This window comes from Equus quagga, chromosome 10 (genome assembly GCF_021613505.1).
Source record: "Equus quagga isolate Etosha38 chromosome 10, UCLA_HA_Equagga_1.0, whole genome shotgun sequence".
Taxonomy (NCBI): domain Eukaryota; kingdom Metazoa; phylum Chordata; class Mammalia; order Perissodactyla; family Equidae; genus Equus; species Equus quagga.
The window spans coordinates 83901268-84045446 of NC_060276.1; the positions used below are offsets into that span (position 1 = coordinate 83901268).

The 144179-nt window shown below is 40.1% G+C and overlaps 2 protein-coding genes across 3 annotated transcripts; both read right to left on the bottom strand.

Annotated features, from left to right (window-relative positions):
- Nucleotides 1-36125: 36125 nt before the first annotated feature.
- ZNF81 (zinc finger protein 81) lies at nt 36126-106261 on the bottom strand. Of its 2 annotated transcripts, XM_046672973.1 has the most exons (6): nt 106177-106205; nt 101514-101643; nt 100547-100789; nt 56991-57117; nt 50163-50258; nt 36126-40759 (listed from the first exon to the last, which is right to left on the bottom strand). In XM_046672973.1, the coding sequence occupies exons 1-6, from the start codon at nt 106191-106193 to the stop codon at nt 39051-39053; spliced, it is 2322 nt and encodes a 773-aa protein (XP_046528929.1). In that variant the 5' UTR covers nt 106194-106205; the 3' UTR covers nt 36126-39050. The 2 variants fall into 2 exon arrangements, with proteins under 2 accessions (XP_046528929.1, XP_046528930.1); XM_046672974.1 differs by lacking the exon at nt 101514-101643 and having other exon boundaries at nt 106177-106261.
- On the bottom strand, nt 65561-66235 carry LOC124245567 (ribosomal protein L18-like). The gene has a single exon (XM_046672995.1). It carries the CDS (start codon nt 66199-66201, stop codon nt 65635-65637), a length of 567 nt encoding a protein of 188 aa, XP_046528951.1. The 5' UTR covers nt 66202-66235; the 3' UTR covers nt 65561-65634.
- Nucleotides 106262-144179: the final 37918 nt, after the last annotated feature.

Genomic DNA, 144179 nt, shown 5'->3' on the forward strand with positions numbered 1-144179 from the left:
GTAAGAGACAAAGAAGGGCATAATGATAAAGGGGTCAATCTAATGAGAGGCTATAACATTTGCAAATATGTATTCACCCAAGATAGAAGCACCTAAATATATAAAGCAAATATTAAAAGACCTAAAGGGACAAACAGACCACAATACAATATAGTAGGGGACTTTAATATCCCACTTTCACCAGTGGATAGATCATCTAGACAGAAAATCAACAAGGAAACATTGGTCTAAAATGACACATTTAAGATGGCCTTAACAGATATATACAGAACATGCCATCTAAAGGCAGCAGAACACACATTCTTCTCAAATGCACATGGAACATTCTCCAGGAATGGCCAGATGTTAGGCCACAAAACAAGTCTTAATAAATTTAAGAAGAATGACCACAATGATATAAAACTAGAAATCAATTACAAGAAGAAAACTGGAAAATTCACAAATATGTGGAGATTAAACAACATGATACTGAACAACCAACGGGTCAAAGAAGAAATCAAAGAGAAATAAAAAAATACCTTGAGATAAATGAAAATAAAAATTTAATATACCAAAACTTATGGGATGCAGCAAAAGCAGTTCTAAGAGGGAAGTTCATAGAGATAAAGGCCTATGTCAAGAAATGATAAAAATCTCAAACAACCTAACTTTACACCTCAAGAAACTAGAAAAAGAATAAAGCAAGCCCAAAGTTAGTAGAAGAAAGGAAATAACAGAGAGAAGAGCAGAAATAAATGTCTAAAAAGACAATAGAAAAGATCAATTAAACTAAGAGCGGGTTCTTTCAAAAGATAAAATCGACAAACCCTGAGCTAGACTCACCAAGATAGAGAGAGGACTCAAATAAATAAAATCAGAAATGAAAGAGAAGTTACAACTGATACCCCAGAAATACAAAGGATCATAAGAGACTACTGTGAACAATCATATGCCAACAAATTTGACAACTTAAAAGAAATGGATAAATTCCTAGAAACATACAACCTACCAAGACTGAATTGTGAAGAGATGGAAAGTCTTGAACAGACTGATGACTAGTAATGGAATATTATTCAGCCATAAAAAAGAATGAAATCTTGCCATTTGCAACAACATGGATGGACCTTGAGGACATTATGCTAAGTGAAACAGAGAAAGACAAATACCATATGATCTTATATGTGGAATCTTAAAAAAAAAACAAGCTCATAGATACAGAGAACAGATTGGTAGTTGCTGGAGGTGGGGGGAGAGGGGTACGAAATGGGTGAAAGGAGTCAAAAGGGACAAACTTCCAGTTATAAAATCAATAAGTCCTGGGGATGTAATGTACAGCATGGTGACTACAGTCAATAATACTTTATTGCATATTTGAAAGTTGCTAAGAGAGTAGATCTTAACAGTTCTTATCACAAGAAAAACAAATTTTTTTGTAACCATGTACGGTGATGGATGTTAACTAGAGTTAATGTGGTGATCATTTCACAATGTATGCAAATACAGAATCATTATGTTGTACACCTGAAACCAATATAATGTATGTCAATTATACCTCAATTTAACAAAACGTCAATCAGCAGTAGAATGGCTAAAGGATCTGTGGTAGATCTATAGAATGGAATACCAGAAAGTAATGAACTATAAGCAGACAAAACAATGTGTGTGAATCTCATAAAGATAACAATGGCTAGAAGGCAGTACTAAAAGAGCACAGACCATGTGATCCCATTTAGATAAAGTTCAAGCACAGGCACAACTAATCTAGGTTGAGCGAAGTCAGGATAATGGTTACCTTTTTTTGATGGGGGAGGATACTGGGAGGAGACAGGAGGGGAATTCTGGGATGCTAGTGAGAAAGAGACCAGAAGCTGGCCTAACACAGTGTGAGCCTTGGTGCTCCCCTGTTGAACAGGAAAATTTCACAGAAGAAAAACATTAGACAAAGTCACCATGTGACTGTGATGGATCAAGACAAAATCTGGAATCATATCTGACTACAAAGAAAAGACGAACATTGTCCAAACCACGAAAGTGATCAAACATCCCTCTTTCTCGGATAATATAAATGATTCCTGCCTCTTTACCAATTATAGTTTTAATCTCTTCATTCTTCCCACCACATAAATAAGATTTCAGATAGCCCTGCTTCCTGACAGCATCCAATCCAGAGCAAAGTCTTGCTTCTTTAATCCTCCCCCAAGTCACCTAACAGAGGTGATCCTTGCTCCCTGTTCTGACTTTGCCCCAGTCTATGGCCTGTGAGCTTACTCACACCCTCCATTCTAGACTTTTCATCCTATAAGTCTTTTCTAACACCCCCTGAGACAGCGCACAACGCACTTATTACTGCAATGAGTAAGAAATTCAACTTGCAGGGGCCAGCCCGGTGGAGCAGCAGTTAAGTGCGCACGTTCCGCTTTGGTGGCCTGGGGTTCACCAGTTTGGATCCCGGGTGCGGACATGGCACCGCTTGGCACGCCATGCTGTGGTAGGCGTCCCACATATAAAGTAGAGGAAGATGGGCATGGATGTTAGCTCAGGGCCAGTCTTCCTCAGCAAGGAGAGGTGGATTGGCGGCAGATGTTAGCTCGGGGCTAATCGTCCTCCAAAAAAAAGAAAGAAAGAAAAGAAATTCAACTTGCTCAACCACAGGTGTGTCCCCGGTGGTCTGTGGCTGGAGGGCTTTGACACAGGTAATATTCTGTTCCTCGAAATGAATGGTGGTTACACAGATGTTTTCCCTTGGTGAAATTCATTGTGCTATGCACTTATGATTTATGCCCTCGTATATATGAGCGCTATACCTACCTGCAGGATCAACAGTACAACAGATGCTCATGGCAAGTTACTCACTGTATTAAATAAAAGCCTCCCAATTTAAAAAAATCATGTGACGAATGCTGTACCACTGAGTATTCATATAACAAAACTTTTTTGAAGTCCTGTTACATCCCTGGGGTTTTCTTGGGTGTTTGGGAACACAGAAATGCAGAATATGCATTTCCTGTCCTAAACGAATTTATAACCAGGGAGCGTGGACACCTGCAAAACTGTGAAAGAGCTGTTTTGAAAGCTGCATTATGTCCCTCAGGCTGATCTGGAAAAGGCATTTCCAGGTGGACACATCGCGAGGAACAGGGCACAGGAGCCGGATAAACGTGGCAGGTAACCGCGAACATCTGGGAGTGAGAGGCAACTCGGATAGAGGGTGTGAGTGAGCTAACAGGCCACGGATGGGCCACCACAGAACAGGGAGCAAGGACGAGTTTTTCTGCCCCGTGTTTGCCAGCAGGAGAGCTGCTGGCATTTTGGGTGGACAGTTCTGTGCTGGGCAGATCTATCCCACCCCGGAAGGATGTTACATCTCCACGCCTCCACCTGATGAGTGACTTCAGTCCTGCCCAGTCCTGTGACTATGGAAAATGCCTCTTCACACTTGCAAAGCAGACAGGTCCACAGCATGGGGAGCCAAAGCAGGCAGTGCGGGCTCGCTGGGAACCTTTCATTTCTTCATCTCAGTGCTGGCTACAAGGCTGTGCTCACTTTCTAAGCATCCATTGAGCTGTACCCTTACAATGTGTATGCCTTCCTGGATAAATGTTATATTTCAATCAAAAAGTTTATAGAAAAAACTTGTGGGATGCAGCTTAAAGGAACATACAGAGGAAAATTTACAATCTTAAATTTATTGGGAATGAATGCTAAAAACTTACTAAGAGTCCTCAGGAAGCTATAGAAAGAACAGCAAAATGATTTCAAATAATATGAAACAGGTGAAGGAATGTAAGAGCTATCTTCTAAAAGTATATTTGACAAATGAAACCAAAACACCACTAAAAGAGAAAAGTCTATAGACCACTCAAGTCTGATTAAGATAAAATTAAGATTAAAATAAACAGAATCAGGAATGTGAAAGGGAACATAATTAAAATATCCAGAGATTTCTAAAGTATGAGAACACAATGTGAATCTTCCAATTAAATGTGGTAGATTGACCACAGGCATTTAAGTCAGCTTTTTTCTAAGACACAAAAATAACAACTGTAAACAAATGTTCTTTTTAATGTATAAACTCACCAAGGGGACAAAGGGAATGGGAGAGATGTCATGCGAGTGCAACAGATTTCTGGAAAGCAGCCAGAGTGGGCACAGACCCAGCTGAGGAGACCAGTGAAAATCTGGCCCCTCTGCCCAGCAGAATCCCTGAGGTGCGCAGGACATGGAGACACCAGGTTCCTAGGAAGGCAAGGATGGGGCATGGGTTGGCAACGGGGGACTGACTGGACCCCAGATTCCACCCCAAGTGTGCTAGCAAGGGTGGGGGCAAGTCCAAAATCAAGCAAAACAAAGTTACGGTGACAGGACAGTGTTGCCTTTGGGTAGTACTGCCTGGGAGGCAGCACGAGGGTGCTGGAAATGTTCTCTATCCTGAGATGGGTGGGGGTTCCATGAACTGTATGCTTCCAACTGTGCACTGTACTGCATGTAAGTTATACTTCAATAGAAAACTACAATGGAAACCAATGTGTTGAGCACCTACCATGAGCTGGGTGCCTACTATGTGCTGCACAATTTATCTCCCCGCTTCCTCTATAGGATGTCTATTTCCCTCCTCTCATCCCTTTTCTTGTAAGATTTCCAGGTCCTTCCCTTCCTCGTTCCTCTCCCCCTCTTCTCATAAAGGACTTCTGTATGCCTCCTCCTCACTCCTCTTCCCACCCTCTCCTCACCCAGGACTTCTCTGTTCCCCCCTCACAACATTCCTTCCATTCCCTCCTCATCCAGGACCCTCTCATCCTCCTTCTCCCACCCACTCCTCTCACAGGACTTCCACGTCCTCTCCCTCCCCTCCTTCCACAAGAGGGAGGCAGGCCAGACTGTCCCCTATGAGCACTCCACCACTCCTTTCTCTTGCCGCCCACTTCTTCCCACAGGACTTGTACAATCACTCCCTCCACACCCCTCTGCGGAAATAAAAGAAACCTTAACTAAATTGGAGTCGGGAAGGCCTGTACGGGAGCTCTCGCACCCTAGCACACATGGTCAGTTACACCAACGTGGAGGAGAGGAGGCTTGCATCCTAAACAGTAGAGTCGTAAAGCTACTTTACTGCGGAAGGAAGCCTTCTCTCCCCACCCAGCAACAGGCTAGCCAATGACAAACCGTTGCTGCCCTGAACTGCTACTTTCCCCCAGCGGACCTCCCTTTAGAACAGCCCCTCCCTATTCCCCCTATTTCTCTATAAAGGCAGCTCCCCTCCTTTCTTTTCCGGATTTGCCTATGGTTTGCTCTAGCATGCACGTCCCAAATTGCAATTCTTTTGGCTATTCCCGAATGAACTCATTTTGAGGGTAAAATAACTGGAGAATTTGCTTTTTAAGTTGACACCTCTTACCTGCAGGAGCAGCCCAGCCTTCTCCGCCAGCAGGGTGCCCAGGCTGGGGCTCACACTACTGCAGAGGGGACAGCCACATGCAGTGGGCCTTCCTCTGCCAGGTCTCCCCACTTCCAACTCATGTCTTCTCTCCGGTGTAATCCTCTCCCACTGTGTCTCTTCCCTTCAGCACTGAGCAGACTCATCTCCCTCCACTCGCCCCTCACTCGCAGCATCTCATGCACACTCACCTTCTCGCTGTTACACAGCAGGTTGGTGGTCTCAGGCCTTGTCCAGGGGTGCTTTAGGACTTACCTGGGGGGAGCTGGAAGGGACGATAAGGGGTCAAAGTTAAAACTGCTGTTTTTAAGGTTTTTATCGAAAGAAAGAAGAGGTGAAATAATTGGTAAAAATGTTTGTGGCCCAGCACTGCCTTAGGAAATTATAGGGCCAATCTGGGCTTCCCAGGGTAGTCTAGAGGGCCTAGGGGATGGGGTGAAGAGGAGTCTTATTAATATGGTTTTGGTGGTTTTAGCTAAGGTATTAAGGCGAGAAAATTAAACTACTGGTATAAATACGGGGGGAGGGTTGTGGAGCTGATTTGGCGGTCCTCAGGACAAAGCTGGAGGGCCTTAGGTATGCTCAGGCAGTCCCAAAGGATGGGTGCGACAGTCTCATTATTAATATTGCTTTGAAGGTTTGAGCTAAAAATTAAATAAGAAAATGATATATTAGTATCAGCCCTAAAGAGTATGAGCACAGGTCTAAGGATCTCAGGGTCGATCTTCTGGGGGGAAAGGGTGGGCTGAGGGATCAAAGCCCAGGTGTGGAGGGGAGTCTCAAGGCTGGTCAGGAATGCCACAGGGTGAGTCTATGGATTTCAGAAAACAATAATTGGTGTAAATATTGGGAGTTCCCAGTTCTGGATAATGGGGCCTCAGTGTGGACCTGAGGCGCCTCAGGATGAGCTGGTGGTGAAAATACAAATCTGGGGTCAAAGGACTGGTTTAGGCACCTAGAAGACATTATTAATAGCGTTTTGGAGGTTTTAACTAAAGAAATAAGTTAAGAAAACGAGGTAACTGATATAAATTTGGGGGAAGTCTAGTGCTGCTCTGAGCATTCCCAGGTAATTGAGTGGGGAGAAATCACTATTAATATTGTGATAGAAGGTTTAGGAATAGGAAAAAGACAAGAAAATGGAATAATTGATATAATGTTAGGGGGAGTGTTCAGTACTCCCATTTTCTGGGTCTAGGACAGGTCACAACATGAAATAACCCAAATAAAGGCTGGGGATCCACTCACTGCTCTCTGGTGGGTCTGAGTCGGGCCTGGGAGGGGCCTATGTATTGTGGCCTTACTGTATCACGGTAGTACCCCCAGGTCTGGCTAACCTTGTAATTCACGTGGGTCTCGTTCTTGTGCAGTCCCCCGAGCCAGGCCACCCCCTTCACAGCTGCAGCAGGAACTGCCATGTCAAGATGGGTCCATGGCTGCTCCTGCCATCCCAGGAGTACCCGGAGAGTGGACGACTCATAAGCAAGAGGCTGTGACACAGGAGGGGGCAGAGGTCAGTAGAGATGCCCAGCACCTGGAAGTGTTTCACGCACCGCCCTCCTTGGACTGATAAAATGGGAATGACGATAGTGCTCACCTGGTACTTTGTTAGGACAATAAAATGAGCTGAAGAAAGTAAAGCACTTAGCACAGTGCTAGCACATCAGGGCTGAATGTTACTGTTATTATTATTTCTGTTAGCACCTGCCCATCTCCCCCTAACCAGGATGCCCCTTTCTCACCCTAGAAAACCCATCACTCCTTTTTAGTATGCTCACTGCCTAGTTCGGAACACTCTGCACCAGTCATGAGGTAGCTGCCATCTTCACTTCCATGTCTTAAATGAAGAAACTGAGGCACGGAGAGGAAAAGGACAAGATGCCCAAGTTTACACAAACCACAAAAGTCTGCCCACAGCTTGAGCTCCTAAAGGCTACGTAACGCTGCCGCTAGCCAGCACCTGCGCGCACCACCTGCCCGGAAAGACACGCCCGCAAGGACACCCAAGTTCAGACCGCGCTCCGGACGCGCCCCTCCCGCCTAACGGGACGGGAGAAACCGTACTGGGCGGGGCGTGTGGCGGCGCTCTACAAATGCCCCACCCTCCACGTAGAACGTCCCTGGATGACCTGCCCCCTACATAAATGCCCCGCCCTCCACGTAAAACACGCCTGAATGTCCTGCCCCCACGTGAATACTCCGCCTTCCACGTAGAACGCTTAGAACGCCCCTCCTTCCACGCAGAACGCCCCACACGCCCCGCCCACCACGTAGACAACCCCACACGCCCTGCCCTCTGTGTAGAACTCCTCAAACGCCCCTCCCAACACGTAAACGGCCTCTCACACTCTGCCCACCATGCAGACCGCCCCACACGCCCCGCCCACTGTGTAGAACTCCTCAAATGCCCCTCCCACCACGTAGACAGCCTCACATGCCCCGCCCCCCACGTAGAGAGCCTCGCACGCCCCGCCCATCACGCAGACCACCCCACTGCCCCACCCACTGCACAGAGCGCCCCATACGCCCCGCCCACGCTGTAGAAGGCTCGGAAGTAAATCACTCTTGGATGTGGGCAAATATACCGTGTTTCGAGTAAGGCCGACCTGAGCAGGGGGCCCAAGTCTAGCCTTCCTAGTCCTGAGAATCGCCTCGCGCCCGAAACTCCCGCCGCCCCGGTATCCCTGAGCACCGCCCTTACACCCCTCCAGGGACTGGGCGAACCTGAGTGGAACCTGGCTGACCGATGGAGAGGTGGGAGGGGCCGTGCTTTACACAGTTAGTTAGACGGGATTGTGGAGGACCTTACATTAGCGTGGGAGTAGGAACAGGAGGAAAAGAAATGGACCAGTGGGGACTGTGAGGACTATGTGGAGCCTATGGGTAGCGTGCCTTGAAGAGGGGCGGGGCTCAGTGGATTCTGAATGAGAGTGGAGAGGCAGGACGCACAGGTGGAATCTAAGGCAGGAGTGAAGCATACAGTGTGTGCAGGTTGGGGACGTGGATACAGCCCTATGAATGTAATGGCGAGGGCAGCTCAGCAGTTGGAAATTCCCAGTAATAGATGGGAATAGTAAAGTGAGTCTGGGGTTATCATTGATAAGAAAGCAGTAGTTACTGAAAGAGGGTGTCTTTATGGCATTTTACAGCTGCTGTATGACTTTGGGAGAAATAATATTTCCTGTTAACTTTGAAATTGTCTTTATCTGTGCCTGTCATCCCAGCCCAATTATTAGCAGGGCTACATTTTTCTTTCTCACTCTGAGCTGATTTTCACTCTTTCTATCCCAAAGAAGTTTTTACTCTTTCACTCCCCCTTTTGGCCAAGGGCAGGAGAGGTCAACCACAGAACATTATTCTGTGAAATTCAGATCTTCACCATTGTTAGAGTTCCATTGATCTAAAGGTGGTTTGGAGGACAAGTCTGTAGTTGGACAAATGTCCATTCTTCACATTCCTTCAATAGCAGCTTAGTGTTGGATCATCAGACAGGACAGTGGCTGCACAGTAGCATTTAGGACTCTGCAGGTCCCACTAATTTTTGCTGGGAAAGATTTGCTCTGAGCTAACATCTGTTGCCAATCTTCCTCTCTTTTTTTCTCCACAAAGCCCCAGTATAAGTTGTATATTCTGGTTGTAAGTCCTTCTATGTGAGCCACTGCCACAGCATGGCTACTGACAGACCAGTGGTGTGGTTCTGTACCCAGGAACTGAACTGCGCCTCCAAGCAGAGTGCACAGAACTTTAACCACTAGGCCATTAGGGCTGGCACTGGAGGTCCCACATTGGAACACTGTAACACAGATAAATATTAGGAGAGTGATTATAATCAGAATGTGACGTCCACTTCTAAGTGAAAAGCCAGGTTTACCCAAGTTAAGCAAAAAGAGCAAATCTCATTCCTATTCTGAAGAGCATGTAGAACCAGATATTGGGAGACTGGGAAAAATACCAAATATATTAATTTGCTTGCTTGTTTCTTTGGTATTTTTAATAATGTTAAAGATTCCAGAGAGTCTACTGGAAAGTAGGTACAATATTCTTCCACCTGAAAGGCCAATATTATATCTAGAGTAGCTGTATGCTCAACCACTGCTTACCTGATTTCATGAACCTCTTGGGCAAGGAGTTCTGTGGTCTTAGTGACATTGTCTAGTTCTTCTGCTATTCTCTGAACAACAGCATGTGGGATTTCCCCCACTCTTATAAAGTGTGGAATGAAGAGTCTAGGTGGCAGAAGAAGGCAGTCCAAAATTCCTCTTGAGTAGTTAAAAGTTTTTGGCTCAAGTCAAGGTCCAGTTTCTCTCCTTGAGTCAAATTATCTAAAGACTTCTTTCTCTAAAAGGAAACTTAATGAGACCCTAGGTGGTATCAGGGACTATTCTGAAGGCAGGGATTAGTTTACCAAGATAACAGATCCTGTGCAATTTGTGGTTAATAGTCAATAGGTGTTTATGTCATGAATGCAATACAGATTCATCAGGGGCCACCAGGTGATCTTTCTTTGGTCAAAATAACTCCTATGGGGTTGTCAAATCGTATTGTAATGTTTTGCATCATTTAGCAAGAGTGTTCTGATGCCAAACATTGACAATTTTAGTAATAAGAGACCATCAGGTAGATCTAAACCAAAAGAACTTGGGGCTGTGCCTATATAATATGTCTTTTTGGTCAGTCTCTGAATATACACCATCTTTCCCTCAATTCTTTCCCAATTCTATTTTGGTGAAAGTTCAGTTACAAAAGTTAGAGTCTATGATATATTCCCAAGTATTGTTTCAGTGGAGATAGGAACTCCTTTTTTGGTAGGATAAAGAGTTTTTGAGTTTTGTTTGTCTGGCCTATTGTGGTGTTTGACATCTAAAAAGTCTCTCCTTAGTTGAGTCCAATTACTCTGAAACCCAACTGATCTATTACAAGGAATTGGTTTAAACAGAAGTTGAGTGTCACCAAAAGAAAGTTGAGAAAAACACAACAGTTTGAATATATACTGTAGTCAAATCATGAAAAAATTATGTGTTGGAGTCACACCAAGGAGTAGCTAAGGATGTAAAGAGAAATATTAAGGATAGGAGCCTTATATATGCCATAGTTAGGAGGTAAAAAGTGTCTGTTAACAATCCAGAAGCTTAAAACATCAAAAGGAAAAGAAAATAACCAGAAAAACAAGAAACAAAGTTCTGTAGATAGAAGTGTGACAATATGTGACTCCAAGTGTCTTGCTTCATAAGTCTTGGACAGAAGCTATGTGTCTGTTGGTCTTGGGTGGAAGTGTTCACTTTGATGCCAACAGATCCATACATATCAAATTGTAAAGAAATCATAGGGGAAAAATATCTTAGAGCTAACAGCACATGTATGTGCACTGAAGGAGGAATGGTCACAATGTACACTCAGCACTGCTTATTGTGGAGGGTGTATTTCCATACAGGAAAGGCCCTTGCGTACTAGTGAGTACCTAGGTGTGTGTCTGGGCACACAAAGGGGGCCTCCAGCTGAGTTTGAGAATAGGAGCTTGGGAGAGGGTGGAGGACGAGGAAAAAAATCCCTATGGTGGCATTTTGAATAGAATAAAAATGAAAACAATGTATCAAAATTTGTGAGGTGCTGCTATAAGAACTATTTAGAAGAAAATTCACAGCACTAAACACCCATGTTAGAAAAGAAGAAAGGTCTCAAATCAATTACCTCAGCTTCCACCTTAAGAAATTAGAAAAAGAAGAACAAATTTAACCCAAAATAAGTAGAAGTAAGAAAATAATACAGATCAGGGCAGAAACCAATAACATAGAAAAAAAATAAAAATCAATGGCACAAGCAGAGGCACTCACAACTAGAATATAACTGTACTGGGGGCTTTGGGGAGAAGAAGAAGAAGAAAAAAAAGAAGAACATTGGCAACAGATGTTAGCTCAGGTGCCAATCTTTAAAAAAAAATTAATGAAACCAAAAGCTGGTTCCTTGACTAAATCAGTAAAATTTATAAATCTCTAGCCATATTCATTCTCTGTGCCTCATATACAAATCTGCCCCACTAAGAAATGATCTTGAAAGTCATCCCGAGGATAATGAGCCCCGTACCCACATCCAAATAAAAGAAAAGCAATGGTGGGTTTCACTATGTGCAACTTACAATGCAAGAATATGGGTTCTTGAGTGCTATTTTCAGACTCTTTCACTTTATGAAGGATTTCAAAGGTGTTTATAGTCATCTGAAAGAGGTAGTTATTGCTACAACTATGGCAAATACACAGCACTTCGGTTATTCAAGTTAACACGTGGGTGTGTTGTTATGAGATCGGCACTGTCTTATTCTCTCTGACGTTCTTGTTTTTTAGCAGCTGCCTGCCATCATTAGATTAGAATTAATATAGTGCATTCAACTCTTGGCTAGTTCGTGGCTTTGAGTTTCTCTAGTGATTTCCACTGTGTGCATGGACATAGGCACACTTCATGGACAAGGACACACCCAGAGAGATGTTTCCTCACTGAGGAGGAGGCTATTGGAGAAGTGCACCAAATAGATGTTGTTATGTGGTCGTTGCTTTGACAAGGCACTGGACAAGGCCGTGAGGATAATTTGTACTCTTATCTGAACCATGTGCTTGCTACATGAGATCCAAATAGGAATCTCAGCTTGACCACAGGGGAAAGAGAGAAAGCAGTATTCCTGCTTCATTTTCATGCAAGTTGGGGAAGGTATGAGTCAGGGGATTACCTTACAGTCTAAACCAAATTATGCTCCTTCTCAAGAAGTAATCTTGGGTAAGTGCCTCTTGTATAGGAAATGGGAGCAGCAGCAGTGTTAGGAAGAAGACAATGATGTGGAAAGGACCTTGGACTGGAGGTTGAAGAACTGGACTCTAATTCTTGTTTGCAAGCAACAGCTTTTGGTGGCCTTGGGTGAATTACTTCACTTCTTTAGACTTGCCTCAGTTTCCTCTGTAAAATGAAGGAGGTAGACCAGATGGCTCAACTCAATAAAAAACAATGCATTGAGTGTCTAGTTTTCCTTGACTCAGTACTAGGTACCTGTCCTCTTGGATTTCATTGTCTTTCAGATAAGACAGCATTAACAATTAATTTTAAGTATGATAACTATTAGGACATGGGAATTGTAGGATATGGTGAGAACATATAACAAGAGGTTATACGTTAAGAGGGGTCAGGAAAGACCTCCCTGAGTAGAGTTGGTTTAGACTGAGAATGAAGGGTGAGTAGGAGTTGGCCAGGTGAAGATTTTTTATTATTATTTTGTTGATTTCTACTTTAGTCTAAAAACATAGTTTGTATTATTTCAATTCTTCCCAATTTTTTAAGGCTTGTCTTATGCCCCAAGATATGGTCTGTCTTTGTGAATGTTTCATGTGCACATGAAAAAAAAATGTGTCTTCTGCTGTTGTTGGGTAGAGTGTTCTATAAATGTCACTTAGATCAAGTTTGTTAATGGTGCTGTTCAGCTATTTTATATCCTTGCTGATTTTCTATCTAATAGTTCTATCCATTACTGAGAGAGGGGTATCGAAGTCTTCAACTATAATTATAGTTATGGACTTGTCTATTTCTCTTTTCAGTTCTATCAACTTTTGCTTCTTGTACTTTGAAGCTCTGTTGTTAGGTGCATACACTTTTAGGATTGTTATGTCTTTTTGGTGAATTGATCTCTTTATCTTTAAGTAATGCCTCAATTTCTCCCTGGCAATTTTCTTTTCTCTGAAGTCTACTTTGTCTGATATTAAAATAGTCATTCCAACTTTCTTTTTAATAGTGTTTGTATGGTAGATTTTTTCCATCCTTTTATATTCAACATATGTGTATCATATTTGAAGTGAATTTTTGTGGACAGCATATAGTTGGGTTAAATTTCTTTGTTCATTCTATTCTGATAACTTTTGTCCTTTAATTAGTGTGTTTAGACCATTTACATTTAATGTAATTATTAATATGTTTGGATTTATGTCTTCCATTTTATTAATACTTTTCTGATTGTTTCCTCTGTATTTCTGTTTCTCTCTTTCCTTTTTCCTGCCTTCTTTTCAATTGTTTTAGTATTTTCAGTATTCTGATTTAATTTATCTATTGGATTTTTTTACCATATCTCTTTTAATAGGTATTTTTTGGTTGTTGCTGTTTGGATTAAAATATATATTTCTTAACTTTTCACAGACTACATAGAATTCATATTTTAAAACTTCACATGGGGGGCTGGCCCATTGGCGCAGCAGTTAAGTTCACATGTTCCACTTCTTGGTGGCCTGGGGCTCACCAGTTCAGATCCTGGGTGTGGACATGGCACTACTTGGCATGCCATGCTGTGGTAGGCATCCCACATATAAAGTAGAGGACGATGGGCACGGATGTTAGCTCAGGGCTGGTTTTCCTCAGCAAAAAGAGGAGGATTGGCGGTAGTTAGCTCAGGGCTGATCTTCCTCAAAAAAAACACTTCACATGGAATGCAGAAAACTTTCTCCTTAATATTACTGTTGCTATATGTTTACATCTATGCATCAGTTATCAATTTATTGTCTCAGCTCTGAATGTGCTCTTCAGTATATGCTTTATGATAAACAACAGAATTCCTCCAAGAATTTCTCCTTTAAAGTGAACATAATGTTAAGATTTCTCAGTAGAGGGCACTCACTGGAGGGACATGACAGGAGGAAGATGCTTCCTGTAATTTCTGGCATAGGGGAAGGAAGGATTCTTCCCTGTGGGTATTGAGGACATCCAGTGGAGCTTGCCTGAGGCATAGGCCCATAACACCATCTCTCTGTGACCTTGCAGCCTCAGCCTGGCAAAAACCTGTCCATAGCCCTCTCGACACAGATCTGTTACTCCTTTGCAAACCCCGCCTCTTGGCCCTGCACAGCTCACCTATGCATAGGTATGGGCTATGGGCTGTGCTGCAAGGGTCTACAAAGAGTAGCCCATACCTATGCAAGTTCCGTCTCCCCACACAGCCCATGTGCTCTGAAGACGACCTGCCCCTGCTAGTACTCAGACTACCACTGCATGCCCACACCACAAGTTGCTGATCACTTGTTCCCCCACCTATACTCCAGAGGGTTGCCTATTTGTCCAGGAACTTCAGACCAGCTCTAGTCTGGCTAAACTATTAAACTTCTCTGCAATCTAGTGGTAGAAACACACTTTCTCTAGCAGGGTCTGAACTCCTTCCAAGTTTGTCCTTGATTGGTGTTTTAGTCAGTTTAGGCTGCTATAACAGAATACCATAGGCTGAGTGGCTTATAAACAGAAATATATTTCTCACAATTCTGGAGGCTGGGAAGTCTAAGACCAAGGTGCTGGCAGATTCTGTGTCAGGTGAGAGCCCACTTCCTCATTCATAAACAGACAGCCATCTTCTTGCTGTGTCCTCACATGGCAGAAGGGGCCAGGAAGCTCTCTGTGGTCGCTTTTGTGAGGGCACTTATCCCATTCATGAGGGCTCCATCCTCATGAATAAATCACCTCCCAAATCCCCCACCTCCAGATACCATCACACGGGGGATTAGGTTTCAACATAGGAATCTTGAAAAGACAGATATTCAGTCTATAGCATTCTGCCCCTGCTCCTCTAAAATTCATGTCCTTCTCACATGCAAAATACATTCACTCCATCTCAACAACCCCAAAAGTCTTAACTAATTCCAGCACTAACTTTAAAGTCTAAAGTCTAAAGTCTCATCTAAATCAGATATGGGTGAGACTTAAAGTATGATTTATCCTGAGGCAAATTCCTCTCTAGCCGTGAACCTGTGAAACCAAACAAGTTATGTGCTTCCAAAATACAATGGTTGTACCAGAATACGATAGACATTCCCATCCCAAAAGGGAGAAATAGGAAAGGAGATGGAGGTAATGGGTCCCAAGTAGTGTCACAGGCTCTTAATTAATATCAGTCCTGATATAGGTTCCCCTACATTGAACCCAGCATATATGGGGTTAAAACCCAAAGCACTCATCCCCATTCCCTGCTTCTTTAGTTACACTCATATGTAAATATCTCTTTCTTTAATCTTTGACTCCCTGAGGTTACAACCAAATAGAAGTTACAAATTGTTAAAGCCCAAGTGGCCTCATGCTCACACAACAGTTTTGGCTAATTGTGGGTCCTTGAAGTTTATTACAGGGAAACTGATGTCCAGAGAATATCAAGAAACTAAAGCTTCCCAGGCCCCAACTCCTCAGCTTCCTGGTGCCAGAGTCTACCATCCACCATGGAGATGGACAGCCAAGGACACCCATCTGCGGAATCCCTTATTTTCTCCTCCTCCCCTGCAAGCAGCCCCAGATGCAGGCCAGTGGGAAAGTGCTGACCAGCAAGGCCACAGGCCCCCGCTCCCTACAAGCAGTCAAATTCCTCAACCTTTAAAAAACCCTACCAGCTTTTTAACGGGGAGCTAGCAATTCTTAAGGCACTAGCCATTGCTTTGCTCCCTCTGCCTGGCAAAGAAAGTAAAGCTGTTTATACATAATGAGGGCTAGAGCCAGAATAGGGCAGTTACATCATCTAGCCCAACCCCTACTTCTTGCAGATAAAGAAACTCTTGAAGCCTGAGTAGATAAAAAAGAACTTGAGTTGGTCAAGGGGTGCAACTCCAGTGAGAAGGGCCACCTCATTGTACAATTCCAGGTGTACCATTCACATTCTAGTCTAGGTGATTGGCACTCCCTGGAGCCCTACAGTATGCAACCTGCAAAGCTGTACATGGTGGCCCTACCAATGAACAGACAAAGGGACCCATGAACTAAGTATGTTTTATATTTTAACATGTTCTCAGACTTTTAAACTATCTTTAGTACCTATAAGTATCTGCCAGTACATAGCTGGTATCTCATAACTCTTCAAACCATTATGTTGCACATAAGACTGGCATTAGACTCTTGCTATTGAGAAGACCTGTCTACAAGAGAGATCAAAGAATATAAGTCCTAGGAAATAACTTTCAAGACCTCAAGTATCAGCCAAAGCAGCAGCCTGGGCTTGGGATTTGGCTTCATTCTGAAATTTCACTCTGTATGGTCTTATTTTTCATGCATTGCCTGGAAACGCTTTTCTTCACTTGTGTGCAATTTTTTAAAAACTGTTTTTGTTTTATGATCCCCCCATGCATTTTTTGTTTCTTTTTGCTAGAACTTCAGATGTTGAACTTATGGATAGGTCCTCTAATTTTCTTTTGTTTTTCATTGAATATTTCTTAGAATTTTTTCTCTGAGTTCTCAGAGAGTTCCTTGATTTTTCAATCATTCTATTGAATAATTTTATATTTGCTCTTGCATATATTTAATTCCCCAAATTCTTTTTTGTTCTTTATTTTTTGTTTATAGTGTCATTCTTGTTTCATGAAAGCAACACCTTCCCTTGTCTTTTTGATGATAAAAAATTATAGTTGGCTTGATGTTTCCTTCTGCTCCCTATATCATCTCTATTTCCTGTGAGTTCCTTTCTAAAATGTCTGTTCATTTTGCTTCCCTCATTCATATGGGAGGTCTTTCTCAAATGTCTGGCGGTCTTTGCATGTCTGTTTATGTTAAGATCGATGCAATATGAAGCTGATTGGAGACTCTGTGGCATGGATGAGGCTTGTCAATCAGTAAGTACCATCAGGTGATGAGTGGGTTTATTTGTTGGGGGATCTTCTGGGAAGTAGTTAATCCCCTAACAGCAGTGCAGCAGCTAACAGGACCACAAGGATCACTACTAAACGTGTTAGGTTGGTTCCTCACAGTTCCATATTAAGCCAGTAAGGAGACAATGAGCCCAAATACATTCAGACAGTTTATTACATAAAGATACAGCAAAAGCAAAATCAGCTTGGTGTCAGCTTTCCACATCCCTTGTCCCACAGAATGACACCAAATGGTAGGAGCCAGATGACAGGCAGAATTGGTTGCTCTGTATAATAACCATGTTTTCTAGTTTCTGTATTTGATGCTTTGCTGACCCTGGAGAGACTGCCCTTCCCAGGGTTAGCTAATTCCCAGGGATAGAAAAAAATTCACCTGCAAGTACACCTTTCATGTGCAAACCAACCAACCCAGAACTTACACCTCCAACCACCTCTTTTATTGGGCTCTTGCACTCTAGACTACTATCCACCTGCCCTCATCTCTCCAGGGCCAGGTACCAGACAACTAGGGACAGCCTTTATGCCCCAGGGCCCATTGAAATTATTCAAACTAGCCAATATTAAGCCTGTTTACCCTGCATCGCCCATTTCTTCCCTCAAAAACCACAAAAAAGGCTCTTGCCCGCATTTTCTTCTCCCTACCTCTGCCTTCTTACCGACCCTGCTGTCTCTCCATGTGGCCCTGCGTGGTGTTCCCTGCCTCTAGTTTCTAGGGTAAGTATAAAAAGCTTTTTCCTTCATAACAGTCATCTCCATGTCTGTGTGTCTTACCATACCCGATTAAAAACAAATCCTGGGTACACTTAAAACACTCTTACATTTAAGTCTCAACTCTGAACTACAGCCAAGCAGTTTCATAGGCTTACACAGAAGCCTGCAGCAAAGTCCTGTGCTCAACTGAAACTAGAGAGAGAGATGAGAAATGATCTTGTGGTAGTCTCCCACAAGGTAGGGAGGCAGATTGGAAACTGCCTCACAGAATCCTTAACAGCCTGCTTATCTTGCCATGTCCCAGGAGAAATCTCAGGACATTTGTCAGACTTCAACCAAGCCTTCGCCTATGTGGCCTATGTGGAGATGTGCAAAGACACCATGGTGCCATAGCAGAGCTGTTTCCTGACAACGGCATGGCCTGACCTTTCATGTACCCAGCTAAGAATCCTTTTTAGAAGCAAAAGCCACCCCATCAGATGCCCCAATTAGTTGTACTGATAGGCGCTTGGATGAAATCTTTTCTCTGTCTTAGGTGACATTGGATGGGAATGACCATGGCTATGACTCCCAGTAGAATGATCAGACCCACCTGGAGGACAGACCACAGCCAGGCTCCTGGTCTGGAGCCAAGCCAGCTAAATATGTGATGAATCCAGGTTGGCAACTGCACACGCCCTGCCTTAGTGGCCAGCAGGAAATCCAGGGCAATGGGATTGTCCATCCCCAGTCAAGCTAGAGAGTTTAGACTGGTTTGTGTGTTACAGGCAAGGATAGGCCTGATGTCCATGTTAGAAGTGGTACCCTATTGGGGCATAAACTGTAGCATGAGTGGAATAATTTATTACATTAGTAATAAATCAATTTTGTGTCCCTTATGGTAGACAAACTCAGTCAAATTAAACAGTTCCTGCAAAGCAAGCTAGAGTACCTTTGGTAAGAACAATTTGGCTATCATATCTGGCCTAATCCCAATGCCATGGCCCACTCTGAGTGAACTAAGGATCTGCCAATAGGTTTGTAGTGGCCTAAGCAGAAGCATTTTGTAGACTTGGGGTTAGGGTACAATTCTTAGAAGGCTGAAGGCTGAGATTAATAATTGAACTTTAAGTACCAGAAAAGATTTGTAGGAGGAATTTGATCTTCTGAAGTTTTCAAAAGAACAGCTATTGAGTTTTGTCAATAGAGTTGAGTGGGAGATGACCCAGCAATTGATTAAATGTAGGGCAATAGCTATGGTCAAGGAAAAGCATACAAGAGAGTTTTGTTTTTACTTAAGCAGTAGAGGGAGACTACAGGGTGCCAGCAACAATAAGATAAGGTTGTATCCTGCCACATTGCTAAAAAACTTTATTAGTTCTAATAGGTTTTTTTGGTGGGTTCTTTAGGATTTTACATACAAAACCATGTCATATGAAAGTAAAGAGAGTTTTACTTATTCCTTTCCAATCTGAATGCCTTTCTTTCTTTTTTTTTTTTTTTTGCCTAAGTTCCCTGGCTGATAACATCCAGTATAATGTTGAATAGAAGTGATGAGAACAGACATCTTTGTCTTGTTCCTGATCTTAGGGAGAGAACAGTCTCTCACCATTAAGTGTGATGTTAACTGTGGGTTTTTTGTAGATAATTTTATCAGGCTGAGGAAGTTCCCTTGTATTCCTAGTTTGTTGAGTATTTTTAGCCTGAAATGGCGTTGGATTTTGTCAAGTGATTTTTCTGTGCCTATTGAGATGATCATGTGGTTTTTATCCTTTATTCTATTAATATGGTGTATTTATTGCATTGATTGATTTTCACATGTTAAACCAACCTTGCATTTCTGGGATAAATCCCACTTGGTCATGGTATATAATCCTTTTTGTATGTTTCTGGATTTGGTTTGCTAGTATCGTGTTGAGGATTTTTCACATATTTATAAGGGTTATTGGTATGTAGTTTTCTTGTGATATCTTTATCTAGTTTTGATATTAGGGTAATGCTAGTCTTACAGAATGAGTTGGGAAGTGTTCCTCTTCTTCTATTTTTGGATGAGTTTATGAAGTTTGGTGATATTTCTTTAAAGCTTTGGTAGAATTCACCAGTGAGGCCATCTGGGCCTGGGGTTTTCTTTGTTGGAAGTTTTAAAATTGCTAATTCCATCATTTTGCTTGTTACAGGTTGATCCAGATTATCTATTTCTTATTGAACCAATTTTGGTAGCTTGTGTCTTCCTAGGAATTAGTCTTATCTAAATTGCTCTTCTTTTTCTAGTTTGTTAGGATGGAAGCTTAGCTTATTGATTTGAGGTCTTCTTTTTTACTATAGGCATTTACAGCTTGTACATTTCCTTCTAAACGCTGCTTTAGTTGCATCCCATAAATTTTGTTGTTGTTTTCATTTGCCCAAAAGTACTTTCTAATTTCACTTGTAATTTTTTTATTTGACCCATTGGTTGTTTAAGAGTGTGTTGTATAATTTCCACGTATTTGTGAATTTTCCAGTGTTCCTTCTGTTATTGATTTTCAGCTTCATTCCATCGTGGTTGGAGTAAATACTTTGTATGATTTTAATCCTTTTAACTTCATTGATAATATTTTATAGCCTAGCATATGGTCTCTCCTGGAGAATGTTCCATGTGTACTTGAGAATAACATGTATTCTGCTGCTATTGGGTGGGGTATTTTATAGATATCTTTTGATCTAGTTGGTTTTTAGTGTTGTTCATGTCTTCTGTTTCCTTGTTGATCTTCTGCCTAGGTGTTCTGTCCATTATTGAAAGTGAGGTATTGAAATCTCCAATTATTATTGTTGAATTGTGTATTTCTCCCTTTACCTCAGCTCCTAGTGGCTGCCCACATTTCTTTCCCATGGGGGTTTCTCCATTATGGTCACTTACTTTATGGCAGCTTATTTCTTCAAAGCCAGCAACAGTTAAGGGTCTCTGACCTCAGGGAGGGCCCAGTCCCTCTTTTAAGAGTTTCTAACTTGATTAAGCAGGCACACCAAGGGTAATATACCTTTTGATTAACTCAAAATCATTTGATCTGAGACTTTAACTACTCGTGCAAAATCCCTTCACCTTTGCCTTATTCTATTGGCTGGAAGCAAGTCACAGGTCCTGCCCATACTCAAGGAGAGATAATTATAACGGGTATGAATACAAAATGGCAGGAATCATGAGGTCACCATAGGGTTTATATCCCACAAATTGTATACATTGTAAATGGCTGATAATTTTTTATGTGTATTTAATCTATAGATTCTTTTCTATAATGGTTTTTCTTACATTTTATTTGTTGTTGTTACGAAACCCAGGCCATTTGTCCTGCACAGTTTCCTATAGTCTGGCTTTTGCTGATTACATCCCCATGGTGTTGTCAACATGTTCTTTTGCTAGTGTAAGTGATCCAAGATAGAGTGCCCAACACGGAAGCCACAGTCTTTTTTATTTTATTTTATTGAGGTCATAGTAGTTTATAAGATTGTGAAATTTCAGCTGTACATTATTATTTGTCAGTCACCATATAAAAGTGCCCTTTAACCCCTTGTGCCCATCCCTCAACCTCCTTCCCCTTGGGTAACCACTAAACTGTTCTCTTTGTCTGTGTATTAGTTTATTTTTCACATATGAGTGAAATCATATGGTGTTTGTCTTTTTCTGTCTGGCTTATCTCACTTAACACAATACCGTCAGGTTCGATCCATGTTGTTGCAAATGGGACAACTTTTTTATGGCTAGGTAGAATTCCACTGTATATATATACATACCACTTCTTCTTTATTCATTCATCAGTCAATGAGCACTTGGGTTGCTTCCACATCTTGGCTATTGTGAATAACGCTGCGATGAACATAGGGGTGCATAAATCTCTTTAAATTGTTGATTTCAAGTTCTTTGGATAAATACCCAGTAGTGGGATAGCTGGGTCATATAGGATTTCAATTTTTAGTTTTTTGAGGAACCTCCATACTGTTTTCCATAGTGGCTGTACCAGTTTGCATTCCCACCAGCAGTGTATGAGGGTTCCCTTTTCTCCACATCCTCTCCAACATTTGTTGTTTTTGTCTTGGTAATGATAGCCATTCTAACAGGTATAAGGTGATATCTCACTGTAGTTTTGATTTGCATTTCCCTAATGATTAGTGATGTTGAACATCTTTTCATGTCCCTATTGGCCATCTGTATATCTTCTTTGGAAAAATGTCTGTTCAGATCCTCAACCCATTTTTTGATTGGGTTGTTTTTTGTTGTTGAGTTGTATGAGTTCTTTATATATTTTGGAGATTAACCCTTTGTCAGATATATGATTTGCAAATATTTTCTCCCATTTGGAGGGTTGTCTTTTTGTTTTGTTCCTGGTTTCCTTTGCTTTGCAGAAGCTCTATAGTCTAAGTCCCATTTGTTTATTTTTTCTTTTGTTTCCCTTGCCTGAGTAGATATGGTATTTGAAAAGATGCTTCTAAGACCAGTGTCAAAAGAGTGTGATGCCTATATTTTCTTCTAGGAGTTTTATGGTTTCGTGTCTTACCTTCAAGTCTTTAATCCATTTTGAGTTAATTTTTGTGTATGGCAAAAGATAATGTTTTACCTTCATTCTTTTGCATGTGGCTGTCCAGTTTTCCCAGCACCATTTATTGAAGAGAGTTTCCTTTCTCCATTGTATGTTCTTGGCTCCTTTGTCAAAAATTAGCTGTCTGTAGATGTGTGGTTTTATTTCTGGGCTTTCAATTCTGTTCCATTGATCTGTGTGTCTGTTTTTGTACTAGTGCCATGCTGTTTTGATTATTATAGCTTTGTAGCATATTTTGAATTCAGGTATGGTGATGCCTCCAGATTTGTTCTTTTTTTCAGGATTGCTTTAGCTATTCGGGGTCTTTTGTTGCCCCATACGAATTTTAGGATTCTTTATTGTATTTACGTGAAGAATGTCATTGGGATTCTGATTGGGATTGCATTAAATCTGTAGATTGCCTTAGGTAGTATGGACATTTTAACTATGTTTATTCTTCCAATCCATGTGCATGGAATAACTTTCCATTTCTTTATGTCATCTTCGATTTCTTTCAATAATGTCTTATAGTTTTCATTGTATAGGTCTTTCACCTCCCTGGTTAAATTTACTGCTAGATATTTTTTTCTTTTTGTTGCACTTGTAAATGGGACTGTATTCATAAGTTCTCTTTCTGTTAGTTCATTATTTGTGTATAGAAATGCAACTGATTTTTGTAAGCTGATTTTGTACCCTGCAACTTTGCTGTAGTTGTTGATTACTTCTAATAGTTTTCTGATGGATTCTTTAGGGTTTTCTATATATAAAATCATATTGTCTGCAAACAGCAAGAGTTTCACTTCCTCCTTGCCAATTTGGATACCTTTTCTTTTTCTTGCCTAATTCCTCTAGCCAAACATCCAGTACTATGTTGAATAAGAGTGGTGAGAGTGGGCACCCTTGTCTTGTTCCTGTCCTCAGAGGGATGGGTTTCAGTTTTTTCCTGTTGAGTATGATGATGGCTGTGGATTTGTCATATATGGCCTTTATTATGTTGACGTACTTTCCTTCTATACCTATTTTATTGAGAGTTTTTATCATAAATGGATGTTGGATCTTGTCAAATGCTTTCTCAGCATCTATTGAGATGATCATGTGGTTTTTATTCCTCATTTAGTTAATGTGGTGTATTACATTGATTGATTTGCAGATGTTGAACCATCCCTGTGTCCATGGTATAAATCCCACTTGATCATGGTGTATGATCCTTTTGATGTATTGCTGTATTTGGTTTGCCAATATTTTGTTGAGGATTTTTGCATCTATGTTCATCAGCAATATTGGCCTGTAGTTTTCCTTCTTTGTGTTGTCCTTGTCTGGCTTTGGGATCAGGGTGATGTTGGCCTCATAAAGTGTGTTAGGAAGAGTTCCATCTTCTTCAATTTTTTGGAGTAGTTTGAGGAGGATAGGAACTCAATCTTCTTTGAATGTTTGGTAGAATTCTTAAGAGGAGCCATCTGGTCCTGGATGTTTATTTTTGGGGAGGTTTTTGATTACTGTTTCAATCTCTTTACTTGTGATTCGTCTATTCAGATTCTCTATTTCTTCTTGGTTCAGTTTTGGGAGGTTGTATGAATCTAAGAATTTATCCATTTCTTCTAGATTGTCCAATTTATTGGCTATAGTTTTTCATAGTATTCTCTTATAATCTTTTGTATTTCTGTGGTATCTGTTGTAATTTCTCCTCTTTCATTTCTAATTTTATTTATTTTAGCCTTCTCTCTTTTTTTCTTAGTGAGTCTGGCTAAGGGTTTGTCAATTTTGTTTATCTTCTCAAAGAAACAGCTCTTAATTTCATTGATCCTTTCTACTGTTTTTTGGTTTCAATTTCATTTATTTCTGCTCTAATTTTTATTATTTCCCTCTTTCTGCTGACTTTGGGCCTTGTTTGTTTTTCGTTTTCTAGTTCTTTTAGGTGTAGTTTAAGATTGCTTGAGATTTTTCTTGTTTGTTAAGGTGGGCCTGTATTGCTATGAATTTCCCTCTTACAACCACTTTGTTGCATCCCATATGAGTTGGTATGGTGTATTTTCATTTTCATTTGTCTCCAGATATTGTTTGATTTCTCCTTTAATTTCTTCAGTGATCCATTTGGTTGTTCAGTAGCATGTTGTTTAGTCTCCACGTTTGTCACTTTCTCAGATTTTTTCTTGTAGTTGATTTCTAGTTTCATAGCATTATGGTCAGGAAAGATGCTTTATTTGATTTCAATCTTCTTAAATTTATTGAGGCTTGCCTTGTTTCCCAACATATGATCTATTTTTGAGACTGTTCCATGTGCACTTGAGAAGAATGTGTATTCTGCTGATTTTGGATGGAGTGTTTTATATATATCTATTAAGTTCATGTGGTCTAATTTTTCATTTAGTTCAACTATTTCCTTGTTGACTTTCTGCCTGGTTGATCTATCCATTGATGATAGTGGGGTGTTAAGGTCCTCTACTATTATTGTGTTGCTGTTAATATCTTCTTTTAGGTCAATTAATAGTTGCTTTATATACGTTGGTGCTCCTGTTTTAGGTGTATATATAAGGGTTATGTCCTCTTGGTGGAGTGTCCCTTTTATCATTATATACTGCCCTTCTTTGTCTCTCATTGCCTTTTTTTGTGTGTGTAGAAGATTAGCCCTGAGCTAACGTCTGTTGCCAATCTTCCTCTTGTTGCTTGAGGAAGATTGGCCCTGAGGTAACATCTGTGCCAATCTTCCTCTATTTTGTATGTGGGATGCCACCACAACAGGGCTTGATGAACAGTGTGTAGGTCCGCACCTGGGATCTGAACCTGTGAACCCCAGGCCCCTGGAGTATGAGAACTTAAGCACTATGCCACCAGGCCAGCCCCTCTCATTGCCTTTTTTATCTTGAAGTCTACTTTGTCTGATGTAAGTATGGCAACACCTGCTTTCTTTTGTTTGCCTTTAGCTTGGAGTATCATCTTCCATGCCTTCACTCCAAGCTTGTATTTGTCTTTAGAGCTGAGAAGTGTTTCCTAGAGGCAGCAAATTGTTGCGTCGTGGTTTCTTGGGTCTTTTTTTTTGGTGAGAAAGGTTAGCCTTGAGCTATCATCTGCCTCCAATCCTCCTATTTTTGCTGAAGAAGATTGGCTCTAACATCTGTGAGCCACATCTGTGCTAACATCTGTGCCCATCTTCCTGTATTTTATATGTGAGACACCTGCCACAGCATGGCTTCATAAGCAATGCGTAGGTCTGCCCCCAGGATCTGAACCTGTGAACCTCTGGCAGCCAAAGCAGAGCACACGAATCCAACCACTATGCCACTGGGCCAGCCCTTGGATCTTGTTTTTTAATCCATCTAGCCACTCTGTTTATTTTAAGTTTAATTTTTTTTTTCAGGAAAATTAGCGCTGAGCTAACTACTGCCAATCCTCCTGTTTTTGCTGAGGAAGACTGGCTCTGAGCTAACATCCCATGCTCATCTTCCTCTACCTTATACGTGTGACGCCTACCACAGCATGGCTTTTGCCAAACAGTGCCATGTCCACACCTGGGATCCAAACCAGCGAACCCCAGGCCACTGAGAAGTGGAACATGTGAGCTCAATCGCTGCACCACCAGGCTGGCCCCCTCTGTTTCTTTTTATTGAGGAATTCAATCCATTTACATTTAGAGTGATTAATGATATATGAGGGCTTAATGCTGCCATTTTATTGCTTGTTTTCCAGTTGTTTCACATTTCCCTTGTTTCTCATCCTGTGTATTTTGGGCTGCCAATTCAGTTTGGTGGCTCTCTATGATGGTTTTCTCAGTTTTCTCTTTATTTACCATTTACATCTCTGTTCTGATTTTTTGTTTAGTGGTTACTGTACTGTTTGTATAAAAGATCTCATAGATGAGATAGTCCATTCTCTGATAGTCCCTTATTTCCTTAGTATAAGCAGGTTCCAGCCCTTTCCTCTTCCCCTTCTAAGTTGTTGTCACAACTTATTCCATTATGTGTTGTGAATTTGTGGTTAAAATGCAATTATATTTATTTTTGATGTTTTCCTTCCCTTTATCTTTAGAGTTATAATTGTTTGCTAATCTGTGGATAGACAGTTGCAATTTTCTGATTTTGTCTGCCTATTTATCTCCTTGCTCAAGATTTTGTAAACCTTTTTTTCTTTTTTTTTCCAGGTATGAGGGCCTTCTTGATCAAATTGTATGTGTGGGGGTGTCTTGTGGCAATGGACTCCCTCAGCTCTTGTTCATCTGGGAAAGCTTTTATTTCTCTGCCATATCTGAAGGATATTTCTGCTAGATAGACTATTCTTGGCTGAAAGTTTTTGTCTTTCAGAATTTTGAATATATCATTCCACTCTCTCCTAACCTATAAGGTTTCTGCTGAGAAATCTGCTGAAAGCCTGATAGGAGTTCCTTTGTAGGTTATTTTCTTCTTCCTTGATGCCCTTAATAATTTTTCTTTGTCATTGACTTTTGCCAACTTTACTAACATATGCCTTGGAGAAGATCTTTTTACATTGATGTAATTAGGAGTTCTATTAGCTTCATTTACATGTAATTCCAGCTCCTTCTCCAGGTTTGGGAAATTCTTAGCTATTATCTCTTTGAACAAGCTCTCTGCTCCTTTCTTCCTCTCTTCTCCCTCTGGAATACCTATAATCTTTATCTTGCATTTCCTAATTGAGTCAGATATTTCTCAGAGAATTTCTTTGTTTCTTTTTAGACTTAGTTCTCTCTCCTCCTCCATCTGAAGCATTTCTGTGTTCCTATCCTGTAGGTTGCTAATTCTATCCTCCATAATATCAGCTCTGTTATTTAGGTACTCCAGATTTTTCTTTATCGCATCTATTGTGCTTTTTATCTCCAAAAATTCTGATTGGGTTTTCTTTAAAGTTTCAATCTCTTTTGTGAAGAATTCCCTCTGTTCATTAATTTTGTTCCCGATATCATTGAACTGTCTGTCTGAATTCTCTTGTAACTTGTCGAATTTTTTTATGATGGCTGTTTTGATTTCTCTGTCATTTAGATTTCTGTGCCTTCAGGATTCATTTCTGGGTGTTTGTCCTTTTCCTTCTGGTCTGGAGTATTAATATATTTCTTCATACAATTTGATGGAGTGGATTTGTGCCATTGCATAGTGATAGTATCTGGTCGCAGGTTCCACCTGCCGCCACTGGGTCAGGGGCAGGAGCTGTGTAAACTGAGCCCACTACAATTCCTGTCAGCTGTTCCTGTCCAAGCCTGGGATTTCAGTGGCCCTGTGGGGTCTCCCACTGAATGGGAAAGAAATCATGCAGGGGCTCATGGCTGCTGCCACCTGCTCCCACAGACATCCTGAGATGCGCTCCCCTCTTCAGGGCTGCAGCAGTACTATGGGTGTTCATGGCAGCCAGGAGCTTGTTCACCTGGACTCACAGCTCTGCTGCCATCTCCTCCTAGGTGGCACCAGCTGTTGTGCTTGGTGGGCAGGGCCTCCCCACTGCGTCTGAGCCAGAGACACTCCCTGGGACCGTGGTGGGACTGTGGACTCTACCACCAGGCAAGAGAGTGATCACAAGGGGGCTCAGGGCTGCTGCAGTCTGCTCCCACAGTCCTGCTGAATCACATTCCCATGTTTGGGGCTACAGCAGTACTTTGGGCATTTGCAACAGGTGGGAGCTCGTTTGCTGGGACCCCAGATATGCTGCTGTCTGCTCCTAGGTCACACCAGCCTTTGTGCTTGGTGGGCGGGGCCTCCCCACTGGATCCGAGCCTGAGCTGCTCCCTGTGGACCACGTGGCCCTGTGGACTCTCCCACCTGATGGGGAAGTGATCATGCAGGGTCTCATGGCTGCCGTCACCTGTTTCTGCAATCACTCTGAGATGCACTCTGACCCTCAGGGCCACGGCAGTGCTATGAGTGCTCCAGCCAGGAGAGCAGTTGCACACATGTACTGGGCTGCCTAGGGGCTGGAGAGTGCTCACCTATCTCCACCACCTCCCCGGGGGTAGTCCATCCACCTTCAGATTTATAGCTGCATGGGTCTCTCAAGCATCCTGATGTGCTGTGTGGGTACCCTCCACTGATCAATGAATGTCCATTTAGTTGCAGTTAGATGGGGGAGAGACAAAGGGAACAGCTCACTCCACCATGTTGCTGATGTCCACCACAGTCTTTTTATAACTTAATCTCAAAAGTGACATCCCATCACTTTTGCTGTATTCTCTTCATTAGAAGTGAATCAATAAGTCTAGCCTCACTTAGGGGGAGAGGATTACACAGGGGAGTGAATATCAGAATGTGGGTACCATTGGGGCCATCTTAGAAGCTGACTACCACAATACACATTGATCTACCTAGTGTTGGTGAAGATGTGGAGCAACTGGAACTTCCGTAAGTTACTGATGGGAGTGTGAAATGGAGTAACCACCTTGGAAAACAGTTCAACAGTTTCTTATAAAGTTAAGTATATACTTACCATGTGACCAAGAATTCCACATCTAGACATTTTTGATCATGATCATTCATAAACTTTTACTTAACCATTTATTTTGAAATACTTTTAGATACATAAAAGTTGAAAAAATAGTACAAAGAGTTCTTATATTCCCTTTGCCCAGTTTCTTCTCATGTTAGCATGTTGCATAACTGTGATATAATTACCAAAACTAGAAATTAATACCATTAACCGACCTACAGACTTTATTCATATCTCACTAGTCCTTCCACTAATGTCCTTTTTCAGTTCCAGGATCCAATCCAAAATATCACATGGTATTTAGTTTTCGTCTTTTTCATCTCCTCCAATCTGGAGGGGTCCTTTAGTCTTTCCTTGTCTTTCATGACCTTGACACTTTTAAAGAGTACTGGTCAGTTATTTTGCAGAATGTTCCTCAATTTGAGTTTGTTTTATGTTTTCTTATTATTAGATTGAGGCTACACATTTTTGACACAAATACTACAGAAGTGATGTGCCCTTCTTAGTGCTGCACATCAGGGGACACAGAACATCCATGTCATTTTACTGGTGATGTTCACCTTGATCATTTAGTTAACGCAGTGGAGTCTTCCAGGTTTCTCCACCATAAATTTACTATTTTTCCCTTTGTAATTAACAAATATCTTGGGGAAGATACGTTGAGACTATGCAAGCACATTGTTTCTCATCAAATTTTCACCACTTATTTTAGCACCTATGGATGGATCTTGTCTGCAACTATGTGTGGTGTTCTAATAGTGTTTTTCTACTCAGAATTGTTCTGTAAGTAAGAGTTGTCCTTTTCTCTCATTTACTTATTTATTCAATTATTTATTTATATCAATTTGGACTCACATGTATTCTATTCTATGGGTTATAATCTAATAGTATCATTATTTATTTTCTGTCTCAAATTAGTCCACCTTTTGCCATTACAAGCTCTGTGGTGCCCTTTTGATATGCCCACATCCTTTCTTTGAGCACTTCCTTACTTTCTGGGACTACAGGATGCTCCAGCTCATCTTGTATTTTCTCTACCCCAGTTCAACTACTTCTTCAAGGAACTCTGCTTCCTTTTACTAGAAAATAATATTTAGAAACCTAGATCTTGTTACCATGTATGCTCACTGGTACTCATTGGGTTATTATTACTTCGAGGCCCTCAGCTAACTTAGAGTCTTGGAAACATATGAATGTATATTAACCCATGCTACACACATTTTCTTTCTTTCTTTCTTTTCTTTCTTTTTTTCTTTCTCTTTCTCCCTCTCTCTTCCTTCCTTCCATCCAACTAGCTAACTAAACTAAATAACTAACTAACTAAAGGCCTCTAATTCCAACCCAACTCCACAGGGTTCATTCTAGCCTTCCTCTCTTCCTTAATGATAACTTCTTTCACAGGCAGTGAGAAATCTGGCTCTCATTAACTGAAATATATTTACTTATTTGTTCAACTATAGTATTCACATAAAGAAGTTTCAGAATTGCTAACCAAAACCCCAGGGAGAAACAAATTTACTAACTATAGTATTTATGTTCAGTTCTTTTCATCTATATCCTTAGAAAAATACTGTTTTTCAAGTTATCTAGGTTATGTCTTTTCTTCCCCACCCCCTTCAGTGTAGTGTTATCAATTTGTAAGATAGTTATGTTCATTTCTAAAAGTTCGTATTCCATTTTGGGCTCCCTCCCACATCCGTTTTAAAAAATTTACATATAGTAAAATTCACTTCTTGTGGTGTACATTTCTATGAGTTTTGACAAATGCAGAGTCATGTATCCACCCCCACAGCCATGATATACCAGTTGAAGGACATATGAGTTGTTTGCAGTTTTTGGTAATTATGAATAAAGCTGCTTAAACACTCATGTATAGGTTTTAGTGTAAACATAAGTTTTTATTTATCCCAGGTGAATACCTAAGAGTGAGATTGCTGGGTTGTATGTTTAATTTTATATGAAACTGTATAATGTATGAGAGTTCCAGTTGGTCCACATCCTTTGAAGCACTTGCTGTCAGCCTTTTCTTATTTTAACCATTTTAATAGATATGTAGGGGTATTTCATTGTGGTTTTAATTTGCATTTCCCTAATGACAGATAATGTTGAGTGTATTTTCATGTACTTATTTGCCTTTTTTTGGTGAAGTGTCTGCTCAAGTCTTCTGCCCATTTTGATGGGTTGTTTTCTTATTATAGAGTTTTGAGAACTTCTGGAATATCTTAATCACCCCGAAAGGAAACTTCCTACCCATTAACCAGTCACCCATCTCACTTTCCCACCAGCACCTGGCAACCACTACTGCTTTCTGTCTCTACAGATTTGCTTGTTCTGGATATTTCCTTTAAATGGAATCATACCATATGTGGCCTTTTGTGTCTGGCTTATTTCACTTAGAATATTTTCAAATTTATCCATGTTGTGGCATGCATCCATGTTTTATTCCTTTTTATGACTGAAAAATATTCCATTGTATGGATATACCATGTTTTGTTTATCCATTCATCAGCTGATGGACACGGGTTGTTTCCATTTTTTGGCTGTTGTGACTAGTGCTTCTATGAACATTTGTGTACAAACATTCTGTGTATACAAGCTTTTGTTTGAACACCTGTATTCAACTACAGTCATGTCACTCAACGATGGGGATACTTTCTGAGAAATGTGTCGTTAGGTGATTATGTCATTGTGTGAACATTATAGAGTGTACTTATAAAAACCTAGATGGTATAACCTGCTACACACCTAGGCTATATGGTACTAATCTTATGGGACCACTGTTGTATTTATGGTCCATCATTGACTGAAATGTCATTATGCAGCACATGACTGTATTTGGGGTATATACCTAGAAGTAGAATTGATGGATCATACTATGTTTAACTTATTGAGGAAATGCCAAACTATTTTCCACAGAGACAGTACTTTTTACATCCCCATAAGCAATGTATGAAAGTTCCAATTTCTCCATATCCTCGCCAACATTTCAGAATACATGACTTCTTTCAGAAAAAAGGGGAGAGAATATTTCCCAACATTTTATTAGGCCAGTATTACCCAAATACTAAAACCAGAAAAAGACATGACAGAAAAAGAAAACTGAAGACCAATGTCCTCATGAACGTGACAGAGAAATCCTCATTAAAATATTAGTTATATATAAATATGTAAATATATTTATATTTATAAAAAGATATAGAAAATATACAAGAGATTTATAAAAGATATCACACATGAACACACATATGTATGTATCTCACACATCACAACAATGAGGGGTTCATGCCAGGAGTGCAAGGCTGTTTCAACACTTGAAAACCAATCATTTTAATTGACCACATTAACAGACTAAATAAGACAAGCCAGGTAATCATCTCAGCAGACGCAGAGAAAGCATTTGATGAAATTAAATATCCATTTATGATAAAAACTCAAAGCAAACTAGGAATAGAATGGAAATTCCTTAACCTAATGAATGGCATCTACAAAAAACCTGTAAGACACATCATACTGAATAGTGAGAAATTGCATGCTTTCTTCCTAAGATCAGAAACAAGGCAAGGATTTCCTCTTAGACCACTTTATTCAAAATTCTGCTGGAAGTCCTAAATAGTGCTGTTAGATAAGAAAAAGAAGTAAAAGGCATTCAGACTGGAAAGGAAGAAATAAAACTCTATTTCCAGACAACATTATTGTCTATGTAAAAAAATTTTTTAAATCTATAAAAAAGCTCCTAGAATTAGTGAGTTTAGCAAGGTTTCAGGAAACAGTGTCAACATACAAAAGTCAATTATATACTATATGCCACCTATGAACAATTTGAATTTGAAATTTAAAAATATAACATAGTATCACCACAAAAATGAATTACTTAGGTATATAACAAAATATGTACAGGATCTGTATACTGAAAGTAAAAGACATCAATGAAAGAAATCAAACATCATCTAAATAAATGGAAAGATAGGCCATGCTCATGGATTCTAAGACTCAATATAGTTAAGATGACAATTCTCCCCAGTTTGATCTATAGATACACTGTAATTCCAATCAAATTCTCAACAAGACTTTTTTAGTTACTGATAAGTTAATTCTAAAATTAATATGGTAAAATAAAGGAGCAAGAATATCCAAAACAATTCTGAAAAAGAAAACAAGTGGGAGGACTTGTGCTACCCAATTTCAAGACTCACTGTAGAGCTATAGTCATCAAGGCAGTGTGGTATTGACAAAATGCCAGAAACACAGACCAAGGAAAAAGACTAGAGAACGGAGAACCCAAAATTGGCCCACATGAATGGAGCCAATTGTTTTTCTTTCCTGTCAGAGAAAAAAATACAAATAAGCAAGGGCAGAGAGAAGGCTAATGGAACCCTGTGGTACTTGGTTCAAGTCAGAAATATCAGTATGAACTCGTGTTTATTTTAAAATATATACAGATAGATGGCTAAAGAAACAAAAACAAAAATGTGTGACTATATGGGTTATAATAGATACATGTATTTCCTAGTTCTTTGAGACTGCTAGCAGTGACATACCAGTAGCAATGAATACACTTAATTCCAAGAGCTTGGTTTCTAAATGCCACTTTCCAGAAAAAGGAACCAAGTCTCCTTGGAGAAATTAACAGCTGATTCTAGGTCTAGAATTTTCTAGCAAGAAAAATACAGGATAAGCCTGGACCATCTTATAGTTTCAGTAAGTAAGGAAGTGCCCTCCTCCACAATAAAAGGATGGGGGCATGTCAAAGGGACTCATGAGCCAACCTGAAAGACACAACAATGGCTAAACTTGTAACAATTTGCGCCACATAATAAATAATATAGTACTGGATTGTAACACAAAGAATAAAATGTCCATTCATCCATATTGATATAAACAAATGATTGAATAAATAAATAAAGGAGTGGGGGAGGACAAGTCTTCCTTACAGAAGAATCCCAATTAATAAATGTAGAAGCAATGAGTAAAATAGAAAATCACTATTAGAAAAAAACAGCAGTAGTTGCTGAAGGCAAGATGTATTGATGAATGCTAAAATTACTGGGTGAAACTTTCAGGAGAAAGAGGATATTTGCATAACCTCAAAGTAATTCCCTTGTGGTAGTTTTAACATATGACCACAAACTCTTTGATACCCCTCCATCCACAAAGTGAAGATTAAGCCCCCCCTCCTTTAGTGTGAGGACTTTGACTCATTTCTAATGAAGAGTATGGAAAGAGGGAAAATAGTAACTTTAAAACAGAGAAACTCGGGAGACACCATCACAACAAAGTGACCAAGGTTAATACCACTAAAAATAAGTCATGTTGATATCATTAGTCCCCTGAAACAATGTGATGAGAAGAGCATATAATCTTTGTGATATCCATCCCCAAAATCCATAACCTCAATCTGTTCATGATAAAACATCAGACACAAATTGAGGGATATTCTACAAGATACATGCCTACTCTTCAAAAGTATCAAGGTCATGAAAGACAAAGAAAGACCAAAAAACCGTCACAGATTGGAGACTAAGGAAACATGATAACTAAAAGTAATGTGATATCCTGGATTGGATCCTGGAGCAGAAAAAGGTCAGCTTGCAGTAAAGGATTAACTTTGCCCAAAGAAAGGTTTGGCCCTTTGCCCTGGCTCTTAGGAGGTAACTCTAAGCCCTTGGAGTGTCCTGCCCAATAACAGTGTCTTTTTACCTGAGGGCCTGGAGCCATGCTGGACAGTCTATACTAACAATATGATTTATGATAGGGGCTTTGAGCCATGCAGTATCAGCTCAGCCTCTGGTGGTGTGTGATGAGAAATTATACACTTGCTAAAACTGATCAAAAGAAAAAATGGAGCAGCTATGCTAAGAATTTTACCAGAATAGGGGCCAGCCAGCCCAGTGGTGCAGCGGTTAAGTTTGCATGCTGCACTTTGGCGGTCCGGGGTTCGCCAGTTCGGATCCCGGGTGCAGACGTGGCACCACTTGGCACGCCATACTGTGGCAGGCATCCCACATATAAAGTAGAGGAAGATGGGCACAGATGTTAGGGCCAGGCTTCCTCAGCAAAAAGAGGATTGGCAGCGGATATTAGCTCAGGGCTAATCTTCCTCAAAAAAAAAAAAAAAAGAATTTTACCAGGACAGAGTCATTTCATAATGAAAAAAGGGTCTACACAACAAGAGGACATAGAAATCCTAAACACTGTGTACCTATTAACAGAGTTTCAAAGCAGACAAAGGATAAACTGGTGTAACTGAAAAGAGAAATTGAAAAAAGCACAATCTTAGTTGGAGATTTTAATACCTTTCCCTCAATAACTGATAGAATAAATAGACATAAAATCAGTAGGGCTGTAGAAGACTTGAACCACACTATCAAAAATCTTGACTTAATTCACATTTACAGATCATGTCACAAATGGCACAAAGCCCCAGTGGGACCCTACTCCCTTACAGAACAAACGCCTTAAGCCATTGGGGGAAGTGCAGCAAACTCTGTTGCCTCCAGGACACAGGTGAAGATCCACTGTGACTAGAGGAAGGGAAAAGGAAAAACATCTTCCACTTGTGGGGAAGAGCAGGAAACCATCCTGGGCCCAGACCATTAAAGGCCTTCTACCAATGCGGAGGGGCAGGACTGCTGAAAAAACCCCACCCTCAGGACCTAGGGATACAGGGCCTGCCTAAAACTCATCAGGTCACCAAGACCCAAGTAATAATAGTAGTCTACTACTAAAGGAGAGGCAAGAGCATGGAGAGAGGTCTTCCCTGACATGCAGACACACAGGAAAGCATAAAGGTGAGGGTGGTCCAGGAACACTGAGAAAAATTCTCTGGAAAACCAGTGCCTCCCCTAAACACAACTTAACACTAGAGAAATTTGAAGACTATGGTACATTGAAGGTAACCAGAGCAACACCACCCAAACCCAGCCCAAATCCTGACTAAATGGACTCAATCCCCTCAAACTAATAACCTATTAGAAGAGCAGTCAGGTCTATTTCCAGGAGTGAATATTATTTACCTCAGGATATATATCTCCTATATCCAGTTTCCACTCTCCTATTTGACACTGAGCCAAACATTATTAGATGCAAAACAGCAAGAGAAAACAATCCACCAGGAGACAAAGCAATCAAGAGATCCAGACTCAGCTGACCCAGTTGTTGGAACTATCAAACAGGCAATTTAAAATAACAGTGAATAGGGGCCGGCCCCGTGGCCGAGTGGTTAAGTTCGTGTGCCCCACTTCTGCAGCCCAGGGTTTCACCGGTTCAGATCCTGGGCGCAGACATGGCACTGCTCATTAGGCCACGTTGAGGCGGCGTCCCACATACCACAACTAGAAGGACCCACAACTAAAATATACAACTATGTACTTGGGGGATTTGGGGAGAAAAAGCAGGAAAAAAAAGAAGATTGGCAACAGTTGTTAGCTCAGGTGCCAATCTTTAAAAAAAAAAAACAAAAACAATGATTAATATGTTAAAGAGGACAGTGGAAAATGTGAACAACAGGTATGAACAGATAAGGAATTTCAGCAGAAAGCTGAAAACTGTAGAAGTCGAATGGAAATACTAGAAGTAAAAAAGAAAACATAACTGAGATGAAGAATGCCTTCTATGGGTTCATCAGTAGACCTGACAGAGCCAGGGTAGGGGTTAAATCAGTGAACTTGAAGATATGTCAATAGAAATTACCCCAACTGAAACACAAAGAGAAATAAAGATTGAAAGGGGGCATATATAGGGATGGGAGAAATTTGTAGCATTTTAAAATCTAACACAGTCTATCTTCTGGTCATAAATCATTTTCATTACCACACCATGCAAAATACGTTCACCCCCATTCCAAGACCTCCAAATGTCTCAGCCCAAATTATGGCATCAGGCTCAAATCCAGGACCTCAAGTCTTCTGTATCAGGTTCAGATGTGGCTGAGGCTCCTTGGGTGCCATTTCTGTTTCTTGATCCAGAGACCTGTGAGCTAAATGACAAGTTATATGACCACCTCCTCACCCTGACCCAACACACACACACACACACCCCCCACATACACAATGGTGACACAGGGATGGATACTACAATAGAAACTCTCATTCAAAAGAGGGAGGAACAAGAAGCACATTATCAGCCACTGTCCCATAACAACTGAGACGTCCCACAGAGAAAATGTTGTCAGGTCCCCCTGCTCCAGGGGCAGATAATGTTTCCTGATAAGGTCATACGTGTACCTGGGAATGGCTTCCCAGTCTATTTTAATATATTTTTCTTGGGTCTTCTCTCTGAGACATCCTTATATTCCCATAAGAAATGGCCCATGCTTACAGCTGAGTAACTTTCTTAGCTTGCTTCCTGTTCACAGAAGTTAGGGAGGGGAGTCCAGAGGCCACTTTTCATTTTGGACTGTTTCAGTCCCTTTAAGTCCAACCTGGAGGTAGTTTTGCTAGTAAAACTCTATTAAAAATTTTACAGGTTTTCCATGACTCTGGTTTGTATGTACTCCATGCTCCAAATGCCACATCAACAATTCTTTTTAAGACAGGCTCCTCTCTACTTTGAGCAGTGTGTCAGGTTACTGGGGACAATGTCATGAAGTTTTTGGAAGCTGTTTAGCTTAGCTGAGAGGGTCTCCTAAACACCAACTTAAATATTTTGCACATTTTAACAAAAGGTCTTCCCGCCATACCCATGATTTGATCTCACCCTGAGGCCTGTTTTCACCTTGAGAATATTTTGATGCCTGGAGAGACCAGAGATGTGAAACAGTTATTTTCTAACCCACCAAGTCCTGGCTTCTTTGTATTTCTTCTGAATACTGCTTGCAAATGGAACAGTTTTTTTCTTGGTTCATCTCTTTCTGTACCTTATCGTATGCAGCAAACTGATACTTCCAAGATTCTGTTGGAAATCTCTTTAACCAGACCCACAAGTTCATTTGGTACATTCTCTATCTTCCCACAGAGCATGCTGACTGTTTTGCTATTTTTTTCCTTACTAAGTAACATGGGCTGCTGTCTTTTTCAGCCTTTCTTAACAGTTTTTCTCATTGTTTTTCCAGTTTCCACCTGCCACTCAGGCCCAAAGCTAATGCCACAAGTCTTATGTTTTGGTACAATACCCCTCACATGCATACACTTTCAGGTATTACTTAGCATTGGCTGCGCAACAAACTACCCCAAAATTTAGTATCTTAAAACAATAATCATTTTATTTATCTCACAATTCTCCAGGTTGGCTGGGATAACTGGTATAGCTCTTCTGGTGTGGGCCGGCTTGACTGGGGATGGAGGTTGAGGAAGGCCTCACTCCCATGTCTGGCAGTTGGTCTAAGAGGCTCCAGCTGGGCTGGGTCATCTCTGCTCCCTGTGGTTTCTCATCCCCCTGTAGAGGAATCTGAGCTTCTTTACACAAAGGTCTCAGAATTCCAAAAAGCAGCAAGAGAGGGTAAGCCTCAAGGCAGGCTTCCACACTTCTCCAGCCTCTTCTTGAATCTCTTTGCTAATGTACACTGGACAAAGCAAGTCACATGGCCAAGCTCAGAGTCAAGGAGTAGAAAGAGAGAGACTCTACCTCTTAACAAGAAAAACAAGAGTAACATTGCAAAGGGATGTGGATAAAAGGATGGGAGGAATTTGCGGCCATTTTCCAATGTACCACAATGAAAGAAGATAAAAATATGATGTCATGAAAACCAGTATGAATGATAGGACCGTATTCATGTGTTCATGTAAAATTATATCTGCAGATGTATGTATATACAAAACCATAATGACTTTGAAATTGTGGATTCAAGTGAGAGAAATATTCAATTGGAAACATACTTGATAGACACAACTGTATTAAATTCAAAAAGAGAATTTCAATTCAATTATTCCTCCTGTTGCACAATGTGTTCTGCCACAAACACCCTACAGAACTGAGAGTAGGTTTACACATCAAATATATTATTTTGTTGTCCTACCTTTCATTTAGTTGCCACTTTAAATTACTTAACATAACACAGTAAACATGACTGTCATTTACATAATTTTGCACACTTCATCTATAAAGAATTTAGTAACAGTTTGCTTTCTAAAGGAAGGTTTTTCCTAATGCATCAAACAGACAGCATTTTTCCCAGTTTGAATTCTATTATATATTGTGAGGCCGTGCAAATATAGAAATTCCCCTTCATTCAATGCATTCTTAGAGGGTCTATTCTGAAAAATTTTGCTCATCTGAGGTGAGAGAGCCTGATGAATGCTTTTTATTATGCAATGTCACATAAGATCTGTCTTGGGTGAATTTTATAATATACACTTAGACCTGACTTCTGTGATAAGGCCGTCTCATTTTCAAGCAACAGGGTTACTTTCACGTATGAATATTGCGATGCATACTCAGAACCGATTTCTGAGTGAAGCCCTTTCCACAATCACTACATTTATAGGGTTTATCTCCAGTATGAATTGTCTGGTGTTTATTGAAATTTGACCTGTCAGTGAAGGCTTTCCCACATTCTGCACATATATATGGTTTCTCTCCTGTGTGAATTCGCTGATGTACTTTGAGATGTGGTTTCTTTGAGAAGGATTTCTCACAATCAGGACATTTATAAGGCTTCTCTGTAGTATGAATTCTCTGATGTGTAATTAACTCTGACTTCTGGATGAAGGCCCTCCCACAATCAGCACAAACGTAGGGTTTCTCTCCAGTATGAATTGTCTGGTGTTTATTGAAATTTGACCTGTCAGTGAAGGCCTTTCCACATTCAGCACATATATAAGACTTTTCTCCAGTATGAGATTTCTGGTGAGTATTGAGATTTGACCTGTTGGTGAAGGCCTTCCCACATTCGGTGCATACATAGGGTTTCTCTCCTGTGTGAATTCGCTTATGCATCTGGAGTTGTGACTTAGAAGGAAAGGATTTCCCACAGTCACTGCATTCAAAAGGCTTCTCTCCAGTATGAATTCTTTGATGTGCAATTAAGTGTGCCTTTTGGATGAAGGCCTGCCCACATTCAGTACATATATAGGATCGCTCTCCTGTATGAATTCTCTGATGCATCCTGAGTGTTGATTTTTGGGTAAAGGCTTTCCCACACTCACTGCATTTGTGGTGTCTCTCTCCAGTATGAATTTTCTGATGTACATTGAGGGCTGAGTTCAGGGAGAAGCCTTTCCCACATTCGCTGCATTCATAGAGTTTTTCTCCAGTATGAGTTGTCTGATGCCTAAGTAGAGATGACACTTGGAAAAATGATTTTCCACATTCATTGCATTTATAGGGTTTTTCTCTAGTATGAGTTTTCTCATGCAAAATTAATTCTGAATTCTGAATGAATGCCTTCCCACATTCAGTACATATATATAGTTTTTCATCTCTATGAACTCTCAGATATATACTGAGTAGTGGCTTCTGTGTAAAAACATTTACACATTTGCTAAGTTCATGAGGTTTTTCCACAGTATGAATTCTCTGAGTTGCAAAGAGGTGTGACTTCTGGGTGAAGATCTTCCCAAATTCAGCACACATATTTGCTTTCTCCCCAACAGGAAATTTTGGATTGTGACTGAGTCCTTGTTTCAGGCTGAGGACTTTTCCACACTGATTACTTTCACAGAATTTCACTCCTGCATGCGTGTTTTCATGGTTAGTATAAGAGCAGCTCTGGGTGAAAACTTGACCACGTCCAATAATTTTATCAAAGTTCTTTGTTGCATTGTTTTTACTATGAAAATGTAAATCTAAATTATGCTTAAAATTCTTTCCAAATGAGTCATATTTATGGGGTCGTTTCTGTGAAGAAACATGATTTGGGCTTGGATGAACAAATTTTTCACTGTCTTTACATTCATAATCCCACTCTGTATTCAATATTTTCTTATTGATGAAAGCTGCATGACTCAGTGGTTTGTTCTGTTTTTCCCTATATCTTTTTATTGGTTCGGCATCTTGCCACAGTTCTTCTAAAATGGAATACAATGAATCATCTCTTGTATCTTCATCCTCCATTTCACTATGAAATGAAGCTTTTCCAGAAATTCTTTTTTGGGAGGTCTTAATCCCAAATTTCCCATCTAAAAAGAGAAAGAAAAGTAAAACTGACACAAAGAATAGACAACAGAAGATTAAAAGGTACACAAAAGCTAATCCAAACTAAACACAGGGGAACCAGTAAATCTGATGATGATGATGACAATGACAGGAAATAAATGTATAGCACTTATTATGTGCCAAGTTCTTGCATGATACTTATGACATTCCAACCATTGTTCTAAGAAATTGTTCTAAGAAAGGATTAAAAGAAATTTAATCCTTTCAAAGCCTTATGTGGTATTTTCTATTATTATTCACCTATTGTAGATAAGGAAAGTGAAGCTCAGAATGATTATATATATAATTTGCCCTAAAATATGGTTATTACGTTTTGGAGATTGGAGTTCAACATAAGCAACCTAACTCTCTTTTGAGGACACTTGGATATCAAGTAGAGTAAAATGAAGATTAAAAAGACAAGGGTTTTGGGGCTGGCCCCGTGGCCGAGTGGTTAAGTTCGCGCGCTCCGTTGCAGGCGGCCCAATGTTTCGTTGGTTCGAATCCTGGGCGCGGACATGGCACTGCTCATCAAACCATGCTGAGGCAGCGTCCCACATGCCACAACTAGAAGGACCCACAACGAAGAATATACAACTATGTACCGGGGGGTTAAAAAAAAAAAACGACAAGGGTTTTAAGTGGAAATATCCGTGGAGAGCCTAGGCTTGGAGGGTGTGACTCAGAGTCTAAGTCTTCATTAGCTTTCCATTCTAAATCCTCACTAATCTTGTTGCTTCTTGCTTATTAGCAACAATACCAATTTAATGTGATCAAAAAACCAATTTAATCTGCTAAAAGAGTAGATCCTAAAAGTTCTTGTCACAATGAAAAAAACATTTTTTCCTTTTCTTTTTTATATCTATGAGATGGATGTTAACTAAACTATTACTGTGGTAATCATTTCACAATATATGTAAGTCAAGTTATGATGCAGTATACCTTAACTTATACAGTGCTGTATGTCAATTATATCTCAATAAAACTGAAAAAAACCCACAATTTATTCATACCCATAGGAAAAATATTGTAGTCAGAGCCATCTTGACCTATACAAACAATAAATAAATGGATGTCTATACTCCGACACTCCATCCAGGTATAATTGTTTTCTTGGACCTAAAATTATATATATCTAACAAGAAGTATAAAATCAGAGAAGACAAGCCATCTGTGGTAGACTAGAAGGTGTTAGTGCCTACAAACATAGGTTCTTTACCCACCACACAAGAGGGGCCAAATAAAAACTGGAATGCCAGGCTTATGGCAAGGAAAGGGTTTTATTTCAGGTGATATCAGCCGGGAGACAAGAGCAAGCCCTCAAATTTGTCTCGTTTTGTCTTGTCTCCCCGGAAGATGGGAGGCGAGAGGTTTCAAAGGTTGCAAGGAATGTTTCTGTTTGTGGAGGGGGGAGGAACCTGTGGCCTTGGGCGCTTTCCCACCAGCCTGTGTTCAGCCTTGGGAGGCTGCTTACAGGGAGCAGGATGATAACGGAATTTGCAGGTGGGCAACCTTGGCTGTCTGTCTCCATGGCAGACAGTGGATTCTGGAGCCAGGGAGCAAGCAGGGAGAGTGCTTTGGTTTTAACCCCATATATGCTGGGTTTAATGTAGAGGAACTGATATCAGGGCTGGCATCAAAAGCTGTCCACCAGAATTTGTTTTACCTTTCTTTTGCATTAATAGAGTAGTAGCCAGGCAGATGGCTGCCCAGTCATATAACACTGCTCAGCCTCCTTTGAAAACTGGTTGCCATGTGGCCATGTTCTCATCAATAGGATGTGAGAAAAAATGATGGGTGCCACTTTCAAAGCAGCACATTGAGACAGTAGGCATTTTTCTCTATGCCCTCTTCTACCTTCTTGCTTACTAAAACCTCGACTTGGCAGCAACGCAGACTCAAACATGCAGATTTCACAAAAACCCCAAGACATAGGGAGTTCTATAATGGAGGGAACTTGGATTCCTGAATAAACATGAGCAACGAGGTTTTACAATGGCCTGTGATATGAGAAACTTTATATAAGAGAGAAATAAAATTCTTTAGTATTTAAGCCACTGTATTTTATAATCTCTTTATTATTGCAAATTAGCTTTAACATAATTAACATACTTGTCTTGCCCAGAATGGGCATCACAAATGTTTCCATTACCAATACATAGGACGTATCAGATTCTCAATCATAATTTTAAATGGAAAAATTATACATTATCTCATCAGCAAGAGATTTTAGATACTGAGAATGCTGAGTCATCAACTCCAGTTTCTCCCTGTTAATCAGTTTGATAATGCACTCAAAACACACATCCCATCCAAAATCTCACCCTCTTATTCTTAAGTTGCATTTTCATTCTCACACATTGAGCTTTAATTTATTCTGGAGATATTAAGCACTAGATTCCTAGGCATGGTTTTAGAAGTGGTTCTCCTTTTCATTTTATTTAACTTATAAATATATATAAAATGTATAACCTGTAAGTAAAACTTAACTTCTAAACCCCTGCTGTATTGGACAATATTTAGGTCACCAGTACCAATATTCATTGTAAAAAATCTGCTCCTGCAATAAAAACTTCTCTGTACCTTTCCTGAGCCCACAGATTCAACGAAAAGTACACAAATGAAGAGTCATCAGTCTAGAAAAGAGCTGTGCGTGCAAGCTTGCATTCTATTTGCCACTCACAAAAATGTCTCAAAAACAGTCCAGTTTATTCTCAGATCGAAGGATATGTTCATGTTCTCTTCCTCCATTTAGCCTGCTTGTTAGCATTTTCTTTTGTGCTGTTTAAAAACACATATGTACTTCATGAAGCAGTTTAAGAGTTTTTATTTTGAAAATTAATCTGATCATATGCTAGTGACACTTTTTTTTAACTTCAAAAGCAGACACCCTCCGTGCTATTCCTTTTGCTAATCATTTCAACAGACTTCTATTAGAATAGAAACACAATACACAGACAATAAACTTTTTAATATTTGATGCCATTGTCTTTACTTTCCAATTACAATCTATGTTCCATTGAATTCCTATCAGTAGAATTTTTTAAAATCCTTCTGAAATAGGGCAAAATACTCTCATATTCTTATCCCCCACAAATTCAATTAGTTAATATTGGTAAGTATTTTCTTCATGCTTAGTGTTCAAATAATGAAAATAAGATACAGGCTCTTATTTTCAGGGACTTTCAAAATTACTAGAGGCAGAAGCATCTGAGGCAATAGAAATGGAGAAGAACGATAAACTTGGAGTAGGTAAAGGGTCATTTCATGGAATAGAAAACCTGAAATGAAACAAAATGAAAGTGTCTATTACCTGGATAGGCAGAGCACAAAATAATAAAGAGCCCAGATGCAGAGATGAACTTCATATTTGGTAGGCATTAAAGATAAGGTGAAAATTTGAGGAAAGCATGAATTAAGGAAATTATACAGATACAACTTTAACTGGCAATAAATACATGGCCACATTGTAGATGGCACTGAGAGAAGAGCTACTGGTCATGTGTTATATAATATGAAATAATTGTAAGTTTACTTCACGAAGTTAATGACAAAGATAAATGTGGCGTCGTCTCAGGTGACATCTATCAGTAGCATATAAGATGAACTAGAAACAAGAAACAAAATCTGCAAATCCCATTAGGAACAGAATAATCCAAGCATAAGAAAATATAGACTTGCTTTTGGGTGATGCTACTAAGAATTAAGATAAAAAGATATCTAAATAGTATTCATTAAAAAAGAAAAAACAGGAATTGCAGAGTAATTAGTAAGAGAAGATAACTAAGAGGGAAGAAACAAAAAACACAGCAGAATCTGACAAAATTTGGAATGTGAGAATTCCTGATTTGGGCAATGATGGTGCCAATTCCTCACATACTAAATGAAGACGAGTAAAGCAGAATATTCTACGGGAACTGTCTAGTATGCAGACAAATGTGGTGCTAGGGTCTAGTAATAATATAGCAACCAGTGGTATCAATATGGAAGTCATTGGAATACAAATACAAAGCTTAAGTTTTCAGAATGGAAGACTCTTTTAATTACTATAGGAACAAATATTCAGATGACAGTAAACAAGACCTATAGCCCAGGGCATCTCAATGGGGGAAAAGCCTCTACGGAAAGGAAAATGAGCAAAGATTGGAAACAAGATAAAATAAAAACAGATAAAATAAAAATAAAGGGCACGCAGACAAAAAAGGAAATGATAAAAAGACACAATAATGGATGCAGAAAATTTTAAGGAATTTATAAAAAGACTCGCTAGAATTAATAAGTGAATTTAGTGAGGTCTCAGAACACAGGGTCAACGTACAGGAATTAATTGTAAGCCTTCAACTTCTAGTATGGAGAAGTAAGCTCCTAAAAAAATCCTTCCACAAACAGTAACTATAATTCCTAGGAAAACAAAATAAAACAAAACAGATACCGGCAGAGTGAATAAAAACAGGCAGATTTCGCAGAGGAGTCAGGAGTTAGAGAAAGTCTGAACAGAGATCTGAGTTGCTATCCACCTTAGGTGAGACAGCATCTCCAGTTTGAGTCTAACATAGTTAATTGCCTACTCTGACAAAAACACAGAACATTATAAAACAGTGTTACTGTGACACTCATAACGTTCAGGATACAATCCAAAATTGTTCAATATATGATGTGCCAGAAAAAAATGTTCTTTTTGTCATTCTCGTGTCTTCAGTAGTTTTTAAAGTATACTTTCCAGAATTAACAGTTTCTATTAGATGGGCTACTCCAATAGAAACAATTCATTCAGACTAGAACTCAAGTTAATTTTTGTATAAGGTGTGAGGTATGGGTCAAGGTTTTTTTCCTTCAATACCAATATTCATTTGTTCATAAGACTCTCCTTTCCCCCACTGAATTGTATTTGCACCTTTGTCAAAACTCAGTTGTCCATATATGTGTGGGTCTATTTTCAGATTCTCTCTTTTGTTCCATTTAGATATCTGTTGGTCCTTACATCAATACCACACCATCTGGATTATTGTAACTTTATAGTAAGTCTCAACATTAGGTACTGTAAATCTCTCATACTTTTTCTTCTTTCTCAAGACTGTGTTGGCTATTCCAGGTCCTTTGCATATCCATATAAACTTTAAAATCTCCTTGTCAGTTTTTACCCTCTAAAATTACAAACTGATTGAAAAAGTAGAGTACAATCCAGTAAAGCAATAGATTTCAACAACACAATCAACTTGATTTATATATCATAGAAACAACACTCATCAACAGTTGAATATACATTCTTCTCAGAGACACATGGAACATTCCCCTAGATAGACCATATGCTGAAATCATACAGAGTGCATTCTCAGACCACAACAGACTTAAATTAGACAACAAAGGAAATAGACAAATTCCTTGAAAAATACAACTTACTATGTCTGATAAAAGATGAAACAGAAAATCTGAATAGTCCTATGTCTATTAAAGAAATTGAATTTGTTATTAAAATTTTCCCATCAAGAAAACGCCAGGTCCAGATGGTTTCACTGATGAATTCCACGAAACAGTAAAGGAAGAAATAACAATCTTACACAAATTATTTCAGAAAACAGAAAAGGGAACACTTCACAACTCATTTTATGCAGCCAGCATAACCCTAATAACAAAACTTGACAAAGATATCGCAAAAAAAGAAAACTAAAAACCAATATCACTCATGAAAAATGCAAATTTTTAAAACAAAATATCAGTAAATAGAATCCAACAATATATAATAAGGGCAATATATCATAATCAACTAGTATTATTTCTCAGAAGTGCAAGGTTAATTTAACATTTGAAAATCAATAAATAAATTCACATATTAATAAAACAAAAGCAATAACTCTATGATCACTCTAATAAGATGAAGAAAATTCATTTGACAAAATTCAACATGTAACTATGACAAAAAAAAAAAAACCTCTTCAACAAGCTAGGATTAGAAAGGAACTTACATAACCTGATAAAGGGCAGCTTCAAAAAACCTAGAGCTAACATCATACTTAATGGTATGAATTCTTTGTCCCTAATATTGGGAGCAAGGCAAGCATGTCCATGCTCACCACTTCTATTCAACACTGAACTGAAGGTCTTAGTGAAATAAGGAAAGGAAAAGAAATTAAAAATATGAGATTGGAAAGGAAGAAATACAAGTGTCCCTAAAGTGATAATGATTAATTACAGGAAAAACCCTAAGGAACCTACAAGAAAACTAACAGGCGGATTTAGGGATGCCTCAGGATACAAAGTCAACGTACAAAATCAATCAATAGCAATTTATACTAGCAGTGAACAATCCGAAAATAAAATTTAAAAAACAATGTATTTACAATAGTGTCAAAAAACATCAAATACTTAGGGATAAATTTAATGAAGGATGCATAAAACTTCTACACTGAAAACTATAAAACATTGTTGAAAGAAATCCAAGATTTAAATAAATGAAGAAATTTGCCATGTTCATGGATCAGAAGGCTCAACATTGTTAAGATGTCAATTCGCCTAAAGTTGATCTACAGAGGCAACTCAACTCCAAACAAAATCCCAGCAGGCTTTTTCAAAAAAAGTACAAACTGATTATAAAATTTATAAGGAAATGCAAATGACCTAGAAGAGCCAAAGTAATTAAAAAAAAAAGCAAAGTTGGAGAACTTCTCCTACCTGATTTGAAGACTCATTTAAAAGCTACAGTAATAAAGAAAGTATGGGTTTGCCAAAAGGACAGTGTATCAACTATATTTTCTCATTTTCTGTATTCTTGATGCATCCGGTGCCTAGCTGATCCTAGAGGGACTGCTCCTCCCAGGGCTAGTTAATTCCTAGAGATAGCAAATGACTTCCCTACAAACAGGCCTTCATGCGCAAACCAACCAATCCAGAGCCCGTAGCCACCAATTATTTCCTTTAACAAACTCACAGGGTGAGCTACTATCCCCCTGCCCAGATCAGCTCAGTGCCAGGTATCAGGCAACTAGGTACAGTCCTTACACCCTGGAACCTGCTGGAATTACTCAAACTAGCCAAGCTTAAACCTCCCCAGCCTGCTTAACCTGCCTCACCCATTCTTTCTCAGGAAAATCACAATAAAAGCTCTTGCCCATGCTTTCCTCTCACAACTTCTGCCTCCTGACTGACCCTGGTGCTTCCCAGTGTTGCCTTGTGTGGTGTGGCACGCCCCCTCCTCCTGGGAAATGTGAGTTACAAACCATCTTTTCAATGGCAGTCATCTCCAGATCTGTTGGCCTCACCATACCTGAATAATAATAAAACCCACATTTTAAAACGGAAATACATATAGATCAATAGAACAGAATAGTGTCCAGAAATAGGTTCACATACATAAATTCAATTGATTTTGATAAATGTGCCTAGGAAATTCAATGGAAAAAAGAGAGTCTCTTCAACAAATGGTTCTGGAACAACTGTTTGTCATATTGAAAAAAATGAAAATCAGGGATTGGCCCCATGGCTGAGTGGTTAAGTTCGTGCTCTCCGCTTCGGTGGCCCAGGGTTTTGCCGGTTCAGATCCCAGGGGCGGACACGGCACCACTCATCAGGCCATGCTGAGGCGGCATCCCACAGAGCACAGCCAGAGACACTCACAACTAAAATATACAACTATGTACTGGGGGGCTTTGGGGAGAAGAAGAAAAAAAAATGAAGATTGGCAACAGTTGTTAGCCCAGGTGCCAATCTTTAAAAAAAAAGAAAATCAATCCTTACATCAAATACACAAAATGGATCATAGACCTACACGGAAAAAGCTCGAGTGATAAAACTTATAGAAGAACACGTAAGAAAGTCTTTGTGACTGTAGTAGGCAAACATTTCTTAAAGAGATCACAAAGAGTACTAAACATTTCAAAAAGATGATAAATTAAACTCCATCAAAATTAAAATGTTTGCCCTTGGATAGGCACAAGTAAGAAAATAAAACTGCAAGCCACAGATTGGAACAAAACATTGGCAATACATCTATCTGGCATAGGAGTTGCAGCCAGCAAATATGAACAACTCTTAAAACTCAATAATAAGACAATCCAGTAAAAAAAACAGGAAAGATATTTGAATAGATACTTCACAAAAAATGTACAAATGGTCTATATTCACATGAAAAGATACTTAATGTCATTACTCCTCAGAGGACTACAACTTAAAGTCATAATGAGATACCATTACACATCCACTGTGATAGGAAAAATTAAAGAGACTGATGATAGCAAGTGTTGGTGAGAATGCGGAGCACAGAAATCTCATGTATTGCTGTTGGTAATGTAAAATGACACAGCCACTTTGTAAGACAGTTTGGCAACTTCTTATAAAGATAAGGATACACTTATTGTACGACCCAGCAACTCCACTCCTAGGTATTTACCCAAGAGAAATGTAAACATATGTTCACACAAAGATACCAGAATGTTCACTGCAGTTTTATTCATAATAACCAAATAATAACCACCTGTCATCAACAGGTATATAGACAAACTACAATATATTCACACCATGGAATAGTATTTAGCATTTACAAGGAACAAACTAGTGACATATTCAGTAACATGGATGAATCACAAAATCACTATGCTGAACAAATGAAGTCAGATCCAAAAGCCTACATACAGTATGATTCCATTTATATGAAACCCTAATAAAGATAAATCTAATCTACAGTGACAAAAAGGATGTCAATGGTTGCCTGGGGCCAAAGTGGTGGTGGGTATTGACTACAAGGGGCATGAAGGCACATTTTTATGTAATGGAATGTTATATATCATGATTGGAGTGGTGGTTATACCAGTGTGTACTTTTATCAAAACCCATAAAACTGTGCACTTAAAATGGAGACATCTTATTATATGTAAATTATACCTTAATAAGGCTGATTTTAATAGGAAAATGCTAAGTGACAGTGATCATAAAGTCAGAAGATGGGAGAGCGGCATAGAGATAGGGGCGGTGGAGAGGAATGAGGAATCTGAAGTGGTACAAAGAGAAGAGGAAGTGAGGCTGGTTGTAGATGACAGTTTATTGGTATCTTAGAGTGAGAAGATGAAAACGAGAGGAAGAAGCAAGTGAAAGACACTAAGAAGAACAGGAGTGAGGCAACCAACTGATTTTCAGAGAAGGCAAATCCATTAAAACCTGAATGTATACGATAAGAATCTAAGACCCTGGGGTTGGGGTTTCAGTAATGAAGGATAAAGATGTGACGGAAGGAGAGAATCTCCAAGAAAGCCAGATCCTTAATGAGGAAGCCTGGCATATGATCCAGAGTATAGGCTTTAAGAAAGGTAGAAATAATAGCACTTTAAAGGCAACAATCCCTTAGGGAAAAAAAATATATTTCCATGCGTCCCTTCTGCCTGGATCACACTTACTCACCTGAACAGCTCTGATGTGGGGTTTCTCCCTCCAAAATCCATGGCTCCTCTCCTTGCTCCAACTTGAAGATGACCTCTGGTTTGGGAACTTCATATCCTGTTAACAGGACATGATAGAGAATTGAGTCCAGCTAATTGCTTTCCATTTTTGATTTGGAAAAGTAATCACATTTCATTGGGAAGAGAGTAATAATCACAGAGGTGAAAAGGGCCTGAAGAATCCCAGACCAAGCAAGGAGGACACCATCGCACACTCCAGACGTGCCAGAGCACTCGGCAGCTGAGGACGGAAATACCTCACTCCAGCTCTGTGTTAATGTCCTAGGGCTGCTGAAACGAAGTACCAAAAACTGAGTGGCTTAAAACAGCAGAAGTTGATTGTCTCACAGTTCTGGAGGCTAGAAGTCTGAAATCAAGGCGTTAGCAGAGTCATGGTCTCTCTGGCAGATACAGGAGTAAATCCTTCCTCGAACCTTCTAGCTTCTGGTGTTTGCTGTTAGTCTCTGGCATTCCTTGGCTTGTAAATACATTACGCCAGTCACATGGCCATCTTCTCCCTGTGTGTCTTATCATCATCCTCCCTCTACGTGTGTCTATTTCTGTGCCCAAATTTCCCTTTTTTATAAGGACACCAGTCATATTAATTAGGCCCCACTCTAATGACCTCATTTTAACTTGATTCCCTCTGTAAAGACGTTATTTCCAAATAAGGTCACATCTGAGGTGCTGGGAGTTAAGACTTCCCATATATCTTCTTTGGAGGGGACACAATTCAACCCATAAGAGTCTGCCCTCTGACTCATAAAATTCATGTCCTTCCCATGTGCAAAAGACACTAGCCCCATCCCAATATCCCTGAAAGTCTTAATCATTCCACTATCAACTCTTAAGTCTAAAATCTCATCTAAACATCAACTCAAAGTCTCAAATCTCATCATCTAAATCACCCAAATCACTTATGGGTGAAACTTGAGTGAGAATCATCCTGGGACAAAATTCCTCTCCATGCAAACCTGTGAAAGCGGACAAGTTATCTGCTTCCAAAATACAACGATGGGACAGGCATAGGACAGATATTCCCATTCTACAAGGGAGAAATCGGAATGAAAAAGGGAGTGCAGGTCCCAAGGAAGTCCAAAACCCGGCAGGGCAAATCCCATTAGATTTTAAGGCTTGAGAATAATTCTCATTGGCTCAATGCTCTGTCCTCCAAGCCCACCAGGGTGGTGGCCCCACCCCCTCAGCCCTGGGCCAGGAGTGGCACCACTCACTATTACCCTTAGTGGTCCACTAGAAAAATTTTTGCTTCCTGTTCCTGAGACCTTATACTCTGCTGTTCTAGAGGTCTTAGTTCTAAAGGAAGGATTGCTTCTTCTTCTGGGAAACATAGCAATTCTGCTGAACTAGAAGTTAAGTCTGTCACCTAGACATTTCGGGTTTCTTATGCCTCTGAATCAACAGGCGAAGAAGGGAGTTACTGTGCTGGCTGGGATGACTGATCCTGATTACCAAGGGGAAATTGGACTGCTACTCCACAATGGAGGTAAGGAAGAGTATGTCTAGGATACAGGAGATCTGTTAAGGCATACTACCATGCCCTGTGATTAAAGTCGACGGAAAACGACAACAATCCAATTCAGGCAGGACTACTAATGGCCCAGACCCTTCAGGAACGAAGGTGAGCCAATCCTTAAAATAAATCCCCCCCCAATATATGTATATACCCATATCTTATTGGTTCCATTTCTCTGGAGAACCATAATACAGATTTTGGTAGTGAGAGTGGCTCCAGAGGCACAGAATCTTAAGGATGAGTTTTCTGAATTGGTTATGGGGTTTCTGGAATTTGTTCCCTGTTCTGATTAGATTTAAAGGCATTAATGACCCTATTTCTAGTAGTAAAGAGGGCACTGAGAGTCCATGATGTGATGTGGCAATAGAGACACGCAAGCTATCACCACTGGGTACTCCTAATCAAATGTCTATAAGAGGCAAGGTTCTAGGTGACCATGTATTTGATATCTGAGAAATTTTTGTCAAACTTACAAGTTTAATAAGATTGCCTGGGTGCTCCTAATTGCACTGGACAAAGTGGGAAAAGAAAAGGATGAGCTCAGGGATTTAATTGCTCAGCTCAAGTACCATGTAAATGACCTAAAATCTTCTATGTCCGTCCTGAAAGAAACCCTTAACTCTTGCAGCTGCAGAGCTGAGATTGCTGAAAACCAAACCCAGAGTCTCGTCCTGCGAGGGTTAAATTACAACACACACGGAATTCCCAATCTCGCAGGCTGACTGCTGTTAAAGTGAGGGCACTGACTGGGAAGGAACAGGATCCTGAAACTGGAATGGGGACATGTGAGGACACTGAACCTCTAAATTCTGAGGAGTCTTCTTTGCCAGTAGAAGCAGCCCTTCCACCCCTGTCTGAGAAGATGAACCCTACTTTGCCTGAGGAGCCTACAGTGGCCGCCCCCGAGGTACCTGCCTTGGAAGGCCCAGCTGATTCCCCTCAGGACTACCTCCACCACCCTCCTTTGCCTCTAGACCTATAACTAGACCCAACTCTCATCAGGGCCCAAAGGGTGAGGTACAGAGTGTGACCAATGAGGAGGTGCACTACATACCAAAAGAACTGCATGATTTAGCCAATTTATAGACAGAAATCTGGGAACCATAGGCGGAAATGGATATTAAAAGTGTGAGATAACAGAAAAAACATAAAGATGGATCAGGCAGAATTTATTGATATGTGCACACTAAGTAGATTCTGAATTTACTGTTGCCACTTGAGGGGTTAAAAAGGGCCTGAACACTTCATTTGTTTGGCTGGCTGAAACGTGGACCAAAATGTGGCCTATACTAAATGCACTTGAAATACCAGAACTACTCTGGTATCCTATAGAGAAAGGCACCCAAAGGCTCAGAGAGTTTGGAATGTTAGAGTGAATTTATCATGTAAGACATGCTCACCCACACTGGAGGGTCCAGAGGACACACCTGTCACCATGACCGTGACAAACAAATTTGTGATGGGGCCCCAGTATCCTTGAAGAGCTCTGTGATTGCTCTTCTCTGTAGGTCAGAAATTACAGTGGGAACTGCTGCATCTGAATTGGGAAACCTAAATGTAATGGCAGTAATTGGACTCTGGGATGGCAGGGACCAAATGGAGGCATTTAATTGCCAAATGCAAGGTGGACACAGTTACTGTAACGGACAGCAGGGTCAAAACAGTAATCAGAATAGTCTGACTCGCAGAGACCTATGGCATTGGCTAGTTGATCACGATGTCCCTAGAAAAGAAACAGAAGGGTAATCTATTAAATTCTTACTTGGTCTATATAAGGAGAAGAGTTCTAGGTCAAGTGAACAGAAGTCTAACTTGAAACATAAAAACAGAGTCCTGGCTCCTCAATCAATTCCCAGCCTTGAGCCAGTTTACAGACCCAGAACCCTTTGAGTGAAGGGGAGGCTGGCTCCCTTGAGAAAGGACCCCACTACACTGCCAGAAATTCATACTACTAATCTTTCTTCCCGCCTTCCCTAAAGGGACCTACAGCCCTTTACCAGGGTGACTGTGCATGAGAAAGAGAAATAATGAGGCTTTTCAGAGATTACTGGACACTAGCTCTGAACTGACACTAACTCCAGGAGACCCAAAACATCATTGTGGTCCACCAGAGTAGGAGCTTATGGAGATCAGGTGATCAATGGAGTTTTAGCTCAGGCCCATCTCACAGTGGGCCCAATGTGTCTCTAAACCCAACCTGTGGTTACTTCCCTGGTTGAGGAATGCATGATTGGAATAGACATACTCAGCAACTGGCAGAATCCCCATATTGGTTCTCTGACCTGTGGAGTGAGGGCTATTATGCCAAGTGGAAGCCACCAGAACTGCCTCTATCTAGGAAAACAGTAAACCAAAAGTAATACTACATTCCTGGAGGGATTGCAGAGGTTAGTGGCACCATCAAGGACTTGAAGGACGCAGGGGTGCTTATTCCCACTACGTCCCCATTCAACTTGCCTATTTGGCCTGTGCAGAAGACAGATGGGTCTCGGAGAATGACAGTCAATTATCATAAACTCAACCAGGTGGTGACTCCAATAGCAGCTGCTGTACCAGATGTGGTTTCACTGCTTGAGTAAATTAACACATCCCTTGGTACCCGGTACGCAGCTCTTGATCCAGCAAATGCCTTTTTTACAATACCTGTTAGCAAACACCAGCAGAGGCAGTTTGCTTTCAGTTGGCAAGGCCAGCTATATACCTTTACTGTCCTACCTCATAGGTAGATCAACTCTCTAGTCCTATGTCATAATTGAGTCTGCAAGGATCTTGATCAACTTTCCCTTCCAAGACATCACATTGGTCCATTACATCGATGATATTATGCTGACTGGACCTAGTGAACAAGAAGTACCAACTAGTCTTGGTAGAATCATGGGTAAGATATTTATATGTCAGAAGGTAAGAAATAAATCTGACAAAAATTTAGGGGCCTTCCACCTCGGTGAAATTTCTAAGGGTCCAGTGGTGTGGGGCACGTTGAGCTATCCCTTCTTAAGGTGAAGGATAAGTTTCTGCATCTGGCTCTTCCTACCAGCAAAAAGAGGCACAATGCCTACTGGGCCTCTTTGGATTCCAGAGGCAACATACACCTCTTTTGGGTGTGCTACTCTGGCCTATTTACTGAGTGACCTGGAAAGCTGCTAGTTTTGAGTAGAGTCCGGAAGGAGAGAAGGCTCTGCAACAGGGCCAGGGTGCCATACCATCTGCTCTGCCACTTGGGCCATATCATCCAGCAGATCCAGTGTTGCTCGAAGTGTCAGTGGCAGACAGGCATGGAGCCTTTGGGAGTCCTCTACAGACAAATCACAGTGCAGATCCTAGGATTTTGGAGTAAAGCCTTGCCATCCTCTGTGGATAACTTCTCTCCTTTTGAGAAACAACTTATGGCTTGCTACTGGGTCTCAATTTACTCCCTCACTGAATTTAAGCATATTAGTCAGTAGAGGAAAAGAAACTTAACAAGGATTCCTTCAGTAATGGTGAATAAACACAGAAGAGCCCAGTGCTGAATCCTCACCCCACAGTGGGACACAGGAAATGTGGCATATGGTAGACTCGCTCCCTGGTGCCACTTGTAGGGGGCTCAAGTCCTTCTGATCGAGGCCCAGCTTGTGGATGGTGTGAGGCTAGTAACAACCCCTAGAGCACTGAGCCTGGGTCTTCCCAGAGTCATGCTGCTTGAGAATACAGCCCAAAGTGGGTAATAAAGTCCATCTAAGGCTAAATATGGCAGGAAGTATATAGTCACTGGAAGGGAAAGTTGAAAAGAACTTTGAAGACAGAGTTCAAAAGAACATGAAACTGTTAAGAGGTGTGACCACAGATCAGTTGCGGCAACCCTATGCCCTTGACCCTGGGTAGCGGCCCTGCTCCCTCAGCCCTGGAAGCAAGAAGATGGCTCGCCCTCTGGAACCAAGGAGGTAACAGCCTGTCACTACCACTCCCCTCATCTTCCTGGCCTGTGCCCTGTGGGCCTGTGGTGGCAGCAGCAGCCCTGCTGGCCTCTGAACCATCCTTGGGGTCACTCATCCCTTTTCTTGAAGGATAACTCATGTTCACAGCCAAAAAGCTTTACCAGCCTGTTTTCCATCTATAAAATCCCAAAAGTCCAGCAGCCTTCCTTCATTTTTTCTTCTCTGTCCTCTTCAGCCCAAACTGGCAGCACTTCTACTGAGATGTTTGGATGGAGCCATAATTCATACACCTAATCTCTTCAGCAGTTGGTTGTCCAGTCAAACCTTAGTGTTCTTTCCAGAGTACACTTTCTCATTTTTCGCAATATGGATAGGCTAAGAATTATCCAAATCTTCATGTTCTGGTTTCTTTTTACTAACAATTCCTTCTTCAGTTTCTCTCTTTCCTCTAGCATTTTACTGTAAGCAGCAAGGAGAAATGAGGCTATGCCCTTAATGCTTTGCTTAGACATCGCCTCAGCTAAACAAGTTCATTGCTTACAAGTTCTACTTTCCACCCAACAGAACACAATTCAGCCAAATTCTCTGCCACTTTATAACAGGAACTGCCTTTCCTCCAGTTTCCACTAACATGTTCCTCACTTCCATTTGAGACTTCACCAAAAGCACCTTTAACATTCATATTTCTACCAACAGTCTCTTCAATGCAATCTCGGCTTTTGCTATCAAGCATTTCAAAACCTTTCCAGCCTCTACCCATTACCCAATTCCAAAGCCACTTTCACGGTTTTTTTAGGTATTTGTTACAGCAGCACCCCACTTCCCAGTACAGAAATCTGTGCTAGTGTCCTAGGGCCACTGTAACAAAGTACCACAAACCGGGGGGCTCAAAACAACAGAAATTTACTGTGTCACAGTTCTGGAGTCCAGAAGTCCACAATCAGGGTATCAACAGGGCCATGCTCTTTTTGAAGGTGCTAGGGAATGAACTGTTCCATGCCTCTCTCCTAGTTTCTGGTAGCCTCAGGCCTTTCTTGGCTAATAGATGCATCACTCCAGTCACATGGCCATTTTTCCCTTGTGTGTCTTCACATTGTCTTCCCTCTGTATGTATCTGTCTCTGTGTCCAGATTACCCTTTTCTATAAGGACATCAGTCATGCTGGATTAGGGCCCACCCTAACAACCTCATTTTACCTTGATTACTTCTATAAAGACTCTATTTCCAAATAAGGTCACATTCTGAGGTACCAAGAGTTAGGACTTCAACATATTTTATCTGGGGACACAATTTTACCCAGAACAAGCTCCTCGCAGATTCATAGGATGGCTGTGCTTACCCACTGAGAGCAGGTGGCTGTAGTTCTCTAGCATTACATCCTGGTAGAGGCGCCTCTGAGTGGAGTCCAGTTGCTGCCACTCCTCCCTGCTGAAGTCCACAGTCACATCCTCGAATGACACTGATACCTGTAACAACACAATTCTGTTCAGGGTGATGGTCAGCACTGGGGGATGGGGAGAAGATAGATAGGAAATTGTTTTTAATGATTTTCACCATAATATATCATACGGTATACTTACTAAAATACCTACTTATATGTTGCGTAGAATACAAATATCTAATCATAAATTTTTGCTATTCATTGTATACATCATTTAGCCAGTCTTTCATTTTTTTTTTTATTAATGTTATGATAGATTACAACCTTGTGAGCAGTCTTTCATTTTTAAAAGCAAGAATTTTTTACAGGATTTGACCTTGGGCCTATTTTGTTGCTCATTTTAACGGGAAATTTGTGTTCTGTAACTTTTAGAAGGAAACACGTATACTTTTTTAAACTTCACATAGCTCCCTCTACTGTTGCTTTCATTAACTCTTCAAAAATATGGCTACTGTCTCTGTTGACTTTTTATTTCTCACTTCTAATTTAATTCCATAGTGATCAGAAAATATACTGCATATGATTTCAACATATGGTCTATCTAGGGGAATGTTTCAAGTGTCCCTGAAAAAGAGCATATATTCAGCTGTTGATGGGTGTAGTGTTCTACAATATGTAAATCAAGTTGGTTGAGTGTTGTTGAAATTTCCTATCACTATACTCATTTGTCTTCTACTTGTTTAACCAATTATTTGTCAACTTTCTGGAGACTGACAAGGAGATGTTAAAGTTTACATGGCTTTGCAAAGGACCTAGATTAGCCAAAGCAAGGAACAGTGTGGAGGATTTATACTGTGTAATATTAAGACTTACTATAAAGATACAATAATTCAGACAGTGTGGTATTGATGTAAGTACAGACAGATATATCAATGGAACAGAATAAACAGGCCAGAAACAGATCTACACACATATGGACAACTATTTTTCGACAAAGGTGCCAATGTGATTCAATGGGAGAAAGGAAAATCCTTTCAAAAAATTGTGCTAGAACAAATGGACGTCAGTATTAGAGGAAAAAACAAACCTTGATCCATACCTCACATCATATACAAAACTAACTCCAAAAACTAAGTTCCAATATGACTGAATTGTTTTATCACACCAACCCTCATATAGATAATAACTATAAACTCTGAACAAAATATAAAATACTACTATCTGAAGATACTGAGGAACAACCAAAATCACGCAGCTACTGGAGGAGAGCTGACACTTAGAACAAGGGATGGCACTGGATGTGTTTATCATATTTACAGCTTTTAGCTTGTGAATAGGTCCAGTCAGTGCTTTGCAGGTAACTAAACTTCCGACAGAAAACCTTTAGTCTTACTGACTTGAAGAATCAAAGGAGAGTTTCACAGTCATCACAACTTATAGGAATGTCAAAGAGGAATCCTGACAGAGAGGGGTGTCTAAATTCTGGCTATGAACTCTGCCCAATCTGACTGACTACTTAAATGGACTGAAATTTGAGCTACCACATGCCACAGGGGAGATAGTTTCCAGTCTGAGTCCAGCCAAGTTAAGTGCTTGCTAAATAAAACAAAAATTTAGCAGTCTTCAGGGGAACTAAACAGACTCCAAAATCTCTAAAATATATAATTCACAACAACCAAGATTCAATCCAAAGTAACTCAACATAGAAAGAGAGAAAGGTGTCAATAGAAAGAGAAGATGTACAAGAGAAAATGCAATCAGAGACTGACTCTGATTGTAGCAAAATGGGATTTCAAATCAGTTATTTACAAGTATGCATGTTAACAATGAATAACACGATAACTCAAGTGAGAAATAGAAACTGCAAAAAATAACCCACTGAAAAGTCTAGAACTGAAAAATTCAATCTGAAACTAAAAAATTCACTGGATGGGCTTAGCAGAATGGAGACAACAGAAGAAAGTTAATGAACATAAAGACAAACCAACAGAAATTATCCAATTTGAAAAGCAGAAAGAAAATTTTTGAAACAAACAACAGAGTCTCAGAGATGGATAAGACAAAATCAGAAGATCTAACATACACATAATTTGAGGCTCAGAAGGAGAGGGGAAAGGGGCAGAGAAGGTATTTTTTTAAATAATGGGTGAAAACTTCCCAAATTTAGAGAAAGACATAAATTTACACATTCAAGATACTTGGCAAACCCCAAGAAGAATAAATCCACAGAAAACCATATGTAGGCACACCATAGTCAGACTATTGAAAATCGAAGAAGAAAAGATTTTGAAAGCATCCAGAAAAAAAAATCCCTAACATATTACATACAGGGAGACAGTGATTCAAATGACCACTTACTGCTCAAGAGAAAAAAGAGAGGTCAAAATACTGTTGAATGGTACTTTTAAAACGCTGAAGAAAATAAGTGTTATGTGGCTGGGCAAAGTTAGGAGCTCCTTGATGAGGTCTCAAGCCCTAGGAACAATTCTTCATGGCTTTTGGCTCCACCCTCTGGGTTCTTGGTCCCACCCTCTGAGTCATCCTTACTTTTTCATAAAAAGCAGCAGAAGAGTTTTCTCAGCCTGCTTCCTGCCAGTAGAATTTTGGGGATCCGACCTCTTCTTTCCATTTTTTATAGTCTCTATCTCTTTCAGTCTAAGGTGGTAGTGTTTCTGCTGATACAGTTTGCTCTAAAATTTTATGGGTTGTCTGTGTTAGACAAAAGCTGCACTCATAGATCTCTTTGAGATAAGCCTTCTCTACCTTGGACTCCTGAGAGGGCTGAGGGCCAACACTCTTAAGCTTTCTAGAGGCCTTCTTGTCTGATTGAAAAGATCTATGAGGTATCCTTAATCTCTTCAAAGGGAGTTTTGTGTGGCTGAATGCTCTGATTCTCTGATTTTTCTCAGGTCTTAACAAAGATGGTACAGTCACATTTTTTCCTTTATTTCTAGACCACATTTTCTTGATAGTGCTTCAAAGCCATTTCTTAGTTTTAGCATCTTGTGCTATCTGCTGAAGCTAATAGTGTTCAAAACCATCAAGTCCTGGTTCCTTTGTGTTTAACAGTCTTTCCCTCAATTAATTTATCTCCTTTCACATTTTGCTATAAGCAGCAAGAAGGAACTAGGTGCCTTCAACACTTTACTTGGAAATATTACATAGATCACTGTTGAAGGAGGTCATTGAGAGGACGTGACCACTAGTTGACCCATTAGCTGGACCCAGGAAACTGGAGGCTCCTTACTCCTTCCCCTGTCCTCGGAATGTATGTTCCACCCATTGATCCTGCAGTAGGTGCCATTTTCAAGGATGCAGCCTTGAGAAAGTAATGTATTACTGAGACCATCTGGACTATATCTGTGACTGAACCTCATTATGGCCTCTATATAAACTTTTAAGATTCTGGTGGGTGAGTGTAGAGATCTACTCATCTTGTGACCACCCAAGACAAACTTTATATGTAAATTCCTTTGCTTATTACAACTGCCACCTACCAATCTGGAGTGGCCTGCCTCTTTCTTCAGTCTCTCTTTGCCCTCTGTGTATGGGGGCCAACTTTGAATTTCACCTGGGGAACTCCCAAGGTTGTGTACCAACAGTTGGAGAGGCAGCCAGGAGACCAAAGAAATGTGTCTTGAGAAAGAGGCATCTGTGGGGAAATCCCGGGTTGACCATCAGCTGCTATGTGGGGAAGAGTAGCCCATATGTTAGATGCTTGTGGACTGCTGCATGAGTATGGGGATATCCTGAAAATGCTGGCTGGTTTAATGCATTTGTTAATTGCAGCAAAGCAGAGAAATGGATGGCTGCCCCAGTGGGCTAGCCTCTACTGTGGGCAGTTGGACTAACCACCAATTCCCAACTGAATCTCAAGGTAGAAAGTTGGAAGAAGAGCTGAAGAATGAACGTGTGGTTGTCCACCTTTCTGCTAGCTTCAGGGCTAGCAGACAAGATGGGAGAGCAAGATAATAAGTTGGAGACCTTAGTGTAATGTTTTACAAAGCTAGGAGGGCACAAGCTGCCATAGATTAAGGTCTGAGCACTAGTGACAAAGCCTGATTGAGGCGCTAAGAGGTGGAATCCCTAGGAAAGTGAGGGGAATGAATAGGAGGATACCATAGTGATTGATAATAAAGTGGATAAAGCACCCCATGCCATACAACCACTAATACAAAGAAAACTTTTAAATAATAACTACCCTAGATTTCTGATAATAGAGAAATGTATCCCAAATTCTGAGGTGAAAAACTTGCATTCTTTTCCTGACCCGTGAAGATGTAAATCTTTGAAATGTAAGCACCCAAGGAGATAACTAAAACACTGCCCACAATCACCTGAGACTGAGTGGGGAAAAAAGGGGAAAAGAGGTTTTTTAAAATACAGACTGCTATAGAAGCTCCCTTGCCCAAAATCTAGTCCACTGCCTCCATAAGATTATTCATAAAGGGCAAATACAAATCTTAAAAGTCTTCTCTACAAATATTAGTAAAAAGTTTAGCCATGTGAGTGGGTAACCTTAACTTGTTCTGTCTGCCAGAGACACAGTTTGGATTCAACTGTTATTTATAAACTAGTGAGCTTTATATTGTTGTACCTGATTCATGGTTAAATTCTGGAATGACAGCTATAGAGTCCCTGTGTCTGTCTGTAGGTTTATGTATGTCTATGGATGTGTGTTATGTATATGTGATATTTTTCTACCTCTGGATAGTACTGCTCAAATTAATTTGTGAAAGAGCTCTATTTAATGAGCTTAAAGAAAAATAAATTTTAATATCAATAGTATACTTACGTAAAACTAACAATTTTCTTTCATCTGACAAAAAGACAAAATTTTCTTGGACTATTAGTCTGTTGTTGACAAAACTGTGAAAGGTTTTTCTTTACCTTGTAAGTCACCAGCCTAGACAACAAAGATTCTGTGTTTTATAAAAATAACTTCCTGTGCTTTATGTCATCTTTATCAGGTCTTTGATTACTTAAGAAAACTGAGTCCTCTCTATTAAAAGAGCTGTTTTTTTTTTACAACTATGTAATTTTCTATATTTGCCTTTGAAGTCTTTGTCACTTCAGTGAAATAGATTACTAAGTACTGTTTCACAGTGATCTATGATCCTGTTTGATCAGGTGTTTTTGGTTTTTGTGGGGGTTTTTTGCTGAGGAAGATTTGCCCTGAGCTAATATCTGTGTCAATTTTTCTCTATTTTGTATGTGGGTCACTGCCACAACATGGCTGCCATTGAGTGGTGTAGGTCCGTGCCCAGGAACTGAACCTGGGCCACCAAAGCAGAGCACACCGAACTTAACCACTAGGCCATGCCATGGGGCCAGCCCCTAATCAAGTGTTTTAAAACCTTTTGATATTTTTGACAAACTTCCCAAAAATCAAATTTTAAATGAAGTCTTTCTGACCTCAACTAACTTTGGGATTTTCCAAAGGGCCCCTGGAACATCTCAAAAGATTTGTTCTCTCCTTATAAGAGAGAGATATTAAACTAATTAGATTTATTTGATATGTTAAATCACATGGGGAGCACTGTCAAATAAGAAGTGATTCTAAATCTTCTTTAGGTTATATTTGTATAAATATATGTTATTAATATAAGTGTTCCAGAAATTGCATGAAATTCCTAAAAATCTCTTATGTCCTAGTATAATGTTATCAGTCACAATTCTAGTTATCATCTTAAGATGTATGTCACAGAAATAAACAAATTTCCTTTTCAACTGCATTATAATGAACTCTCATCAGATCTTTAACCATGGCCATTTTTTAATGTACTTTTATACTTCTACTTATTTACTGAATAAGGAATACATTCATATGATACTAAATTCAAAAGACGCAATGAGTAAATACTGAAAAGTCTCCTTCCCACCTTGTCTCACAGGCTCTTCAGGTAGGTTTTTTTTTTTGTTTTTTGGGGGGCTTTTTTTGCTGAGGAAGATTCACCCTGAGCTAACATCCATGCCAATCTTCCCCCATTTTTCATGTAGGTTGCCGCCGCAGCATGGCTGCTGATGAGTGGTGTAGGTCTGTGCCTGGGAACCAAACCAGGGCTGCTGAAGTAGGGCACACCAAACCTAACTACTAGGCCACAGGGCCGGCCCCATAACCATGGCCATTTTTAAGTCTTTTGTCATTTACAGACAGTTGTTGTTTTACTCTGATGCTTTTGCAAAAGTATTCCTGAAAAAGTGCTTCATCTTCAAGGAGATTCATGGAAAAGATTCTGACAAGTACAGGCTTCTGACAATTAAGATCATACCACTGAACTGAGTAAGAATTACAAACTCCAATGGAAAAACTGATGAATTCATAAAACTCCTAACAAAAAAATCAAGATCGACAAGGCTTAATTACATGGGACTAAGTGAACTGATGAAGATGATTATAATTTTTATGACTTGTAGATGAAATACTGTTGGTTCTTTTATATATTTTTTCCAGATTTAAGAAAACCTTTTTATCTTTTCTCTTGAGCTATCAGCAACTTGCTAACATATACCTTTGTGAACAAAGATGAAACATCTATCATTTTCTCCCTACCTGATCCCTCCAGAATTCAGAAACTCTTACTGAGTATTCTTATTTTCATGGCAATATAGTTACTTAAGTTCAATAAGAATCTGTTCTCCTTGTAACAGGACACAATTGAAAACACTGGTTATTATTACCAAGGCTTTGACTGGAATGTCATAATTGAGAATGTGCATAGAATCAGATATGACCAGACAGCTTTAAAGAACAGCATATCATGGTAAAAACTTCCCTTCCTGTCAAGGGGTGGGTTGAGAATACGTTCCATCGACCCACCTCTGCCATGGCTCAGACTCCCACTTTGACTAAGTGGCATGCCCATTTGCAGCAAAGGAGCACCCTGTCTGCCAGGCTACTGTCTCTAGACATGCAGGCACTACTAGGCCCTGTGGAGTATGAGATCCTCCAAATGCCCCCACCCCTATTCCTGTGGCAGCCCCTGCACCCTATAGAGAGCAAATGGGGGAAATTCCCACTGATGCCTGGTACACAGATGGGTCTAGTCAGGGCAACCCACCCGCATGAACTGCAGCTGCTATTCTGCCCAACACTGACACCATCTGGATGGAAGCAAGAAGCCAGTGGGCTCAACTCAGACCAGTTTGGCTGGTGATCACTCATGAGCCCTGGCCATCATCCCTTTGCACTGACAGTTGGGCTTTTCTAAAGGGATTAACCCTTTGGCTCGGAAAAAGAGAAGCTAAGGTGTGGATGGATGACCATGAAAAAGACCTTGTGGGGTCAAGATATGTGGAAAGACCTTTGGTTCACCTACAAGAGCCTGAGGCAATCCTCACTGCCTTCCACATCCCAGCTTATAAGGAGCTGACACTCCCTGGCAATCACGAAGCTGATGCCTTAGCCCAGGGATGAGCCTTAGCAACTAACCCTTCAGTAAATACAGCAGATTTGGTGCATAAGAAAGAACGGCCACTGTAATGCCTGGGTAGGATGGCATATTGCCAAGGATGCCGGATTGTCCTTGAAATACAGTGACTTGGTTAATGCAGTAACAGAACGTCCTAAATAATGCCCAAGGCAGCTGCCAAACTCTGGGGCCATCCACCAGAGTTCCCAACCAGTGAAGGATTGGCAAATTGATTATATTAGCTCCCTCCCTCCGAGGGAGAGTTTTAAATATGCCTTGGTTTGTGTGGACACTGTGTCTGGCCTAACCCAAGCTTTCCCCTGTCACTGTACAAACCAGACTACCACCATTAGAGGATGTGAGAAGCTGAGTACTATGGATGAATACCCTTGTTGAATAGACAGTGATCAGGGGTCACATTTCAAAGGTCATGATGTGCAAGACTGGGCAAAAGAACATGCCACTGAATGGAGGTTCCATTTCCCCTATAACCCACAAGCAGCAGGGCTGGGAGAAAGGAAGATTGGAACATTAAACCAGCAGATTAAAGTACTAACAGGCAAAACCACCTTGGCCAGGTGGACTAAAGTACTGTCCCAGGCTTTAATACACTTGAATGATCAACCAGTAGGGTCTATTGTCCCATATGCCAGACTGGGGACCCTTGCTGAGACACTCAACACTGTAAAGGTATGGAAGTCCCATGACATAGCCACTGCCCAGACCCTCACTGTGGATCATTGTGCTATGCTGCTGAGAACACCAAGCCCCATCACACCTGGGAAACACACTAACTACTAGAATTTGCAATAGGACATCCCACTGGGATGGGTGAGTTACTTTGCACCCCTGGGTGAGGGATACTAAATCTCCACTGGGATCCCACCGTCCTGCTGCAAGCTGGACCTGTTAAAATGCACTATACCTGGAATGGAACATGCATCATAGAAAGAGGGGAGAAGATGGGAGTCCTAGTCTGTCATCTCCCACCCCCAGTCCATCTCCTCGCACCTGACATTGCTGCCTCCCCTCGCCAACATGTATGGTATGCACAACCAGGTCAAATTCCTAATGCTGCAGCCACATTAACATCTAGGGATCAGGCCACAAGTGTAATTCTTTTTTTTTTTTTTTTTTTTTTTTTTTTTTTTGCGTCCAAAATCTTTTTAATAACAAGGTAGAATCCGCGGTTAGTTTTTGTAGCCCCGGCTGGCCCGTCGGCCTCTGGCGCGCTCGAACTTGCGGCCCTTGGAACGCACATAGGGTTTGGTGTGGCTGTGCGGAGTCCCTGGAGCCTTGCCGAAATGCCTGTACACCTCTCGGCCCTTTCGAGGACCAGAGAGCAGGACGGTGCCACAGCCCTTCGGGGAGTCCAGGGCCAGCTGGTCAAAGGTGAGGATCTTGGCCCCAGCCTTGAGGATGCGGCTCCGGGCACGACTGCTCACACGCAGGGCACACACCTTCAGTTTGGGCACCTCCTGGACCCGCACGTCGTCGGTGATAGTCCCTACAACCACAGCTGTTTTGTTTTCCCGGCCAGGAAGCTTCATCTTTCGGATCATGCGGGAAAGGGACAGAGGTGGCCGGTTGGTGCGACTCATGAAAAGCCTCTTCAGCACGACTTGGTTGAAGGTGGAGTTGGTTCGTCTGGCCAGAAACCTGTACAGCTTGACCAACAGTCTCAGGTAGATGTCCTGGCTCTTGGGCTCCTTGCGCCGAACCTTTCGGTCCTTGTTGTGGCGGATGTCGACTCCCATGATGGCGCCTACTCCTCAGCCGGGTCCGGAAAGAGACAAGTGTAATTCTTATAGAAGGGAAAGACCTTCCCATATAAGATCCTACTAAATATCTGTCTTTTCAACCTTAGACTTCTGTTGCTCCTGTGGTGTCTAGTCACAGAATGGCCCCGATGGAAAGATCTTTCTACAGTGGGCCCACTTGTATGCCTGGCAAAGGAATCAATCCTACTGTTGGGTATGTGAGCAGCTGCCCCTTTCTAGCTTGTGAGGATTGCCATCATGGGTATCACCACTACAGAGAGGGGATTAGAAGGCGCTAAAGCAGTGCATTAAGGAAGAACAAGCTAGGACTAGTACTCTTAATTCATCTGATATCATCAAAACTGATCCACAAACCTGGCCTGGAGCACACGCTATCAATAACGCTGAGTATGGGTATTCTTTTTCTGTCAATCAAACTACACAGGCAGCCCATCAAACCACTGACTGTAAGGGTCCTAAAAATACCACCATCAGAGCCACAGGTGGCTACACTCAGATTTGGGATAGGTTCATGTGGCTTACCCCGGGTTATGGACATTTGAGCACTCACACACCCCTATTTTGGGAACAGAAAATCACTCCAAAAAGAATCAACCCAATTGTACCAGGGATATGGGATGGATATCACCAGAACTAAGTAGTCATTCTGTCACATTCAAGAATAGTGACTGGTTTGGCACTGATTAGTTGCACCACCCAGGTACTTACTGGGTAGCCCCGAATGACTCAATGGTTGGGTGGCACAAATCTTTGGCTGTGGCTTCTAGTTGCGTGCCTTGGGTTTTCCTGGGCACAGGGGACAATCTGCCTCACAGTGATGAAAGCTGCCAACCTCCCTCTCCTCGAGGCCATATGGGCACGTTCTGTTTTCCACTAAAACAATCATTTGGCTGTCATCGTTGTCCCCTCCATTGGCCTGGAGGATGTCACAGCACACATAGAAGCCCTAATTAAGTTCATCCAATAAGCCTTAAATGATAGCCAGCAAACTCTGTCCTTACTGAACACTGAAATGTCTCTAACGAGAAAAGCTGTCCTCCAAAATCGGATGGCCTTGGACATTATTACTGCCCCACAAGGAGGCACTTGGGCCATTATCGAAACAGAATGTTGTGTGTTCACACCTGATGAGTCTGCTAACATATCATCTTTACTAAATCACATGAGGCCACAAGTGAACGCCCTGGGGGATCCAACCCCCAGCCTAGGGGACTTATTAAATCAGTGGTTCAGATCATGGTGCTCTTGGTGGAACAAAAATTATAACTTATTTTGGGGATTATTATCTTAATCTGTGTTTTCTCTTGCGTGTGCCTATACTGTTGCTGTGGTATCTGCCTCCAGCACAGCCATACAGCCACCAAATGAGCCACCTCCACCCTCTGTGCTAATGAAACTCCTTGCTGACCACTCAGGGCACATTGTGAAAGAGGCGTGGAGTGTTGGAGGAGCATGGAGAGGATGTGACCACTGGTTGACTCGTGAACTGGACCTGGGCAACTGGAGGATCCTTACTCCCTCCCCTGTCCTTAGAATCTACATTCTGCCCACTATTCCCATGATAGGAGCCGTTTTCAAGGATGCGCCTTGAAAGAGGAATGTGTTGTTGAGACCAACTGGACTGAATATGTGACTAAACTCAGTTAAGGGCTCTACGTAAACTTTTAAGATTCTGGCAGGTGGGTGTGGAGATCTACCCATCTTGTGGCCACCCAAGCTAAGCCTTGTATGTAAGTTCCTTTGCTTATTAAAACTGCCAGCTACCAATAATCTGGAGTGGTCTGCCTCCTTCTTCAGTCTCTCTTTGCCCTCCATGTACAGGGGCCAGGTTTGAATTTCACCTGGGGAACTCACGAGGTTATGAACCAACAAGCACCAATTTCATTAAGCACATGCTCTACTTTCCACACAACTGCAGATGAGTGCTGCTAAGTTTCTATCACATAGGATCCTCCAGTTTTCAAAACATGTTCTTCATTCCTTTTGAGCCCTCAGAAACAGCGTCCTTAAAGTCCAAATTTCTACTAATTCTGTTCAAGCAATTTAGGATTTCTCTAACATGCTCCTTAAAAATCCTTCCAGCTTCCACCCACATGCTAGTTTGAAGGATATTCCCATATTTTTAGGCATTTTATCTGGCAACACTCTACTCCCAGTACCAAAATCTGGATTCATTTTCTATTTGATGCATAGCAAACTACCCTAAAACTGAGTAAGTTATAACAATATCTATTATCTCACAGTTTCCGTGGGTTAGGAGTCCAGGTGTGGCTTAGCTGAGTCCTCTCACTCAGGGTCTCTCACAAGGCTGCAATCAAGGTGTTGGCTGGGGCTACATTCATCTTGAAGACAGACTGGGGAAAGACCCATCTCTAAGCTCACCCAAGTGATTGTTGACAAGATTCAGTTTCTTGCAGGCTGTTGCACTGAGTGACTCAGTTCCTCACTGGCTGTTGGCCAGAGGCTGCCTTCAGTTCCTTGCCGTGTAGATCTCTACATAAGGGAGTTCACAACATGGCAGCTGGCTCCATGAAAGCAATGCTGGAGCCAGAGAGTGCCAGCAAGATGAAGTCACAGTTTTTTATAACCTAATCTCATAAGTGACATCCCATCACTTTCGCCATACTGTATTTATTAGAAGCAAGTCACTGGACCCAGCTCACACACAAAGCAGAGTGGCTTACACAAGGGTATGAATATCAAGAAGTGGGGATCATCTTAGAAGGCTGCTTATTACAGCAACATATCAAAATATATGTGAAATGGATAAAGACAAATTTAGAAGGAAATTTATAGCTTTAAATGCTTATATTAGAAAAGAGTCTAAAATCAATGACCTAAAATTTAACTTCAAGGAGCTAGAAAATAAAAGACCACGTAAACCCAAAGAAAGTAAAAGAAAAGAACTAGCAAAGACCAAAAATTAATGAAATAGAAAATAAACGATAGAAAAAGTCAACAAAAAACTAATTCAAGCTGGATTATAGACCTAAACATAAAAACTAAAACTAAAAGTGCCTCAGAAGAAAACCTAAGAGAATATCGCTGCAACCTTGGGTAAGCACAGATTTCTTGACATAGTATAAAAAGCACCAACCATAAAAGACAATTTTGATAAATGGGACCTTATGAAAATTAAAACTTCTGCTCATCCAAAGATGCCATTAAGAAAATGAAAAGTCAAGCCACAGACTGGGAGAAAACATATGCAATCCATACATATACAAAACATGCATATTAAAAATGTAGAAAAAACTCTTACAAAGTAATAAGAAAAAGACAGGTATCCCAATTTTTAAAAATGGACAAAATACTCGAACAGACACAAAAAAAAGACATACAAATGGCCAAAAAATGAGGACATGAAAAGATTTTCAACATCATTAGTTATAAGGGAGATGCAATTTAAACTATACTGAGATAGTACTATATACTAGAAAAGCTAAAATTAAAAAGAAACTCGAAAATTGCTGGTAAGAATGTAAAACTGACCCAGCATTTTGGAAACTTGTTTGGCAGTTTCTAATAAAGTTAAACATAAACCTACCCTACTATCTAGCAATTCCATTCCTTGGTAGTTACTAAAGAAAAAGGAAAACATATATCCTCAGAAAAATTCTACAAGAACAGGCTTTGTTCATGATAACCAAAAACTAGCAGCATTCCAAATATTCATCAGCAGGTGAATGCGTAAAGCAACTGGGGCGTATTCATACAATGAAATAGGAAGCAATGAAAAGGGAAGAGCTACTAACAGATGCTACAACCTGGATGATTCTCAAAAATATTCTGTTATTTTACATTTAGAAGCCAAACACAGACCGTATGATTCTATTTCTATGACAATCAAGGACAGGCAGGGCTAATCTGTAGGGATTAAAAATCTTAAAAGTGGTTGCCTGGGGGGAGGATATTGACTGGTCAAGAGGAAATTTTCAAGAGTGATGGACATGTTCATTCCATATTTTAATTTGAGTGATGGTTATATATATATATTTGCCAAAACTCATCAAACTATACATTTAAGATCTGGACAATTCAATGTCTTTCAAATATAACAGGTTCAAAAAACAAAAGTGCATGTTGGAAACATATTCAGGGTACACTGTGGGCCCCAAAGAGAAAAGAGCCAATTTGACTGGGGGTGTAGGTTTAGGTTCCTTAGAGTTGGAACAGTTTAAATTGAATCTTGGAAAAAAGTAAGTGTAATGGAGATGAGTGGGGGAAAATATTTTCTAGAAAAGACAAAGAGAATGGTGTAGAAATAGAAAAATACATGGTAATTATGGAAAGAGTAAATATCTCAGTAAAAAGGAGAAAACTATGTTATAGGAGGTGATTATGAGAAAAAATCCTAAGTATGCTGGAGTCTGATCATGGAAATAGCAAGAATTCTTTCCATAAAAGATCACGATTGAAGTGTTTTATACATAAGGAAAGAGATATCACTTGAGTTTTATATTAAAATGATTATCCTCCCTCTAAGTATTGCATTTCAGGATAAACAAATAGTTGATTATGAAAATTCATTCTTTATAGAAGTATTCCAGCTAATAAATGCTAATAAAAGCCAAGATTACCAATGGCTGCCCAAACCATGAGGTGAAAGACTGAAGGGATTTTATAATCTGTGGATCAGGTTGACAAGCCCTGAACACACCGAGTGAGAGAACCAGGCATTATGTGCCTCCTGGAGGCACGAGTCAGCAAGCATTCACCACCACCTATGAAGTACTATTCTCGCCAAAAGAAAAATGAATCCAAAATGACCAAGACTCTAGATCATCAGTTCACATTAAAATGAAGATACAGGAACTGTTAAACACCACTACAAGACTACAATTAGCAAATTGCAAAATGTGGGGACATAGTTCAAGACAAATGGCTCAGTTTCTTCAACAAATAAATAGCAAGGGGAAAAACAAGAGGCAGGGATCTGTTATAAATTAAAAGGGACTTCAAGCCAGCCCTGATGGCCTAGTGGTCAAAGTTCAGCACACTCTGCTTCAGTGGCCCGAGTTTGGCTCCTGGGTGCAGAACCACATCACTCATCTGTCCATTGCCATGCTGTGGTGGCAGCTCATGCAGAAGAACTAGAAGGACTTACAACTAGAATATATATATATGTATTGGGGCTTGAGGGGAAAAAAAGAGAGAGAGAGGAAGATTGGCAACAGATGTTAGCTCAGGGTGAATCTTTCCTAGCAAAAAAATAAAAAACAAAAGGGACTTGGGAGACTATGAGGAGACAATTCTCCATGGGTCTCTCACATTTCTGCACATCTTGCAAGGAGACTCACTGACTGTCTTTTTTCCAAACTATCTTTTCAAGGATGTTTATATAGCAAACAGCCTTAGAAGACAGAGTCCTCCTCCAGAGCAAAAATTACGTTATACTAGATATTGTATTCAAGATAATTTCTCCCTCTGGGTCCATGAGCTTGGGGTTTCCTCCCTATAAGGAACCCACTGCAAGTGCAGGTATCATCTAGCCCTCTTTGTAGCACCCTTGGGAAATGAAGCTCAGGGAAGTGGTGCAAACGTTCACACTCCGGCTACCACTATTGCCACGAGTATTAAAGTCCTCTGTCAGCATCCATGAAACTGTGGCAGGCTAACCAGTCAGCTTGCAAGTACGGTAAAATCTCAGACCCTTCCCAGTTCTTGGAAGTTTTGGTGATTGGGATGGGCTATGCACAGAGATGTGGCTTTCTGGAAAAGGAAGAATGAGGGCCTTGTGGACCTCTAGTAGGCAGAACAATGCCTCCCCCCACCAAAGATGTCCACATCCTAATCCATGGAAGCTTTGAATATGTTACATTACATTGCAAAGGGGAACTAAGGTTGCAGATGGAATTAAGGTTGCTAATCAGCTGACCCTAAAATAGGGAGATTATTTTGGATTATCGGGGTGGGGCCAATGTAATCACAAGAGTCCTTAAAAGTATAAGAGTGAGGCAGAAGAGAAGGTTAGAGGGATGCAATGTAAGAAGAAACAATCCACTGTTGCTGGCTTTAAAGATGGAAGAAGAGGGCCATGAGCCAAAGAATACGGGCGGCCTCCAGAAGCTGGAAAGGGCAAAGAAATGGATTCCTCCCTAGAGCCATCAAAAAGAAACACAGCCCTACCGGCATCTTGGTTTTAGCCCAGTGAGCGCTATTCAGACTTGTGAACTACAGAACTATAAGATAATAAATTTGTGTTGTTTTAAGCCACTAAGTTTGTGTCGATTTGTTACAGCAGTGATAGAAAACCAATACATGGGCCAATTGAGGGCATCTGAGGGAGGTCCATGGGAATCAGTAGTGAGTATGTTGACCAAATTGTATGGTCAACTGTGCAATAGATGGTCCTTCACATTACTGCCTGTCAATGAGTAGAAGTTGGAGAAGTTATTGCACACCAAGAACCAAGAAGTAGGTTTAAGGACAGTTGCCTAAACAGTGTCCTTGTTGGCCCTAATTCTCATACAGGTGGCAGACTTCCTCACCAATTTGGTGGTCAGTCTCAGGTCCACCCCATTGCAACAACTAGTACTAAGATTCAGCAGGAGGTGGGGGCAATTGCTGACACTTTTCAGACAATAGTTACTGAGATGAGCACCTACACTCATGGCAAAAGGAGGGAACTCATGACTGGTATTGACAGAAACCAGGCAAATGGCTAGAACTTTGGCTGGTTGGCTGAGAGGAGCAGGAGGGCATGTACAGCCTATTACAGAAGAATGGCAATAGCTGGAATGTCTTACGGCTCAGCCCCTCCTACAGTCTATCATGCCAACCTTAGATTTATTCAGAAACAACAGTAAAAGGTCTCATTGGCATTTTGCAGTAGATCTTGCCTGCTATAATTTAGACTTTTCAGTGAGATTTCCCTGAGACAAACTCCTGAGGGAAACCACAGACGACACATTGACTAGCACCTGGGCTCTTACTGCCCCATATTGGATCTATAATGCTGATGAAGATGACCCACTGGGAAATGAGAAACTGACCCAAAGAATTCTAGATAAATTTTTGAGGTCAGCCCTACTGCCTTGAAAAAGTTCCTCAATCCAAAGTAACATATGCATCCCTATGTTCACTGCAGCACTATTCACAATAGCCAAGATGTGGAAACAATCCAAGTGCCCATCGACTGATGATTGGATAAAGAAGATGTGGTGTGTGTGTGTGTATGTGTGTGTGTATATATATATATATATATATACATATAATGGAATACTACTCAGCCAGAAAAAAAGACAAATTCATTCCATTTGCAGTAACATGGAACGACCTGGAGGGAATTATGCTAAGCAAAATAAGCCAGACTGAGAAAGACAAACACCAGATGATTTCACTCATATGTGGAATATAAACAAATACACGGACAAAGAAAACAGTTCAGTGGTTAGCAGGGGAAGCGGGGTGGGGAGTGGGCACAGGGGGTGAAAGGGAGCACTTATGTGGTGACAGACAAGAAATAATGTACAACTGAAATCTCACATCGATGTAAACTATTATGAACTCAATAAGAAAAAAATTACCTAAAAAAAAAGTTCCTTAGCCTTTAGCTTAAAACTAAGCAAAAACTTCAGATATCTTATTGATGGGGTGCAGGACAAGCTACTCCAAAATATGGCACCTTGGCATATTGAATATTTTAAGCTAAAGGAGTTTGAGAAAACAGCAGAAGCAGGAAGGCACTTTGACCTTTCCCCTCACCCTTATCCCTTGAAACAGGTCATAAAATTCTCATGTGAGAGGTGCCCTCCCTAGACCCGGAGGAAAGGAACATCTTTATCTCCGAAGACAAGGAGACACCAAGAAAAATCGTAACAAACAAGCCTTGCTAAGTTTCCCCTGGTTTACTACACTTACCCCATACTCTCCGACCTCTCATATTTCTATGATAACACGATTCTATGGCGTCAGTCAAGATGACTTTGCTGCTTGATACAGAGCTCTGGGCATACTGAAAACATGAGATGTTCGTTTGGTTCAGCCTTGAGCAGCTGCCACATTTTCAAAACCAATGGTAAACATAAGACTTGCTTGCTGGCATGGAGCCACCCTCTCGCTCCACGCCTCATCCCTCCCTCCCCTTCTACCCTGAAATCAGCTGCTTTGAAGAAATAATTAGGCGTTGGACAGAGGGACCAAAGGCCACACACACCCCTCTGAGTATGCTGGAGACTTAGGGAAGGGAGAAACTCAGATTCCTAAGGCTCTGTTGGATATCTGATCTCGATGGGGTGAGGGAGCACCCAAACTCAACTGATGGGGCGTAGGCAGGGATTAGCGAGGAAAGGAAGCTCAAGTGACCTTGTGGGTGGGGGGCCCTTTGGGCCAATTCAATGTACTGTCATTGTGGCTTCCACGGCTGAGTGTGTCACTGGGATAGTGTTTTACATGCTTGTTCTGTGAATGCTCATCCAGTCCAAAGGGGGCTCTCCTGTTCAGGGACTGCCATATGTAGAGACACGGTAGTGGGCTGTGCAAATCACTCCCCAGCTCATCTTCCTATCCTCTCCCCGGTGGCCCAACAGAAACAACAGATAATCTCTGGAGGACAAAGGGAGGTCGCAGCCTTGATTAAGACTACTATGCAGCAGGTATAGTAAGATATGTTAACGTGTCCCCACAACAGCACCAACGGCTGCAGGCTCCCTATAGATTACTGCCAATGGAATTCAGCTGTCACTCCTGTGGCCCTGGCTGTTCCAGACAGTGTGACTGTAATTGAATACACTGCACAGATTCATGACACTTGGGATGCTGGGTTGCACACTGCCTAGGTCTTTTCTGTCCCAGTGGAGTTGGAAGACACTCTTCCATGGGTCTCTTCTGCTCCTACACATTTTGCTAGGTGTACTAAGCAAGCAAGGCCCTGACTGCTCATTCCCCGAGCATTTCCCAGGATTGTGTTGCAGCAAGCAACTTTGAGGCTAGCTTCCAGGCTGCTCCTAAGCAGCAGTTTCCCAGGGCTCAGTCTTCATTTCCTGTAATGCACGTGCAGGCATCTGTGCAGGACAATCTAAGTCACTCCTGTGGGAACTGGGGCTTAGGGAACGCACAGCCTATAAAGTTTTTAAAAAATGGAATTTTCCCCGGTGCCCAAGGGGAAAAAGACCTGTTCCCCATTCTCTTTTCTTACTAGTATTTGTAAATCCTTCCTCTGTCCCTTTGATATGTATGTAAATCTTTTTAAAAGCTAAGTAAAGCTTCTGTCAGCATTACAACCCAGGAATGTTTTTCTTAGGGCCTGGGAGCCATCTCTTTGAAATACAAACATCAAGGAAGATAGAGCCCCCATCTCCCCGTCACCCTGGGAGCTTAGCCCACCTGGCTCTAAGCTGGAACTACCTGGTTGCCACAGAGACAGGAGAAGTTTGATTTTGCCTCTGGATAAAGGCAATTATCTAGCACAGATGGCCACTCCAATTACCAGCTGAAGTGAGGATGAACTACGAAAGAATGCAGATCGAACAGCACAGTCAAGTCCTCTTGCGTGAGGACAAGTTACCGTTTATCTTGAGACCACGCATGTAATGGACTGTGCCTGCTCAGCTTCATAAAAGGGCGAGATTTCCTTCTATCTTTGCAATCTCTTTAGCAGATTGCCCATGACACAAATCCCAGTCTGGTTTACTACTTAGAAATAAAATTGTTTCAGCCTTTTTTACATTTGGAGAGAGGACTTCTGGGTTGCCAGGTGATTTTATTTTTAATTTCCCCCAACAATCTGCTGAGGATGGGGTGGCCTGAAAGTTCCTGAACTGAGCAGACCACCTGAAGGTGAATTATACAATGTCTCCCATCTAGCTCTGTGCTCATTTCAAATACTAGCTGGATGAATCATGCTCTCCAAATTCCAGATTTTATTCTTGAGTAAACATGTGGACCTAAAATCCACCAGGATCACCTTTAGCTTTGATGGTGGAAAAATATGAGAAGCCAAGAATGTTGCCTGAAGGTCTGTCTCTTAAAAGGCTAATATATCTCCACATAACATTTGGAATGGAATCCATTTGGAATGAGAATCCAGTCTCACAGTGGCCTGAGGATGATTCCTTTGATTTGAGTGAATTAACTTATCTGTAGTGGTTTTTTTTTAAAATTGGCATCTGAGCTAACAACTGTTGCCAATCTTTTTTTTTCTTTTTCTCCCCAAATCTCCCCCAGTAAATAGTTGCATATTTTAGTTGTGGGTCCTTCTAGTTGTCGCATGTGGGATACCACTTCAGCACGGCTTGATGAGTGGTGCCATGTCCACGCCCAGGATCCGAACTGGTGAAACCCTGGGCTGCCGAAGCAGAGCGCCTGAATTTAACCACTCAGCCACGGGGCCAGCCCCTCTAGTGGTTTTTAGAAGGACTTCATCCTCAGTAAATGAATTACTTGTGTTCGTGGGATGAATATCATTCTAGGAAGACAGTTACTAATTATTTGGAAGGAGTGAGGAAAATGGAAGAGGAAAGGGGAAAATTAAAGTCACTTTCTCTTTCACCAAACCCTCCTCCTCCTTTCTCTGCTGTCCCCACTCCCTTTGCTGCCCTTCCATTGGACCTCTTTATCCCTTTCTGCCTCAAACCGACTCCTGGTAAGAGAGAAAGCTATGATTTTTGAGATGGGCAGTTCTGTTAATTAGTAGATTTCCCTGAAAAGAGGGAAAGGGCACAACTTCGTTTGTTTATGGCCTGTCAGGAATTATCTGCCCTGTGTGAGGTTTGTGTGCCTCATGCCCTCACTCGGATTCCATTTCATGCTCAGCCTAGATTCCACCTCCAAGAGTCCCTTCTAATCCACATATCACGCAGCCAGGAAAGCAGAGATGATAAAGCAACACCATCAAGGAATAACTGGGAACTTGGATAAAAGACTGTCCCCATATGAAGGCAGCGGGATGGAGAGTAGTGGCGGCAGTCACTTGGAAAAGACAAGCAAAAATGGTGGTAGGCTGAAAAATACCAACCTGGGAAAGGAGACCAAAGTGCCATCTAATTCTACATTCTTCCTGACTCAATGAGAAGACAGCCAACCCTCCCTAACCACATTGCCAATTAAGCTGATGCCATTAAAAAGCTACCCAGGCCCCCGGAGGGGACTTGAAACAATAAGAATCTACATGCCCTTTAACTCAACCAATATTATTCATTGAGCACTTCTTTTCCTGTGTCCAGGGAAGACCCACAGAAGTTTGCACATGTACTTGGCAGCGTGTTTTCATTTTATAGCCCCACATATGGGGATGTGCATGGTTGCTGCATGGAATTCTGCAACCAGCAGCTTTGCTTGTTTGATGGAGCAAGCATGTCAGGACCGGAAGATGACCCACTGCATCAGGGGTCATCATGGCCAAAAGACTCCAACTATCTGCCACCCCCTACAACCATGGGAGAAATAAGGGCTTTAGGAACCCATTGAGAGGGGCTACAAATGGCCCTACTTGAAGCCTTTCTGCCAAAAGTGAGCTGGGAGAAATTAGAGCAGCATACCTAGAAGACAAGAGAGGTCCCTGTTCATTTCCATCAGCAGTTTGTCAGGGCTTTCTCAAAATTTACCAACATGGATCCAGAGACAGATCACAATCACCCTCTGGTCCTATCCACCTTTGTCTCAGCCTAGGACAGACTATTACTCAAATCTTAGCAGCAGCTGCTCAGTTTAGGGGCCATCTAGAGAAAGACGGAGAGGAAAAGCAATTAAAAATCACTGTGTTAGCTGCTCAGTTACAACTACTTTCAAAGGGAACAACCCCTACTCTGGACAACATACGAAGGGAGCCAAGGTAGACGGGAAAACTGTATGTCACTACTGCAAGAAGCCAAGACATTGGAAGAGGGATTGTAGAAGGAGACTCCAAAGGATACAGACATTGCAGGACCATGGGAAACGGCACAGCCCGGGACAAAACCCTCAGCTAGAGAACAATCGGTAAATGGCTCAAAACCGACAGATTGAGGGAATCTTGGAGGTGGGAACAGTGAACTACAAGTTTCAATAACTGTCCCTCAGGCTAATCTTCACTTACCTTCTCTGGTACATACTGCTGCTACTTATTCTGTAATTTCCTCAGAAATTTGTCACTTTCCATCTGGTGATAGGTCAATACAGGCTGTTGACATTTTAGGTCAGCCTTCTACTAGTTCCTTTTCTTCCACAGTTCCCATAAAGAAAGGTCCTCTGATGAAGAACATGCTTTCTTTTTTTTTTTTTTTAAAGATTTTATTATTTCCTTTTTCTCCCCAAAGCCCCCCGGTACATAGTTGTATATTCTTCGTTGTGGGTTCTTCTAGTTGTGGTATGTGGGACGCTGCCTCAGCGTGGTTTGATGAGCAGTGCCATGTCCGCGCCCAGGATTCGAACCAACGAAACACTGGGCCGCCTGCAGCGGAGCGCGCAAACTTAACCACTCGGCCACGGGGCCAGCCCCGAAGAACATGCTTTCTTACTTTCTCCTGTAAACCTATTAGCGAGAGACCTGCTTGCAAATTTGCTGTGCAAAATAAAGGCTTCCATATTCTGTACTCCAGATGGAGTGCCTGTGGTGCTCCCTAGAGAAAAGGCACCTGATTTGGTTACTGTGTGCCTTCAGAAAGAAAAGGAGTACAGGAGAGAGTGTCAGTCTCACACTGTGCTGAAAAAGTACCCCAAACTGAAAGAAAGCAATGTATCACTTTGGGCCTTAGAGAATAATGACAGTGGTTTAATTCAAAATACAGACTTGATAAAAACAGCTTACCAAAAGGATAAGCTATGGCCATATATAAAACAATATCCTCTGTTGAGAGCTCAATTAGAGGGAATAAAATCCCTTATAAAAATATCAGAACAGGGGGGCTGGCCCCGTGGCTGAGTGGTTAAGTTCGCGCGCTCTGCTGCAGGCGGCCCAGTGTTTCGTTGGTTCGAATCCTGGGTGCGGACATGGCACTGCTCATCAAACCACGCTGAGGCAGCGTCCCACATGCCACAACTAGAAGGACCCACAACGAAGAATATACAACTATGTACTGGGGGCTTTGGGGAGAAAAAGAAAAAAAATAAAATCTTTAAAAAAATAAAAAAATATATCAGAACAGGATGGTGCTAACAGAAAAACAGACACACAGATCAATGGAACAGAACTGAAAGCCCAGAAATACACCCACACATCTACGGAGAGCTAATTTTCGACAAAGGAGCCAAGAACGTACAATGGAGAAAGTGTCTTCAGTAAATGGTGTTGGGAAAACTGGACAGCCACATGCAAAAAAATGAAAGCAGACCATTATCTTATGCCATACACAAAGATTAACTCAAAATGGATTAAAGACTTGAATGTAAGACCTGAAACCATAAAACTCCTGGAAGAAGTTTTATGCATAGGCAGTACACTCTTTGACATCAGTCTTAGCAGTATCTTTTTGAATAGCATGTGTCTTCAGGCAAGGCAAACAAAATAAAAAAATAAACAAATGGGACTACATCAAACTGAAAAGCTTCTGCACAGCAAAGGAAACTATCACCAAAATGAAAAAACAACTAACAATTGGGAGAAGATATTTGTAAATCATATATCTAATAAGGGGTTAATATAAAAAATGCATAAAGAACTCATACAACTCAACAACAACAAAAACAACCAACAACCCAATTAAAAAATGGGCGAAAGATCTGAACAGACATTTCTCCAAAGAAGATATACAGATGGCCAATAGGCACATGAAAAGATGTTCAACATCACTAATTATTAGGGAAATGCAAATCAAAACCACAATGATGCGGGGCCGGCCCCACGGCTGAGTGGTTAAGTTCACATGATCTCCTTTGGCAGCCCAGGGTTTCACTGGTTTGGATCCTGAGCACAGACATGGCATCGCTCATCAGGCCATGCAGAGGCAGCATCCCATATAACACAACCAGAGAGACCTACCACTAGAATATACAACTATGTACTGGGGGGCTTTGGGGAGAAGAAGAAGAAAGAAAATAAAAAAAAGATTGGCAACAGATGTTAGCTCAGGTGCCAATCTTTGAAAAGAAAAACAAACAAGAAACTACAATGATGCCAGTCAGAATGGCTATTATTAAAAAGACAAGAAATAACAAGTGTTGGAGAGGATGTGGAGAAAAGGGAACCCCAATACACTGCTGGTGAGATCGTAAACTGGTGCAGCCACTGTGGAAAACAGTATGGAGATTCTTCAAAAAATTAAAAATAGAACTACCATATGATCCAGCAATTCCGCTTCTGGGTATTAATCCAAAGAACATAAAAACACTAATTCAAAAATATATACGCACCCCTATGTTCACTGCAGCATTATTCACAATAGCCAAGACTTGAAAACAACCGAAATGCCCATTAACAGATTAAAGATAAAGAAGATGTGGTTACATATATATACACAATGGAATACTACTGAGCCATAAAGAGGAAATCTTGCCATTTGTGACGACATGTATGGACCGTGAAGGTATTATGTTAAGTGAAATAAGTCAGACGGAGAAAGCCAAATACCGTATGATTTCACTCATATATGGAAGATAAAAAAACAACAACAACAAACAAACACATAGACACAGAGAATAGATTGGTGGTTACCAGAGGGGAAGCAGGGAGAGAAGAGGGCAAAAGACGTAAAAGGGCACCTTTGCATGGCGACGGATGGAAACTAGACTTTTGGTGGTAAACATGATACACTCTATACAGAATTCGAAATATAATGATGCACACTCGAAATTTATATAATGTTACAAACCAAACTCACCTCAATAAAAAAATTTTTTAAAAATAATAGAAAAACCAGGGATAATTTTAAAAAGGAAATTCACCTGTAATACTACCACCCCAAAATATGTCACTTTAGCATAAGCATTATTTTGAGCTGAAGGCAACTGAGAAGAAGCAGATACAAGAAAAGCTCCCCGCCCTCCCATTCGCCTAAAAGCAGGACATAAATTTTTAAAGATGTCCCTTCTCCCCTCTCTACCAGGAAGGACAAAAGTTAGCCACTGGAGACAACTTTAGATCCTATCAGCCTGGAGATGACACCAGAGGAATCTATCTAACAAGCTTTACTAACTGGCATTTATCTACCATTAGTTTCCTCCCTTATAGTTACCCTCTCAAAGTTTGCCACCCTTGGAAGCCTAAAACTGCTTCCCTTTGTCCTATCATTTCTTCACAAATTTATCATTCTTTGTTGAAGATGCTATATAAGCCGAAGTTCTACGCCACCGATTTGAGTTACTCATTTTTCTCTGGGTATCTCCCATGTATACATGAGGTATACAAGTTAATAAACTTGTTTGTTTTCCCTTGTTAATCTTTTATTAAAGGGGTCTCAGCCAAGAACTCAGAAGGGTAGAAGGAGAATTATTTTCCTCCCCTCCAAGGTACTCTAGTGAACTTACTACTATCCTCATAGACTGCCTTGCTGTCCTAGTCACAGTAGGCTTATTTCAATTACTTAAGAATAACATTTTACTAGAAAATAAACATGTTATTTGTTACACTGCTTTTTTTCTGTACTCCCAGTAATGGTCTCCACAATTACATATTTCTGATCAGCTCGATATTTATTCCCAGAACAGACATCATCTGGACTTTAAGTCCAACAACCCAATTATCAGCAGAGTAAAGGTGAAACCATCTTCATTAGTAATTTTTGATAATACCAAAGTAAAGTAAATAACATGCATCAAGATACTCAAGCCCTAAATCTGACACAAAAATGTTTTGTTAACAGGTTTGACTGGAAGGATCCTTATAGAAAAAAGAAATCCTAAGCTACACTACAATCAAGGGAACTGTAGGAGTAACCCCACTAGTGAATTGTTTTCTCACCTTTACTATGGCAGGGGTTTGGTTAAACAAAACTACTGATAGCTGTAAAGATAGTGATGGTACATTACAACCAAACTGGCGGGAATCCTTTCAACGGATCCTCAAGATACATATAAAAGAGATCTGCCTACTCCATTTAGAACATGGCAATGCCCTCAGCCTATTTTAATAGCCCCCAGGATTACAGGTGAGGTGGATGGTTTCTCTTAAGATATCTGAGGCTAATATCAGTCTTCATAAGCAGACATATATCCCTTGAGCCCTCCCATTATGGAATCTGTTTAAGGGGCCTATTTGGGGCCATACAAGGGCAACAGGAGACGTATTAGAATACAATCCTGGGAGGAACAGGAACAGGCACAGGCACAACTAACTCTTGATATTGAGACTTCGAATAATAAACTTTAGTGCTTTGGGGTAATTACAAAAACACATAATACAACTGCAAACTGGATGGAAGTGCATCACGCAAGATGTTTCAAAGCCACGGGAATTCAAGTAGAATGGAAATGGAGAAAATTCTGGAATTGGACTGCTTGGAATAATTTAATGATGGAACAAAAGATGACCACAAAGGTCTCAGAGCCATTCATTTGTACAGTCCAGGAGCAATTAGCTATCAGAGAGCTCCAAGAGAGCAGCACTAGTTCAGAGTTACAGCACTGTTGATGTTTAAGGGAACAAACAGGTATCGGACTACAACTATACGAGAAGAGACAGAAGAATGTTGTAAGAAAGCATCTAATCTGGCATTTATAGATAGAGAATGCAGAAGATAGATCTAATGTCACTGGGTTGTTTTTTCTTTTTTTAAAGATTGGCACCTGAGCTAACAACTGTTGCCAATCTTTTTTTTCCCCCCCTTCTTCTCTCCAAAGCCCCCCAGTACATGGTTGTATAGTCTAGTTGTGAGTGCCTCTGGTTGTGCTATGTGGGACCCCACCTCAACATGGCCTGACGAGCAGGGCCATGTCCGCGCCCGGGATCCGAACTGGTGAAACCCCGGGCCGCCGAAGGGGAACGCGCGAACTTAACCACTCGGCCACAGGGCTCGCCCCCTGGATTAATTTTAGGATACAAGTTCTCTCCAGTCCCAGGATGGATAAACAAAAGTGGATGCCTGTTATTCATGGAGACTTGTATGCCTGTTATAATAATATAACTATTGGTTTGAACTAATGCAAACAATGGCCCATAGGTTGGGTTTTTCCTCAAGATTTAAAACAAAGTCAAATACATTAAACACTGGAAGTTCAATCTGTACCCTTCAAAGAGTGCCTCATAATAATACACTAGATAATGGCCATGGATGTCTTTGTCCTTTGCATCTGGGAAATATTATTTGGGGAGATGGAACAGCTACTGTATGGCTAAGTTATATAAAAGTGATGTTACTTATCGAATGACTGGAACTCACAAGAAATACATTGGACCTTATAAGAAAAAACTCTTAACTAAAAATTAGATTATCAGGCCTCCGGAGAGCTACTCCTTAGGCTTTGATTGGGTAAGACTTTATAAGGAACTAGAAAATAACACTTAAATAATCATTTGAAAGAGCAAGCAATAAAGACAGCATAACAGTTTGTAAAAGTAATGTATGAGAAACGGGAAATTTTTGCACATTGCTAGTCAAGAATGCGCTTGAACCACTGATAAGACATATTTACAGGTTTTCCCCGAAGGCAAATCTTGTATTGACTTTTCAAATTCACCCTGTGGTAATTTTCACAATCGCTTTGCTTTGTATTTTACTACAAGATTTGCTGGATCCTTAGGCAGCTGCAAACTGCCCAGAGAAAGGCAGAAACCACAAAGGAGATAATTAGAAAACTCTAGTGTGATTATAAAGGAGGGGGAAATTGTAAGGATGAATAAAAATGGAATTTTCCCTGTTGCCAAAAGGGAAAGAGACCTGTTCCCCATTCCCTTTTCTTATTAGTATTTGTAAATCCTTCCTCTGTCCCTTTGATATGTACGTAAATCTCTTTAAAAGCTAAGTAAAGCTTCTGTCAGCATTACAACCCAGGAATGTTTTTCTTAGGGCCTGGGAGCCATCTCTTTGAAATACAAACATCAAGGAAGATAGAGCCCCCATCTCCCCGTCACCCTGGAAGCTTAGCCCACGCACCTGGCTCTAAGCTGGAACTACCTGGTTGCCACAGAGACAGGAGAAGTTTGATTTTGCCTCTGGATAAAGGCAATTATCTAGCACAGATGGCCACTCCAATTACCAGCTGAACTAAGGAGGAATGAACTGAAAGAATGCAGATCGAACAGCACAGTCAAGTCCTCTTGCGTGAGGACAAGTTACCGTTTATCTTGAGACCACGCATGTAATGGACTGTGTCTGCTCAGCTCCATAAAAGGGTGAGATTTCTTTCTGTCTCTGCAATCTCTTTAGCAGATTGCTTGTGATGTGCATTGCAGTCTGGTTTAAACTTATTAAATAAGAAAACTGTTTTCTTTCTATTCTACATTTATGGAGAGGATTTCCTGGGTTGCCAGGAGATTTTATTTTTATTTTTTTTCCCCAACATGCAACCAAGCTAACTCTGGCTACTGCTTTTTCTATGTGTAATAAAAGTCTTTCATCACTGACTCAGGAATCTCATGACTTCTGTCAACACACTTGAAACTGTGGCAAGCCCACTCGTTAGCCTACGAGTAGGGTAAAATCTCTTCACAGTTCTTGGCACCAAGGACCAAGACCAATTTGCACTCACGTGGCAAGGCCTTCGACACATGTTTGCAGGGCTCTCCCAGGGGTAATGAGAGTACCTTGTTTCACACCAGCGAGTGGGTCAGGCTTTAGCGTGACTGCCTCTACCTTCTGATGTCCAAACTCTTCACTATACAGATGAAGTCCTCTTGTTTGGCAAGTCAGAAGCCTCAGTCTCAATGGTCTTCCCTGCAGTATGATCACGCCTTTGCCATCAGAGGTGGCTGGTAAACCCTGACAAAATTCAGGGGTCTGCTCACCAAGTAAAGCATCCGAGACCTCTGGGTGGACTCAGAACACTCTATCCTCGCAGTCAAGGAAAAACTTCCATCTCTTTGAACCCCACACCCAAAACGAAGCCCAGAACCATACTGGACTCTCTGGGTAAGCGAAACAGTATGTGCCTCACCTGGACTCTCTACTTGATCCTTTAGATTGGCTACACTGCAAACCAATGTCCTTTGAGTGGAGCCTAAACCCACAGGCAGTGTAAGATGCTGTCCAGCAAGCTGTGGCACATTCTCTGCTCTCTACCTTCAGGGTCCCCAAAGCCTAAATGACCCTGCTGAGTCACTAGTCCGTGTGACTGATTTTGCTTATTGATGTCACTAGCAAAGGGAGGCAGCCTCCACTGGGAAAAGCCCTGGGGTTTTAGCCTTGTCATCTTCCTTACAGAGCTACCAGCTACACCCCTTATGAAAAGCAGCTATTAGCTTGCTACTGGATCCTTGATGAAACTGAACAACTGATCAATGGAGGCCCAGTGACTCTCTAGCCTGATAGTCCCATTTTGGGGAAGGCCAATTCACAGCCGATGACTAAGAAGATGGGAAGGGCCCAACAAGCCTCACTCGTCAAAAGGTAAAGTATACTCAAGAGTAGAGCTGGTCTGGCCCCAGCAGCATCTTGGCTTTACATGAAAATGGGACAGCTATCCATCTGGGGGAAAATTTATTTTCCACTCTGCCAGTTGGAGCAAGGCTGCTGAGCTTAATGGGGCCCTCGATTCACAGAAGTTCCTCCAAATGCCTGGACCTGATCCACTAATGGTTTGGCTATGCTGGAATCTGATGTTTTCCACAGGCTGTCAGAACTGAGAATGAATGTGGGCGTTCCACTCAGCAGGCAGAGCTCAAGGCCATTCTCATAACTCTGGCCAATATTCCCTTTGATATTTATTGACTCTTGAGCTCTTGCCAATGTCCTAGCTGTTCAGTCTCCCACTTGGAAGACTACAGACTGAGAAATGAGACAGCCCTCTGTGGAAACAAATCACAGCTACTAATTGACCAGTCTGGGTCACCCACGTAGATGCTCGTGCTAAGGGTCCATTCTCTGATGACCCTGAATCAAATCAAGCTGCTGACTAAGGCTTCCCTGCCCAGATTACTACCATTGCTGCCTGGATCCATCATCACATCAGACACCGCAAAGCATCCATCATCACAGAATGGGCACAAAGTACAAGTCTCTACATTTCTGATGCAGAAGCTACCAAGTTGCATGCCAAACTTGTGACTCCTTCCAAAAGATGACCGGTTGTGAGGAGGAAAGGAACACTTTACCAAGTGTGGCCCCACCTGCTCCTGGTCAACTGACCGCATCACACCTCAAGCTCCCTCTCCGAGTTTCACTGATGTTGCAGCACTGTTGACATTTCTTCAGGTTAAAATGCTGCTGTCTCAGTCTGCTCAGCCAGCTCCAGCCACACAACTGTGGCTCTTAGAATTAACATGTGTCAGGTTTTCAGCTTTCTGGACTATCTGCAGCCTGAAAATGGTACACCTTTTATTGCAAAAGCCATGTAATAATGGGTTGATAGTCAAGGAGGTCAATGGACTTCCACACTCACTACCATCCACAGGCATTTGGTCCTGCGAGCACTGGAACAGCCTCCTCAAAAATGGACTCAAAAGGATTTCAGACTCCACCTCGCTCACGTCCTCCTGATCCACACATCTTAGTAAGGCAGTTTAGTCAAGGAATACGGCTGTGCCCAGAAAGATCATCTCCTTTCAGCCGCTCCCTGGGTGATAACCAGAACAAAAGGTGTTGAGGGTTATATGGACATATTTTCACAATTTGGTATCCTGTCTTGAACATTCCTGGGTATAATCTTCTTTCTTCTCCCTAACAGCAACCCCAGACTAGCCTGGTTGCTAACCCTCTGGGTGGCAGCCCAGCCAGAAGGAAAGAGCCTAAGGGATTTCAAGTTAATTATGGTTCAGCCACCTGGATTCTCTGGTTGGACAGACACTGTCCTAGATCATAAGGATAACTGCCACTTGGTTCAGTACATTGCTTACTGTGTCCCCCTACAGTGACCCACATGGGCCACAGTGCAGAACATAACAATCTCTATAATTTATAAAAATGCCCTTGTCCCTCTTGCACCTGACCCACTCAGATGAAAGGTCTGGGAACCAGTGGGAGACGATTGGGGAAACGGGTGAATTTATAGGTACTAGAATGGGCCACAATGACTTTGTGTCAGTAGAGGGTGCACAACAATATAGTACCTTAGGCACCAGGTGGTCCAGGGAAGGGAGAGGCATTCATGATTTTTGTCTTTCAGAACCACCCCTGCAGCCTTCCTCGCAAAAGAAAATACCCTGGTACATCTCCCTCAAACTGCTGAAAGGGCCTTACATTTAACCGACTGTCTGGTCTGCCAATCCCTGCAACCATGACATTATCACCAGCCCCCTTTGCCTTGCTGAGAAGTCTATGAGAAATAGAGGAGAGGGCGCCAGCTCCTGCATCTCACATGTGAAACACCTGTCAACACCTCTAAACGTCTCTTCGAACCACTTCCCCCAGCTGTGACTAGTCATTCTGTGGGGCAGAAGAATGCCATGTGGCTGGTGGCATGGACATACAGGACAGGTTGGAATGAATGCTCTCAGGCAGTCTCTCCGATAACAAGAACTGGACTCAAGTTTTCAAACAGAACTGAGAACTCTTGACAATGGTGAACTTCACCTGAGCCCTGAAAACAGTGACAGTTAAGAGATTCCTTTGCCTGTTTGTGTTCCTTCTCGAAAAATGACTTACCACCAAGAACCATTCTTCCCATAAGACTCAGATAAGGCTGTCTGTCCACTCTTTCTCATGACGCCTACAAGACTCACTGACAACCCCCCTGGTTTACCTGCGACAAGGCCAAACACGGACCTTTCTCCTTTTGCCTGAACCTGCGGACAAGGCCAGACACAGACCCTCCAACTCCCCATTCTTGGCCTCATAAATGATTAACTGAGGTTAGAAATTTGTCCTCCTGAAACTAGCTAGACACAGAGATAAACATTTCCCTTTCAGCTGATGTGAGACTTCCCCTGATGGCAACAACAATCCCAAGTGTCCATCTCCCCACAATAACTTGTCTATCCCTCCCTGTGAATGTGAAGGTAAAAGGCAAACCACCCTGCTGAGACACTCCGACTGCAAGAGCCTGAATAAAAGCAATTTTCTTATTCGGTTTTTGTCTTGGACAGTTTGGTGCCGTGACCTGAACAGGACTGGAAGCCCCACCTCCGGACCCTCATCTTCTCCACCCAGGTACTGAGGCCTGTCTAGCCCATTGTGTTCCATCCCTGACTGGTGATCCGGGGATCCCAGGGTGAGTTCAGCTCCTGTGCTCTGGATACTGTCCATGGGCGTACAGTAAGGATGCGATTTTCATTCTTTGAGTGCTTTTTTGGTTTTGTCTTGTTGCTGGATTTTGTTTAACCTTGGTACTCACTGGACACTCTCAATCCAATTCTCAATCTCTTTTAAAAATCCCTGCCGATTATATGCTTTACCACTATGGCGACAATGCAATTCATTACCTCCACAAATGGCATAATTTTATTAGTAATGACAACTTAGAACTCCAATGTCCCCTTTGGGACATATGGGATCTCCCTAAACTTGTTCAGTTATGAAGCGCCCTAAACTCTTGGGGTTCTAGGACCCAACAGTCAGCTTATTTTGCTTGGTTCAAGGAGGGTGAAAAATCAGAACATGTCTGCAATCTATCTCAAACTGTGTAGTCCCTCAAGGACTGTCTCTCTCACCACCAGTCCACCCCTCCTGCTCTTCCTTCAGCCCCAACTAAACCTCGCAACCCTTTCCTCATCCAGAACTCTCCATGCTTGCCACCCCAGCCCTTTTTCCTACTCACCATTCTTCCTTATTCTGTGGATTCCCCTTTTCCCCCCCTTCAGCCCCTAATCCTCTTCTACCCTCTGTGGCTCCACTAAACTCTCCTGCTCCCAAACCCCCATCCTAACTTGAATTATTGCCCTTCTCCAACCGTGATAGAAAATCAACCACCTGAGCAAGTATTCTTTTGGCCTTGGTCTTGTTCAGATTTACCTGCTATTTGTTAAAGACTTTCCAGACTCCTGTAAGAATAGAGAAGAATTTAGTAATCAATTCAGACTGGTCCTTGGAGCATATTCTCTTGGACACCCTGATTTATATCAACTTGTGCAACTGCTAGTGGGCCCCAGAGATGGACCTTCAAAGAAATCAGAACACCCATGAGGCTTACACGCAAGTTAAAACCATAGAAGAGAAACTGTTAGAATACATTCCACTGTCTTCCCCCTCAAAAATTTATTAGGCAAAGATACAAGATTGGAGACAACAAAGAAATGAACTGATCTCTAACTACAGACAGAGATTAGAAAATGTTAGAAAGGACTGTCCTGCTCTCGCTGTTGACAATCAAACTGCAGCTGCCTTGGGCACTAACTGTGTTAACGGCTTACAACCAGAAATCAGGGCCATTATCCAAAAACATAATGCGAACTGGCAAACTACTCCTCTCTCCTAAATATATACACTAGCTCCACACCATAAGAACTCCACAAATCAATACAACGCAAACCCATGACTTTACAACTTAAATAACTAGAAGGAAACGGGCCAGGGCAATCTGCTCCCCCGAAAACCTCCATAGACAGGGACACTTGCAGATATCATTACAAAAAGTCGGGGGGGGGGGGGGGGAGCGTTGGACTTGGGATTCCCAGGCCTCAAAACACAAAAGGGAAAGAGAGTCCAAAAATCCACCTCCCCAGGGACCTTCCTCGGAGGGACCCTCTGGCTTATATCCACAACCTACTTAATGTGCAAGGAGAGATAATACCCCGAGCCATGGACATCCCACCACTTTCCCAGTGGACACAAGGGCAACACAGTCCACTGTTAACATGTCTGATTTTTCCACCACCCTTCCTCAGAATATACAAACCATACCTGTGGTGGAACTGGATAATCTACCACAAGATTTACCCTCATCTAAACCTCTTCCTGTCTCACTAGACCTCTCAGTACCCAGCATAGTTTCTACTTAGCTCCACTACCCCAGTTAGCCCACTGGGAAGAAAACAGCTCTTTTACATGAACCAATGAGCTATACGCTCTCTATTTGTGTCTGTGTATTTGTTTATGTGTCTGTCAGGAAGTAATATTTTTCCATCTCCAGGAGGAAAAATGAATATTCTTAAAATTTCCCCCAAATTAAATAACTTTGAACTTCTAATACTTTCAAAGTACTAAAAAAAAAAAGTATTCTTATAGAAACTAACTCAAATATTTCAAGAATTCAAGTTCACATAATTTAGGTCAATCTTTGGTAAATGAGACTAGTTTAATCTTATTAGTTAATAAAAAGGGCCATGTTTTCTATGTCATCAGCATCAAGTATAATACAAGCATACATTTTTTTAATTGCAACTAGCTTTCATTTTTAATGAAATAGAGTAGAAGAGAAGAAAAAATATCCGAGCACATTATTTCTAAAGGGTATCGCTTTTAAAACATTTGTGTGTGTGTGTGTGTGTGTGTGTGTGTAGCGTGTGCATGTGTGTGGATACACAGTCAGGATGTGTCACTGCGTAAAATTTTGACTGCATCAGTCAAAAATGTTTGGGAAAAAACTCAATAAACCTTTTTAAAAAATGTTTGAAAGCCTCTGCTCTATTTGATAGCTTCCCTTAAAGGGCAAGCAAAGCAACAGGCTGCAATATCATTTTCTATTAGATAAGAGATTTGCCTGAAGAATCTAGAATGTCTGACTGAAGCCTACACAGTCAGCATCTTTCTCTGTCCATCAGGCAGCAGAGTGAGAAGCTTCTCAGCACATCAGTGCTTCACGGACAACTGCCACCTTGCTTTCATTCCAAATTACCATCAACCACCAGCTCGCTGGCTTCACTGCAGGCTCCCGGAGGCCAGCTGAGTCTTGATTACTCCTGGTAAGAGTGGACATGGCTCTAGTATAAAACACTGAGATCCATGAGTGACCTTAGAACTTCCTTTCAGGTGATTTTCTACATCAAAAACTGAGACTGAACAGAAACAGAAACAGTCATTTTTACTCTGCCTGGGTATATGCTTCCTCAGTTGACACAGGTTTACTGATTGCACAAGCTAGCGTTACATTTACTAGATGTTTAAGGTTATGAAAAATGTAAATCTGTATTTAACCAAATTAAATCATCATTCTACAAACTTTATATCAACAGTAACTGTATTTTGTAGTATGTTAGCTTGAAGAAGGTTTCCAGTATCTTTGGGTAATCTAAAACCTTGGACTTACATTAAGTTAATGGATACTCATTAGCTATATAGATCATTTCTAAGTAAGACAGAAAATTGAAATATTAAGCATAACTTTAAGTTCATATACCTTTTTCATCTTGTTTTTATATGGTACAGAGAGACTACATATACTGATTCTGTTAATGAACATGTTCAGTTTTGCCACTGTGGGCAGCTGTACTACAAAGGATGTGTATGGCTATAAAAGGCTGTGGGATGTACATTCATCAGCTCTGCTGGTCCGCTACAAAATGCTGGTATGGGACAGACAATTCACAACTATTCCCACTTCCTAGCTTAGCTTTCTCTGTGAAACAGAAGTTATTGTGGTTAAAAATTGTAACCAATATATGTGAATGAGACTCTACTAGGAGCAACAGTGGCAGAGAAGGATAACTTTGGATGCAAGGTATGCATGGTTTGTTTTTGTTAAGGAAAATGTGAGTACTTTTGTCCTAAAGTAAAATGACTGGTTGGTCCAGAATGAGAGAGGGGAAAACATATGATAAAAGCTGAATGGATACAGAAAGTTGTAGAAAGTTCACAGAAAGGGAATTTTATTTGTTGTGCTCAAAGTTGGCTGTAGTTTAATAAGTTTATTTATAAGATTTTCAAGAAGAAATTTAGTATCAAAGATTATACTGATGCAAAACTAGAGTTTGATTTTCTCTCTGTTAAAACTACTTAACCCCTGATATCATGCTTTTTTGTCTACTCTTCGTTGTATTTCTCCTTCTTTTCTATTGATCTCTCACCCAACCATCTCCTTGTGATCCAACACTGCAGGATGACTTTGCCCCTTGCAACGGTCCTCTCTCTCCTTAATGTGTCCACTGGACGGAACAAAGGGGAACGAAATTTCCTTGTATTTAAACCACCCCACACCATCAATTCCCACGTCTCGGCATATGCAACTGGCCTTTATCCCCCAACATAATTATGCTTCTCTTGCAATCTCCACACTGCGTAACACCACTTCCTCAGGGTCAGGTGTAGGAAAAAACATAAGGGCACTTTGATCCCAGATAATCACCATTTTCTCCTCCACCACTTTTCAACCAGCCTCACAGACCGTTCAGTTCTACCCAAAGACTCTTCTCCCGAGGGGCCACACTATGGTTAACCGCAAGCATTACTACTAATTCCTACGTCACAAACACCGTGACCCCTAGGATACTACCTTTTGTGTGGCTGCCAGCTCATACCTGCCTTCCTCACACCAATCTTTCCTGTGTCTTCGGAATCCTTGTCTGAGACTTGCAAATACTGAAAACCACTACCCCACCTGTCGACCACCTGTCCCTCTGGAGACTTAGACAATCACTCCAAAAGGAGGCAACTACAGGGTATTCTGGAACTTCCCAGGGGTATCAGCAATTCTCTCTTTATGAGGGCCAGTTTACTCACTAAGGGAATTATACAATTAGAAAAAGTGGTTCCAAATCTCTCCTTAACCCTTACAGAAGTAATAAATTATACCACTTCTACCTTAGAAGCAAATAAATTTAAACTCACTGGCCCAAGTTATCCTGGACAAGCGTGCAGCTCTCAACTTCCTCCTACCTAGTCAGGGAGGTGGCTGTGCCACAGCCCACAACACATCTTGCTGCGCTTGGAGGCACACCACAGGCCAAGTAGAACAGTCAGTCACTAAACTCAAGGAGAAGGCTACTGGGCTTTCTAAGGTTGCTATTAATGGCCCATGGAACATGTTCTCCGGGCCAGAATATAGGATCCTGGCTTTGACGTATATTGCAAGGATTGTTAATCCTTCTCCTGTTTATAATCTTCTGTCTTGCATTTGGGGATGCATCCTGCCCAGAGTCTTAAATGCTATCATACAGCCAGTCTTGACAAAGGATTCAACAATATATCATAATCCAGCAGACCTGAGAACAACTACATCTCCAACCGACTCTACGCACAGAGGACAAGTCTGAGCTGACAGCTTTACACGTGGAGATCAGACTTGAACTGACAATGGTATAGACCTGGGCCTCTCCCATCACCTTGTTTCCAGACGTGGTTGCTCAGGGAAAACGTTATGGTTGTCTTGAACGACATGGGGCCTGACAAAGTTGCATTCCACCTGAGCCCTAAAAACAGCGACAGTTAAGAAATCCCCCCACTCTTTTGTGTTCTTGGAAATGACTTAGCGCAAAGAACGCCTTTCCCCATATGACTTAGATAAGACTTGCTGTCCACTCTTTCTCATGACCCCTATAAGACTCCTGAGTTTACCTGTGACAAGGCCAAACACAGATCTTTCTCCTTTTGTTGAACCTGCTGAAAGGCCAGACACAGACCCTCCAACTCCCCATTCTTTTTCTCATGAATGATGAACTGAAATTAGAAGTTTGTGTCCCTTAAACTAGCCAGACACAGAGATAAACATTTTCTCTCAGCTGGCTGACACTTCCTCTAAATGCAGAAACAATCCCACCTATAAATCGCCCTACTCTAACTTGTCTACTCCTCCGTGTGAAAGTAAAAGGCAAACCACCCCGCTGAGACACTCCGATCTTCAGATCTGGGGTCGCTCCCGCCTGCAAGAGCATGAACAAAATCAATTTCCTTTCTTGTTCACTTTTGTCTTTAACAGCTGAAGACTATCAGCTGGCTGAGAGGCCACACGGGAGGCACTTTCAACTGTGTCCTCTGACGGCTGTGGGTCCTACTTAGGAGGCCCCCCATTTGTAAACATTTTCTCCTGGGGGGCACTCTGGGATTGTATGCCTTGTGTGGAAGCCAGGCATGAACTTGCCTCCCCTCCCCCCAAAAAACATGGTGATTTGCACCCTAGGGGTCGTCTTAAGTGGCCTGCAAGTGTTTAAGGTGGGGACCAGTGGCTCAGGTAGCTCTTAAATGATACTGAAGATCTCTCGAAAAGAAAGCTACTCTTAGTTGCTAGGAGGGGCTTCCTAGAGGAATAAATGGCTTGCTATTTACATGCAGCCTGAGGGTAGTTATTCCTACGATAGGAATCATCCAATTAGGAAAGGTGGTAGGAAATTCGCCCCTGATTTTAGCTGAGGTGATCAACCACACTACCTTTGACCCTGGAAGACATTCTGTTCAGCCTCAGCTTACTGTTCAGGGTTGTTACAGGTGATGGAATTGCCTATTGGGCCACGGCAGAATCTGTGCAATTGCTAACACATCCTGCGCTACCTGGGTTAGTGTCTTAGGCCAAGTGGAAAGGTCAATATAGCAACTTCAGGAGAAAAGCATCTGGCTTTGTAAGGTAGACCTTGACGGCTTATGGGTTTTGCTCAGCTGACTGAGTCCAGAACCCTGGAGGTCATGGTTGAACAAAATACTGCAACTAGCCTCATTCTGCCACTTGGAGTTCTGTTGATAATAACCTTAATTAAGTGCTGCATGAGACAAACTGAACAGATTTGGCCCTGGCCTCTGTCATACTAATCAGAGTGGCTGACAGAGTAGCATACTCATGGGAAAATCTGCAGCAGGCAAGACAGTGTAGAAACAAGGGGTGGATGTGGTTGGGAGACAATTCTCCATGGGTCTCTCATGTTTCCACATGTCTTGCAAGCACAGGCACTACTTCCTTTTGTTCCAGACTATCTTTTCAAGGATGTTTACATAGCAAACAGCCTTGGAACATACTGTGCCTCCTTCCAGAGCAAAGAAAAAGTTTGCTTACTGCTCATTATAAAAGATTCAGGTAATCTAAGCAACCCACTGGGTGTGCAGGCATCACCTGGCCCCCTTCACATCACCCTGTAGGAACTGGGACTCAGGGGACCGGCGCAAACGCTAAGACTCTGGCTACTGTTGCCATGAGTACTCCAGTCCTTTGTCTCTCACTCAGGAGGCCACGTCGTCTTCTGCCAGCATCCAGGACACTGGCAGGCTCTCTTGTTAGCTTGGAAGTAGGATAGAATCTCAGACTCTTTCCAGTTCTCGACAGAGACATAAGAACAAAATGCAACGTGTGGACCTTGTTTGGATTCTGATTTGAAGTAACCAACTTTGAAAAGACGCTTGCTTGAGCTCTCTTAAAAAAATTTTTTATGTGTTGGCAGATCTCAATAAAAAAGTGAAAAAACAATACAGAAATAAAGGTCTTTAACATTTCCTGCCAAAATAGCAGGGGACAAAGAGGATCATGACCAGTAAACAAAATGAAGTGGAAATAAATAAAGACATAAAATACAACAGAGAAAAAATGACAGAAATATGCAAGAGAGAAAATTAAATATACATAGGATTTGCATCTGTAAAGAACTGACCCAATTGAACAAACTCTCAAATACAGGGTTCAAGGAAAACTTACAACAAATAAAAGAACTCTTGAAATAGGAGTCTACAAATCTTGTCATTACTCATAGTCAACAGTTAATAGATACTGTTTTAATAAATAGAATATTAATTATATTTTATAATGTTATAAAGGTAACCACTTGAAGGACCAAAAAAGACTTTAACCGTTCCAAATTACAGAAGGAACACAAAACAAAGCAAAATAGAGCTTGTAGTGAAAGACATAAAAAAGAAGCATTAAACCAGAAGGCACAGTATAAAACATATCTTTCATATATCGCATAGAAAGAAATGCACAAAGATTCAGAATGATAATGGTAAAAAGGATGAGCAAAGCTGTATCAAAGAACGTCAGCAGAAAGGAAGCAAGGCCTTCATCTTAATATCAATCAGACTAGAATTCTGGGATAAAAGAATTAAACAAGACAAAGGAAGATACTTCTCAAAGATGAAAGACTCAATCCAAAATAAAGGATTCTGGACATCATCAATGTATGAGGAAGTGCCAAAAGAAAAGAAGCAAGATCTCCATCTTAATCAGAGTAGAATTCTGGGACAAAAGTATTAAACAAGATGAAGGAAGACAATTTATAAAGATAAAGGACTCAACCCAAGATGAAGAATTCTGGATATCATTAATCCAGCCCCATTGCTTCAGTGACAATCCCTAGGGTAAGTTTTGGGAAGGAACTAGAAGCATGGAATGCTCAACTTTGATACTTATTGGTATGAGTGTGAGGAAGATTGTCCCTGAGCTAACATCAGTGCCAGTCTTCCTCTATTTTATATGCGGGATGCCGCTACAGCATGGCTTGACAAGCACTGTGTAGGTCCACACCTGGGATCCAAACGTGCGAACCCCAGGCCGTGGAAGCGGAGCACATGAACTTAACCACTATGCCAACAGGCCGGCCCCTCAACTTTGATACTTTTTAAAATCAAGAATGGATGTTGATACTTTTTAAAATCACTTTTCTCTGATGATATGTTACTATGGTGAATTATATATAGATTTTGTAATGTTGAACCATGTGCTCAGAATGAATGATCTTTTAAGGAACGATTGGATTCTGTTTGATAGCATTTCATTTATAATTGCTCCATCAGTATTCACAAGTGAGAATGATCTGTCATTGATGTTTTCTTTGTCAGGTTTTTGTATCAAAACACTAAACAAAAAGTTAAGAGACCCTTGGGAAGGCAGGATTCTGGCAAGGATGTAGAGTATGTTGCGGGAATGGAAGCTTAGAGCATAAAAAAGGAAGAGTTGAAGGCTGTGGGGTTGGCTTAACTAAAACTCCTAGGACCTGCAGAGAAGATCTGTACCACAGGGGAGGGTTATAGGAGGAATGACCCCTCCCCCATCCCGGCTCAAGAAAACAAGTCCCTGGCTCAAAACCCAACCAACAGGAGAAGACATTAAACACATACAGAGCAGCAGGTTTTGTCCGTGAGCTTACAGGAATTACTTATCTGGTGAAACATCTTGGTTGAAAGTGGACTGGAGGTCAAGGGAGGATATTTTTTTTGGAGGAAGATTAGCCCTGAGCTAACTACTGCCAATCGTCCTCTTTTTGCTGAGGAAAACTGGCCCTGAGCTAACATCCATGCCCATCTTCCTCTACTTTACACGTGGGACACCTACCACAGCATGGCGTTTGCCAAGCGGTGCCATGTCCACACCCAGCATCCGAACTGATGAACCCCGGGCCGCTGAGAAGCAGACCGTGTGAACTTAAGCTGTGCCACCAGGCTGGCCCCAAGGGAGGATTTTTTGAAATGGAAGATATTACTGCATGTTATCTGCTTTGAGAAGGTACCAGCACAGAAGGGGCAAGGTGATGATAAAAGAGAGAGAAGAGATACCTACAGGAGAGGGGAAGGGGTTCAGCGGAGAGTTCATTTCCTTCTAACAGGAAAGAAAGTTCACGGGTATAGGAAAGGAATGAATAAAGGCATTCAAATCTATCATTTTCCCTCTACCTGCGAGTTTGGCTTTACCGCATAAACTTTAAAATGTTTCGCTTGAAGTTCACCTCTGTTCGGGACTGAATGTTTGTGTCCCCCTAAAATTCCCACGCTGAAGCCCTAAGCCCCAGTGAGATGGTATGCGGAGATGGGGCCTTTGCGGGGTAACTAGGGTTAGATGAGGTCGTGAGGACGGGGCCTGCACATAAGTGCCCTTAGAAGAAGAAACACCAGAGAGCTTGCTCTCTCTCTGCAATCCCCTTCTGTGCACGCACAAAGAAGAGACCACGTGAAGACACAGCGACATGGCAGCCGTCTATAAGCCAGGAAAAGGGTCCTCACCAGGATCCGACCATGCTGGCACCCTGATCTCAGACTTCCAGCCTCCAGAACCGTGAGAGAGAAATTTCTGTTGCTTAAGCCACCCAGTCTAAGGTATCTTGTTATGGCAGCTTGAGCTGACTAAGACGATCTCGATATATTTTGTAAGATTATTTATATTTTCTCTTAAAAACATATTTAAAATACTTTAATGTTTTTAAATATGATCTTTGCTAGCTTTTTAGTTTTTATTTTTAATGTAATTCTCTGTGATTGTAGAATTTAGAATTCATGTTACAGCAAAGCTTATTTTTCTTTGCTTGATCAAGGGTGGGTTAAAATGGCTAATGGCAGAACTAACTATTTCTGCTGGTTTTTATTTTACATAGTTTAAGGATATATTATTAGCTATAAATGTGTCGATATTTTTTATAATTATTAGTATTTAACAGTTTGAATCATCTACCTTCACCCCTTGTGTTTTCACCTTCCATTCTCTCTGGTCTGATGTTAAAAACACAGCCCCAGGTTTCTATTGGTTCTTGTTTGCCAAGTCTATCATTTTCTATCCTTCTTTTTCCATCTAATCTGAGAATCTCTTTTTTGTTTAGTAGGCCACATTTTGTGAAATAAACAGGAGAAAGTAAGAATGTGTTCTCGGCTGCTTTTATTTGTATAAAGAAACCCTAATCTTGCAGAGAAAACTAACTAACCTGGTTATATGTATTAGAGAGAAGCAAGCAGATAGGAGAAAGATGAGTAAGAGAATTCAGACTGTACAGCTTTTTATATTTTTAAATTGTATATATTTTTGAACCATGTATCTACATTATTATTCAAAAAAGCAAATTAAAAAACTATTACTAATATCCTTAGAGTGATAAGATGTGGCATCCATAAAACAAAAATAGCATGCTATTAGAAGGGAATATTCTGAAAACAAAAAAGCTATTTAAAATAAGTTATAACAGTATTAATGAGAGACACAAAAGAAGATTTGGAAGATAAAATTTTAAAAAAAACAACCAGAAAGGAGAGCAAAACAGAAAGAAATAGAAATCAATAGAACAAAGAATTTTAAAAAATGGAAGATCAACAACTGAATAAGAAGAGTTTTTTGAAAAGTAGAGAAAATGTGTGTGTGAGTAGAAAAGGACTAGCTTGAAAACAGGCTTTTTAAACTCTGCACAAAAATGATTTCAAACCTAGAATTCTATACCTAGCCAAAAAGACAAATTTAGTGTCAGGGTCAAAGAAAATACATTCCATGGCATTTACTAACTTGTACATTTCTATAAATATATTTATACAGTTACATATATTAAATAAGTATATTTTTGCATGACATTTTCAGATATGCAAAGCTTCATAAAATCCATCTGACATGCATCCATTCTCAAGGATATAATGGAGGATGTGCTCCCACAAAATGAGGGTGTAAACCAAGAAAGAGGAAGACACAGGATCCAGAAAACAGGAAGAAAGACATAGTATCCCCGGGAAAGGGGATCTGACATAAGACAGAGGTGAAAAGGATTTCCTGGGGGATGGCAAAGGGAAGACACCATGGTAATAGCTGTGCGTGAAGCTGAGGGAGCCACCAGACCAGCTTTCAGCAAGTCAACAAGCTCTAGGAGAGATTTCTTCAAAGAGAAGACACTGAGGCCCAGAGTTAAGACCCGCCCCACCTATGACTAGCCAGATAGTTTTTCTCTATGCCCCAGTTTCCCCATCTATAAAGTGGGGACGACAATGGCACCTACTTCTCCAGGCTGCAGTGAAGATGAGTTAGGTTACGTAGAGTGCGTATAATAGTGCTGGGCACACAGTAAACATTACATGAGTGTTTGTAATTATTGTCACTATTATTATTGCCTAATATGTCTGAATACACAGAGAGGAGATTTAAACACCTGGGAAGAATTTGGAGTTAAATTACAGATATGTATGTAGTAAAGCAAACAAATGTCTAAATCAGAAAACTGTTAATTCCAGGCAAAAGAAAAAGTTGTACACTAATAGTAATCACAGCATGAATACTACATGAGTCAACTATAAACACTCACAGTAGTAAACTGACAGTTGATCTCATCAAAACAACAATATTTATAGACAAATGTGTATGCGAGTGGGGGTGTATGTAAAAACCAAATCTCTACTTTCTGTAGTGGAAAGTCAATAGAAAATGCCCCACACTAAAGCAAACAGAATCTGTTAAAAAGATTAAGAGCACTTGCCTCTAGGAAGCTGGAATCTGGGAGAAACACAGCAGGGAAGAGCCTTAAGACTTAGAGAACTATTAGACACCTTTTACCACTTGTAAACAAAACTAAAAATTAATTGCAAATTACAAAGTGGCAAAAAATATTCACAAAACATATAAGAATGATAAAAGGTTATCACATTTAAATAACTCTTTAAAAATCCATAAGCTAAGCTAAATAAATCAGCAATGGGCAGAAGAAGGAACTTCACACAAGGGAAATGAATGACCAATAAAAATGGGGGGGTGGATTATCCTGCCTGGTAAAAAAGTCATACAAATTAAAATAAAGAGATACTATCTTTTCTTCTGAATGAATTCCTGCCCCGGGGCGCCTCTTCCTCCTCCTCACCTCACAGGAGTTGTCACGTCCCCCTGCAGTCAGGGCCAGGGATGGCCCGGGAGAATTCTGGTTAGCTGGCATGTTCCGGCTGGGCCTCAGCCCTCGGGCTCTCTTGCTGACAACTCTGCTCTTCCCAGGAGCCTGAGGCCAGGCAGGGTCTGTGGACTCAACCAGAGCTGCTGGGGCCGGAGAAGATCCTGCAGCCTTCGCTATGGGGTCTGGCCCAGGGACTCCACAGAGACACCAAGAAACCTGGAAAGATAGTGTCCACATGGTCAGTCACTCCACATTCACCCCACAAACATTCCCTGGTGGCACCAAAGTACAGTTCACAGTACTGGATACTGCGGGGTAAACAAAATCCAGTCCATACCTATTCTAGTTACTCATCAAAATGGAATATGAGCAAGACCATGAGACTTGGACTAAAATTAATAAAGCTTTAAATTCTAGCTCTGCCAAATTTTAGCTATGAGAATATGAAAACGTTTCTTCAGTTTTATTTTTCAAAAGGCATCAAAATTATTTATCTCAAGTGGTTGTAAAAATTAAATGAGATGATGTTTGTAAGGCACTTAGCACCAGATTGGCCCAGGTAAACAATTAATTCATATTAGCAAACACTATTATTATAAAGAATCATCTAATGTACAGAAGCAGGTACCTCATTTAATTTGCACAACAATCCTGTCATCTATGTGTTGCTATAATTATTATTATTTCATTTTATGCATACAGAACAGAGGTTTAGTGACTTTAAGTGAAACTCGGTCTACCTGGATTCAAAGTTCACATTCTCAACACTACACCACATGGTACCTTTTACATGGTAGGCTCAAAATAAACGTGGTTCTGTTTAATAAATGTTGAAAACATGACTGTGATTTCAAATAAAAAATTTAAGTAAAGTTTCTTGAAACAGAAGAGACTGCCATAAGGAAAATACTAATAGCCTGGGATAAAATTTTTAAATTACCTCAAAAATATCCAGAAGTAAAACTGTTTCTCCTGTTGAGGCAACTAGGGAGGAAAGAGCGTCTCTGCGTCCAAGGTGAGGTACAATTTTATTGTGATCAACTAACAGAGGCACTACAGATTTAGTCATTCTAGTTGAGAAAGGGAAAATATTCACGTAAAATGAAGAGGAACTTCACAAGACAGAAGTGAGAAACGTCATGAAGAGGAAACAAGAAAGTGAAATAAATAAGGAGTAAAATAAAAGGCGTGAATAAGTTAAATTTTAAACACATAAAGATGTCGTACCAAAGAAAGACAGAATATGCTTTCTTTCCTTATGCCTATGGAACTTTTACAAAATTCCATTAAATAACTTGCCCACAGGTTAGTTTAAATAACTTGAATTTTCAAAAATAAATTTAAAAAAATAAAACACATTGGACATTTATGTATATCCATATATATATGTAAGCATACAAGTGTGTGAACACACATACACATGCACGTATCCATTAATAAAAACCCGACAGATGTTTTAATGTTGGGAATTGACAAGCTACATTCTCTGATCTAGTATAAAATATTTAACGTCATTAGTCATTAGGGAAATTCAAATCAAAACCAAAATTTTCCAGGGGCCAACCCCGTGGCCGAGTGGTTAAGTTCCCACGCTCTGCTTCGGCGGCCCAGGGTTTCGCCGGTTCAGATCCTGGGCTGGGACATGGCACCACTCATCAGACCATGCTGAGGTGGTGTCCCACATAGCTAGAGGCATTCACAACTAGAATATACAACTATGTACTGGTGGGCTTTGGGGAGAAGAAGAATGGGGAAAAAAAGATAGGCAACAGTTGTTAGCTCAGGTGCCAATCTTTAAAAATAAAAACCATACAGCCTACAAAGCCTAAAATGTTTAAAAAAAAAACCCCAAATTTTCCAATCATTAGGAGACCACTTCACATCCATTAGGATGGCTACAATAAGAAAAAAAAGAAATAAGCGCTGACGAGATGTGAATAAATTGGAGCTCTCATACATTGCTGTTAGAGAGGTAAAAATGGCGCAGCCACTCTGAAAAACAGTTTAGAAGTTCTTCACAATGTTACCCATAGAGTCACCATATGATCCAGCAATTCCACTCCCAGGTATCTACCCAAGAGAAATGAAAACACATGTCCGCTCCAAAACTTGCACACAAATATTCACAGCAGTATTATTCATAGTAGCCAAAGAGTGGAAACCACCTAAATGGCCATCAACTGATGAATGGATAAACAAAATTTGGTATATCCATACAATGGAATATTATTTGGCAATGAAAATAAGAAGTAGTGATACTACAACATGGATGAACCCTGAAATTATTATCTGACATGAAAGAAGCCAGTCACAAAAGACCACATATTTTAAGACTCCATTCATGTGAAATGTCCAAAATAGGCAAATGCACAGGGAGAAAATAGATTAGTAGTTGCCTAGAGCTGGGAGTGTAGTGTGGCAGGAATGGTGAATGTCTGCTAACATATACAAGGTTTCTTTCTGGGGTATTGAAAATGTTTTAAAATTAGATTGTGGCCATGGTTGCACAACTCTGTGAATGTACTAAAAACCACTAAATTGTATACTTTAAATAGGTGAATTTTATGGTATTGAAATATATCTAAATAAATCTGTTTCTTAAAAAAATTATGGTATTGGAATATATCTAAATAAATCTGTTTTGTATATCTAAACAAATCTGTTTTAAAAGAAAAAAAACCACTTTCTTAAATAATCCAGGATCAAAGTGGGAAATCAATATAGCTTCTGTATTTTTACCAGAAGTCATAGAACACACTAAAGTTATATAGAGTGAAATTTACAGCTTTAAATGGCTGTATTTTTAATTAAAAATAAATATAACAGAAAAGAGCTATGAATTCAACCTAAAACACTAGAAGCAGAAAAAAGAAAATTAAGCAAAAAAACCCACAAAAAACCCAACTCAGAAAGTAATAATTAATAATAAAATCTTAAATAAGTCAAATAAATATAACAATAGGGCATTTAAAGAAAACAAAGAGCTGGTTCTTTGAAACAACCAATGCCATAGATAATCCCCTTGCAAATCACATAAAGGAGAAGAGTCTATATATATATATATATATACACACATACACACACATACATTATATAATATACATATATTATACATTATATGTAAATTATATATATAATACACACATACATTATATATATATAATACACACATATGAAATGAGAGAGGAAAAATCTTTCTGAAATAGGGCAGTGTTTTAAAGCAGTTATTGCAGGATATTATGCATAACTGTATAGCAAAATATTTTAATAATGATGTGAAACAAGTGCTTCCCTAGCAAAATATAAATTAACAAAGTTAATACTGGGGAAAAAACACAGAAGAGAACAATAAGTATAGAAGAGACTAGAAAAAAATTGATGTAACACAACAAATACAAATTGGAAGACTCTGAAAGGAAAAAGGAAAGGTGGACAGCCCACTGACCTCAGGGCCTGAGGAATAACACAGTGGTGAGTTCCCTGGGTTTCACTTTCCTTCCCATATATCACCAACAGGGCACTGGAGAAGCTTATTACTCAGAATTGTCAACAGGCACAGATGAAAAAGCTCTAGGAAAAGCCTACTCCCCTTAGTCAAAGGACCAAGAAAAGGATAGCCTAACTGAACATACCAGCACTGCCGCAGCCAAACGTTAATAGAATACATAGTCTCTACAAGTACCCATGGAACATTCTCCAAGATATACCATACCAAGGGTCATAAGACAAACCTCAACAAATTGAAATCATACAGAGCATGTTCACTGATTACAACAGCATCGAACCAGAAATCAATAACAGAAAAGTCTCCAAACACTTGGAAATTAAATAATACATTTCTATATAATCCATGGATCAAAGAGGAAGTCTCAAGGGAAATTAAAAAGTAATGAATGAAAACATAACATATCAAAATTTGTGGGATGCAGATAAAGCAGTGTTGAGAGGGAAATTTATAGTACCAAATGCTTATATTTGAAAAGAATTAAGGTGGTCTTAAATCAATAATCTTAGCTCCCACCTCAAGAACCCAGAAAAAGAAGAGCAAAGTAGCAGAAGGAAGTAATAAACATAAGAGTAGAAATCAATGAAATTGTAAACAGAAAAAGAATAGAGAAAATCAATGAAACCAAACACCTGGTTCTTTGAAAAGATCTATAAAATTGGTAATCCTCCAGCAAGACTGACAAAGATAGAGAAGGTACAAATTATCAATATCAGAAATGAAACAGGAGCTATAACTATGAATCCTGCATTCATGAAATGGAAAGGAAGGGAATACCACAAACAATTTTAAGGACATAAATTCAATAACTTGGATAAAATAGTCCAATTCCTCACAAAACACAAACTCAAACAACTCACCCACTATTACATAGATACTCTGAAAAAATAGGAAATAGACAATCTGAATAGTTACATAACTACTACAGAAATTGAAGCCATAATCAAAACATTTCCAAAAGGAAATTTCCAGGCCCACATGGTTTCCCTGGAGAATTCTACCAAACATTTAAAGGAAAATTAGCATAATTCTACACAATCTCTTCCAGAAAATAGAAGAGAACACTTTCCAATTCGTTCTATGAGGTTAGTATTACCCTAATACTAAAACCAGACAAAGACAGCACAAAAAAAGAATGCTACAGACCAATCTTTCTCATGAACTTAGATGCAAAAATCCTCAAAAAAAAGAAGTAATTGCTAATGAATTGCTGCAATATATAAAAAAGAATTATACACCACTACCAAGTGAGGTTTATTCCAGGAATGTAAGGCTGGTTCAATATTAAAAAATCAATCAGTGTATTCTCCCATATTAACAGGCTAAAAAAGAAAAATCACAAGATCATATAAATTCATATAGTGTTGACAAAATTCAACACCCATTCATGATAAAAATAGACAGATCAACGAAACAGAACAGAGAACCTAGAAATAGTCACACACAAGTATCACCAATTTATTTTTCCCAAAGGTGCAAAATAAGTCAATGGAGGAAAGACAACCTTTTTAACAAATGGTGCTTGAACTGAACATTCAAATAAATGAACCTCAATTTAAGCCTCACACTTTACACAAAACTTAACTCAAAATGGATCACGCACAGCAGAAAGGACAAATCACCATCACAGTGGAGAATTTTTCCCTCCTCTCTCAGTAGTAGAAGCAGCAGACAAAAAAGAGCACAAATTTTGTACGACAAAACTGACAACTAAACACTCAAATATTATTTCCAAGTTATATATGGAACATCTATAAAAAACCACCATACACTAGGCCATGAGTCTCCTCATATTTCAAAGAAGAATTTCGCGTAGACATTTTTCTGACCACAGAAAACTAAGGTTAGAAATCCACTAAAAAGATAAACTTTTGGAAACTGAAAACGCACTTCCAAATAACTCGTGGGCAAAAGAAAAATTATCAACTCTTAGAAAACACTTAGAACATAACGCACCAAACCCTGTGGGTCTTAGAGCGAACTTTAAGACCTTAACGTTGACAGGAGGAAAACCTGCAAAATAATGAACGAATCATCCAACTACCTACAGCCAAACAAGCTATTCCGTCCTGACCACACACACTCCCCCAGCACTCACCCTCCCGGGCCGCCCATCACCTCCGCAGCCCTCCAGCACACAGCAGCGACAACCTCCCGACAGCAACTCTGAACCCCCGGCTGAGAACCGCAGCGGCTTCCGGTCACCACCCCTAGCACCGCCCCTTCTCGGGGTTTGGGGCGTCGCACGAAGGGGGCGTGGTTCTGCGCATGGGCAAAACCACTTTCGAAGCCGCCGTCGGCCAAGAGTCGACATGGCGCTGTTACGGAGGCGGTGCTTTGGGACGCTCTGTGCGCCTGGTCATTGTTGTCAGGCGGGGAACATGGCCGCGCCCAGGTCGCGCTTCCCCACGGGGTGCGCCATGTTGGAGGAGTGTTCGTTCCGTACCGAGAATGAGGAAACCTCTACACTCGCAGAGCGGAGCGGTGGAGCTGTCTCACAGGTGGGAAGAGCAGGGATGGGGACGTTTCTCTAGGCAGGCTCCCTGGAGGAGGGGTCTTTAGATCTGTACCCTATGGATCTGTGTAACGTTCGGAGAAGCTGAGAGGCCTCTGGAAAGACGCAGAGGTGCCAGTGGCTGTTATCTCCTGGCACATACCACAGGATGAGAAGCGGGGAGAAGTCAGACTGGTTACAGGCTTCTCCTGGAACATACCAGGGGGGAAGGAGGGGAAGAAATCAGGGAGCTGCAAGCCCTCCTGGGCTGTAGCGCTGAGAAGCCAGTGTTAGATTCCCCTCTGCTGTGCTTGTGGGGATTGGCTGTGGGTTTGAATGCTCCCACAATCCACATTATCTCCCACTCCAGCTACCCCAGCTAAGATAAAAGTATGTACCAATAATAATTTTTTTTATTTTTCCTTAATCTAATGCAATATGCCTGTAAAAACATCTTTAGGGAACTTTATTATTTTTATTTCCTCATAAAATAAAATCTACGTGATGATAGTGCCCTTACTTTGCAAATGTAGCTTTAAGACAAGACTGATTCTGCCCTTCAGAAGCTTTGCTGCTCCTTCTCACCTCCAATATGGACGTTCTGGAGATGTTCCTGCCCTTCTGAGAGAGGTCATGGGGCAGAAGGGGCAGAAGTCGTGCTGCCCTTCACCTGAGAATGCCCTCTTATCCTTCAAAACCAAGTTCAAATATCTCCTCCCCCAGGGAACCCCGTGACAGAGCTAGAAGGCCCTGGGCCCGCTGAAGGCCTTTCTGAAGCCGCAGGTGAGGAAGGCATTTTGAGGGGAGCTGGCACAGGCTCAGATGTGGACTTGCTGGATGCTCTCAGTCCAGTCACATCCCCTCTGGGCCTTAGTTTGACAATCTAGAATGTAAGGGCATCCTACTCCAATCAGCCTAAGACCATCTGGGACTAATTTGTAGTCTGACAGATCCATCAATCAATGAGGGAGACCACACACCAGAGGAACCATGGGACGGCTCACTAAACAAAGGAAAAGATAGAGGTATAGGATCCTGAGGGATGGTGAAGTTCAGATGAAATGTAAATGAAGCTATGTTTTGGTAGGCTCAAAGCAAAGCAGGGCTGTATGCGGACTGTAAAGTGAACCCAGAGTCCTGTTTCCTTGGAAAGAGTAAAGTTAAGATAGATGTAGAATGTTATGTCTAGATACCCTTTGTCTCTGCACCGGGGTTGGAAATCTTGCCTGCTTCTTTGTGTCTATGTGATTTAGAATCTCCAGCAAGAGTGGGATGTTTCATTCGTACTGGTGTCATTTCAAACAGCAGTTTCTGATAGTCTATGATTCTAAAGAACAAAGTGTCTCAGTGCCTAAGAAGGCAGTAGTCACTCAAAGTAGGAATTCTTTATGGCATCATAGCTGCAGCACGTCCTAGGGAGAAATAATGTTTCTTGTTAATTTTACATCTGACTTTATCTGTGTCTGTTCTCTCAGCCTGATGCATGGCAGGACAGATTTTTAGAGTCTGAGGTAATTTTTAGTTTCTTAGAGGGTTGGACTCTCCCGGTCCAGATTCTCTTTCTGCCCTCATTGCCCTGGTCTGGATGTTTGTTGCAGGAATAAATGAAAGAAGAAACATAATTAGTGGAAGCACATTTGGCACGCATACACTTGTAATTGAGTGCCAGGAATCATTGTTAATGTTGCTGGGTGTCATAATAGTACTACAGTTGTGTTAAAAAAAATAGGTCTATCTGTTAGACCATTTCAGAGAAGAAGGAAAGATAGAGCCAATAAACGTGTGAAGAGATGTTTGAAGTCATTAGTGATCAGGGAAATGCAAATAAGACATGATGAGATGATATCTTACACCCATTCAATTTGCAAAATGTAAGTCTGACAATACTAAGTGTTGAGGAGGATGTGCACCCATAGGATCTTTTTGCCCTGTTGAAGGAATATAAATCAATGTAACCACTTTAGAAAACAGTTGGCATTCCCTCCTACAGTGAATATTTACATACCTCACAATCCAGCCAGTCTACTCTTAGAAATATATCCAAGAGGAACACTTGCACAGGAAACCTAGGCTATGCATGGCATCCTGTTCACAACAGCGAAACCTGGATGCGAAAATGGATGCTCATCAACGGGAGTCAAAATGAATGAACTAGAACAATATCCAACCATGTGGATGAATATTAAGGGGAAAAAACCTGCAATTCCCAAAAGGTTATATACAGCATAACACACTTTTATAAAATTAAAAGCTACTGATATATAGAACATGAACTATTTAGGATTTTGTGTAGTTGTGATAAAATTGCATCAAAAGGAAATAAAAAACTGATGAACTTGGGATTCAGGGTGATGTTCACCTCAGGGCAATGAATTGGGGGGCCACATGGATAGATGGAAGTTATTGACAAGGCCATACCTTTTCTTTTGGGTGGTAAGTGCATTGAGTGCTAATTGTATGATTAAAACTAACTAAATATTTAAATAAATTGGGAAAATTAAACTGTTAGACGAATATCTAAAGGTAAAAAGAGAAAGTCTACATGGAGAAAAGTGCTGTCCCTTCCTTGAATGGAGCAAGAAAATCTTTGGCCCCAGCCCAGAGATACCACCCACTGGTAGGATAGGCAGGGAGGCAGGAGCTCCATGGCCTTGACAGTTACTGTGGTCCCTGGCAAAGATGCTCTGGCTCCATGGCTCAGTCCATCATGCCGCTCATGTATCTGCTCAAATGTCTTTTCTTCAGATGTCTTTCTTCCCTGACCTGCCCCACCAGTCTCCAGCTCCTCACCATGCTTCAGTTTTCTTCATAGCCTTTCTTTGTATCAGAAATGATCTTATTCATTGACTGTTTGCTTCTTTACTCGTTTGTGCTGATACTGCAGTGATTTCTGCCTCTTGCATATGTGGAGTAATCAACTGCTTTATTTTTGGTAACTTTACCACACATGTAGAGAGCGGCAAAGCACATACATGGGATTCATTTTCTTAAAAGATTAATTATTCCCTCCAAAAGACTCTGCAGCCATCTCTGGATGACTCAACTAATTATAAAATTGATTTGGTATGAGTAGTACAGGAAATACTAAAGAGAGAACTTGTGAGTGCATAAGACTCAATTTGTTCATTCATCAAATGTTTATTGATCACCAGTCAGTGGTGAGGCAAAACAGTGGCCAAATCCCTAGCTTCGCGGACCTGACATCCTCGTGGGAGAGGGAGGCAATAAACAGTGTTAAAAGGCGATAACTGCTAAAGGGAAATGGATGGGGCTGGGTGAGGTGAGTTGGAAATACGGGGGACTGCCACTTTAAATAGGAAGATCAGCGTCTCCTGTTAAACTCTACCACTGACTGTCCTGCATCCTGGAGCAGGCCAGTGTCAAATCTTCACATTTATGTGGGCATCCAGCAGAAAATGAGGAAGGATGCAAGGTCAGAGTATTTTCATATCTGCAGCTAAGGACATAATGATGAGCACCTCTTTGTCCTCCAGTAGATGCAAGGAGTAATCTCCACAGTCTTCTGATCAGTCTTGTCTTGCATACCTTCCTTTAGTAGGTGAAAAATATTTTACAATACTGTAAGATATTGTCTGTCTGCCACTGACAGAGGTCAAGAAAACCTCATAAGAGTGTCAGGTTCAATGGCTGAGCAGGGACCTCCGGACCGACAGCCACAACCATTTGCATATGTCCCTAGATAGCAGGCAATGATAGCTTATTTATTTTGCACCCAGCTTTTTAATAGAAATTTTTCACCCTACACAAAAGTTGAAAGAATTGTACTATGAACATCCAAATACCCTCCACCTAGATATAACAACTGTTAACTTTTGCCACGTTTGCTTTCTCTCTTTTTATACATACATCCATACTTACAGGCCCCATCATTTAAAAATAATGTCCTAAGAAAATGATTTAAGTGACTGAGATAGAGGTTAAAGGCTTTATTCAGCTGATGTGCATCAGGTAACTCCCCGATTAGAGCAGGATTAGGGTTTTTATAGAGGAAGGTTGAGTATGTGTCCTTGCAATTTGGGCTTAGGGGACAGTGTTTTACTTTAAGAGAAGCTCACAGTTGGGGAGTCGTTCCTGTTTTTGTGCACCTCACTCGATCGGAGCCCCATACCATCAGAACACTATTTTCCAAGAATTATTTTTGTATGCCTTGTGGCTTATCTGCTAATCAGATTTCATGTGGGAGGGGGAGAGGTAGATAGCAAAAAAGAAAGGGACAACAGTAGAAGCAATGGGGAAACTGAGGACTCTAGCATGTTTGTTTTATAATACCTTTTTACACTAAGCTACAGACATTATGCTCCTTCAAAGCTAAATACTCAGTGTGTATCTCCTGAGGGACTTCTTTTTTTCTTTTTCTTTTCTTTTTTTTTTTTTTTTTGCTGAGGAAGATTCACCCTGAGCTAACATCTGTTGCCAATCTTCCTCTTTTTGCTTGGGGAAGATTCGCCCTAAGCTAACATCTGTGTCAGTCTTCCTCTCTTTTGTATGTGGGTCACTGCCACAGCATGGCCGCTGAGGAGTGATGTAGGTTTGCACCTGGGAACTGAACCCGGGCCACTGAAGCAGACGGTGCTGAACTTAACCACTAGCCCTGAGGGACTGAATATACAAATGGACAATGGCCAGACTGTATATATTACAATAGAACTCTGACCTACAACCTCTGCAGCAACAAGCCCGGGAAGCCAAACCACTACCTCTGCAGCAATTGGTCTAGATGGTCAGGACTTGGTCAGTGACCACCAGCCCCCTCCTTTTTTGCCCCCACTCTCCACTTCCCACTTAGGTCCAACCAGGGAAAGCCAGATCCGCTCCCTAAACCAATCACATAGGGTTCCCTGCTTCTAGTTAACCTGCCTCCAGCTTCCCCAGGCTAACAGCCTCCAATCAGAGCACTCCTGAAGCTTTCCCTTTTATCACTATGAAGCTTTCCCAGAATTCCCTGGCTGCCTTTGAGTCCCTGCTGACAACAAGTGATGGGGGCTGACTCCCTTGCTATAGAAAGCTCTGAATAACTAGCCTTTGTTCCCATTTGGGTCATCTTTGTATATTTCCACACTGCTAAGAACAAGAACTGATTTTGCATAGCCACAAACCCATTCTCACATCTAAGAAATCCAAGTTATGATTTTAAATTTTATTTAAAAATCATCGTAAGTAAAATTAACTTTTTGGTGTACAGTTCTATTAATTTGAATACATCTATAGATTTGTGTAACCACCACCACCATCAGGATACAGATCAGTTCCATCAGCTCCCCCCCTCCAAAAAAATCTCATCACACCTATGAAATTTACCAATAATACAATAACATTATGCAGTCCAAATTCAGATTTTTTCAGATTCAAATTTTTCTAATTATCCCCAAATTTATTTACAACTTTTTTTTAAATTCCAAATCCAAACAGAGTTCATGCATTACATTTGGTTGTCATGCCTCTTCTGTCTCTAATCTCTCTTCAGCCTTTAAGAGTATTTCCCAGCCTATTTTGTATGTCATGACCTTGATATGTTTGAAGAGCCTGTGCCAGTTGTGTTGTAGATAGTTCTGCATTTCTGATTGCTTCCTCATGAATAGATTCAGGTCAGAGATCTTGAGAAAGAAATCTACATGGATGATGTGTCCCTCTCAGTGAGTCGTGTCTCGAAGCAGCCTATATTTGGTAATGCTAAGTTTAATTTCCTCATTGTAAAGAAATCTTTTTCCTTTTGTGTTTAATTACTTATCTGTGGGGTCATTCTTTAGGGACCCTGTGAATAATCTTTTCCCCAGTGTATTAGTTTGCTAGGGCTGCCGTAACAATGTACCATAAACTGGGCAGCTTAAACAACAGAAGCTTATTTTCCCACTTCTGGAGGCTGGAAGTCCAAGATCAAGGTGTTGGCAGGGTTGGTTTCTCCTGAGGCCTCTCTCCTTGGCTTGCAGATGACCACCCTCTTGCTGCCTTTTCACATAGTTGCTCCTCTGTGCACGTCTGGTGTCTCTCTGTATGTCCTAATCTCCCCTTCTTATCATGATGTCAGTCAGATTGGATCAGGGCCCACCCTAACAGCCTCATTTTAACTTAATTACCTCTTTAAAGGCCATATCTCCAAATATGTCACACACTCTGAGATATTGGGGGGTTAGGGCTTCAACATATGAATTTTGGGGGAACACAATTCAGCCCATAACCCTCAGTAAGCATTGACAAAATGATTTTAGCATCGATTGATGATCTTTGCCTAGAACAGTGATTAACTTGGGATTGCAAAATGGTGATTTTCTAATTCTATCATCTTTCTATATTTATTAGCTGACATTCTTCCGTAAAGAGTTTTTCCTCCCCTTGCATGTTTGTTTGTTTGTTTGTTGAGACTTGATATTCATGTGCCAGCATCAGGTTTACTGCTTTTCTGATTGCCAGTACGTACATTACATAACATACAATTAGTGCGTAAGAAATATCAGTGCAATTAATGAATAGTAAGTACTACCATCACATTCTACTAGAACTCCTGGACACAATCTGTACTCATGGATTCCGGTTTCCTTCCCCAATTGCAACTTGTCAGATATTCTGGTCCCCAGATCTTTCTTTGTCCTGGCTCTGAAACCATGTTTTTTCTTACTTCTAATGTTACATCTTGATGCTTCTTGAGTCTGCTGATTGGAATCAAGCTGATGACTTTATTTCATTGATTTCTTTGGACTCTACTGATGAACACTTGGATTGTTTTCCTATATTTTTCTATTTCAAACAATGCCACAATGAGCCACCTTGTAATACAACAAGTGTAGATGTATTCTTAGAATAGAGTCCCAGAAATGCGGTTGCTGAGTCATAACTAAATGCATTTTTAATTTGGTAAATATTTCCATATTCACCTCCATAGGATTGTTTCACTTTAACTAGCCCTAACAGTGAATGAGAGTGTCAGTTTTCCCACAACTTCATCAACAGAGGCAGTTGTTAAACTTCTAGATCTTTGCCAATCTGATAGGTGAGAAATGGTATCCCAAGTGTAGTTTTAATTTTCATTTCTCTTAGTATGAAGGTGATTGAGCATTTTTTCATATGTTTAAAATCATATGTAGCAGTTTTTCTCTCAGTGATTTTTTCCCATGTTTAGTTCAATTAATATACTTCAAAAATTTTTGAATTTCCCTTGTAATCCTACTATAGCCCTACTTGCTTATGATGTATTATTCTTTTAATGTACTGTTGAGTTCTATTTGCTGATATTTTATGTAGGATTTTTTTTCTTTGATGTTCCTAAATTAGAATGCTCTAAAATTTTCATTTTTATTCAAAACTTGACAGATCAATATACACCCATGTAAACATCACCACAATCAAGATAACAAATATTTCTATCACTGCCCCCCCAGAGTTTCTTCATGCCTATTTGGAAGCTATCACTCCCTCCATCCTCACCTTCAAGTATCCACTGATATTTTTTCTGTCACTATAGTTTCATGTGCCTTTTCTAGGATATTATAGAAATAGAATCATACAGTATTTTCTCTTTCGTATCTGACTTTCACCCAGCTTAATTATTTTGAAATCATTCATGTTGTTGTGTGTATCAATTACTTTTTATTGCTGCATGGTATTGCTTTCCCCAATTGCAAGTACTACCACAACCCGTCTATCCATTCAACTGTTAATGGACCTCTGAGTTCTTCCCAGGTTTGGGCTATTACAAATAAAGCTTTTAGAAACATTTGTGTACAAGTCTATGTGTGGACATAAACTTTTATATCTCTTGGGTAAATACTTAAGAGTGAAGTGGCTGGGTCATACAGTAGCTGTATGTTTACATGTTTAGGAAACTGCCAAGCTGTTTTCCAACATGCTTTTACAATTTCACATTCCCACCAGCAATATATGATAGTTCCAGTTGTTCCACATCCTTGGCCACACCTGGTAAAACTAGTCTTTTTAATGTGAGCCATTCTAATGGATGTGAAGTAATATCTCCTTGTGGTACTAATTAGCATTTTCCTGCTGTCTAATGAATCTTTTCATGTGCTTAATGGCCATTTGTATGTCTTTATTTCCTAAGGAGGAAGCTTATATTATTCATTCTAGTCTTTCATCTTTTCCAATATATGCATCAAGGTTATAAATTTCCTTTTAAGTGTTGCTTTCCCTGTATCCCACACATTTTGGTAAGTTGTATTTTTATTTACTTCAAATATTTTTTCATTTCTCTTGAGACTTCTTTGATCCACGTTTTATTTAGAATTGTGTTGTTGAATCTCTAAATATTTTGGGATTTTTTTAGCTGTCTTTCTATTAGTGATTTATGGTTTTATTCCATTGTGGTCGAAGAAGATACTTGTATGATTTCTATTCTTTTAAATCTGTTAAAGTGTGTTTGTGGCCCAGAAAGTGGTCTATCATGGTGAATGTTCCATGTGAGCTTGAAAAGAATGTGCATTCTGCTGTTGTTGGATGAAGTATTCTATAAATGTCAATTAGATCCAGTTGATTGATAGTTCTGTTCAGTTCAACCAAATCCTCATTGATTTTCTGCCTGTTGGGTCTATCAGTTACTGAAAGAGGAGTGTTGAAGTCTCCATCTATAGTAGTAGATTTGTCTATTTCTCCTTGCAGTCTATCCATTTTTTCCTTATATATTCTAATGCTCTGTTGTTAGGTACATACACATTGATTGTTAGGTCTTCTTGGATAATTGACCCCTTTATCCTTATGTAATGTCCCTCTTTATCCCCAATAAATGTCCTTGTCTTGAAGTTTGCTTTGTCTGAAATTAATATAGCTACTCCAGCTTTCTTTTCATTAGTATTAGCATGGTATATCTTTCTCCATCCCTTTACTTTTAACTATCTATGTTATATATTAAAATGGGTATCTTGTAGACAACATATAATTAGGTCTTGTTTTTTTATCCACTCTGAAGTTCCCTGTGTTTTAATTGGCGTATTTAGATCATTCACACAACAAAGTGATTATTGATATAGATTAATATCTACCATACTTTTACCTGTTTTCTATTCGTTGCACTTGTTCTTTTTCCTTTTTTTAATCTTCCCCTCTTTTCTGCCTGCTGTGGGATTAATTGATCATTTTTTGTTATGCCATTTTTTTCTCCTTTCTTAGCATATCAATTATACTTCTTTTTAAATTTTTTTACTGATTTCCCTAGAGTTTGCAATATATATTTACAATTAATCTAAGGCCACTTTCAACTAACTATACTGCTTCACAGGTAGTACAGGTGCTTTATAGCTAAGTATTCCCAATTCTTCCCTCTGCTCTCTTATAATGTTGCTGTCATTTATTTCACTTATTTATAGACTATAATCATGTAATACATTGCAATCATTATTACTTTGAATAAATAGATGTCTATTACATTGATTAAGAACAAGAAAAATAAAAAATTTAACTTTGTAGGGGACAAAAAACCCCCTTTTCCTCTACTCTCTTAAGTTCAATGTCTGGGATCCTGCAAATTAAACTGTCAAAAAACAGATTAACAGGACAAACAGTTTATTACATATGCATATGGAGACCTTCATAGGAAAGAAGTGAAGACCCCAAAGAGGCAATTAGATCCAGGGGCTTATGTTCCATTTTTAAAAAGGGTAACAGAGTGTGGAGAAGAAACTAGACAAAGAAAAAGGAAGTTTGGGCTTGGGGGTAGGGTAAGTTGTGGAAAGGTGATTAGGAAAATGTATGGTAAATAAAGGTTGTTTAGTAAAGTTTGTTATGCAGATGCAAGTCATCTCAGGTGATGTAAGAGTTGTCTCTGGAGTCTTTTTCCTTTTTCTGGTACAGGAGAGGAGGGCACCTTTACAAATGGAAATTTTCTTTACAAAAGCGAAATTTATGCCCTGCTTTTAGATAGGAAGGGGAAAGGCAGAGAGCTAATTGCCTTCAACTCAAAACAGTCCTTATGCCAAACTGGTATATTTTGGGTTGGCATCCTCCAATCCCTTTCAACTTCATTTGTTCCTTCTCCAACACTCTTCCTTTCTTTATGTAGATCTGAGTTTCTGACCTGTATTATTTTCCTTCTCTCTGAAGAACTTCTTTTAACATTTCTTGCAAGGTAGATCTACTGGCAATGAATTCCCTCAGTGTGTGTTTGTCTGAAAAAGTCTTTATTTCTCCTTCACTTTTGAAGGCTAATTTCACTGGCTATAGAATTCTAGATTGTTGGGGTTTTTCTTTCAACATTTTAAACATTTCATTCTGCTTATTGCTTGCATGGTTTCCAATGAAAAGTCCAATGTAATTCTTATCCTTGTTCCTTTATAGATAAGGTGGTTTTTCCCCCTCTGGATTCTTTCATAATTTTCTTTTTTGCCATTGAGTTTCTACAGTTTGAATATCATATGCTTAGGTGTAGATTGTTTTGATACTTATCCTGCTTGATGTTCTCTGAGCTTGCTGGATCTGTGATTTGGTGCCTGCCATGAATCTTGTATAATTCTTTGTCATTACTTCTTCAGATATTTCTTCTGCTCCTTTATCTCTTTTTTATCCTGATTTTCAAATTGTGCATATGCCACACCATTTGTAATTGTCTCACAGTTCTGGGATATTCTGCTTTGTTTTTTCTTTCTTTCATTTTTTTTCTCTTTGCATTTCAGTCTGGGAAGTTTCTATTGATATTATCTTTCAGCTCACTGATTCTTTCCTCTGCTGTGTTCAGTCTACTTCTGAACCCATGAAAGGCAGTCTTCATTTCTGTTACAGTGTTTTTGATTTCTAGCATTTCCTTTCAATTCTTCCTTAGAGTTTCCATTTCTCTTCTTACATTACTCATCTGCTCTTGCATGTTGTCTATATTTTCCATTAGAATCCTTGACATATTTATTTGAACTTAACATAGTTTTTTGAATTCACTATATCATAATTTAAAAATCTGTGTCCTCTGAATCTGGTTCTGATGCTTGCTTTGTTTCTTCAGACTGTTTTTCTTGCCTTTTAGCATGCTTTTATAATTGTTTTGTCCAAAGCTGGACATGATGTTTTGGGTATCTGAGGTATATAGGCCTTTAATGACAGGTTTTATGTTAATCTGACTAGGAGCTAGGCTGTGTTTAATGTTTGCTGTGGCTGTGGCTGCCAGAGGCTTGAGATTCCTCTAGTGTTCCTGTTTATTTTTCTCCCTAAGAAGAAAAAAAGTGGTGTCTTTGGAGAGGAGAGGGGTGGAGCAAAATGGCGGGGTGAGCTGACCCGGGATTCTCTCCTCTCCAAAATACAACAAAAGATTGGAAGAACTGAATTTCAGAGAATAAACATAATGCCAGCTCGTTAGAGACCTACAATACCAAGAAGGCGGAGATCATAAACCTTGCTTACACCCTCAGAGGCGCTGGAACTGTAGGAGAGAACATCGCTCCGTCCCCTAGAGTCTGCGATCGCTGCAGCGCGGGTCGGGAAGGAGCGGGGGAGGGGCCGCGCGACCGGGGGATCATCCAGGACTCCTGCCACTGATTCAGTGGAGACCCGCTGACAGGGGAAAGCTTCTGTCCACGGGGACCCTATAAATCAAGGGCCTTGGGAGACCAGAGAACAGAACTGATCTGAACCCAGACCAGTGCATGTGAGTAACAGCCCCTCCCCCCCAGCGAAGCCAGTGGGTGCAGCCATCTTACCCCAAGGCGGAGAGCTCATAACACGCCGCTCTCGACCCCCATCTAGTGGCGACAGGCTGTAACTGCAACCGAATTCTACCACCATGAGAAAAAACCGCTCCTCTACCATCCAGCAATTTATAAAAGCCCCAGACCAGAAGGAAAACAATAAAAACACAGAATTAAGTCCTGAGGACTTGGAATTAGGTAAACTAAGTGATAATGAATTCAGAGCAGCTATAATCAAAAAACTCAATGAGGTAGAGAGAAAGATAGAGAAACAAGCCGAGTTCTGGAGTTACTTCACAAAAGAGATTGAAATCATAAAGAAGAATCAAACAGAATTACTTGAGATGAAAAACACAATGGACCAGATAAAACAGAATACGGATTCCCTGAATGCCCGTGTAGACAACCTAGAGGAGCAAATCAGCATAATCGAGGACAGACAGGCTGAATGGCGCCAGACAGAGGAAGAAAGAGAACTAAGAATTAAAAAAAATGAGGAAAATCTCCGAGAGATAATGGATTCAATGAGGAGTAAGAACATAAGCATCATAGGAATTCCTGAGAATATGGAAAAGGAAAATGGAGCAGAAAGTGTGCTTAATGAAATTATTGAAGAGAATTTCCCAAATCTAGGGATCAATGGAGAAATGTGTGTAGAGGAGGGTTTTAGATCTCCTAGATTTGTCAATGTAAAAAGACCCACCGCACGGCACATAATAGTAAAGTTGGCAAATAGGAATGATAAGGAAAGAATACTCAGGGAAGTAAGAAAAAAAAAGAGAATAACCTATAAAGGAGCCCCTATCAGACTGTCAGTGGATTTCTCTACAGAAACCCTACAAGCTAGGAGAGAATGGAGTGATATATTCAAAGCTTTAAAGGATAAAAACCTTCAGCCAAGAATACTCTATCCAGCAAGAATTTCCTTCAGATATGAGGGAGAAATTAAATCTTTTCCAGACAAACAAAAGTTAAGGAAATTTGTAACTAAAAGCCCTCCATTACAAGAAATCCTCAAGAAGGCTCTCATACTTGAAAAAAGAAAAAAGGGAGAAAGGGGACACAAGCCACAGACTAGGGAGACCGATGGATAGAACCAGAACAGGATAGCAAATATTCAACTATAGCATTAGGGTAAAAATAAGGAAACTACCAAAACAAGGGCGATCTTAGTACTCTAACTACAAATTAATAAGACGAGTTGGAATAAAAAATGAAAATAATTATTTAGGAGGGGAAGAGCAAAGGGTCTAAATCAGTATTGGTCGAGTAAGTAAGAGACCACCAGAGAATAGACTATATTATACACGAGATTCTAAATACAAACTTCAAGGTAGACACTAAAATAAAGTACAGAACAGAGTCACAAATCATAAATAAGGAAAAATCTAAGAAACCCAGCATAAGAAATTGCAGTATTAAATGGGTAGTCTAAAGCACACAGGAAAAGAAACACAGGAAAACAAGATAATGAGCGACAGATTGACAGCATTAAGTCCACATGCATCAATAATCACTCTCAATGTGAACGGATTGAACTCTCCAATTAAAAGACACAGAGTGGCAAAATGGATTAAAGAACAAGATCCAACAATTTGTTGCCTCCAGGAAACACACTTCAGCCCCAAGGACAAACACAGACTCAGGGTGAAGGGGTGGAGGACAATACTTCAAGCAAATAGCAAGGAAAAAAAGGCAGGTGTTGCAATTCTCATATCAGACCAAGTGGATTTCAAAATAAGACAGGTAAAGAGAGACACAGAGGGACAATATATAATGATCAAAGGGACACTTCATCAAGAAGAAATAACGCTTATAAATATCTATGCACCCAACACAGGAGCACCAAGATTCATAAAGCAACTATTAACAGACCTGAAGGAAGATGTTAAAAACAACACAATAATGGTAGGGGACTTCAACACCCCACTCACATCAATGGACAGATCATCCAGACAGAAAATCAACAAGGAAATAGTGGAGCTGAATGAAAAACTAAAACAATTGGACTTAATAGACATATATAGATCACTCCACCCTGAAGGAGCTGAATACACATTCTTCTCAAGTGCACATGGAACATTCTCTAGGATAGACCATATGTTGGGAAACAAGGCAAGCCTCTACAAATTTAAAAAAATTGAAATAATAGCAAGCATCTTCTCAGATCATAGTGCTATAAGGCTAGAAATTAATTACAAGAAAAAAGCTGAGAAAGGCACAAAGATGTGGAGACTAAACAACACACTACTGAACAAGCAATGGATCATTGAAGAAATTAAAGAAGAAATAAAAAAATACCTGGAAACAAATGAAAATGATAGCATGCCATACCAACTCATATGGGATACAGCAAAAGCTGTATTAAGAGGAAAATTCATCGCAATACAGGCACATCTTAACAAACAAGAAAAATCCCAAATAAGCAACCTTAAAGCACACCTAACTGAACTAGAGAAAAAAGAACAAATGAAGCCCAAAGTCAGCAGAAGGAGAGAAATAATAAAAATCAGAGCAGAAATAAATACTATTGAAACGAAAAAGGCAGTAGAAAGGATCAAGGAGACAAAGAGCTGGTTTTTTGAGAAGATAAATAAAATTGACAAACCACTAGCCAGACTTACAAAGAAAAAAAGGGAGAAAGCTCAAATAAACAAAGTCAGAAATGAGTGAGGAGAAATAACAACAGACTCTGCAGAAATACAACAGATTATAAGAGAATACTACAAAAAACTATATGCCAACAGAATGGATAACCTAGAGGAAATGGATAAATTCCTGGACTCCTACAATCTCCCAAAGCTCACTCAAGAAGAGGCAGACAATTTGAACAGACCCATCACAAGGAAAGAGATTGAAACAGCAATCAAAAGCAGCCCAAAGAATAAAACCCCAGGACCAGATGGCTTTCCTGGGGAATTCTACCAAACTTTCAGAGAGGATTTAATACCTATCCTTTTCAAGCTATTCCAAAAAATTAGGGAAGATGGAACACTTCCTAACACATTCTATGAGGCCAACATCACGCTGATACCAAAACCTGACAAGGACACCACGAAAAAAGAGAACTACAGGCCAATATCGCTGATGAACATAGATGCAAAAATTCTAAACAAAATTTTGGCAACCAGAATTCAGCAATTCATCAAAAGAATCATACATCAGGATCAGGTGGGATTCATACCAGGGACACAGGGATGATTCAACGTCCGCAAATCAATCAACGTGATACACCACATCAACAAACTGAGGAATAAAAACCACATGATCATCTCAAGATGCAGAGAAGGCATTTGACAAGATCCAACAGCCATTTATGATAAAAACTCTGAACAAAATGGGCATAGAAGGAAACTACCTCAACATAATAAAGGCCATATACGGCAAACCCATAGCCAACATCATACTCAATGGGCAAAAACTGAACCCCATCCCCCTGAAAACAGGAACAAGACAAGGATGCCCTCTATCACCACTCTTATTTAACATAGTACTGGAGGTCCTGGCCAGAGCAATCAGGCAAGAAAAAGGAATAAAAAGAATCCAAATAGGGAAGGAAGAAGTGAAACTCTCGCTGTTTGCAGACGACATGATCTTATATATAGAAAACCCCAAAGAATCCATTGGAAAACTGTTAGAAGTAATCAACAACTACAGCAAAGTTGCAGGGTATAAAATCAATTTGCATAAATCAGTAGCATTTCTATACTCCAGTAATGAACCAACAGAAAAAGAACTCAAGAATACAATACCATTCACAATTGCAACAAAAAGAATAAAATACCTTGGGGTAAATTTAACTAAGGAAGTGAAGGACTTATATAATGAAAATTACAAGGCCTTTCTGAGAGAATTGGATGACGACATAAGGAGATGGAAAGACATTCCATGTACATGGATTGGAAGAATAAACATAGTTAAAATGTCTATTCTACCTAAAGCAATCTACAGATTCAACGCCATCCCAATCAGAATCCCAATGACATTCTTTACAGAATTAGAACAAAGAATCCTAAAATTCATATGGGGCAACAAAAGACCCCGAATTGCTAAAGCAATCCTGAGAAAAAAGAACAAAACGGGAGGCATCACAATCCTTGACTTCAAAACATACTACAAAGCTACAGTAATCAAAACAGCATGGTACTGGTACAAAAACAGGTGCACAGATCAATGGAACAGAATTGAAAGCCCAGAAATAAAACCACACATCTATGGACAGCTTATCTTTGACAAAGGAGCTGAGGGCATACAATGGAGAAAAGAAAGTCTTTTCAACAAATGGTGCTGGGAAAACTGGAAAGCCACATGTAAAAGAATGAAAATTGACCATTCTTTTTCACCATTCACCAAAATAAACTCAAAATGGATTAAAGACCTAAAGGTGAGACCTGAAACCATAATGCTTCCGGAAGAAAACATAGGCAGTACACTCTTTGACATCAGTATTAAAAGGATCTCTTCGGACACCATGCCTTCTCAGAGAAGGGAAACAATAGAAAGAATAAACAAATGGGACTTCATCAGATTAAAGAGCTTCTCCAAGGCAAATGAAAACAGGATTGAAACAAAAAAACAACCCACTAACTGGGAAAAAAATATTTGCAAGTCATATATCTGACAAAGGCTTAATATCCTTAATATATAAAGAACACTCACAACTCAACCACAAAACATCAAACAACCCAATCAAAAAATGGGCTGGAGACATGAACAGACATTTCTCCAAAGAAGATATACTGATGGCCAATAGGCACATGAAAAGATGCTCATCATCGCTGATCATCAGGGAAATGCAAATCAAAACTACACTAAGATATCACCTTATACCCGTTAGAATGACAAAAATATCTAAAACTAATAGCAACAAATGTTGGAGAGGTTGCGGAGAAAAAGGAACCCTCATACACTGCTGGTGGGAATGCAAACTGGTGCAGCCACTATGGAAAACAGTATGGAGATTCCTCAAAAAACTAAAAATAGAACTACCATATGATCCAGCCATCCCACTACTGGGTATTTATCCAAAGAGCCTGAAGTCAGCAATCCCAAAAGTCCTGTGCACCCCAATGTTTATTGCAGCACTGTTGACAATAGCCAAGACGTGGAAGCAACCTAAGTGCCCATCAACAGACGAATGGATAAAGAAGATGTGGTACATATATACAATGGAATACTACTCAGCTGCAAAACAGAACAAAATCATTCCATTTGCAATAACATGGATGGACCTTGAGAGAATTATGTTAAGTGAAATAAGCCAGTGAGAGAAAGATAATCTGTGTATGACTCCACTCATATGAGGAATTTAAAACTATGGACCAAGAACAGTTTAGTGGCTACCAGGGGAAAGGTGGGGTGGGGGGTGGGCACAAAGGGTGAAGTGGTGCACCTACAACATGACTGACAAACATTAATGTACAATTGAAATTTCACAAGATTGTAACCTATCAATAACTCAATAAAAAAAAAAGTGGTGTCTTTGGGTTTCCCTAAGAACTCCTTCATTATGTAGAGTCTATGTCTTGTAGCTCTTTCAGTTTTAATCCACTGTAGTTTTACTGAAGACTTATTGATGTGGTGGTAAGGAGTGAAGGGGAGGGAATGTTCTATAATCACATAATTAAATCTTATTCTTTTAGTGAGGCTGAGCCCCTGGAATGTGACCTTCAGAAGTCTTTCTTAGCCATTTTGACCTCTCTTTAGATTACACAGGAAGGTTAGAGGGGGCTAGAGTTGACTGATTGCCCTTCCCCAACATAGACAAGTCTCTAGAAAAGTTATGTCCCTTGGAGAATAGTCTTTTTTTATGGAGAAAGCTCTGGGTGTATTTCAAAATGATAACTTTAATCCTCCTCTTTCCCAGAACCTGAGGGGACTTTTCTTAGATCTTCACCTTGAGAACCTGATTTGGTTCCCGTAAGCAAAATCCATGAAAATGTGAAGCCTTCCCAAGACTGGACCCCCAGAAGTTTCTTCCTCTCAAGCTAATCCATACTCAGCCTCCAGCAATTTGTCAAAATTACCAGTGAATGTCCTACGACCTTATGACTCCAATGGCTTCTGCTCCAGGTAAGGTAAGCTGATCTTGGCTGTGATTCTCTGTATTTGCTTGTCTCTCCAGATTTGGGGGTGACAGTTTGCCCTATAATCTCAATTCTCTGTAGAGTCTATGAGAAGTCATTGATTTTTAGTTTGTTCAGCTTCTTTCTTGTTGTAAGGATGACAGTGACAACTTCTAAGCTCTTAATATGTCAGAGCTGAAACTGGAAGTCTGTATGCACTTTTCAAAACTCATCAAATGGTGCATTTTCCTGTATGTAAATTTTTCTTTACAATGTAAACAAATACTGAACTCTAGTTTATGATATGCATGTTGAAGTTTTTAGGGGTCATGTGTGCTGATGACTGTAACATATATTGAAATGCATCAAAAAAAGAAAATGACTTGAGTGGAGAAAAGGATGCATAAATGGATAGATATGAGATAAAACAAATATAATAAAATGTGTTTTTTGTGCATGCTCACTTTAAAATTCTTTCAACTTTTCTTTATGTCTGGAAATGTTATAATAAAATGTTAGAATGAATGTATCATACTATATATAATTGTTTGCGATTTATATTTTTTCACATAACATTCCTCATATTGTTGGGTATCAATGTTGTTTCTTCATTTTAATGCCTTTGGTGAGCATCTGATTTGTTTCTGGGCTTTGTGTTGTGAACAGGCTTTCATGAATGTCCTTTTACATGTTTTCTGGGGCACGTGGGCAAGAGGGTCTCTTGGGGATAATCCTAGGAGTGGACTCACTGTGTGGTGAGGGATGTAAATGTCCAATTGTAGAAGGGAATGCCAAACTGTTTTTCAAAATGGTTTCACTAATTTACACTCCCACCAACAGTGTATAAGAGATCTTATAGAGCCACACTTTCGCCAACATTTAGGCTTGCCCAACTGCTTTATTTTTGCCAAACCAAAGGGTGTAAGATGATATCTCATTGTGGTCTCAATGTGCATTTCCCTAACCACTAATAATTTGCTAATTACTTTGTGAATTTCTGTTTTAACTTTTACTTACTTCCTTTGTGGATATTTTGTTTTCCTTTCCTACAGACTGTACTAAAATATTAAATAATTGGCTTCAGTCTTTCTTGTTTAGTAATAAATTCATTTTATGATATAAATCATCTTAAGTATATCACTTTTCCCATTGCATAGGTGTTATGTGTAGTGCTCTCATGCTCTCATAGTTCTAAGTAGTTGATAATCCATTTTAATTTCCTCCTTAACCCCAATATTAATTATATGTGAGTGCTTTTACTATCCAGGCATTTGAATTTTTTGTTGTCTCTTTGTTTTTATCTCCATTTTTATTGCATTGTGGTTTGCGAATATGGCCTGTGTGATATCACTTTGAAAGATTTATTATTTCCTTTGTGACCTAGTGCAAGAATTTCTCAGAATGTTACATTTTATGTGTAAAACATGTACATTCTCTGTTGAGTACAGAATATAGATTGAAAGTAGATATATAAAATATTAAGTTTGCTAATTGTATTATTGCAACCTTTGTACCTTTCCATTTCATCTACTTGATCTGTCCATTTCTGTGAAATATGTTATTCTTCCACTGTAATTGAATATTTGCAAAAATTTTCCTGTTGTATCAATTTTTTTGTTTTATATATTTCAAAAGCATACACACAACGCATACATAAATGCTCATGACTGATGCATCTTCTTGGTGACTGCATGCTTTTAAATTAAGAAATCTATTTGGTGAATGATGTCAGCATCATGGCAGAGTGAGCTCTTCTCTTAGTCTCTCCCCACTAAGATACAACAAAAAGGATATTCATAAACCAGCAGAGGACATTCACACAACACAACAAACGTCTGAGAGATCCACACAGACATGCGTCTGAAGGTGGGAGTGCTGGACCCCCCAAGGAGGCAATGGAAGGAGATAAGGAGGTCTCCTCTCCTGCCCTGATCGGCAGTGATTTAGGGTGCAGGACCTCACTGACAGCACATGACACTGAGAGAAGGTTTCCCTTTTGTAAAGGCAGCCCTCCGTGGGAAAGCTTGCACTCTTTGAGTTGCCTCCCAGCCCATAGGAATGCTCCACACTGAGGCTGCTAAGCAATCGCAGGGGTGCCCACACCAAGCTGAGCAGGCCAAGTCAAGAGACAGTAAGTGCAGAGTAGGGGTACTTGGGATTGCACATGCAAAAGAAAGTGCCCAACCCCCCGTCCTGCCTGGCATACCAGCTTGGTTGGTCGGCCAGAACAGGGGATCCCTGCCAGAGCATCCACCCATGCATGTATAAAGCAGCAGCAGCCAGTGGGAAAATGCAGATGGGCCCCATTGGCAGAGCTTCCAATGGACAGGAACATCTGCCAGGCATCACAGAGGGCTCAGAAGACACAGCTCCTGCCCCTGCAGTCGTGGCAGGTGGAATCTGTGACCAGATTCTACCACTATGCAACAGCAAAAATCCACCCCATAATATAGCATGAAGAAATATATTAACACTCCAGACCAGAAGGAAAATGACAAGTACCCAATCAATCCTGAAGTCACAGAAATTTACAATCTAAATGACAAAGAATTCAAAATAGCTATCATGAAGAAACTCAACGAGTTACCAAAAAAACTCAGGAAGACAGTTTAGTGATCTCAGGAAGAAAATTAATGAACAGAGGGAATTCTCTATAAAAAAGATTGAAACTATAAAAAAAAAATCAGAAATGTTGGAGATGAAAAACACAATGAGTGAGATAAAGGAAAATCTGGAGTCCTTAAAAATAGAGCTGATATTATGGAGGACAGAATCAGTAATATAGAGGACAGAAATTTAGCCATGCTTCAGGTGGAGAAGGAGAGAGAACTAAGACTAAAAAGAAATGAAGAAATTCTCTGAGAAATATCTGACTCAATTAGGAAATTGAACATAAGGATTATAGGTATTCAAGATGGAGAAGAGGGGGAGGAAGGAACAGAGAATGTGTTCAAAAATATAATAGCTGAGAATGTGCCAAAAATGTGGAAGGAGCTGGAATTGAATTTAAACGAAGAAAATAGAATTCCTAATTACATCAGTGTAAAAAGACCTTCTCCAAGGCATATATTAGTAAAACTGGCAAAAGTCAATGACAAAGAAAAAATAATAAGGGCAGCAAGGCAGAAGAAAATAACCTAGAAAGGAGCCTCTATCAGGCTTTCAGTGGATTTCCCAGCAGAAACCTTACAGGCTAGGACAGAGTAGAATGATATATTCAGAATTCTGAAAGATAAAAACTTTCAGCCAATAATACTCTATCCAGTGAATATATCCTTCAGATACAATGAGAAATAAACTTTCCCAGATAAACAAAAGCTGAGAGAGTTCATTGCCACAAGACCCCCACACACACACACACAAGAAATGATCAAGAAGGCCCTCATACCTGAAAAGAAAAAAGAAAGGGTTTACAAAACCTTCAGCAGGGAGATAAATAGACAAGATCAGAAAATTGCAGCTCCCTATCAGAACACTTAATTATAACATTAAAGATAAAGGAAAGGAAAGCATCAAAAATAACTACAATCACTTCATTTTAATCACAAACTTGCAACACAAAACAGAATTAGTTGTGACAACAATAACTTAGACAGGGAAGAGGAAAGGGATGGAACCTACTCAGACTAAGGAAATAAGAGGCTATCAGAAAATGGACTATCTCATCTATGAGATCTTGTATACAAACCTCACAGTAACCACTAAACAAAAAATCAGAACAGAGACACAAATGATAAATAAAGAGAAAACTGAGAAAACCATCATAAACACCAAACTGAACTGGCAGTCAGAAATATATGAGACAAGAAACAAGGGAAGTACAGAACAACCAGAAAACAAGTTATAAAATGGTAATATTAAGCCCTTATTTATAAATAATCACTCTTAAACGTAAATGGATTGAATTCTCTAATCAAAAGATACAGAGTGGCTAGGTGGATTAAAAAGCAAAACCCCATAATATGCTGCCTCCAGGAAACACATCTCAGCTTTAAAGACAAATATAGGCTCAGAGTGAAGGAATGGAAGATGATACTCCAAGCTAATGGCAAACAAAAGAAGGCAGGTGTTGCCATACTTATATCAGACAAAGTAGACTTCAAGATAAAAAAAGGCAGTGAGAGACAAAGAGGGGCAGTATATAATAATAAAAGGGACACTCCACCAAGAGGACATAACACTTATATATGCACTTAACACAGGAGCACCAAACTACGTAAAGCAACTATTAAAAGAACTAAAAGGAGAAATTAATAGCAACACAATAATAGTAGGGGACCTCAACACCCCATTTACAAAATGGATAGATCACTCAGACAGAAAGTCAACAAGAAAATAGTGGCATTAAATGAAAAACTAGACCAGATGGACTTAATAGTTATATAGAGAGCACTCCATCCAAAATCAGCAGAATACACATTCTTCTCAAGTGCACATGGAACATTCTCAAAGATAGACTATATGTGGGGAAATAGGCAAGCCTCAATAAATTTGAGAAGACTGAAATCATATAGAGCATCTTTTCCAACCATAACGCTATAAAACTAGAAGTCAACCACAAGAAAAAAGCTGGGAAAGTGAGAAATATGCAGAGACTAAACAGCCTGCTACTGAACAACTAATGGATCAATGAAGAAATTAAAGAAGAAATCAAAAAATATCTGGAGACAAATGAAAATGGAAATACACCATACCAACTCACATGGGATGCAGCAAAACTGGTCCTAACAGGGAAACTTATAGCAATACAGGCCCACCTTAACAAACAAGAAAAATCTCAAATAAGTAATCTTAAACTACACCTAACAGAACTGGAAAAAGAAGAACAAACAAAGCCCAAAGTGAGCAGAAGGAGGGAAATACTAAAAATTAGAACAGAAATTGATGAAATAGAAAATGAAAAAAAAACGGTAGAAAGGATCAGTGAAACTAAGAGCAGGTTCTTTGAGAAGATAAAATTGAAAAACCCTTAGTGAGACTCACTAAGCAAAAGGAGAGAAGAGTCAAATAAACGAAATTAGAAATGAAAGAGGAGAAATTACAGTGGATACCACAGAGATACAAAGGATTATAAGAGAATACTATGAAAACTATAAGCCAACAAATTGGACAATCTAGAAGAAATGGATAAATTCTTAGACTCACACAACCTCCTAAAACTGAATCAAGAAGAAATAGAGAATCTGAATAGACCAATCACAAGTAAAGAGATTGAAATAGTAATCAAAAACCTCCCAAAAAATAAAAGTTCAGGATCAGATGGCTTCTCAGGAGAATTCTAGTAAACATTCAAAAAAGATTTAGTACCTATCCTTCTCAAACTATTCCAAAAAATTGAAGATGACAGAACACTTCCTAACCCATTCTGTGAGGCCAACATCACCCTGATCCCAAAGCCAGACAAGGGCAATACAAAGGAGGAAAATTACAGGCTAATGTTGCTGATGAACATAGAGGCAAAAATCCTCAACAAAGTATTGGCAAACTGAATACAGCAATACATTAAAAGGATCATAGACCATGATCAAGTGGGATTTATACCAGTGATGCAGGGATGGTTCAACATCTGAAAATCAATCAATGTGATACACCACGTTAACTGCACGAAGAATGAAAACCACATGATCATCTCAATAAATGCAAAGAAAGCACTTGACAGGATCCAGCATCCATTTATGATAAAATCTCTCAATAAAATGGGTATAGAAGGAAAGTACCTCAACATAATAAAGGCCATATATGACAAACCCACAGCCATCATCATAATCAACAGGGAAAAACTAAAAGCCATCCCTCTGAGAACAGGAACAAGACAAGGGTGCCCATTCTCACCACTCTTATTCAACATAGTAGTGAAGGTTTTGGCCATAGCAATTAGGCAAAAAAAAGAAATAAAAGGTATCAAAATTGCCAAGGAGGAAGTGAAACTCTCACTGTTTGCAGACGACATAATTTTATATATAGAAAACCCTAAAGAATCCATTGGAAAACTATTAGAAGTAATCAACAACTTCAGCAAAGTTGCAGGGTACAAAGTCAACTTACAAAAATCAGTTGCATTTCTATACTCTAATAATGAACTAACAGAAAGAGAACTCAAGAATACAATCCCATTTACAATTGCAACAAAAAGAATACAATATATAGGAATAAATTTAACCAAGGAGGTGAAAGACCTATACAATGAAAACTATAAGACATTATTGAAAGAAATTGAAGATGACATAAAGAAATGGAAAGCTATTCCATGCACATGGATTGGAAGAATAAACATAGTTAAAATGTCCATGCTACCTAAAGCAATCTACAGATTCAATGCAATCTCAATCAGAATCCCAGTGACATTCTTCACGGAAATAGAACAAAGAATCCTAAAATTCACATGGTGCAACAAAAGACCCCGAATAGCTAAAGCAATCCTGAGAAAAAAGAACAAAGCTGGAGGTATCACAATCCCTGACTTCAAAAAATATACTACAGGGGCCGGCCCCGTCACCAAGTGGCTAAGTTCACACGTTCCGCTTCGGCGGCCCAGGGTTTCACCGGTTCAGATCCTGGGCAGGGACATGGCACCACTCAACAGGCCATGCTGAGGCGGCATCCCACATGCCACAACTGGAAGGACCCACAACTGAAAATACACAACTATGTACCAGGGGCTTTGGGGAGGAAAAAAAAACGGAAAAATAAAATCTTTAAAAAAAAATTACACCATTTAAAAGAAAAAAAAATATATATATATATATATATACTCCAAAGCTATAGTAATAAAAACAGCATGGCACTGGTACAAAAATAGACTCAGAGATCAATGGAACAGAATTGAAAGCCAAGAAATAAAACCACACATCTATGGACAGCTAATCTTCAACAAAGGAGCTAAGAACATACAATGGAGAAAGGAAACTCTCTTCAATAAATGTTGTTGGGAAAACTGGACAGCCACATGCAAAAAAAATGAAGGTAGACCATTATATTTCGCCATACACAAAAATTAACTCAAAATGGATTAAAGACTTGAAGGTAAGACATGAAACCATAAAACTCCTAGAAGAAAATATAGGCAGTACACTCTTTGACATCAGTCTTAGAAGGATCTTTTCGAATACCATATCTATTCAGGCAAGGGAAACAAAAGAAAAAATAAACAAGTGGAACTTAATCAAACTAAAGCGCTTCTGCAAGGCAGAGGAAACCAGGAACAAAATGAACAGACAACCCACCAACTGGTAGAAAATATTTGCAAATCATATATCTGACAAGAGGTAAATCTCCAAAAATATAAAGAACTCACACAACTCAACAACAACAAAAACAAACAACCCAATAAAAAAATGGGCAGAGGATATGAACAGACATTTTTCCACTGAAGATATACAGATGGCCAATACGCACATGAAAAGATGTTCAACTTCACTAATGATTAGGGAAATGCAAATCAAAACTACATGAGATATCACCTTACACCTGTTAGAGTGGCTATAATCACCAAGACAAAAAATAAAAAACGTTGGAGAGGATGTGGAGAAAAGGGAACCCTCATACACTGTAGGTGGGGATGCAAACTGGTGTAGCCACTATGGAAAACAGTATGGAGATTTATTTCTCAAAAAACTAAAAACAGAACTACCATACAACCCAGCTATCCCACTACTGGGTATTTATCCAAAGAACTTGAAGTCAACAGTTCAAAGAGACTTATTCACCCCTATGTTCACTGCAGCATTATTCACCATAGCCAAGATATGGAAGCAACCCAAGTGCCCATCAACTGATGCTTGGACAAAGAAGAGGTGGTCTATATATATACAACGGAATACTACTCAGCCATAAAAAAGACAAAATCGTCCCATTTGCAACAACATGGACAGACCTTGAGGGTATTATGCTAAGTGAAAATGCCAGAAAGAGAAAAACAAGCACCACATGATTTCACTCATATGTGGAAGATAAACAAAAACATGAACAAAGAGAACAAATTAGTGGTTACCAGAAGGGAAGGGCATTGGGGGGTGGGCACAAGGGGTAAAGGGGCACATATATATGGTGACTGACTAATAATAGTGTACACCTGAAATTTCACAATGTTATACACTATTATGACCTCAATAAAATAAAAAAAAAGAAAGCGCTCTCTCTTAAAATTCTTCACTTTGAAATCTATTTTGTCTAATATTAATATTGTTACTTGTGAATCTTTCCATCCATTTCTTCATTTTAAAAAAAGCTTTTCACGATGAACTATTTGCACATATACTAAAGTAGAGCAAATAGCATGCCAAATCCCCATGCACTCATCACTCAGCCTCAACAATTATCAACATTCTTTCTTTCTCCTTTCATCACTCCTCCACCTCTTACTCATATCCCCGCTTGGTTGAGTATTTTAAAGCCAATGCTAGACTTCATATCATTTCACCCATATACTTCAGTGTAAATCTCTAACTTATATATTAGGCTGCTTTTCTTTCCTTTTCTTCTTCTTTGTCTCCTCCTCCTCCTTCTCCTTTTTCTTTTTTTAACATGACCATCATCACATTCAACAAAATTAACGATAATGCCAGAAGCATTTTTATACATGTATGTGTGCTAGTAAGCTTCCACAGATTCAATTTTTTCTTTTATTTGCTCACTCAACAAACAACTATCCACTCCAGGGCCGTGGGAGAGACAGAGAACTTATTCGATAATCAGAGTCCAGTCCTCTACTGTCCAGGTGTTTTTGAGCATGTGCATCAGAATCCCTCCCCGGCCCCCGCAGAGGCGGAGGTGTTAGAGGTCGGAACTCGAAAGGCGAGAGGTTTTCAGGGGCTTACGGGTTTGCGCCTGAGGGGGTTGGTGACCCGTGTGCTATGGGCCGAGGGATGAGGGGGATCTGAGTGGGTGATGAGACTTCTGTGGATTCAGTCATAGGATCTTTTATATCGGATGCCCAGCTAATTAGCCTCTCTTTTTCCAATGTAAGCATTAAGGCCATACATTTCATCTAAGACCCACAAGATTTGTTGTATCCTATTATCATTATTGTTCATTTCCAAGTTTTTTTCATTTTTGGTTATTTTTTCTTTTCACATGTATCATTTTGAAGAGCATTTCTATTTGCAATAAACAGTTAACCCTTCTGTTACTGATTTCTAACCTAATTTCTCAGTGGTCAGATAATGTGAATTGTGTCATGAACATTCCTCGAAACCTGTGGAGACTTGCACTTCAAAAAAATCTAATGTCATGAAGGCTTTTCCCTATGTTTTCTTCTAATAGTTTTAGGTCTTACATGTAGGTCTTTGATCTGTTTTGAGCTGATTTCTGCATATGGTGTAAGGTAATCCTTTTGCATGTGGATGTCCAGTTTCCCAGCACCGTTTATTGAAAAGACTCTTTCCCCATTGAATGTTTTGGGCACCTTTGTCAAAAATCATTTGACCATATATGAGAGGGTTTCTTTCTGGACTCTCTATTCTATTCCATTTGTCTATATGCCTCTCTTTATGCCAGTACCACACTGTTTTGGTTACTGTAGCTTTGTAATAACTTTTGAAATCAGTAAGTATGAGACCTCCAACTTCGTACTTCTTTTTCAAGATCGTTTTGAGCTATTTGTGGTTGGGTTTAATTTTTTGAATCAGGGTTCCTAGGTTCACTTGTCCTAAGTTCCTTAATCCACTAGCTCTGCCTTTATATATAACCCATTTATGCTGATTGGGATGCTTTTGACCTTGAAATTCCTTTGATAATTATATCTCCAAACCAGCTTTCCTTTTTGTGGACTTTACTTGGTATATCTTTGCCCAACGCTTTATTTTGCAATTTGTCACTATGTTTTAGTTATGCTTCTTATAGGTATGTCTCATTGTGCTTGCTTTTTTATTCCAATCCTATCTCTCTCTCTCTTTTGACAAAATGAATCAGCCAATTCAATTATGTATAGCCATAGTACATAATACAAATTTCATGCCTTGTTTCTTATTCTATGTTTACTATTTATATTAATTTTGGCTTTCTTTTTCCTGTTCTTCCTTTTGATGACTCAATGTAGGGATGATCATTCACCCCTCTCCTCGACTCACTCACCTTTTAAGTCAGGGAATTTTAACTTTTATAGAATCTTCAAGGGTATATCTTCCCATTTCTATCAAGCATAGGTAAGTCAATATTTTTTCTATTAGTTGACTAAAATAAAATTATACCTATAGAGACATGCCCTCTCCTCCTGATTTTATTCAGCAAGATGAACACTTGTACTTCTGGACTTTTCAAAGATAATTTAAAATTTTTATCACAAGCCATTCATATTTTCTTTAGGTATCTATCTAAAGATACTTAGCATTTTTTGTTTCAAATTCCAGTCACATTTTCTTCTTCTGTTACGATTGTACACACACTCACATACATATGCATCCTGTTGTTTCGAAGATCTCATAATGTCAAGTGAATTTGTGTGTGTGTGTGTTTATCCATTATTTTGCTCCTTTATTTTGAGATCTCACTTCTGATCCAGTTTTCCTTTATTTAGAATACTTCCTTGAATGTTTTCCTCAAATATAGTAAATTGATGGAACACTCTTCAAATTATTTCAAGTCTAAAACTGTCCTTCTTTGGCTGTGACTGAGAAATGATATCTTTTGGAGGGATAAAGTCTCCTTATTCCTTTTCTCTCCATGGTCCATAGATATTAAATGACTTTTGCTTCCATTGTTGTAAGTGAGAAATCTGATGCTGGCGGGACATGTGTGGGGGAGGATTAGTGATTTAAGACTATGGTTCTCACTCCTCACAGTGCATCAGAATCTCATGTGGAGTTTGCACAAATGCTAGTGCCTGGGCCCACAGGTATTCAGTTACACTTGCTCAGGAGCAGAACCTGGAGTATGCATTTTTAGAACATCCCACCTTGATTCTGATGTGCAGGCAGAGTTAGGAACCACTGATTTCAGGCCTAATGTATCAGTGATGGGAAGTCCTGCTAGAGTTGCTGATTTGTTGGCAGTGAATGTGCATTTGAGGGAGCCCTTAGAAAATAATACTTGGGCATATTTTGGGAAAGTGATTAGAAGATTGTGAGAGTCAGTGATTACGGCCTCTGCAAGATAATGATTGAAGGGCTTATGTGGTCAGTGAGTGACTGAGAGCCTTGGAGTTTTGGTGACTGGAGACTTTTGGGGGTCATATTTTGAAAATCAATGATTTGGGGCCCTATGGGTATCAGGAATTGTGGCCGTGTGAAGTCGGTTAATTGGGGCCTGGAATATGAGTGTCTGGCCTCTCCTTTGGTCAGTTTTAGATACTGTAAGGATCAGTGATTGGCTGTCTGGACAGATCAATGATTGGATTCCTGCTGGTGTGTTATTGGGATCCTGTGTTGAGGATTATTTGAGGGAGCTTTGAAAGCCAGACTAATTACCTTCTCAGAGAAGTAATTTGCAATCTCTTTGAATTAATGTTAGGAGCCTGTGCCATGTCCATGTTTGGTTAGTTTTTCAGTAGCACCCTGCATTTGATGTGGTTCAGTCAGTCGTTGGTGGCTTCTGCTATCAGCCAGAGGTGATAGTGATGTGGTCTTAGGGATCTGGGGCCTGTAGTGACCAATTATCAATAAGCTAGAGTAGGTCAGAGATTGCACTTGATGCAATATTACATAGTGGCTGAGAGTGTGAATTTGGGAACCAATAGATGTGGGTTGAATCATGTATTTCTACTTGCTAGCTTTGTGACCTTAGTGTACATGAGCTAAAAATCTCTAGGCCTCTATTTCTCATCTATAAGATTGGTAAAATAATATTAGTAACAACTGATTGTCAGAGTTGTGAAAATTAAATGAGATGCCTGATATGTGCCTTTGAAAACGGTAATTGCTAATATTTATTCAATGCTTACCTTTATAAGTATCATCTCATGTACTTTTCATCACTCCTTAAGATAGGCATATTCATCCTTGTTTTGGAATCTGTATCTAAAAGTAATTTCATATTCTTCCAGCTAAAATATGAGAGAGCTGGGATTCAAACTTTCACTAATTTTAGTCCAAATTTTTATCATCTTTCCTGTATTCCACCATGACTATTAACTAGAGTTAGTTTTTTTCTGAACTTTTCTCTTCTGTAGTATCCAGCACAGAGAGCCAGCCCTTGGTGCTCCCAGGAAATGTTCGTGAAGTGAATGTGGAGTGACTGACCATGTGGACACTGTCTTTGCAGGGTTTCTTGGTGCCTCTGCCTAGTCCCTGGGCCAGACCCCGTAGTGAAGGCTGCGGGATCTTCCTTCTGGCCCCAGCAGCTCTGGCTGCGTCCACAGGTGCTCGCCTGGCTTCAAGCTTCTGGGAAAAGCAGAGTTGTCAACAAGAGAGCTGGAGGGCTGAGGCCCAGTGGGAACATGCCAGCTAACCGGAGCTCTCCCCAGTGGTCCTCAGCCCTGGCTGCAGAGAAACATGGCAGCTTGTGCAAGGTGAGGAGGGAGAGGTCTCTGGGGGCAGGAGCTCACTCAGTGAGGAGATGGCCCAGACCTGTCACCAAGGTCTCAGGGCAGGGCAGGTGGGTCACAGGGAGCAACATATTCCAGACAGGCTGCCCCTGAGACAGATCCTCCTCCTGCTGAGTGAGCACCATGTGGCTGATGTCCCACATCCAGAGCCCTGTGTGTTTCAGTGGAAAATGTGATGCGGCTGATGGAGGAAAGGTGGGATGGGAGGGTCAGCCCCACACCTGGGGGAGGGGGAGGCAGCTCCCTGCTGATTCCAGACTCTGCAAGGTACCCTCTTACCTGTACCCCCTCACCTCCCCAACTCTGACTTTACAGACCTCTTCTATTTCCCTAGAAGAACCAAAAAAGACTCAGTCTCTGGTGAATTGTCATTTGTTTCTTTCTTTGTTTAGTTGCTGCTTCCATTTACCATTGGATTTAGGAGGTATATAATAATCAGTATAGTAAAATGAACACATATGAATCTATAAAGTTAGGATCAGGGAAGATATAGAAAAAATGGACAAAGTCAACAACCAAGCATAATTAGACTATAGATATTCATGCAATGCTGAATGAATTTTAGTAACATGGCTATTAAAATTAAGCTACAAATTTATGGTCTTTGTGGCAGATATAAAATGAAAGAAATACAAGCCCTTACATGATTAAATTGTCCACAAGAACAGTGTGACAATTCCTCTGTGGTAGAGACTTCCTGGTATGGGGTTTTCACAAGATTTTTGATAGAGCTTCACATAAATTGATAGCTAGGGGCTTTGTTCGTAATTGTGCTGTGACAGCTAGTATAAACTTAAACATATAGTCAGCCTAATAATAGAGAAACAATGTCACTTACAGCAACCCCATCTTGCATGTAGTACTGTGCTTGCTTTAGCTGTCTTTGAAAGCAGGACTTGGCAGTAGGGCCAGATCGTAAATATTTTAGGCTTTGTGGATCATACAGTCTCTGTTACAACTAACTGCTCAACTCTGCTTTTGTAGCATGAGAGCTGCTGCTATATGTAAACAAATTAGTGTAGCTGTCTACCTCTGTTCTAGAGCATTCTTCAGAGGAAGCCAAAGGCCTAGGGTCAAAGCAGATCTCAGCAAATGCAGCCAAAACTGTGTCTAAGGGCACACCTGATGGTCTGATTGCATACAAAGAGAAAAGGGTAAATTATTTGTATCGCTGAATGGGCTGAAGGTACTTCAGTAATCCTCCATAATAATTTTTCTTGGTCAACTTTTTGACACTGCTTGAACCACAGATAGATCAAAATTATAATGGGCATTAGTCGTAGATATCATTTTCAGTCCAACTTTTTGTTCCTGTGGCCATTTCTTCCCTTTTTCTTAAAAGTTGTATTTTAATTTTTGACATTACAGAACTTGTTCATGTGTACTGCATAATATTCAAGCTATTCAGAAATGTGAAAATAGTATATTGAGCCCCTTTGTATCTATCACCCATGTACAACAGTTATCAACAGTTATGAACGTATGACCATGAGAAGTCCTGGAGGATATGCTATTTATTTACAGAGGCCATTAAGAATCTGTAGGTGTGGGGCCGGCCCAGTGGCAGAGTGGCTAAGTTCGTGCCCTCCACTTTGGCAGCCCGGGGTTTGCAGGTTCAGATGCCAGGTGCGGACCTAGCACTGCTTATCAAGCCATGCTGTGGCAGGCATCCCACATATAAAATAGAGGAAGAGGGACACAGATGTTAGCTCAGGGCCAATATTCCTCAGAAAAAAGAGGAGGATTGGTGGTGGATGTTAGCTCGGGGTTAATCTTCCTCAAAAAAAAAAAAAAAACCCAGAATTTGTAGGTGAGAGGAACACCAGCACCACTAAGTTCAGTGGTATCTCTCCTTTGTAGGCCAGAGCTGACAACAGGAAAATCTGTTACAGAATTTTGTTCACTGACTGTGTTGAGGATGATAGGGCTGTGAAGCAACGGAGGCCAGTTTTCAGGCCCAGAACTCATTGATTGAAGAGGAGGTTGGTCCCCGGGAGAAAGGGCCCTACTACTGTAAGTATACAGCAAGTACACATGGTCCCTAAGGGACCGCATAATTATATAAGTAGATATAAAATAGGCATTGGACCCAAATCAGCAGTCATTCTCAATAAAAATTCAAAATAAATCAGGAATAATAAGAAATTGCTTAAATACAGCAGAGATCACTTACTAAAAGTGCTCAGGAAAAATAACATTGAATTGAAAAATACTGAAGACATTTCCATTGAAGAAACCAACAAGATAAGCACCATAATCACTATTAATCACCATTGTTTTGACAGCTTTCACTACTACAGTAGAAATGAAAAGATGAAACTGATTAAATAGTGAGAAAAAAGCCATCTTTATTTGCATATTATATCACTGTTTGACAAGCTAACCTGAACAGGAATATGTGTTAAATTGGTGGGATACAGGATAAAATTACAAAATTAGCTTCTCTCTATACTAGCAGTAAGCAAGTGAAATGGGGAAAAATAACATTGACATTAATTCTTAAAAAATATAAAAATACCTAAGAATCTCCTGAAAAAGGAAAGTGCTGGCCTATTAAAATGAAACTAAAAATTACCATTATAGGATGTAGTGCAAAACCTAGACAAACAGAAATAAAGATCACATTTTTGGATATGTGGATAATAAAATACCAATCTTCCAATATTAAATACATCAAATTAATACAATTTTAATCAGATTTTCAATATTCTCCAACTTGATAAAGTATTTTAAGGTTCAGCTAGAAGCATAAATATATAAAAATACAAAAGAAAATCATGCAAAGGATCACTGGGACTATTTGTATTATCAGATTTAAAACTTTGCTATAAAGCCAAGTAATCAAATCAGAAATAAATAGGTCAGTAAAACACAAGAATGCTTCCAGAAATTGACCTATATGGAGGAATATATATGTCAAAAACAGAATTCAATTTAGTGAGTACAAGGCAGTTCATTAAACAAGTGGCTATTTGCCTGGAACAAAGCAAAGCTACATTCCCACCTCACACCATACCCAAGTATAAATTCCAGCAGAATTGAACATTTAAATGCAAATAAAGCAAGTGAAATGTGTTTTAGGAATACATAGCTTGTAACCTTGGGATGGGGTGGTGACATCTTATTATGGGAAAGGAAACCCACAAGCAGTAAAGCAAAAGACAGATATTTCTAACCAGATGAAACTTATTTCCAAATACGTGTAAAAGATATTGTTAAAAATTCAAAGAATGAAGATAAATATGAAAAAATGACACTATGAGATGGAGGGTTAAAATCTCTAATGTAAAAAGAACGTCTATTAATCTGTATGTTTTTTAAAAATCACCCAGAATAAAAACGTACAAGGGATAAGAAAACTCACAAAAGAAGATATATAAATAGCCAGTAATCCAGAAAAACCACTAATAGGCACAAATTTCCTATTTCACGCAGATTTCCAGTCCTCATAATAATATAAAATGAGTAATAATATCCAGTGCTGGAGAGAATGTAGGGAAATGAACTCTTATATGCATTGTCGGTGGCAGTATGAATTGATACACGTGTTGAAGGAACATTTATGAAAACAATGATCTAGGCCATAAAGCAAGTCTCCACACATTTCAAGGACTGAGTTTCATACTGACCATGTTTTCTTCTTACTCAGAAATTGGGATAGAAACCAATATCAAAAGGATAAACTTTCTTGGGAAATTGAAAATGCACTTATAAATAATTCATGAGTCAAATAAAAAATATTTAAAATCAGAAAAAGTTTAGAATTTAATAATAGTAAAAATACTGCATACCAAACCCTGTATGTCTTAGGTAGAAATTTATGACCTTAATGTTTATATTAGAAGAATGACTGAATATTAATGAGCTAGTCATCCAAATTTCGTTAGAGAAAAGACCCATTCACTGACTCCACAGACACCCTACTCAAGATCCCATAGATCCTCAATCACTACCCCACACAACCTCATCACTGACACAACAGACCCCCTGTGACTCACCCTACAGACTCCCATTAGTGACAGCATAGAGCTTTATTAATACACTCAGCTAATTTCAATCACCACATAGACTGCCATTGCTCACGCCATGGACCCCATTGCACACTTCACATGCCGCATCATTCACCCCACAGATCCCCCCTTCACTCATCTCACAGAACACCCATTACTCACCCCACATACCCCTAACGTACACTCCACAGACCCCATCGTTCATCCTGTAGATCCAAATCACTCAAACCCCAGAGTCCCACTAGTCACCCCAGAGACCTTCAATTGCTTACCCCACTGACACTTCATCACTTATCCCATAGAGCATCCATCACTAGCCCCACAGACCCCCATCACTCACCCTGCAAACCGCCCCATCCTCCTCAGCATCAGCACTAAACCATCATGATAACCTCAGTGTCTGCACTAAACCATCATGATAATTCTATTTGGAAAGCAATTCAAGACCTCTGAAGGCAAATTCTATTTTATATCTAGGCCCCAGTCTCATCCTATTTGGTGCTCTTGGTTTTACATATGTTAACTAGCACTGTCACCCAACATTTCAACATGGAGTTAGCTGGGTACTTTATGCTTTTGGTTTCTGTACACAGTGCTGTAGGGCAAGGGACATGGCTGTGCCCACTTGTCCTTTCACTGTGGGGACCATTATCTTGGGAGAGTGTCCATTCCATAGAGAGAGCAAAGGCACCTCCTGCCTCACAGAGCAGAACTTTGAACCTATCCCAGAGGGGGCAGGTGGCAAGGGCAGGAACCTTTTCTGGACAGACTTTCTGGAGGAGGAGGAAGGTGTCTTTGGTCTCTAGAGCTCTGTATTTATCACAGGAATGCAAGGTTGGTTCAACATACAAAATTCAATCGATGTAACATGCCATATTAATAGAATAAAGAAAAATAAAAACACAATCATTTCAATAGATGCAGAAAAAAACATTTGATAAAATCCAACACCCTTTCATGATAAAAACACCCATGAACTAGGAATAGAAGTTTCTCAACTGATAAAGAGTCTCTATGAAAACCCACAGCTAACATCATATGTAATGATAAAAGACTGAATGCTTTCACCCTAAGATTAGGAACAAGCTAAAGATGTCTGTTCTCAACACTTCTATTCAACATTATACTAGAGGTTCTAGCTAGGGCAGTTAGTCAAGAGAAAGGAATAAAAGGCATTTAGATTAAAAAGGAAGAATAAAATTATCTCTCAAGAGATGACAAAATCTTGTATATAAAATGTCATAAGTAATCCACTAAAAAACTATTAGAACAAATAAGTTCAGCAAGTTTGCAGGATACAAGATCAATATGGAAAAATCAATTGTATTTCTATACAGTTGCAATGAATAATCCAAAAATGAAATTAACAAAACAATTCCATTTACAATAGCATCAACAAAATAAAAAACTCAGGAAAATAATAAAAGAAGTGCAAAAGGTATACTCTGAAAACTACAAAACATTGTTGAAAGAAATTAACATCTAAATAAATGGAAAGATATCCATGTTCATAGATTGGAAGCCTTAATATTAAGATGGCAATACACCCCAAATTGATCTATAGATTCAATACAATAGCTATAAAATTCCAACCTCTCTGTTTTTTTAGAAATGGGCAAACTGTAACTGAATTCGTACAGATTTGCAGGGGACACAGAATAACCAAAATCTTTTTCAAGGTTTTGGAAGAAGAACAAAGTTGGAGGACTCACATTTCCCAATTTCAAAACTTACTACAAAGCTATAGTAATCAAGAAAGTGTGATACTGGCATAAGATTAGACATAGAGAGCATAAGAATAGAATTGAAAGCCCAGAAATAAATCCATACATCTATGGACAATCGATTTTCAACAAGGGTGCCAAGACCATGAATGGGGAAAGAATAGTCTTTTCATCAAATGGTGCTGGGATAACTGGATATTCATGTGCAAAAGAATGAATTTGCACCCCTACCTCACATCATATACAAAAATTAACTCAAAACGGATCAAAGACCTAAGTGTAAGGGCTAAAACTATAAAACTCTTAGAAGGAAACAGGTGAAAATCCATGTGACCTTGAATTAAACAATGGTTTCTTAGATATGACACCAAAAGTACAAGCAAAGAGAAATTAGGTACGTTGGACTTCATCAAGATTAAAAACATTTGTGCATCAAAGAACACTATCAAGAAAGTGAAAAGACAACCCATAAAATGGGAGAAAACATTTGCAATTCACATATCTGATAAGGTCCTAGTATCTAGAATATATAAAGAACTCTTACAATTCAATAATAAAAGCACAAACAACTCAATTTAAAATGGACAAAGGATATGAATAAACATTTCTCCAAAGAAGATATACAAATAGCCAATAAACATATGAAAAGGTGCTCGATATCATTAGTCTTTAGGAAAATGCAAATCAAAATCACAGTGAGATACTATTTCACACTCACTAAGGTGGCTATAATAAAAAGAAAAGGGGCAGTAACAAACATTGGTGAGCATTTGGAGAAAATGGAAATCTCATATATTTCTGGTGAGAATGTAACATGGTATAGATGCTATGGAAAACACTTTGGCAGTTCCTTAAAACGTTAAACATAGAATTGTGATGTGAGCCAGCAATCCCATGCCTAGGTTTATACCCAAGAGAATTGAAAACAGATGTTCAAACAAAAACTTATACAAAAATGTTCATAGCAGGGGCCAGCCCGGTGGTGCAGTAGTTAAGTTTGCACAAAAACAAATGAAGTAATGTTACGTGCTACAACACAGATGAACCTTGAAAACGTTATGCTAAATGAAAGAAGCCAGACACAAAAGGCCTCATTTTGTAAGATTCTGTTTATATGAAATGCCCAGAATACGCAAATCTGCAGAGACAGAAAACAGATTAGTGGTTGCCAAGGGATGAAGGGAGGGCAAAATTGAGATTAACTTCTAATAGGTTTGGGGTTTCTTTTTGAGATGATGGAAATGTCCTGGAATTAGTGGTAATGGTTGCACAACATAGTGAATTATACACTTTAAAATGCTGAATTTTATGTTATGTGATGTATATCTCAATAATAACATGCCATAAAGGAAAAAAAGAATGGAGGGCCAATGTGTTGGCAGGAATCTGGGTCCATGAAGGAACATGAGAAGCCTATTTTTTAAAAGACTTCCATAAAATGGCAACACAATCCTACATTATTTAAGCTGTTTATCTTTGGGTCTCTTTGGTACAGCAGCTTAGAATTTCCACAAGTAATAGATCGTCCGCGCCCAGAATGGGAAAAAATAATGTTCTGATAATGCATGAGACAGTAAGTTCTCACAAAATATTTATAGAAAGAGTAAATTATGCCATTTTCGTGTGCTACCTTGAGTTTTAGATATTAAGCATTATCTAATTAAATTCAGTTTATTTTCCCTTTTTGGTCAGTCTGATAT

Bases quoted from the DNA above. Each gene is read 5' to 3' on its own strand.
- LOC124245567 (XM_046672995.1), bottom strand. From the start codon at position 66,201: ATGGGAGTCGACATCCGCCACAACAAGGACCGAAAGGTTCGGCGCAAG.
- ZNF81 (XM_046672973.1), bottom strand. The intron at 57,118-100,546 runs GTGAGGAGGAGG...GTGTTGTTACAG, and splicing joins GACGTGACAACTCCTGTGAG to GTATCAGTGTCATTCGAGGA. The intron at 40,760-50,162 runs GTGAGTAAGTGT...TTCTCTTTTTAG, and splicing joins CCCACATCAGAGCTGTTCAG to ATGGGAAATTTGGGATTAAG.